Source organism: Planococcus citri, chromosome 1, assembly GCF_950023065.1.
Source record: "Planococcus citri chromosome 1, ihPlaCitr1.1, whole genome shotgun sequence".
NCBI lineage: Eukaryota > Metazoa > Arthropoda > Insecta > Hemiptera > Pseudococcidae > Planococcus > Planococcus citri.
Window position 1 is genome coordinate 75,581,131 of NC_088677.1, and position 144,179 is coordinate 75,725,309.

Genomic DNA, 144,179 nt, shown 5'->3' on the forward strand with positions numbered 1-144,179 from the left:
TGCTGCACGTTTTTGCCTTTTTTTTTCTTCAAAATTTAGAAGCTAAAATGTTCACTAAAAAGTTCATTCTTCCTCTCAATGTGAGTTTTTTGAAAAATCCATTTTTCAAGGATTGAAAGAAATGCTTTTTTAAAAAAATGATTAATTGGAATTTCACCCCATTTTTTTTGTAAACTTTTTGACAAGCACTCTGCTTACCTCTTCTCTAAAACCAAACCATTCAAAATTAATAGCTTGGATACAAAAATGTATCAATAAAAAGCTGTCTTTAAGAAAAAAATTACCTACCTATTGAAAAATTGAGGGGAAAAATGTCCAAAAAATTATTTCATACGTAAGGTTATTTTGAACATGCTATTTTCAAAGAAGTGCTAAAAATGTTCTAAAAAACATTTTTAAAAAATTAAAAAAAAAATTTTTAAAAAATTAAAAAAAAATTTTTTTTTAATGTTGGGCAATGCGAATTGCATCTTTCCAAAAATGCTTATCGAATACTTTTTTCAGTAGCTAGGTACCTCCAAAAAATCAGTTTTTTTCTCATTTTAAAATCATTCTTTATTTTATGAAAAACAAAAAAAAAATTGAAAATGAGACAAAATTTGTCAGCTTTTTTCCAACAGGTTTCAATTCAAAATTTGAGAACCCCCTTGCCCTCAACTAAACTACTTTAAATCCAAAACACATCTTGTCGGGTATCAATTCACATCTATTTTTAGCACCGAGCTCGAATCTGTGACTCATTTTTTGAAAACCCAATTCCCAAAATTTTACATTCCTTTAATATCAAACATCCAATTTACACCTAAATTGCATTCCAATGACTGTAACTTATGTATCGCGATGATAATTACCACTCGCCAGTACCAAATGGGAAAAGGAAATAAATCGAGTCGATATGGCAAATAAAAAAGTACGTATGTAATTGGAAAACGATGAATAGCTGCATCTGTATAGCCGAGAGAAATTGACAGTAGGTATTAAAAATGGAAAGTAAACGATTCTAAATTCACATACAAGTACGACATACGACCAATCTAATTCAAATTCAAAGAGAAACAAATACAAATGCAAAATAATTCGAAAAAATATAACGCTCTTTACTCGTCAAATTATTAAAAATTGTAAAAAAAATCACCACACGTCACAAACGAAAAAGAGAATCGAAAATCGCGAGGAAAAAAAATGATAAAAATCCATAGAGTTCAACGATACACTTACCTTAACACGTTGCTCGCGAACGAAAAACATAATGATACGAGTAACCGACAACCGAAGTACCTGTAATGTGATAGTATAAATGATAGTACTCATTATATAGTTGCAGGATGGAGGTGGAGATTATTCCTTTGTCGGTGCAACTCAGTGTGTTTTATCATCGAACTCGTACAAACATATTAAGAAGAAGAAGACGACGTCCGAGATGAAAACGAGAAGGAAAAAAAAAACACCAACGAAGATACTCGTATTATAAACACGACGCCAGCCGCGCTATTTCACGACATACTGTTGAGCACTTGTACACTCGTAATCTCCGTGATGCTTCCTTTGCATTTTTATGGAACGTGCATCTGACAAAATGTCGTGCTTTTTTTCGTAATAATAACAATAATAATAACAACAGGACTTACACCGGCGTCAGCGTAGTCGTCGTCGTCGGCGTTACCTTCGTATACATATAGGTACGATAACTTATTCGTACCAGCTTTAGGCTAGTTTCGTTGATTTGCCATCTCACTCGCACCGCCGATGCCGATGCCATGTCGCTCGGTATAATCGATATTAGCGCCTAAATCTCGTCATTTTCATGCTCGCTTTTCAGCAGGGGTAAATCAAAGGGGTGAGAGGATAGAGCGTTGCGTAGCATTTGCCCAACAAGAGGGAGCCCAAATTAACGTGGTGGGTTGTGTCGCAGTTGCATTCATGTACAGCTACGTAGGTACATACATTAGGTGCAAGGTTCAAGGTTGGGGAATGCATTTCGTCGCTGTTTGGTTCGAATTTCAACCCATCACCTTATTTGAGATACGAAGAAACCATGCTGAATACTTCATCAGGAGTTTAGGTACCTAGTATAGGATGTTGCAGAACTTCCAGCAAAAACATCTCGAGGTTCAAATTTTGGTGGCCAAAGATGAAGTGCTGGTGAGGGGGGGAGGGGGAGTGTTGAAGTACTTGGAGGTGCGTGATGAATTTGAAAGAGATGAGCAGTAGCTCTATGAGAACAAATTCATTTAAAACATGCTACGAATTTTCAAGTTACAGGATGAAAATGTATCATTTCTTCAGCCAAAGAGGGGGGGGGGGTGCTTTTTAGTGGATCTGGATACTAATAGAATATCAATAATATCATACATCTTGATTTCATTTAACATCACAAGTAAAAATTTGAAGTTCTAAACTTGATGTTTAGATTTTTGACAAATTATTAAAAATCCAAGTTTGGCCCTTCCCTTATGAAAGAAATCAAAATTTGACCAAAAATAACATACAAAACTGAAAGTTAATTTGTACCTAATTTTCCACCCCTCCCCCCGAATTGATTATAGATGATTTCAAATCGTTATGAAGCCTCCAGCTGATTTTTGGATTCTCCAATTTTTGAAAAAGGCTTTAAATATGGCGAAAATGAAATCCAGCAGCTTATAAACTCCCCTTTCCCGTCTTGGGGAACCTCTTAACAATTTGAGGAGATATTTTTGGAATTTTTTTGCATTTGTTTCCAAAATGTTCTCCGGTGATTATAAAAAAAAATGATTTGAACCGGCTAAAAGGATTTGGAAAATATGGTCTAAATCGATTGAAAAAGTCACAAAGTTACTAAATTCGAGTTTATAGATGCTGAATTTCACTTTCACCCTATTTACAGCATTATTTTCGAAAGCTGGAGAATCTACATAAAAATTCGCTGAAGGTTTCAGAATCGTTTAAAACCGTCATTAATCGACTGAGGAGGTCGAAAATAGCTAGGAAACTAACCCAATTTTGATTTTTCTCGTGAAAGGGGCCAAATTTAAATTTTGTAAAAATTATCCATTAATCGAAAAATGGATTTCAATGCAGTCCTTGAAGTTTTCTTTGCTGGCGTATTTTTGGGCCCTGTTTCAATTCCTCCTTGCTTAGTTCAAACTTATTTCGTGAGGACCTCTGAAATTTCTAGAGAAATTTGAGGACCCACTGGAGGCTCCAGAATGGTCCAAAACTAGTAGCTGTTGATGTGTGAATTTGAAGAAAAACAAAAGGCAAAGGCAAAAAAAACGCAACGTTCTGGGCAGCATTTTTTTTTGCTTGTTTTGGCAAAAAATCAGGGACTTCGTTGCAATTTTTGCAAAAAAATAAAGACCTTTTTAACAATTTTGAAAAAAATCAGACTTAGATGTTTTTTTTTAAAAAAAAAATGAGTTCAACACATTTAACAAAAAACAGACTTTTGAGAAAATTTTATCAAAAAATGAATTTTTCTAGCTATTTTGGCCTATATAACACTTTCTGATCATTTTTACAACAAATGGAGCCTTTTTAGCCAAATTATTTGAGGCAGGCCAGGCATTTATACCACATTTTTTGACCTAGAACCTGTTCTTTTTGATCAAATAAGCTCAAACTTGGGAAATAGGGGTTTCTCACAAGGTATATTTGACCCCTACAGTTGGAAGGGTCAAAGTTGAAAGTTACAGAAAGGACATTTATTTTGGAGAAACATAATTTGGCTCCAAATTTATGAAAATGGTCCAAATTCATACCATTGGTGAGCTTTGCCATTGTTAACAACATATCCAAATTTCAGATTCCTAGGTCATCCCCACCTCATTTAAGGTGGAAAAAACCTGATTTTGACCCTATTTTACCGGGTTTTTTCTTAAAATTGACCTAAGAAGCCTCTATGTCCAGCATACAATGGGATGGTGCCACTTGAGTGTCTTTTGCAGGTTCCAACCTTCCAACCCTATTTAATCCCTTTCCAGGATCATAAAAGAGAATTTTTGTTTTTTTTTTCACGTGTTATTCGACATTTAGGAAGCCTACAGCCCCTCCAAATTGACCTAGAGGGTCCAAATTTTCACTGTACATTGGGTGGATGTGCCTGAACTACTTTGTGCCGGTTTCAACCTTCCAACCCTATTTGACCCCTTCCCAGAGTCAAAAAAGTAGATTTTCTGGTTATTTTAACGTGTTATTCGATGTTTAGGAAACCCTACAGCCCCTCCAAATTGACCTAGAGGGTCCAAATTTTCACTGTACATTGGGAGGATGTACTCAAAGTGCCTTTTGTAGGTTTCAACCTTCCAACACTATTTGACCCTTTTCCAGGGTCGAAAAGTGGATTTTTGGTTATTTTCACAAGTTATATTCGACATTTAGGAAAGCCTACAGCCCCTCCAAATTGACCTAGAGGGTCCAAATTTTTACTGTACATTGGGAGGATGTACTCAAAGTGCCTTTTGTAGGTTTCAACCTTCCAACACTATTTGACCCTTTTCCAGGGTCGAAAAGTGGATTTTTGGTTATTTTCACAAGTTATATTCGACATTTAGGAAAGCCTACAGCCCCTCCAAATTGACCTAGAGGGTCCAAATTTTTACTGTACATTGGGAGGATGTGCCCAAAGTGTTTTATGCAGGTTTCAACCTTTCAACCCCATTTGACCCTTTTCCAGGGTCGAAAAGTGGATTTTTGGTTATTTTCACAAGTTATATTCGACATTTAGGAAAGCCTACAGCCCCTCCAAATTGACCTAGAGGGTCCAAATTTTTACTGTACATTGGGAGGATGTGCCCAAAGTGTTTTATGCAGGTTTCAACCTTTCAACCCCATTTGACCCTTTTCCAGGGTCGAAAAGTGGATTTTTGGTTATTTTATTCACATGTTATTCGACATTTAGGAAAGCCTACAGCCCCTCCAAATTGACCTAGAGGGTCCAAATTTTCACTGTACATTGGGAGGATGTACCCAAACTGCCTTTTGCAGTTTCAACCTTCCAACCTCAATTTGACCCCTCTTCAGGGTGAGAAAAGTAAAAAACCTACAAAGTTTCTGGTACAAAAATTTGGCTCTTACATAGCGGCAGACTGCTACGACTTTTTGTTCATGGGGGGGGGGGGGCAGAACTTTTTTTGGCAGTTTTAACACAAAACAGCACTCAATGATAATTTTGGCCAAAATAGTATTTTCTGACCATTTTGACAAAAAAATGGAGCCTTTTGTTCCTTTTTTAGGAGGGGGGACTTTTTTTGGCAGTTAACACAAAACAGTACCTTATGACAATTTTGGCCAAAAAATGGTACTTTCTTACCATTTTCACGAAAAAAAAAAAAAAAAAAAAAAACGAAAACAAATCAGAAAACTATACGCTATGAAAAAAAATGTTGGCAAAAATTGTAATTTTTTGGTAAAAAGTAAAAACAGAACTTCTGACAACTTGGAAAAAAATAGGGCCCTTTTTGTGACAATTTTTGCAAAAAAAAAAAAAATGAAATTTTTTTACAACTGTTGCAAAATTGGGACTGTATGACAACTTCGACGAGAAACTGGACCTTTTCCTGCAAATTTCAAAGAATCTCCGAATTTGGCAATATGGACTTTGAGGTCTAAATTTTGGTAAGTACCTAATAAAATAGGACTTTTATTCGGAAATTTTGAAACGAAAAGGACATTTCGAGGCAACCAAAGCAAAAATAAGTAGAGTACCTACCTTTTTAATGTTTTGGCAAAAAAAGATTTTATTTTTAAACAATTTTGACAAAAAATAGTAAATGTTGTGTTTTAGGGACAGATTTAGGAGAGGATTTCACAAAAGCATAGCTGAAAATGAAAAAATTCAAGTGAAAATTATTTTTAAGTACCTACCTAGGTAAATGTTTCGATCATTTTTTTTTCAAGTAAGTTTTTCAATTTTGAGCACTTATTACGCATTTTTTATTCTAGGAACAATCGCGTTGAATAGTATTTGAAATTTTGAACATAAAATTGAAGAAAATCAAATCCTATTGATTAAAGACTACCAGGGCGTTCGCGATCCTTCTATTTTTTTGTCCAATGTTACCCAAACAAGACAAAACTACCATTTACAATACACCCTGACTTTATCGGCATTTGACACTGGTACCATGTTACATCCTTGTGCTAAAATCACTCAAACGAAATGGAAGAAATTTGACTCTTAGGACGAAGGTTGATATTTTTTTGTACCTACCGTTTAAAGAGATATTATGACGTGAACATTGTCTCCGCTTCGGTGTTGATTACTTCACCATTTATTTGTCTCGTGAGTCTCCAGGTAGACTACCCATCTTGCTCTAGTTTTTACCCAAAACTGGCCTATAGTGTCGTTACCCCGCCGCCAAAGTAGGCCAGCTGATAATCATCGCTGTCCAGCACCCAAGACGGTTTTTTTACGAGTTGAAAAAAATCCTGAAACCGAATGCACGTTTTGTGTGCGATGATTAATTGAACCCATTAACACGTTTACAAATGACTATTTTTTATTCTACGTTGTAAATTATTTGCTTACGTATGTATTTTTTTCGTTTGCGAAATGTCAACCCGACAGCGACCACGACGAAGACAACACGATGGGTTTAATTGTACATAGGTATATACCTGGTACTCGAGATGAAACGACCAATACGATCACTTCTCTTATTCGTCGAGTGAATGGTGTCTTGATGAGTACCCACTCGACACTGGACCTAGTAGACGATCGTCACTCGTCTTATTGAATATTTTTCATTATGGTATCCGTTCAATTAATTAGCGCCCGTACAATGATACCAATGTGCCTGAGAGTTAATACAATTAAGTCGTATCAACTACATGTACGAATGGAGGAATGGAAACCTCAAACCATTCGACGAGGAGGAGCGAGGTGCAACTCGTTGACGGATGTTTAGATGCAGAATAGATAGCCATATAGTGGCCTCGGGTCAACTGCAGACTATATTGCGTGTAATGCTCGTCCGATGAAGATTTCCAATTGTACGTTATGTGTGCGATTTCACGCTGAAAGGTGTTCGAATAGGTATATGAGTAAGAGCGAAGAGCGTATGGCTTTGGCTTTTGATTCGAATGATGCCGTGTAGTTTGTTGGCTGGTTCGCTGAAATTTGAATTAATCATACATGATGTGTACCTACCATTGATTCGATGGATAGTTTGCTATGCTAATGAGATATTGTTATAGTTGGTTATTTTGTGGTATTCATTCTGAAATCAGGAAATTTCTTAAATGAAATGAGCTAAAAAGGGAACCATTCGAACTAGACCCGTCGAGTTGTCTGCTTCCAATTAAAATGGGATCACGATTTTTGGAAAGAGCATGGTCTAAAACCCCCATAACCAAGGTCGGATTTAACATATTCATGCCCCTAGGTAGTCGGAAATTTGCCACCCCCCCCAGCAAGACTTTATGGCAAAATTGTTGCAATTTCTGGGGAGAAAAAAAAACCAATTTTTGGCCAAAAGTGAAACTTTAACAGTTGTGTAGATAGTAAGTAAAAGGAGGAGCCTTTTTCAATTTTTTACGGAAAAAAAATCACAATTCACAGCCATTTTAATGAAACTCAAAAAATTTTGTCAATTTTTGAAGTGCAAAAATTTTTGATAATGAGTAAGTACAAATGAAAGAAGAAAAAAAAACATCAACGGTATTTTTCGGGAATTATTGGCAATTTTGTAAAATACACAACGAGAATTTAGTCAAAAAACAAGACTTTGAAAACTTCAGCAAAAATCTCAGTACTCAACTACTTATACTGTGGGAAAACCTTCAAATTTCTGTCAAACAAGCGAGACTTTTGGAAAAAAAGGGCTATCTTCTGCCATTTTTCTAAAAAGCGTAAATTTTTGACAATTTTTCGAAGATATCAAATTTTATTTGAAGCTTTTTGCAAACTAAAAATTTTAACCATATTTCTGAAAAGCAAAAATTTTTGTTAATTTTTGGACAAGCGAGAATTTTTGACGATTTTTGGTACTAGGCCATACTCGACACTTTTCAAAATGCGGGATTTTTTGGGCACAATTGGCAAAATAGTGATACATTTCACAAATTCTGTCAAATAAGAGAAGCAATTAAGTAATTTTCCGAAAACGAAGGTAAGACGACTTTCTAGTAGCAAAAAAGCAAAAAAAAAAATTATGAAAAAACAAGGTTTTGAAAATTTTAACTAAAAGAGAAGACTTTTTGCGATAGGTGATTTTTGGTGAATCATTCGCGAACAAATCGATTCATTTACCTAATTTTTGGTGGATCATTCACGAACGAATTACATAATTTTTGGTGAATCATTCGCGAACGAATTGAATAATTTTTGGTGAATCATTCGCGAACGAATCGATTCATTTGCTTAATTTTTGGTGAATCATTTGCGAATGAATTACATAATTTTTGGTGAATCATTCGCGAACGAATTGAATAATTTTTGGTGAATCATTCGCGAACGAATCGATTCATTTACCTAATTTTTGGTGGATCATTCACGAACGAATTACATAATTTTTGGTGAATCATTCGCGAACGAATCGATTCATTTGCTTAATTTTTGGTGAATCATTTGCGAATGAATTGAATAATTTTGGTGAATCATTCGCGAACGAATTGAATAATTTTTGGTGAATCATTCGCGAACGAATTGATTTGTTCAAGTGAATCGTTCGTAAATGAATCGATTCACTTACTGAATTTTTGGCGGATCATTTATGAACAAAGTAAATAATTTTTGGTGAATCATTCACGAATGAATTGATTCGTGCAAGTGAATCGTTCGCGAACCAATCGATTCATTTACCTAATTTTTGGTGGATCATTCACGAACAAATTACATAATTTTTGGTGAATCATCCGCGAACGAATCGATTCATTTGCTCAATTTTTGGTGAATCATTTGAGAACGAATTGATTTGGTCAAGTGAATCGTTCGCGAACGAGTCGATTCATTTACCTACCTAATTTTTGGTGAATCATTTGCAAACGAATTGAATAATTTTTGGTGAATCATTCGCGAACGAATTGATTTGTTCAAATGAATCGTTCGTAAATGAATCGATTCATTCACTGAAATTTTGGTGGATCATTATTTACGAACGAATTAAATCATTTTTGGTGAATCATTCGCGAACGAATTAATACATTCATGTGAATCGTTCGTGAACGAATTAATTCGTTCAAATGATTGATTTGCGAACGAATTGATTTGTTCAAGTGAATCGTTCGCGAACGAATCGATTCATTTACATTATTTTTGGCGAATCATTTGCGAACGAATTGAATAGTTTTTTGGTGAATCATTCGCGAACAAATTGATTTGTTCAAGTGAATCGTTCGTAAATGAATTGATTCATTTACTGAATTTTTGGTGGATCATTATTTACGAACGAATTAAATAATTTTTGGTGAATCATTCGCGAACGAATTAATACATTCATGTGAATCGTTCGTGAACGAATTAATTCGTTCAAATGAATGATTTGCGAACGAATTGATTTGTTCAAGTGAATCGTTCGCGAACGAATCGATTCATTTACATATTTTTGGCGAATCATTTGCGAACGAATTGAATTGTTTAAGTGAATCGTTCGCGAACGATTCGATTCATATATCGAATTGTTTGGCGAATCATTCACGAACGAATTGAATAATTTTTGATGAATCATTTGCAAACGAATTGAATAATTTTTTGATGAATCATTCGCGAACGAATTGATTTGTTCAAGAGAATCGTTCGCGAACGAATCGATTCATTTACCTAATTTTTGGTGAATCATTTGCGAACGAACCGATTCATTTACATAATTTTTGGTGAATCATTTGCGAACGGATTGATTTGTTCAAGAGAATCGTTCGCGAACGAATCGATTCATTTATCTAATTGTTGGTGAATCATTTGCGAACGAATCGATTCATTTATCAAATTTTTTGCGAATCATTTACAAACAAAATAAATAATTTTTGGTGAATCGTTCGCGTACGAATCGATTCATTTACTTAATTTTTGGTGAATCATTCACGAGCGAATTGAATAATATGTAATTGATTTTTTAAAATGATATTTTTTGTTATGATTTATGTTAGAAAAGCGAGAATTTTTGCAATTTTTTGTGTCAATAAAAAAATTGAGACTTTCGTGTAATTCTTGGCAACAAAGCAATTTTCTTTTTTTTGGTAATTTTTTACAAAAAAAAAACAGGCAATTTTTAGCAAGAAACGAGATTTTTAGCAAATTTTACAAAATGCGAGATTTTTTACTATTTTTGAGCGAGACCGAGACTTTGACAACTTCAGTAGAGCAGACCGTTGGGAAAAAATAAAACATCGAGTACTTGCGCAAATTGCTCGCTAGTCAATTTCCAATTCTTGAGGTCAGGTGGTCAAGTAAAAATATGTGCCTGAACTGGGCGAATATTTGCACGTCGCTATCTTTCCATAAATACGGCCCTGTCCATAACTAATATTTTAGCTGCGCAAATTGATTTTTCTTTGTGACGAATTTTTGAAAATTTAAAATACGAGTAGACTATTTTTGGCGAATTTGTATAGGTCCTACTTTATTTAGAAAAACTTTTTTTTCCACCAAAATTGTCTTCAAAATACTTTTTTTTGTCAAATATGTTGGACTCATTTCTCAAAGAATTCATCAGTCTGATTTTTTTGTCAAAATGGTCAGAGTTTTTATTATTTGTATTATTTTTTTTGCCTAAATTGCTACAAGTGCATACAAAGTCCCTGCTTTTCTACTAAAAACATGCAAAAATAAGTATGGAGTATTTTTTTGCTAGGTAATTTCACAAAATTACCCAAAGTCGCCAACTGCAATCACCTTCGAGCCATCTTACTGTAAACTTATTTTACGTTTAGCCGTAGGTACCTCCTACTTGATATATACTAGTGTAAGAAGATTATGAGCGATGAGATTCTTCGGGACAAGGTATCATCATTGAATAAAAATGAAACCTTCAAAGGTCATCAGGCCACGGGCAACGAAAGGATTCACGAGCTGCCTCGAATGTACGGCAGCTCTGATGTAGCCATCGCAGATACACAAAAAGCCATCGTACCAGCTGATCCATCATCATCGTCAGCAAATTCCAGCAACGAATCACGTCGACAAAACTTGACTAAAAATATGAAATTTCTGGATGACGATAACAACAACAATAATAACATGGCTGCAGATGATGACCCGTCAACATACATGAGTCGTTTGAACAAACCAAAGACATACGATTATCCGACACTTCCACTCAAGTATGATTTTCAAAATCTGGGCACAGCTTTGCCTTTGGTTCTGATGCCGACAGCTACGGTTGCTGCTCCAGCTCCAGTTAATCCGATTCCTCCTCCACCATCGAATTATTATACGATCAACGATCCTAACAACTGGCGACCAAATTATAACGTAGGTGAGACGTATCCGACTCAGGTGCCCAATTCTGACTACTTTGTCTCTAATCCAGACTACTCGGTGGCTGATGATTACTACTACCCGATCATATGCGGTATGAGAAACGATCAACAACCAGCTATGAATCGTTGGGCAATGAATCCTTACATGGATACTTCGAATCTAGGATATGCTCCTCCTGCTCCGGCTCCGACTCCTTCGCCTCAACCTTGGGTTGTGCCCTACAATAATGGCAACTATTACACCAGCCTGCAGCCTCAAAACTTCTACGCGAATGTGGCACCCGGAGTTCCACCAGGTATACCGCCTCAATTCATCTGCAAACGAGACTGCACCCCAACTACTCGTTTTCCAACAACACGCTGCACCAGGAGGCCTGGATCACCTCAACCAGTCATCGCTTGGGAGAATAACAACACCTGCTGTTGCGAGTTATGCGGTATTGCCTGCAGGGGTGCATTCAATCAAGGCAAAGGACCCAGATATGGTCCCTGCAAGCCACCTCCTTTGCCTATGCCTAACAACCGTAATGCCCTATACTGCCATGGTCGTCGACGTAAACGCGAGTACTATCTGAGTGCACCCAAGGCTAGGCAACGTCTGCAACGTGAATCTGACCGATGCCGGATCACCACTACTACCACACCTAAGCCCAGAGCCTGGCCTACCAACTATCCGATCAAGTACAAACTGCAGAAATCCATCGATGCTACAAATCCGTATATTCAGACTCACGATACTGGTATTCCTGGCGCTAATCAGGTTAGCAATGTACCGATGAGTCCGGCAGCCCATCAGCAGCTCGATAAAATACTCATATTCGAGAACCAGCATCCAAACCTGCGTCAACATGTATCAACGAGTGATAAAATTCAGGTCGTAAATGAAAATAAACCCGTTAAGCTGAGGACTAGAAAAGTGCCTGAAACGGCCTCGTCAAAGCTGAGAAAGAAGCATAATGAAACACGTATGCAGGAGTTACAGGAAACGCTGGAAATTGCACTGGAAAGAATGAATCAAGAAATGAATCAGTGAAAATCAACTCGTCATTTTACCTGATCCTTTTTGTGCAGCCTCGATTGTCTCTCTTTATTCGCATTCTTTTACCTGTTTATTTTTTTTTTCATTTTTTTTTTTTTTACTCTGAAAAAAGCATCTTATTATACTAGTATATAATGGTTCGGTTACTCGCAAAACAAATGGTATCGGATTGTTTTCCTTCATCTGCCTTTGGAAAATTACATTTTTATACCTAATTGAATTGAGAAATAATTGCACAATAAAATCCGAATAAATTCAATTCAACATTTTAAAAAGGAACAGTCTTGCTTTCCTGACTTTTGTCCTGCTTTTTGCTCTAGTGTTCTGCTGTCCTATTTTTATCTCGTTTTTCTGTTAAAATCGCCGAGAAAGTTCTGCTTTTTTGCCAAAAATGTCCAAGAAGCAGGACTTTTGTTGTCATTGCTTGAAAAATTCCATTATTTTTAAACAGAAAAACATTTCTGAATAAGTGAAATTTCCAAAAAGTTCTTATTTTTTCTCAAGTTTTTATGGCATTAAGAAGAGTTTAAAGTTGTTAAAATCATCATTTTTTTCACGATTTTCGTTTCGTATTACGTAGCAGCGTTCGCGTAACACTAACTAATAGAAAATTTTGAATCTACGAAGTTATTTAAGAGAAGTACTTACTTACTTTTGTACCATTCTCAGTGTGAGTTATAGTGGAAAAATCCATCTTTTCCATAGTTCGTTTCCAAGTCGCTGAAATTGTTAAGGAAGGGCCTGTTATAGGCACCCTGAGCAATCTAAATGCATATGTTTAAATTGGGTTGCAGATACGAAGAACTAAAGGATCAAAGTTACAAACCACCAATTTTGGACTTACAAGGGAAGTATTGCAAACGACACGAAAAATTTTGAACGGGACAAAGGGGAATCATACGAGGATACCAAAAAATCCCACCAACTGAAATCTGAGATGCTGACGAAATTCACTTTTGGGTCATTCCATGTCAACTCAACCAACGTTTTTGTGTCATGTCCTTCGATTTCGCTCAAATTTTTTTTACAATATCTACCCACCCAGTAAGTAAGAAAGCCGCAATCAGTTTGGTCCCAGCCCCCTCAGGGGGCGGGTGGGGGCTTCCATTATTTTCACATTGCCTCGAGGTACTCAACTTCAGCAGCCCATTCCTCCAAAACTATGATACTTTGATCAAAACTGATTTCACAGTTCGAAAGGGCATTGAATTTTAAACTTTTTAAGTATTTTGAAATTTTCAAAAGTTGAAAGTTGAACTTTCAATTTAAAAGTTCAAATTTCAAAATGGCGTTGTAAGTGGGAGCTATCATTTAAAATTTTGATAAAATTTCCATATATGTACATTTTGATACTTGTTCGAAATATTTAGGTCTCGAGATGGCACTCGTTAACGGAGGGGGAGCACCCCCACCCCCAATTTTGGGTGAAACTTTCAAAAGGAAATATGGGGCATGTGATGTATCGAATTGTATGTTTTCGGCGACGCTGAACACGAATATGACGTCAGATTTTTGATTGGACCCCATCCACGGCCCCTGGTACCTCCCCAAAGGAGGTAAAAATTCAAAAAAGTGTTTTGTTCGTACGACACATGAAATAGTATGTTTTTACTTTTTTGTAACGCTGAATACGAATATGGCCTTAGTTTTTCCAACTGACCTCACCCATGGCCCCCAGCACCTCCCCAAAGGGGTAAAAGTGAAAAAAATGGTTTGATTCGTGTGACACATGGAATAGTATGTTTTTGGTGACGCTGGACACGAATATGGCGTCAGATTTTTGATTGGACCCCATCCACGGCCCCAACAATTTTTTTGGACTTTTACCTAATGTGGGAGGTCTTGGGGGCCATGGGTGAAGTCAATTTAAAAAACGATGGATATATTCGTGTTCAGCGATATCGAAAACATACTATTTCATGTGTCACACGAATCAAACCATTTTTTTGACTTTACCCCCCCCCCTTGGGGAGGTGCTGGGGGCCGTGGATGGGGTCCAATCAAAATCTGACGTCATATTCGTATTCAGCGTTACAAAAAACATACTATTTCATGTGTCGCATGAGCAAAACACTTTTTTGAATTTGTACCCCCTTTGGGGAGGTACCGGGGGCCGTGGATGGGGTCCAATCAAAAATCTGACGTCATATTCGTGTTCAGCGTCGCCGAAAACATACAATTCGATATATCACATGACCCAGATTTTCTTTTGAAAGTTTCACCCCCACCCGCCCCCTGAGGGGGCTGGGACCGAACTGATTGCGGCTTTCTTACTTACTGGGTGGGTAGATATTGTAAAACAAATTTGAGCGAAATCGAGAGACATGACTTTCAAAATCGCCTTTTTTTGGTTGAGTTGACATGGAATGACCCTTTTCGAATTTTGGCGAATTTTCAAAACGAAATTTGTTCAAATTGACAGAAAATTGTTACATTCAGTTTGTATCATATCTACGACCTCTCGAGTCGATAAGTGATGATTCGAACTGTTTTGGAGCCTATAATTATGGATTTCCGGAATCTCCATGGTATCGAAAAAATGTTGTAAATTGGGTGAAAATGGAATCCAGCACCTATAAACCTTGAATTTATCATATTCGTAAACTTTTATTGAATTTGGTCACATATATATTTTTTTAAATTATGGCAATTCAAATCCAAAATATTCGAATTGATTTTTTTTTCTAAAAAGTGCAGCAGAAAATTTTGGATTTAACAAGCATTAAAAATTTGAAAAAAAAAAAATACTCATCTGTTTACCTGAATTTATTGTAAGGGTCACACAGATGGTAAATCCGAGTTTATATGTAGATGCTGAATTTCATTTTTACCAGCTATTTACAGCAATACTGGAGAATGCAAAAATTCGCTGGAGGCTCCAGAACGGTTCGAAACCGTCATCAATCCACTTGACTGGTCCAGAAATAGAGTATAACCAAATTTCAGCTTATTTCGTTCTCGTGTTTGAATTTTTTTTTTCGAAAAAATCACTGCAGAAAATTTTAAACTGGAAGTGGCACAAAAAATTGTTGATAATGTGTACAGAAATCGATCGAAAGGGTGAAAACTGGAGAATTCGAAATTCCGCTGAAGACTCCAGAACGATTGGAAACCACCATCAACCGACTTGACAGGTCGAAAATTGGGTACAAACCAAATTTCAGCTTTTTTCGTCCATGTGTTCGCAAATTCCGATTTTTAATTTTTTTTTTTTTTTAATAATATCACTGGAGAAAATTTGGAATTTGAACCGGCACAGAAAAATAATTTGATAATATGTGCCCAAATGCCCAAATCAATCGAAAGTGTGGCAAAGATGGTAAATAATCCGAGTTTATAAGTGTTAAATTTCAATTCCTATTTTACAGAGTTTTTTTTTTTTTTTGAAAACTGGAAAATTCAAAAATTTGTCGGAGGCTCTAAAACACTGCGAAACTGGCACCAATCGACTCTGTCTCTGGAGGTGGAAAATCGGGTATGAATCAAATTTCACTTTTACACACACCCAAGAAGATTCAGCATAAAACAGCTCGTGACTTTGTCAGTGTGTCCCTTCAGTTTTTAGGGTCGGCAACTCAACTTACACATACGTACTGTAGTTTGCATTACGGTGTGTAATAATAGGAAACATATTTTCTTCATTTGATAAGTTTTAAAACTCTGCCCCGTCACTTCCTCCTTGACAAATGAGTTGCAAATTTCTTGGGAATTTCAAATACTTATTCCAAGATCTTGAGCTCAGAATAACTATTGGGATTTTGGAAAAAGTTGTAGGGTGACAAGCTATCGAAATAACGTTAAAAGTTTGCTAGGAATACAAAAATTTCAACAATAATAGGTACCTACCTATTTTAAAAGCTTTTTTGAAGACTTTTGAGCTTTATAAAAAGGGAAAATGTTAATTCAGCTGTTGTCATTTTGCAAAAATTTGAATTTCATTCTCTTTTGATTTGTTTTCTCGTCCTCTTGGTTCCCTGTGATTTTTTCGAGTCGGTACCAACAGTTCTAATTATTCTAAGAGAAATTCAATCAATAAATTTCGCGACTTCTCGTGAGAGAAGTTAAACGAATCAACCTCAATATTTGGGTACGAAATAAATTTGAGTGGTCACTCATTTTAGAAACTGAAGATTTTTTCCACAGATTGCATTGATTTCCAAAACCAAATTTACACATGCAAACGTAAACAAAAGCCAAATTGATATCTATTCTGCTGAAAAATTTCATCAGCTGACAATTTTTTTGATTTCTTATTTCAATATTTTCATATGATGCGCAGAGGAAATGTTTAATGCTCCAAAACGCCAAATTTTATCTCTTTTTTCAACAATTTTGACAGCTCACAAGGACAAATTTTTACACCTCACCAAAATTGGAATAAAAAGGGTTAAAATAACGCTGGGATTTTCGATTTTGATCGAATATCATTTTGGAATTCCAGAAAAACCGATTTGAATTTTCGGTCTTATCGTTTACTTACTTCGAACTTTTTTTGGAATTTGTTTTTTTTTATACCTATACCTTTTGGAATTTTTCAATTTTTACTCACTTACATTGAAATGAAAAACATCCATGTCAATTTCTCCTTCAAGTGCAAAAATGAAATTTCAACTAATTTTCAAAATCGTTGCTCTTTACCTACCTACCTGTACCTGCGTACTTGTAAAAAAAAATTATTTCGTTCAAACCAGAAATTTTTTAAAATTCAGAACCAAACAAAAATATTTTCAATAATCAAGAATTTTCAAAAAAATCTAATTAGACAGTTGATAATTTTTTTAAAATTGAAATTCCAAAATAAAATTTGATCAAAATTGAAAACTCAGACTTTTTTACCCTCTTTTATTCCAATTTTGTGGTCAGGTATGAAAAAAAAATTCTAGAAGCTATCGAAGTTGCTGAAAAATTTAATTGAAATTTGATGTTTTGGAGAATTAAATTTCTCTCTTGTAGGTCTCATGAGAAAAATTGAAAAAAACAGAAAAATTTCATCTAAAAATATTTCACAGCAAATTTCTATTAACTTTGCTTTTTTCATTTATTTTATTTAAAGAGCCATTTAAAGCAACTGAAGAGTGATATTCCAAAACTCGCTTTGTCCATTTTCACAACTTTTCAGGAGAGAGGAAAAACAGTTTCCCTTTAAACGGGTAAATTGGCTTTTTAGGCGAGTTTAGCACTTTATTTGGGTGGATTTACGATGTAGGAGTGTAGGTATACATTTCATCCACTAAAATACTGCTGAAAAAAATTTCAATAAAAATGGACAAAGCACGTCAGGAACATTATTTTTTTTTAATTTTTAGTGAATTGGCTATTTAGGTGAGTTTAACACCTCATTTTGGTAGGTTGATGATGTAGGAATATGAGTTAATACTTCATCTATTAGGTACCACTGAAAACCCAACTTTGATAAAAATGGACAAAGCGAGTTTTGGAATATCACTCTTCAACTTAGTTTTGTTTCTGACCGAATCTGTAAATTTGACTTTGGAAACCAATATTATACTCGAATATAATCATAAAGGTAATCTTATGGAGAAAATTGAAGAAATCTTCAATTTTAAGGTAGGTAGTTTTTAAAATGAGTGATCAACCAAATTAATTTTTTTCCTAACATGAGAATCTGACTACTCAGTCCGACTTCTCTCATGAAAACTCTTGAAATTTATCATTCAAATTTCTCTCAGGTGGTGAAGGGTTAAAACCTGAAACAGTGATAAAACAATTGCTAATTGGGTAACATTGAAATAACAAAACTAACAAGTAGGTATATTTAAATAATTTAAATTTTACAGCTTACATATCACTATGATTTACAAAATAAATACACGATTTATCATACCCTATGTTAAAATTCAAGCTGAATTGTTTTTAGAGAAATGAACCTTGAGTAGGTGTACCAGGTACTCATGAATGTGTTGACTGAGGAATGGATTGTGATATATGAATTTGAATTGAAATGAAATTGACAGCCAATGCGTATGTTAGATAGCAAAATGAATAAGCATTACCTATGTACATACAAATTACAGTTATGAACTATAGCCTAGGTACTATATTTGGGTTGTTGAATGTACAGAACTACAGGACTGCTTGCCTGGCATAAATATTGGTAGGCTATATTTTTTACTTTACATCTTCACTGGTTGACATAAAAGATGAAGATGACAATTCTCCTATTTTATAGACACTGTTGCTAGGTTAGTAAATTAAAAATGTACCTAGCCCTATCAAATTGGTAGGTACTTATTTACAGTCGAAATCGTTTGTAATAAATAATTACCTTTCTAGATACATGTAAACTAAAACTAATGAAAGTGACAAAGAAAAATACGGAGGATAAAAAATGGCAGGAGATACGCAGCATTGGCTCCAAAGAATAAGTATAGTTACAAAACCAATGAAAAAAGAACTCATGTTAATCACCACCATAAGCCATGCCATGCCACACCACATCGATGTGTGTTACAGTTCAGTGCAAGAATGATAGCGAACTCAAAATGAAAGCGACAGTTGATTCAAACACATTTCAATATAGGTATACTTAATCAAACCCCAGCAACGTTTCAATTGATTTGTTCAATCATACTGGAATGTTTTTCTCAAAGTTTCCCAAAGGTAATAATTCCTATTAGGAGCAACGGGATTAGGCTGCATATTATTGGTAAAATTTCTAGTATTGTAATTGGATTTAGACATGACAGGACTAGTACTTCGTGAGCTTTGTCGAAATTCACTGCTTTGAAATTGGTTACGGTAAAGCTCCCGGTGGCATTTCATTCTAGATTTAGCCTGGCGTATTTTACAAGATAATAACAGCGCAAAGAAGCCCAAAACAGCCAATGCCAGTATAGCTCCGCTGATTATGATGGCTGATTTCACAGCCAATGGTAATTTTTTACGTTCGACTTGATGATGTTGCTGCTGATGATGATTGTGATGCTGTCTACTAGCACCATTAAGGAGCAAATTCTCATCAAACGGTTTACGAAGCAGACCACCAGTATGATTGTTATGATTTCTCAGCTGCAATGATATTTGCTCATCAGCGCTATCAATATTGTGGTAGGAAAACAGCGATGGTGGTGAATTTGTTGTACTAGTGTATGAAATTATGATTTCTTTGCTGGAGCCAGCGAATGGCTTCACAAAGGCTTGATTGATAACAGGTGATGGATATGGTTTGCGAATTGAGGATGTAGGTGTTTGCTCATTTTTGGCTGATTCAAATTTAGATTTGGAAGCAGCAATGTTGTCCTGGTAATGTTTGGCTTCTCTGCTAACATAAGGTGATGTACCACTGACTATGGTACTAGTGCTGGTAGAATCTGATTTTTCAGTTGTAACTGATGCAGGTGAAGATGATGATGGTACTGTGGTGCTGGGCTTGGTGGAGGAGGATTTGGTGGAATTTTCATGAGAGTAAGTCACAGATGTTGTTTCTGATGAAAACTTGACTGTTTGTGGATATGTTAGCCCATTTGGTAATCGTGTTGTACTGATTTTTCTGGATGCTGATGACTCGGTATTTTCGGTGTTTTCTGTTTTTTCAGAATCATCTGCCTCAGCTTTATGAACATAGGCAGCGCCGGTTTTGAGTAAGTTATCAGCTACTGTTTGATTGCAAGGCACGTAGATGATGGCTAGACGATCATCATTGGATGACAAGAATGCAGACACGTTTGAATTAGCTACACCAAGACCTGCCTTGGGCAGAACATGCTGTTTTAGTGTCTTATGTGAAATTATGGGGAATGGGAAATTCACAGTCCCACTTGGTAAGTCATCTTCAGCCTCATCAGAATCATTGTCAGCGTTTACAGTTTTATTAATGTCGTGTGACTCTTTGTTTTCATTAACTTTGACTAGCTTGAACTTGGACGTGGTTGTTGTGGATTCTGTGTTTGGATGGTAGTGGTCATCGTGTGATTCTGGAGCATGATTGCTCTTAACAACTGTCAAAACATTGGAAGATGAAGTCGAAATTACTGAATAAGTCTGCGATTTTTCTGTGACAATTGTTTCATCATCATCTTCATCGCTATCATGATTTGCAGTATCAGGTTTGGGTGTTGTTGAAGGCAATGCAGTGGATCTGAGTTTGGCATTTCGAAGTATGGCTGAAGTCAGCGGAAGTCTGCGAGGTTTGAATAATTCTTTTCTATTCTGAACTAATTTTGAGTGTTGGTCTGGTTTCAGACTAACCACAACGTTCTCCTCAATGTGACCATGATGTTGGTTTTGTGACACAGAATTTTGTATGTCATTGGAAGGGTTGTCTGGAGCATCTTTGATTTCATTTTCATGTTGTGTCTTCTGTGCGGTGGCTGGACGCTTTCGCCTTTTCAATGAATTGTCTACGTCTTCTTGAATGGCAACAGCTGCAGCTTTTTTCAGTGTTTGCAAATCGTCATCTTTTGAAGGAGGCAAAGAAGTCGTTGGTGGCAATGATGATGATGAAGATGGCTGTACTTTATTGCGATTCACGGTTGTTGTTGGTTTTGGCAAATCTGGTTTCTTTGATGTGGTGGTGATGATTGTGGGGTGTGTGGTAGTAGTAGTTGTGACAGCTATGGTGATTGGTTTGTGGTTGTTGATGACTGAATTTTGGGGATGTGGACTTTGAACAGGCTTGTCTGCATTGTGTTGTGGGTTTATCCACGATTCATCGCCATTATCTAAAGATGGGTAGTCTTCAATTGGTCTTTTGAACGGTCTTCGTCGTCGTTTTGTTACTCTTCTAGGAGGGTAACTGTTGTTGGGTCCATCGCCATAGACTGCCGCTTCTGGTTCTGGTGGTACCAAAGCATCTGGATTTTCTTCAACGGCACCATCGCGATACTTGAAAGGTTTCCTTCGTATTTCATCTTGAGGTAGAGTATAGTATGCGTCGAGGCTGTCAGGTGGCTTTTCGGGTGCAATTGGGGCTGCAGACGAGGCCGAGACTGGTGGCGCTTCTGTGATGGGCTTTGGTCGCTTTCGACGTCGACGACGACGACGTCTTCGAACACGTTGAACATTTTCGACGCCATAACCATCAACGGCGCTGCCGCCTTCACCTAAGCCAGCGCCTGCTGAGTCGGGCATATCTGGTAGTACGTGTGTTTCGATCAGCTCGGAAGGTGATGATGCGGCATCTTCTTCTTCCATGTCGTCTTGATCGTTTTCTAAACTCTCATGGTATAAAGGAACCTGTAAACGAAACGTAAGTGTGATTATTTTGCCTAATTCATGTTGGAAAATAATGTATTTGTACCCAGGTTCAACTTCGGGGAATATGGAGGGTGAATAATTTTTTTGTGCTTCTTAACATTTGAAAAGAAATCGAGAAAAATCGCCAAAAATTTAGAAAATGTTTTCCAAGCTCATAGAAATTTATGATACTTAATGGTTGAAGAATAGGCAACACAGTATTTCGAAATTCTCCCCCAGTTTCAAGAATGGTATAGCTCGAAGTTTTGACAAATTATAAGAGGAAAAAAATACTTGCATATTTTCTAATCATGAATTGACTCAGAAATGAACGAATAATTTTCAACTGGTCAATAAGAACCCCAAAGCTGGTTTTGGATTTTGACAAGAACGACCAACGGCCTAGGTCAAGGGAGAATTTCAAATAAATATTTCCTGGATGATTTTCAAGTCGAAATGAAGGTTTTCAACTGAAATTCGTCAAATTCCTACAACATTTTTTTTTTTCAATCAAAAATACTAATTTTTAAAAAAAAAACAACTCATCTTTCTGAATACATTTTTGAAAACTTTAGTCTCCTATTAATAAAACAATTGTGATGGGTCCGTTTTCACTTAGCATTTGCTTTTTTGCACAAGTATTAGGTAAACTCCGTAAAAAAAGTATTTTTGTTTGCAATTTTGTCGGAAAAGCAAGTATTTTGGCAGTTTTTTGTACCTAATTTAAAAACGAGATTCTTGGACAACTTTTGAAAATGTTTGGTAAAAGAGCAAACGTTTATAATCTTGCTAAAAAATGAAAATTTCTGTCTATTTTTGTCAATTATAGACAGAAAAATGGTACCTACAATTTTTTTTTGGAAAACGCGATTTTTTGGGCAGGCTGTTGTTGAGTTTGCAACTATTTTTTGGAAAACGTGATTTTCTGGGCAGGTTGTTGTTGAGTTTGCAACTTTTTTTTGGAAAACGCGATTTGTTGGACTGGTTGTTGTTGAGTTTCCAACTTTTGCCTGTGAAATGTTTTGTTTTTTATGTGTTTTTGTCTTTTTCAAAAATGTCTGCCGTATTCAGATATTCTGGTCGAGAATCCTTTTTTGCCTTTTGGCGTTACTTTGACTCTACATCTCTGTCTTTAGGAGACGGATTGTCTAAAAATTTGCAATCCTAAAAGCCTGGATCAAAGGCAATGGTTGGACTCGAAAATTTTGTAAAATCTTGAAATGATCTACCGGAATCATTTTATGACTAAATTCTAAGATACTTAAGACAAGCAACCTACTTGCCCAAAAGTCATCTCAATTTTTTCAAAAAATTTCAAATCCTTTTAAAAAAATTGTAAAAAAATTCCTACCAAATTTCTACCTATTGTTGGCAAAATTGGTCTCGTAACGTTAACGGTAACGACATTTATCGATAACTTTTAAGTTTTTTATTTTAAAAATAAATTTCGGTTTCGCGAGTATAAAATTCTGTTAGAGCGTAATGAGATATTGTTGGTTACGAGTTATGTGAATTTTATCCTCTTTCGTAAAATCGCGTAAACTGTTGGCTATCGTTTATTTAAGTAAGTTATAAGTTAAATTCGTTATGTACGTTTCTGCGACGCGTTAATATTGATTTAATCTTCGTGTTGTAAAGTTGTCGAGCGTTTTGCTCAAGTCTATTTTGTTTTGGTTCATTGATCGTTAGGTCAATGACCGAGTAAAATAAATATTTTATTTTATGGTAATGTTTTTGTTCGTCGAATTTAAAGAAGAAATTCAATATTCGAGTAGTCTGGAGAGATCGTTCATTAGTTTGTTCGATTCTCCGTACACCTATAAATGCCAAAAATTCACAAACATTTTCATTTTGTAGCAAAATTATAACTCTCGCTCTTTTATCAAAAATTTTCAAAAGTTACCGAAAAATATTGTTTTTTATTTTTTAAAAAAACTTCAAAAAGACTTGCTTTAATTTTCTTGCCAAATTCCTAAAAATTGCTGCTATTTGGTCAAGTTGCCAAGCTCTTGATTTTTGGCGAAAATTTTTGCTTTTAAGCAAACTTTCTGTAGTCTCGCCTTTTCTCAAAAAGCAGCCAAAAGTTTCGTTTTTTTGATAGAAATTGTCAAAAAATATCATTTTATTCGTCAGTAATCCCCAAAAAGTTCAGTCTAGCGTTCTCTAACAAAAAGTATCGCTTTAGCAAAAATAATTGACAAAAATTCTCCATTTTTAGCCAAATTGTTAAAAATTGTCGTCCTTTGCAAAAAAAATCTCAAAAGTCACACTTTTTTCCAAAAATTAGGTAGGTATCAAAAATTCTATGTCTTTTGCTAAAATTGTAAAAGTCTAAATTTTAAACATTTTTCTTTTTTTCAGAAATTGCAAAAATTCTCACTTAGGTAGTTGCCAAATGCTCGTATTGCTCAAAAGTTTCGCTTTTTCGCAAGACGATTTCGAAATAGTTCAACTTTTAAAATTACAAACCAAAACATTAATTCAATTTGTATATCCTTCCTGTTTTTTTTTTTTTTTTTTTTTTTTTTTGCATATTGAAGTAAACGTTTTGATCTTGTTTTTTGGGCGGGGGGGATGATTGTGTACGAGCCCTGTCCTCTCTTCCAGGACAGTACTGTAGAGAGCCAATATGGACCCAAGGTCAATGAGGTTTTTTGAGAGAGGGAGGAGGGAAGGTGTTCGACTGAAAATTTGTCGTCAATTGATGTTATAATTATTATTCATAGGTATGACTTATAGAAATTTTCATTTTCTGTTTTGGGGTTTTGGAGGTTCAAATGTGAATTTTTTTAAATTTTAAAACAAGAAACAAATTGGCTTGAGCGAAGCAAAGATGAAAGGTTTTGAAAATTTGATTTTGAGAGGCCTAAACATGATCTTTTTTTAGGCAATTAATTTTGAAAGAAAGAGGACAGGCCCGAGCGAAACTAGGGGGAATAGATGTTTTTTCATGCAAGGAGTTCATTTTTTGGCGTTTAAACTTTTAGAATTTAAATATTTTTTTTTGTTTGGGATGTTAATTTTGAAAAATAAAATAATACAGGCCCAAATGAAGGCAAAAAAGCTCTTGAAAAATAGTGTTTTGAGAGGCATAAAAATTATAGGTACTTTTAATGCGAAAAGTTTTTTTTTTCACTTGAAAACTTTACAAGCTGAATGATACTTTTTTTTAGAAATTTTAATCTAGAAAAATTAAAAAAAAAAACAAGTCCGAGCTATGGTGATAGGGCAAAAGCTTTCGAAAATTTGTGTTTTGAGAAGTAAAAAAACAGGGGTTTTTTCATCACAAGGCTTTTCTTTTGCCGGGCCGGCCGGTCCCTCCAGAAAGTGCGGGCCCACTGCAAATTGCTCCCTTTTGAACCCCTCCTCTCGGGAGCCCTGTTCCAGGTTTTTAAAAAAAGTAAATTCTTAGTTTATTTTTTCGTATTGTTTTCCATCTTCAAAACTGCCCCTGCCTTTTAGTTTAACTTACTGTTCTTACGAATGATGAGAAAAAACTCGCTCTCTGGCTATAGATGGGTAGGTATATTACTAATAAATAATAATTTATAGGTTTGCTCACTCACCATTGGCTGTTTGATGACCATTGGCTTGGTATTCGTGGCTTGCAGATTGATCTGCTCGGCTATCGATGTGGCTGTCGCATACTGAACAAGTACCAGTGCAACCAGCAGGAGCGAGTTACGCATTTTCATTGTACCTGAAACCAAAAAAAAAAAAAAGAAAAAAATATTTAAAATGTCGCAGAAACAGAGATGATTTTTGGAGGATCTTGGTCAAATGTTACTGGAACTAGGCAGTTAGGTGTTGCTTTAGGTATCTAATTCAAATTCAAATGAGTTCTCTTAAAGTAGAATAATGTGGTCATCTGCCATTTGACCAAAATTGGCCAATTGGCCATGCTCTGCATCTCAACGTTCAGCTATAGTTACGCTATCTGCTCAAGTTCATTCGCATAATGTTTGCAATGTTGTACCTAGACCTACCTATAGTAATTAGAATAACTATGGTCGTTAGGTATCTGACGTTTATTATTTTTTACTTGAAAGGTGGCACATTTATATGTATATGTATACCTCATAGGCAAGGCAAGGCAAGGCACCAAGTTCAGCAACTCCCATAATTTGATAAAATTTCGATCGTACATAAATATTGCTGTTCAAAGGAGCTGACCTGACGGGCTGACGCCAAGAAAAAATGAACTAAAGATACATATTTGATTTGGTGATGAGATGAAGAAGGCAATTGTGCGTATGTTAATATTTGACATAGCACGCAGAGCAGTTATTATGTTGCCGTCGCATCTCGTTCTCGTCACTTTCACTCGTTTGTACGCACCGATAATTCTCACCAACCGGTACCTTTACCTAGGAAACCCACCTTTCCACTATTTCTACGAGTACATAAGATGCAGAACAGATACATTTATACATACATTTCCATATACCCAACACCTTTAACTAGATAAATAATATAATAGTTGATGGAGAAAAGATAGCGTGCGGCGTGGCGTCTAATTAACGTGCTCTGCGTGGCTTATGCGAGTATGGCTGAGTTATGAACATCTATATCTATGGTGTGTTTTTAGTCGTTATTCGCTTGATTGAGGTAGGCGTAGAGGTGTGACCAGCCACGTGCCATCGTAGGTATATTTTGCGTGAAGCGTGATGCTGCCAAGACCAAGATGCGATGGGATCCTCTGTGATGCCTATCGTGTTCTGTAGGCGTGTGAATTTCTTTAATTATAAGAAGAAAGATGTGCCACGCGACCAATATTGGTTGCTAACGAGGGCTCTCACGAGTTGGAAATAACATTTTTTTGAAAATCTAAAATTGCCAATTTTTGCAACAAATTCTTCTAAAATTGACCCCTTGAGTGACATATCGTTTTAAATGTTCTTGAGAACGATCAGTATGAATATCGACTCATTTTTTTGATTGGACCCCTCCAGCGCCCCCTGTCCTCTCAAATTCTCTGAAAATTGAGAAAATTGAGTGACATTATGCTTTATTAGGTTTTCAGGCGTGCTGAATACGAATATCAACTCATTTTTTTGATTCGATCCCTGCAGTGCCACCCCCTCCCTTTTTGCCTCCTCAAATGCCATTAACATTTTTGTCGTAGAATGCTTTGTTTTTGTGGAAATAGGTAGGTAAAAACTTGAGATATAAATTTAGATAGGTAGCCTGATATTAGTGATATTTCTCGAGTTAAAAAACTTTCACGAAATTTTCTCAGCTTTGGTCGAAAAATTTTTGGGATTTCTAAAAAACACGAAAATAGTGCCCCTTTGCCCTTTTTGTGACCTATAACACGAGATGATTATTTTCGGTCTCAAGTTTGAAATTATTCGAAAGTTACACTTTTGATAGAAAGAAATATACATTACTCGTACGTGAAATTCTAAAATAAAATTCAAATTCAGCCGATTTAAATGCACACACGTCTGTAAATTATGGTCTTGATAGGTCATGATAAACATAATTAATTGTTTCTCGTCGCTGGTTATGTTCAATTAGTATATTCGCATTAATGAGTGTGAAGTACGTGTGATAATACTCGTTCGTAGTGATAAGAAACAGCTGCTAAGTAAGTATACTGTAGTCAAGGTAGTAGGTATTCGCGACCAGTGTAAATCAAGGTCAATGCCGTGACGTTCAGTGGGTAGGCAAACCACTTGAAAGTTGAAATAACGAGCAGTTTTCATATCTGCCGAAATAGCTCAGTTGGGAGAGCGTTAGACTGAAGATCTAAAGGTCCCTGGTTCGATCCCGGGTTTCGGCATAAAATTTTTATTTTTTTTAATTCGATTTTTTGCTTTATATTGACGTCCAATAATAATGCGTGTCGAATTTACTCCTCTAATAATTGTTTTTCATTGTAGTTTTTAAGTATTAGTTTTTATTTCATCAGTTATCCTAACTTATAGCTCTCTATATACTTTTTCCGTATAACTAGTACAGCTTAGGTATAGGTACTTGAAAAATAGTTCCGCATCCGCTATTATTACGAGTATTTAGTTTGAAAATACAGTACCTATCTAATAATAGGCCTATTCGTTCGTTTCATTATAAGTATCAAGCTGTGATTTATGTATTATGTACATTAATTATTTATTCGTTTATTTATACTTACGTAAGTGTTGAAATAAGTCTAACAGTATGTTTTTATTTATGTTATTTTTTTAGCATGTTTTTGGGATGTTTTATGTAGGTATTCAGACAAATGTTGTTGGAATTTCGTCTGTTTTTAGTGAATTGTAACGGTAAGTAATTTTGGAGACATTTTTGAAGGTACAGAATTTTCAGATTAGAACCATCAAAAAATTCAAATTCTGCTGTGGGAGCTAAACTCAAAACTGGCAGCTAAAATTTCAATGGTGTGGTACTTGGCAGGGTTGTCAGTGTAGAATAAAAAATGCAAAATAGATACTAATTAATATGTCAAGTGAAAATGAATTTTTATTCTGTGTAGAATAAATAGGTAGGTAGAATAAATTTTAAAAAATGTAAAAATGTTCAGATTTGCTGAATAACACTAGGCAACGCCAAATTTGTGTTCGAGTTGAAAATGGGCTTCATCGATACTTTAGACCCTAAAACAAAAAACAGAGTGGAGTTTTTCAATTTGAGTTGTTTTTGTGGTCAATAGAGAGATGATCAAAGTTTCAAAAATGGCCGTTTGTGCCCTACTTCAAGAGTTTACAGCTTCATATCATCAGTATTGTTTTGCGAAAAAAACCAAGGTCATTTTCGGATTCTACGTACTTTTTTAAGTAAACTACTTTCCCAGATTTTTGATTTTTGAAGTTTCAAGCGCATAAGGAAGATTTTCATTTGCATAATATTTTCAAAACCTCAGAGCGCGCGACGCTGGCGTTACTCCACGACGTAACCGTGGCGCGGAACTGTGTCCACCCGAAGTTCAAATTGTATTTTTCGTATTTAGAAAAATTAGTCTTATGCGCTTGAAACTTCGAAAATCAAAAATCGGGGAAAGTAGTTTGCTTAAAAAGTGCGCAGAATCCGAAAATGAACTTGGTTTTGTTCGCAAAACAATACGGATGTCGCTACGAACTCTTGAAGTAGGGCAAGAACGGCCATTTCCGCAACTTTATTGACAGTCTCTCCTGATCACAAAAACAACTATTCAAAAAACTCACACTGTTTTTTGTTTTAGGGTCTAAACCATCGATTAAGCCCATTTTGAACACAAACACCGAAACAAAGTTTAAAATAGTTGCCTAGTGTTAGTGTAATTGAGCTTACCAAGCTTTTGGATGGTTAAATAATTATGTTTTTACCATTAATCCATTATAATGATAAAATCCTTCAAAAATGCTCAAAAAAGTTGGATTCTCCATTTACCCCAAACAAACTAGACGCTCATTATCATGTTCTAGTTGAAAATTAAAATATTTGAAATGAATTCAATTTCACTCCATTTTGATATGTCACCTGACACTTTCTCAATAGGTACCTCAAAATCATGACTCAATTTCGAGCTCAAAATTTTCCAGAAATGTTCAAAATATTCAAATCCCTCAAATAATTTCTACCCATTTCGGTAGGTTGAATCGCATGACTTTTTTTCAATTATTATCTAAAAATAATGACTGCATTTTGAGCTCAAAATTCTCCAGAAATGTTCAAAACGTATTTTTATTAAATTAAAAATGAGGCCACTTATAGAATCAAAAGTCTACCTACTTCTCCATTTTCGGACATTTTGAGAAAAACGCAAAAACCGCCCTGGCATTCATCGTAACATAAAATACCGAGTTAATACTCGAATATTTTTGTACCAACATGACAATAGTGACCCACATGTTTGTTTTACCCTACGCGTTGCCGTAAGAGTTCCTGAGTCCGTTCAAGTTTGGAGAAGTAAAGTTTTGACTCCAACCTTACACTTTGCACATCTTTGTAGGGTACTTACTTCATCAAAAAAATTTCTAGTAATATGGTGCTAAAAGTTGAAGAAAGCTTGGAAATTTTGAGAAATTAAAATAATACTGCATTTTTAGACCATTCATTTGGAAATTGAAATAGGTAATTTTCCTTTTTTTTTTTCAAAGTAAAAAAAATTAATAAAAATGAAAGGTGTTTTTTGGGGGAAGGGTCCTCACTTGATGAATTTATTCAATTTCAAGTCTAATTTCAAGTCATAACACTAGTCCTTCATTCGATTTCCGCCAGGTTCGTTTCAAAACTTGACTTCTCCATTAGAAAAGTACACTTTTGATTCTATAACCCCTAACTTTACATGCTGTTTTACCATACTTCCTGGCACAAAATTCAAATTTTGTCATTTTCATCGGATGCGGCACATGTTGTAGTATACCAAACCATGCTTAACTCATTTTCGAAAAAAAGTGGAGAAGTAGACTTTTGATTCTAGTGGCCTCAAATATGTATTCAAATTCATCACATAATTTCCACCCATTTCGATTAGTTGGATTGCATGACTTTTTTTTTAATCATCTCAAAATCATGACTCTATTTTGAGCTCGAAATTCTACAGAAATGCTAAAAAAATACATTTGTTGAAAAATTGAAATTTCTCGTGAAATTTTAATGCATTTTGATAGGTTGCAAGGTCACTTTGTTCATTTCTCATGCATTCAAGTTTCAATTTCAAGCACCAAAAATAAAATTCGATGAACTTTGGCCTTTAGGTCAATTTTGTCAGAAACATTGACTTGGTTTTGAGCAAATTTACATTACTCGTATTAGTATTGTAAGCTGTAGATTGTAAGAATTATCACGTTTCTTATCAGCCGTGTACTTATTTAATTATGTAGCATTGTAGCATGGCATCTTTTTCAAGAATTCCGAAACTCGTGATTTAATTTCGGGCTCAGAATTTTTCAAAAAGACTCAACATTTTTTTTGTTTGTAATACTCGTAGGTAAGTTATTACGTATTTGAATTTATTGTAAAATGTTTACTTATTTTCAAAGTTTGCATGACACTCTTTCAGAAATACCAAAAACCACAACTCAATTTTGGGGATCATCGGCACAAAATCTTTCAAAAATTCTCAAAAAAAAAAATGTGATAGAAGTTGTTGATTTTTTTCATCAAATTTCGAGCATTTTGATAGGTCACATTACAGGACTTTCAATAACATCGAAAATCATGGCCATGGCATATATGTATTTCATTCTTCATAAATGCTCTGCAAAAACATTTCCATCGAAATATTTGAATTTTTCACAAAATTTTAACCTATTTTGAAAGGTCACAAGGCCATTTTTGAATAATTCTGCAGCATTTCATTTTTACTCAAAATTGCGAACTTTTAAAAATCCAAATTTGGCTGAAAAATGCAGGTACATAATTAAAATTTTACCATAGTGACCGAGACAGCTGAAATTTGCTTTGTACCCAATTTTCAATCTTACAAGTCGATTATAGATGATTTCAAACCGTTCTGGAGCCTCCAGCGAATTTTTGGATTCTTCAGTTTTGAAAAAAATGCTATAAATAAGGTGAATATAGTACTTACGTAAAATCAAGCACTTTATAAACTCGGATTTCCCATCTTTCTGAACTTCATAATCGATTTAAGGACATATTTTCAGAATCTTTTTGTACTGGTTCAAATCCAAAATTTTCTCCAGTGATTATTGAAAAAAAATATATTTGAAACGAAACAAAAGGATTTTAAAAATAGGGTCCATATCGATTGAAAGGGTGTCACAAAAGTGGTAAGTCCAAGTTTACCATGTAAATGCTGAATTTCTTTCTCACGCAATTTACAGCATTTTTTTTTTAAACTGGAGAATTTAAAAATCTGTTGAAGGTTTTAGAACTTTTTAAACCCGTCATAAATAGACTGAGGAGGTCAATTATATACGTAAGAAACCAATTAATTGTCACCTTTTTATGTCAATTCGATTTGTTCACGAGGAAGGAACTAAATTTGAATCTTTGAAAATTCCTCAAAAATCAAAAAGGAATTTTAGCACTTGAAATTTTTACTGGCTGTTGTATTTTTGGGGTCCGTCCTCTTTCAATTCCTTTTTGTTTGATTGAAGTTGATAAAATTCACATGGTTCACTTCGCTCAAAAAAATTTACATTTCTCGAAAAAAGTTTGAAATCTTATTTAAAATAGCTTTTTTGATTTTTTAATTTTTCAAAAATTCTCCAAGAATCCAGAAATTTCATTTTAGGATTCAAAGTTTCGGATGTAGGCCGTAGGGGGTTTTACTTTTTAAGAAAATCTAAAAAAAATTTAAAACATATTTTAAGAAAACAAAATTTAAAAATATTAAACCAAAAAGAAAAACTGCAGAATTTATTGATATTACCACAGAACTGCCACTGACGACCTTCACTATAGCATCCTCCAGTTGGAAGGAAACCAAGCTGGATCGAAAACCGACAAAGCATGCTCTGACCCCCCCCCCCTTCAAATTTGAATACTCCAATTCATTTTTGAATTTTTGATGAATTTCTTAAAGTTGAAAAAATTGAAAAAAATTCCATTTTATGGCGATTTTTTATGAACTATTGCGAATAAATGGTTCATTTCAAGTTAGCTTCCTCCCTCTCCCCCTCTCCCTTCAACCACATTGATAAAATGTCAATTTTGGGACGTTCGTATGACTTCAGTCAGACTTTGGCTGGTATTTATTGTGCATCTTTTCGATCATTCAAGTCATGTGTAACGAAATTCTAGGAGATGAGCTAGTTATTAAAAAGTAAATTTTTGAGCCAACATGTAAATTACAGGAAAAAATGCCACCATTTTCAAAATCCATTTGTACCGGCTCAAATCCAAAAATTTTTCTAGTGATGATTTTTGAAAAAATATCCGCAAAGAGCTCCATCAGAACAGTTTGAAACCATCACCAATCAACTCGTGAGGTCAAAAATAGGGTAGGAACCAAATTTCAGCTTTCTAGGTCGGTTTGGTAAAATTTTGATTTTTTTTACATTTTTGGAGCCAAATTTGAATTTTGAAAAATTTTTCAAAAATTGGAAAATGAATTTCAGTACTTGAAATTTTGGCGGTGGCGTACGAGTATGTTTTGCTTCTTCTTCGATTCTCATTTGTCCTTTCCAAAAAATATTGCACCAATTGAAATAGGGAGGTAGGTAGGCACCTACTTCACTTTTAAGCATTATTCTCAAAAATCTAATGGAGTGTTTTTTGCTATAGTTGATCTATAGGCACACTATCTATTTCTATGAACCTCTACTCGTACCTTGCCTGCATTGGTAAAATATAAGTACCTAAATCACAGTTGTACATATATGTATGAATAAGTTCCTAGATGTGCCCTATACGACGACACGACTGTAATAATGTTGTTCTATAAGTCGAAACTACTTTTACTATTTTTTTATTATTATTATTCACATTTAGTCGGTTGATTGACGATGACTGTATGGTATGGTACAGTAACGGTACCTCTAATACCTATACAGCTGTTGCACTGTGTGTTATTCGCGTGCTTTTTTTCCGTCTACCATATTATCTTTCTAGATAAAATATAAGTATTTGGAGGTACCCTATCCGCTTAAGCATCCGCGAGGCGCTCATTGATGATACTATCTTGTGTAAATTCGAGTCGAGCTCCAGACCGTTACCATTAACCTCTTTAATAAGTCGATTTATTTGATTTGATTTACTCGTATACTGCAGTCATAGTCGTAGTCGTATTTAGCTAACTCTATTATAGTTAATGATGCTGCGACTATAAGATCGAGATACGAGTAGTTAGCTGTAGAAAGCTTGTTGTGTACTCGTATCTCGTAATGCTCGCACCAATGAGTTGAGCATTATGTCCGTCGCGGTCGTTTGCAACTTGTCGATGAGATTTTATTGCAAGAAAAAGCAGCCTGGCAACTACACAGCGGACCCGACCCATCATCTCGTGTTTTATTGACTTTATAGCAGGTGATGGTCTGGATTGCCCCTGCTCGTCATACCATTCTCTCAAGTCTCACAACTGTCATCTTATGGGCACCTTTAGCGGATATTTTAATTTAGTGTTTTTTTCGCGAAAATAATATACGGTTTCTGCTATAAAATAGAGCTGAAATTAGACCAATTGCCACTGCTATGCCGGATTACTAACTTAATCGCCTAGTTTTAATGTGCATTCTTCGAATACAGTCGTGATCGCACTTTATGTACCTATGCGATCGATCTATTTATTGATCCAGGTCTAGATGCTTTTATTAGCTGGTCTCGGTAACCGTCGCTTCTAAAATTGGTACCTAGTTACATGTGTTTTTTTAACGACCCTTGTTAATGTTTTTGTTTTTTTTTGAGTTTTTATTTTTCTAGGTACTCAACTACTTATTGATAATATTTGCGGCGAGTGAAAGTCTTGGCTCGAGGCTACTAGAAAAATGCGCAAACAGATATCGTTCGAGCAATTTTTTGTATGTAAATCTAGATATTTATGTATTATTTATGTATTATGAAGTGGGTATAGGTAAACATGCCTGTTACCATTTATTTTTCTCGTCGTGAGAGTGTTTTCCGGCCGAAAAACCCTGTCGTCGGGTCATAATCGTAATCGACGATCGTCTTTGCCGGATCCGACGTGTGCGGTATGCCTAACTTGTGTCTACTCCACTCAAACGATGCGATAGATATGTGAAACGTAGGATTGACCGGTTGCTCGAACTTTCGCTTTTTACGATGAGTCAGCGCCGGGTACATACGAATCAACTCTGATGAGATGAGATAACTCGCCATGCTATAACAATGGGAATAATTGCACCCCCTCCCCCAACGATTCTCTGGGACAACCTTTTTCTTAAAGGAGACATCCTGAGAAATATTTTAAAGCCTACTTGTCCCAAAAAAATTCCTAATTACAAAATGGTGGCCATTTTGATTGACAGGTCAGGTGAATAAATCTCAGATTTTGCTTTCCAACACAGGGCTCACACGAAATTTTTCAAAGTGGACCAAGCTAGATCAATAGAGAAGGCAAAAATTGGTCACCAGCCAAAATTACAAGTGCTTAAGTGCATTTTTAGATTTTTGGAATTTATAAAAATACTCAAGTCAAAAATTGGGAAAAAAACAAAATTTTATACCAAATCACCTAGAAATCTGAAATTTGATATACACCCTATTTTTTGATCCTACAAATCGATTGGAAACGGTTTTAAACCGTTTTGAGCAGTTTTGGAATGGCCAGCAACAATTTGAAAATTTTTTGGAGCCTCTAGTAGATTCTTGAAACTAGAAATTTTTACAAAATTTCATTAAATGCAGTTTAAGAAGCTCTTATTTTCTCTGTATTCCGCTAGAGGCTCCAGAACTGCTCAAAACAGGTTTAAACAGTTTCAATTTTTTTCTCTTGTATTCGAGGAACTTCATCCCCTCGTCGTCAATTGTCTGGTCCAGTTTGTCTGTGTCGAAGTCACCGTATAATCAACACTTGAAAAGATTCCTATCATTTTGTACCTCACCGCATTCGCATATATGTAGATCGTCATCAGAAAAGTGCCATCTGTATAGGTTGGATTTTGAGTGTGTTGTTCCACTTCTCAATCTATTCAGCATTTTCCAGATGTTGTATTTCACCCAGTTGGGTGAAAATCTGCCCTTCTGCCAATTAAAACACCTTAAAGAGCAGTTTAATTGGCGTTTTATACTTGAACGCCGATTCACTGGCGTAATTTGAAGCGACTTTTCCAGTTGTTACATTATCTGCATCCCAGAAAAAAATTTCTGCTGAAAAACACTACAAGAATATTTTGTAGCGTATTTTTGTCGCGTAAGGCCACTATGCTTTTAAATTAAGTGGTGTATTTCTGCACGTTGAAAGAAACCAGCAACAAAATATGCTATGAGAATGTTGTGTAGCATATTTATTCGTGTACTCGCTGAAAAACGCGAGTAAATGTGGTATCTTAGTACGCATGTGTTTTAGCTTAGTATATAAATATTTATTCACTTGATATCATATCTGCCCTGATGGTTAGGGTATGAGAGTCCTCGCTCTCTGATCCGGACACCTGAGTTTGATGCCTGGCTGAGCCAAAAAAAATTTCATGAACTAACAGCAACAGCAGATTTTTATGTGTAGGGGCAGAAAAACCACATTCACGCTGATTAATGGGCAGATATGTATAGGCGTAAAGTGCCGGAATTCCTGCCCACTTTTTTATGTCGCTTAAGGACAGATTTTCACTCAACTGGGCAGTTGGCTGCTCTGTGGCAATGATTTGCTCATATTATTGCTTCTTGGTGCTGTATTCCAGATTTGACAGTGCTCAACTTTGGCAGGAACGCTTAATTCATTTACTGTACTCAGGAAACTGTGTCTGGATTTTAGTCTGCTCTCTGGTAATTTGTTGTAGCCATACATGGAGTGTAGGTAGTTGTGTGTTGCTTTAGTTTTTTCTGCTCTGGCAGCCATCTCCCTTCCTTTCCTTTGGTGGTGCAATCCCTGAGAGATAGTGATGGGATATTGATATTGTCAAAATATCGAAAGTCTCATATTGATATATAGTAGATATCAGAAATGTCTAACATTCATAAAAAGACCATAAAACAGCTGACTTTTCATGAAAAGAGAAACTAAATCAACTCTAAGCTGTTTCTATTCCTTATTCTTTGCTTTTTCAGTATCTAGCTACCTATTTGGCGCTTTTAAACAGGGCTGTTCACCAATATAAGTACTGAAATGCCAATACCGGCAATGCCAGCAAATTTTGAAAAAATTTACAAATACCATTTTACCAATACCGATTTTTAGACAGATGAAGTACTGATTTACAAAATACCAATAGCAAAATAATTTTTGATGATATATTTGAAGGGCTAATTGTGAAAGTCGCCTTAGTCAGCAGTGATTTTTGTACAAATCAATGAAAACATTGTTGTCCTGCTTCAGTGATAATGTAAAAACTTCATGGTCAAGTGTATTAAAAAAACATCTTCAACTATCCCAGAATGCACTACAATAGGTACTCATTTTTCCCTTTAAAATTGATGAAATATGGAAAAAAAAGTTTAAAGTTGTGTGAACAAAAAAATTACTAAGGCGACTTTCACAACTAGCCCTTCATTTATATTTTGGTATTGGTATTTTGTGGTATTTTGAATTTTTTGATTGATTATAAAATTATAAATAAAAAATAACTAATAAATTACTCATATTGAAAAACTTGTAAGTGATAATGATGAACCTTAAACTCCCAAATCAAGGTGTTTAAATAAAAAAAGTGTAATTTAGAAAAAAAATTAGAAAAATTTCTTCAATTTTGGCCTAAAAACACACTTTTTATTCGGTATTATATTGGTACAATACCAATACCAGATACCAAAAAAAAATTTCATAAAATACCAAAATACCAATACTAAAATAACATCTGTATTGAAAATACCGAAATACCAATACCATCTTGGGTACTGAATGCTAAATACCAATAATGGGTACCAATACCGTTTATGTTTATTGGTGAACAGCCCTGCTTTTAAAAGTAATGATGACATTGATGATGCAATGTCAACATTTCGCCGCATCCTACTGATATGGCCCATGGCTACCATTAACAGCTGTAATAATCAATATTTTACCCTAGTATAGACTGGAAATGCTCAAAAAGAACAAAAAAACACCTCTCACAATTCATTTACTGAATTTTTGCGTAACTTTCAACAATTTTCTGATCCATATTAACAAAAATTATGTGTACAACATGCTGAAATGCATGGTTTTTTGCATATCACACGCATGCGTGAATTTGGACTTGTTCAAAAAATTGCATGCTTAAAAGTAAACTAAAAGTACGTATGTACAAAAAGTGCGGAAATTTAGCAGAAAAATTGCTCATAAATCACAGGCAATACTATCTACCAATTAATTGTGAATTTTAAGACATTCCAATGGATAATTTTTTCAAAAAATTGAAAAACTTCCACAGCGTGCTGGATTGATTCCTGGTTACTGCGTTGTGCGGCCGCTTAACTCACTCAGCCACCTCGCAGCCTATCGGCTATCAGATTAGATGTTATTTTTGCATAAATGTTATCAATTTTTGGACTTGGAAAAATGTTTACTCAGTGGTTGCATTTTAGAAAATACTTGGTTGCTTGATTGCTTCTATTTAGCATGCAAAAATGCACATTTTTAACGCAATAATGCACGCTTTTGCACCTGTCCAAAATCACGCATTGTTACGCATGCTATGCTTTTAAGCATAATTTTGTCAATAGGGATACATCATTATTGGATTTTTCATATCGATAAATATCGACACACTCACATACCTTCGTCGTCGTTGTGGTTCCATATCCTTTACGGGACATTGGAAATCACATCAAGTGGTACCCTAACGGGGTGAGGCGAATGCCTATATGCCACTGCGATTATTCTAGGGAATTGACATTTTTTGAGCTAACACAGTAGTTTCTACGCTATCTACAAAGTAGCTCATACATCGCTAGACGGGTTTTTACAACCCTGAGTTCAGTAATCACTGCTACCTATAGGTGCTCAACCAGTTACAGCTTCTTGATACCGGCAACAGATTGCGTACATACGTGTAATAGATGTTAAATGCACTACAATGTATGCATAACACGTTAACGCCTATATTGATAATATCCCACCACTGCTGGGAGACAATGCAGAGCTGTGAGTGGAACTAGAGTCAGTCTGAGGCACCCTTTCACCAATGGACAGGCTTCATTGATGGATACATCTACTTCTTTTAGCATGCGCTAATCATCCTCATACTGGGCATGCATATTCTGCGACTGAATAACTTGGTGCTAGCGTTAATGTATAATTATGCAGAACCTGTGGTTTAGCACCCCATCTGCTGCCTACCAGCTTTCAGATCAGGTTTGTTCTTGCCACCACTTTCATTAATCAATTTGGCGGTTAGAAAATAGGATATCTCTCTTTCAGATTTCTATGTCAATTTGGTAAAATTTTTATTTTTTTCTCATTTTTGGCCTTAATTTGATTTTCAAAAATTCACCAAAATTGAAAAATAGGTACGCTTGAGCGCTTGAAATTTTACTGGTGATGAATTTTTGCATGCTTATTCAATTTGACTTTATCCAGTTCAAATAATTTAGTGCGAGTCCTTCGTTGGAAAGAAAAATCTGTGATTTCGGCTGACCAGTCAATCAAAATGGTCGCCATTTTGTTAGTAGGACCAATTTCTTTTGGCAACTTGGCTTTAAAATGTTCCTCAGGATGTCCCCTTTAAGAAAAAGGTTGTACCAGTGAATCAGTGGGGGAGGGGTGCAATTATTCCCATTGTTATAGCATTCCGAACTCAGCAGGACTCATTTCTTGACAATTTTAATGCAAAAAAAAAAAAAACACAAGAGCAAAAGTAAAGCAGAAAAGTCGATTGATGTCTGGTTCAATTTGTCGAAAGTTCAATGGGCATATGGAATATTTACCTATGCACCTACAAATATTATAAATATATATTTTCAATTTTTGTATGTAATTTCTTGAACTGAAAAGTTAAAAATCCGTATGGCTTGGATGACTTTCAAAAACAAAATTTACATCATATTTTGCTTCGATTCAATAACCTTAGAAGGCCTGAATGAGCGGAAGGTTTGTGCACGTCATTTTACACCTCGGAGTGACTTCATGGGCGCTACGAGTTTAACCAGTTGATGTTATTTGGTGGTACGTCACTCGTCGCATAAGAATTCGCTATTCCGACCATTTTCATTAGATAGGTATATTCTTTTTCTTTCATTCTTTCTCTCGGTATTTCAAACAATTTCACATTAAGTACTTTCAAGCGTTGTAAGGATAATTTTTGGCATACCTAAGGTACTAGTACATGCAAGTAAATCTAAAGGTAGGTAGAGGTATACAATGTTCCGAATACACTGTAGGTGTATTCTTAATTCGTATCGCCATTACTGCGACTTACGGTACATGGAATGGAGCACCGTGATAATCTCTACTCGTACTTGAGAATTATTTAGAACAAAGGTAACACATCGTCTCGCCAACTAAATTATCAATCAACGAACAAAAGAGCGAACGAGGCGGCGCAATAAGAAATTCGTCGATTGTTTCCGCGTGTTACGTTGCACGCAGCATTACATATTGTTCGATGCGAAGAAATTTCATTAATTCCTCCTCTTCTATATATACCTATACCTAATACCTTTTTTTTTAAATCTATTATTCTCTGATTTTTTTGCATTTTCTTGCTAATTGGCCGATATGCGACAATGCAGGCAGAAATAGATAGGTAGGTAGATATACTTCAGTCTTGTCGTATACATAATTATTATACCTAGGGTATTTATGCCGAGTGACATTTTGTATGCGCACGTGTGCCTAATTAAAAATGACTGTCCAAAATAGACACGTTGCATTTTTTTGGAGACTGATCGTCATTGGTTAATTTCCCGGGCAATCCGATCCAACCAGGATTGAAAATCCGAGGGCTTGAACATAAGTTATTGTTCGCAGCAGGTGACAAAGACAAACTTGTACAAAATGTACCTTATATACTTACATATTAAGATGGGCGGGTGTCTCGTGCGACGATTAGTAAGTAAAAGTGAAAAGACCAGTCTCCACACGTACAATATTGTAGAAAGGCTCAAATATCGACTTTACACCTAAAATTGAAGCACATTATAGTCACACACACGACGGATTTCAGTAGCCCCAGACACGCGAATGCCAACAACTTCACGTAGGCTACAAATAGGTATACATATCTAACAGTGTTATACCCAGAGCAATAAGAAGAAGATACCAACAGTACACACAATGCTGGTAATTGGTGAAATGTTGGAAAACGAAAATGAAAACGAAAAGTACACAGACATACCTACACGCGAATGCAAACAAAAGAATGAATGCGTTTACCCATAAGTAAAACCGCTATACTGCTACCGCAACCGCAATCGCGAAAACTTGTCGATTGTAATACGTGTAGAGTGTAGAGTATTCCGCCACACATGAATAATAACTACCTAGTAGGTAGGTAATAGGTGCATGTACATGTAAATAGAATAGAATAGATATAAATATCTACAATATTATGTAGGTATAGGTCTACTCGTAAGTAGCGAAATGTTCCGTTAGTTTGGCTGACGCCACCACCCGCACCGCGAGCTCCTGCTGCATAGGTTGTGTTCAATTACTTCAGAATACGTTCGTAGGTACTCGGTAATAAACAAAGATTACAGCAACGGCGCGGCGGCGCTGCCCAGCATGGGAAAATGAAAATGAGATTGGCATGGGAATCGTATATCAAAACGTAGTGTCGGGCCGTCCGACCATTCCGTCCGCTCTGTGCTCTCATTGTGAATGAGTGGCCTATCAGGTGGTAATGTTTGTCTCTTTTATAAGTTTGTTTGCAATAAGCATGTATTAAAAGTAAAAGGGTGGATCGCGTAAAAACTAGACAGCTAAGCAAAGCTTAGCTGCAAAGTGTGCGTAGCTAGCTGCCTTTTCTACAGCTATAACCGTTATTACATCTAGGTAGTGCATAAGTGAATCAACCATGTCACAGTGATGAGAATTTTTGAAACTCTCACTGCTTCAAAATAATAATTGTTTTTCAGTGTTTTCATATTTTCCAAATTACAATAGGTATTTCAGAATAATTTATAAGCTTGTATTGCTTCTAAATTAAGAAATTTCTAGTTGTTTTTCATAGTTTGCATTGTTTTAAAATTTACAAAATTTCAAATCGATTTTCCGAATTCCCCATCGCTACAATTTCATAAAGTTTTCAATAAATTTTCAGAATTTTGCATTGCTGCTGAATTAGGAAATTTGCAATCAATCTTTAGAATTCACATTGCCTCTAAATAGTCAAATTTTGAATAATTTTTCAGAATTCTTATTGTCTTTAAATTAAAAAATTTCAAATTCAATTTTCAAGTTCATATTGTCCACAAATTGTAAAACGTTTACTCAATTTTTGGAATTCACATTGCCTCCAATTTTTCAGAATTCTCATCTTCTTCATAAATATTACAATACTTATTTCATATAATTTTCAAGTTCACATTATCTGCAACTTACAGAACTTTTAATCAATTTTTGGAATTCTCAGCGTCTCTAAATACAAATTTTCATATTATTTTTTTTAGAATTTCCATTGTCTTCAAATTTATAAATTTTCAAACCAATTTTCAGAACTTGCTTTTTATTCTAAATTAAGAATTAAATCTTATAAAATACCTATGTTAAGAATTTGCATTGCCTATTACACGAAAAAAATATGGGTAATTTTTACAAAAAAATTTAACTTAATACTCACAATTAAGTACCAGATCCCATTCAATAATTTTTACTGTAATCGTATAGTAAAACTTATCATTTTAATAAATTTTGCTATAGGTACCAATAGTAAAAATCATTTTGTTTTAATAATTTTTACTAAATCATGATAATAAAAATTACATGTTTCAATTGTACAAAAATTAGTTTAATTTCTCATTTTGAAGTAATTTTTAAATTATAAGTAAAAAGTTAAAAATTATTCATGTCAAGTAATTTGTACTTTATACTTATGGTTATAGGTAGACAAAAAATTAATGAAATGAATTTTTAGTTAGCAAATGATATCATAATTCATAACTCAGTTTCAGCATTATTTTTGCCCCATTACCATGTACTACATAGTAACTCCAAAGCATTTACCTATCCAATATTCCTACGAAAAATCCGTCACCTACCTACTTACCTCACGGGGATTCTAACCTGGGTCCCTAAATTTCCTATTCCTACCTACATGCCCTAACCACTCAGCCCCAACTTTGCTACAAGGGTTAGGGCATTAAAATAATATATTTGTTTGGTAAACGCCCCACCAAACCACGCCCACTTGGAATTTACAGCTAACAGACTGGGGGTGTAACAGGGTACAATGAAACACAGCTGGTGATGGAATAGACTGGGGGTATAGCAGGGTACAATGAGCGGCAGGTGTTCTACAAGTCCCCTTTTCCCTTTTTTAGGATTTAATGCATTAAAATAATGAACTAAAATTGCAATTACTCAGCAATTACCCATCCGAATTGAATGAAAATTAATCTATTCCCTCCGCCTTAATGATTCTCAAATGGTGTCCAATAGGTACAAAAAACGGTTGGATAGCTTAAGAGAACATTCAGTTCCAATAAAATTTCATTTCTGAAAGCGAAACCAATAGTGTGCTACGCACACTAAAAATTGGGCAGGTTTTAACCAAATTCAGTCCAGGCCTTCATTCTGAGTTGAAAGTTATCGGAACCTCTTGAGGTGTCACCCTCCGATTTGAACGGGACCGCGATTTTTGGAAACAGCATGGTCTAATAGTCTACAGTCCAAGAGCGAAAAAGTGTCATTTGAGTGGGCCGTTTTTGGGCACAAAAAAAAGAGTAGGCTTTTCGTTAGTATATTATTAGCATTCAAGAAAATGGACATTTCGGATTTTTTGGCCGGCACAATAGGGAGCTGGAGCCTCAAAACCCCATTTTTCGAAGTTGGCCGGGGACAAAAATTTTTTTTTAAATTTAGTAGAGGACACTCTCCCGAGTATAGATATATATATTTTTTGAGTGGGTTCCGGCACAATTGCGTTCCAGAGCTGCACAAAGGCAATTTTTCGCCAATTTTGGCAATTTTTCACATAAAAACGACTCTGTGGAAGCAATACGGCCTTCGGGACAAAAAATACGCACCTACATGATTGCATCCACTTATCCCACGCTGATAGAGACCAACTTTGCGAAAAACGGACGGCACAATGACCCGCAGTAAATTTTCAAAGTTACGCATCCGGGCCATTTCATAAAAAAAAAACAAAAAAAATGGATGTATGACATTTTGACAACGTGACCGTGCGACCTATCAAAGTGGGTTAAAATTTCGCGAGAAAACCGAAAATCTCAATGAAAATTTTTTTGAGTATCTCATGAAAATTTTGAGCTAAAAAATTGTATGAATCATTTCTCAAGTAGGTACTTTCAGTCTGTTGTAACATGTGACCTATACAAAATGGTTTAAATTTTGCGAGAAAACCGAATATTTGAATGAAATTTTTTTTTTGAGTGTCTCATGAAAATTTTGAGCAAAAGAAATTGTATGAATCATTTCTTAAGTACTTTCAAACTGTTGAAACGATTTAAGTATATGAAAGGGTTAAAATTTCGTGTGAAATACAAAGATTTGTATAGTTTTTTTTTCATTTATAGAAAGCACAGTTCAACAATGTTGAGCCCCATGAGTCGCATTATGACGATGGCAATGCCATCGGCGATCGTACCGAAGATGATGATGGCATTGAAGAAGAAGGAAAACATGATTAATTTCTATAAATGATTTTTTTTTGTAAATTTTTCATTTATTTTTGTACTGATCATGATTATATAAATAGTGAGAATGATTGTGTCTGTTTTGTGTTGGGTTTACCAAACTGAAGCGATCTTGAGGGTATTTCATTGAAAATACTGAACAATGTATAATATTTTTGAGGCTCAAGATTGTTGAGATAAGCCTTTTATAAAAATCTACCCAAATCTTTACTTATACTTTACCCAAAATTTCAACCCTTTCTCATAGGTCGCATGTTACAACAGACTGAAAATACTTGAGAAATGATTCATACAATTTTTTTACTACAAAATGTTCATGAACGGCTCAAGAAATTGTTTTACTGAGATTTTTGTTTTTCTCGCAAAATTTTAACCCATTTTCATAGGTCGCATGTTACAACAGACTGATAGTACGTACTTGAGAAATGATTCATACAATTTTTTGGCTCAAAATTTTCCTGAGACACTCAAAAAAAATTTCATTCAAATATTCGGTTTTCTCGCAAAATTTTAACCCACTTTGATAGGTCAAATGTTACAGCAGACTGATAGTACGAGTATGTACTTGAAAAATGATCCATGCTAAAAAGCCAACTCTTTTTTTTGTCCCTCAAAAAATCGAACTGTTTTCGGTTTCTAGAGCACTTTTTGGTGTTTGGACTGTAGACTAGTAGGTACCTAGTACCTACCTAAAGTCTTATCTGCCAGAAAAATTTCAAGTCTTGGATACAAGTACGAGTATGTTTTTTATTGTTTTGAACCTGAAAAATGATATCGCATTGACGAGAATATTCTAGACAATTTTTTCAAGTTTTTCAAAAGTCTTACAAAACGTTAGAATGTAGGTAAGTAAGTAATTTTTGAAAATTTGAATTAAAAATACGAGTATAGTTTTATCGTAAAGGTTGGAACTCAAGTTCACAGCTTGCGTTTTGGCTCTATATTTACACTGTAAGTAATCACAAAACACTTGCTCATTAACTCGCGAATTGTTCGAGTAATTACGTACTACGTAGATACCATGTTTTTAAACTTGTAGAAAATTTTTTTAATCTCCGAAATTTTTTGTAGTTTTGTAATTCTCGAAATTGTCAATTGCCCAAGTTCACCGTCTCTCTGTTTACGTTGAACATTCGAGTTTATGAGTTGAATTATTGTAACGTGAATTTTTGTATTACAACTATTTGTCAAATTGGCACTCGTCATTCGCGAAATTAAATCTTTTCTACCGATTTGCATCATTTCCTTGAAAATGAAATCTGAATTATTTCTCATCCTCATCCTCTACTGGTTCAACAATCACTCAACAGTTCATACCAAAATATGCACGAATTCGGTCTATGAGCCAGGAGATCATGACAAGTTATTTAAAAAATACGAGAGTGAATGGGGTATATTTGGTTATCGTAAGTATACCTACTTCGGTAGCATAAGCTATAGATAAACTTATCCTTACCTAGTAATGAATCAACTACAAATATAACTATAGTCATTCGCGTTGAAAATTTCAGTGCATCGCATGATTTATTCCGGATCGACTTGCGAATTCAATGAACTCAGCACAGAAGCGAAAAAAAAGCTTTGCGCATGCGTGTTCATCAAGAGGAACCCCGATTACGCTCAGATTACGGATTTTTTTACTCTGATTAACGTCCAGTCCTATTACATCAATTTACGTATTGAAACGAACATTTTTTGGGACCCGTATAAGGGTATTCCTAAGACTATTCCATGTCTTCTGTGTTCTTACCATGCCGATGGAAAAATAAGGTGTCTGGCAAAGAGTTACAGAAAAAAATCATATTCCCAACCGCAATGGGATATCTACGTATTGGATGACGATTTTAATGGTCGGATGACGTTTAAAGGCATTATTAAAAATATGGATTTAGAAGTAGACGTTAAACCAGAGGACAGAAAAATGGAAGATGTAAATTACGATACTAAAAAAGTGGAGACTACAGGAAGTTCATAGGTCGCCTAATGCGCCTGGCCTGTCCATTATATTGCAGATTTATGTTAGATATAACTACCTAATATTTCACTCTTTGTAATACTTACTCGAATAACATGATTGAATTTCGAATGTGTATACTGATCAATTGGGCTTTTTTTGGTAATTACTGGACGTTTTTTCATAGCAAATTTCTGTTAATTTTTTAGTAAATTGTCAAGTGACCAGTTGGATAATAACTCATTAAACAGGTCGAGTATAACACACAACTCCATTTTCAGCTGTCCAACTTCATATTCACGCCTTCTAGAGCATATTCAAAATTCTGGAGAAATTGAAAAATCGCGCTGGAGGCTCCAGAATGGCTGGAAATGGTGAAATTTGGATTTGGGGAATGAATATCAGTTTTAGGATTTGTTTTGATCATTTTTTACTGACCAAGTATGTAAGTAATTTTCTTTCTTCTTCTTGGTGCCATATCACCCCTCTGGGGGTATCGTGATTATGATGCACCAGTCACTGTTTCCGTGACCTGCGATATACCAGCTCCCTCCTACTGTCTCTGTGTAGGGCACTGCTGCAAAGCTGCGCCCAATGGTCTTACGAATGGAGTCTGTCCATCTTGTGGGGGAGCATCCACGCCCTCTTGTTCCCTCTACCTTGCCTTGAATGAGCAGGGACCACCATCGCATCAGCCATTGCGACATGCCCAAAGTATTCGAGAATTCTATTGAGAACCACTGCCGACAGCCTTTTCTGGACACCAATTTCCCCCAGGATGGAAACATTGGTCCTTTTCTCCGTCCATGGGATCTGAAGCATTTTTCTCCAACACCACATCTTAAGCATGTCAATTTTTCTTCTGTCTCCCTCGCGCACTGTCCAGGTTTCTGACGCATAGAGAAACACTGAGAAAACCACATTATTTTTAGGGTCTTGCTCACCGCTGCATCAGACCATATCTTCTTTAGCCGAGGTATGGTGCTTCTTATGATTTGCGCTCTGCGTCTTATCTCGGCTTCACTGCTTTCTTTGTTATCCACAATGGATTCCAGGTTTACAAATTGGTTCACCACTTTGATTCCCTCATGTTCTCAGGTCCATTCGCAATAGGATGGTTCAAATGGTTCAAAGAACAATAGAAAAAATGTTATGTTTTAATTTTTTGAGCTTACCCCCTAGAAGTGTTCCATTTGGTCAGAAAACAGTTGACAGAAAATTTTGGGTAAAAAAAAAACAATATTTAGAGGTCGCGCATGAGAGTTAAATGTTGAGAAGGTATGCGCGGGTCGAACAAAAACTTCCCACGGTTGCGCGCTGGGGAACGCAGCGTTGCGTCCCCTCGTTGGATTGAAGCAGACTACAACATGTTATCCCCTCTACGATGCATGATAAGTAAGTCTAGTCCTTGGTGAGCTTTTTATGAATGTTATGATGAGTCAACGACAATTTTTCAATTCCAAAGATCACTGAAGGTGAAAATACATACAAAAGATTAGAAAAGTAAAGAAAAAAGTACAAGTATGAATTTGAGGTTGTATTATTCTATTCTACTTTGAAACCAAAGGGAAACAATTTATGGGATAAATTTACGTTAAAATATGAATATTTTATAAGATTCAGCACTTCTAGTTGAATAGTTGATGTTTTATCAACTATTATCAATTTAAGAGCTATTACTTGGTGAAAATGAAATTTTTTGATTTATAAATTCCATAATTCGGGTTCAAATGAATTCTACAGCCAAAAAATCATAATCAATACTTTGGAATAGTTGTTTTAAAAACCCCCAAAAAATTGGTATCACATAATAAGTTGTAGTGGGGGATGCCACTCTCAGTACAGTTGCCTAGAATCAACCCCGTCTAGCTTCGTTGCGTTTCCCCCGACACCGTCGTGGGAAGTATTGTGCTTTCGCACGCTCGTAGCTCGCAACATTCAACGCTTGTGCGCAACTCGTATTATTATTTTTCAACAAAATTTTTATGGTGTCATTTTTTCATAAAAAGGAACAAAATTAGGGGGTAAGACCTCAAGATTTCAAAAAAAAATGTTACATGAACCACCCTAATTCGCAATCATAATCTTCGTCTAGGCTTTATTTATCAGCAGGCCATATTTTGCAGTTTTGCACCAACCTCTTCCAAGCATTTCAGAAAACCAGTTATATTTTCAACACTTGAGGCAATGAGGGTTGTGTCATCAGCGTAATGGAAGTTTGACATTTGTACACCTCCAATTGACAACACTCCTCCAGGCCATTCGCCTGAGCCATCATCACTTGTGCTTTCTGATACAAGTAGCTGCAGAGTCTCATAAACTATAGGTACCTATATTCTCCATATAGATTAAACAGGAGTGGAGACAGAATACTGCCCTGTCATACTCCTCTCTCTAAAAACAGTAAATTTTGAAGTTTCAAATTGTCAAACGTTCGCCAAATATTGAAAAATGAAGTATGGAAGCTGAAAATTTGGTTTTGGGGGTTTTAGACCATACTCTCTCCAAAAATTGTGGTCCCATTCAAATCTCGGAGCGTGACACCTCAAGTGGCTCCCTTGTATGCATTGTGTGGGAGGGGTGGGGGTCAACCAAAAATTTGACGACTAATTGAAAATTCATATTTTGATAAGTGAAAGATCAAAGTTTTTTAATGGAAGGATATCAATTTTTTTGGCTTGAAAATTTCAAAATTTGAATGATTTTTTTAATAATTTCAAGTTTTGAAAAAGAAAAGCCGAAAAAGCTCGAACGAAGTGAGGGCAAAAGGTCTGAAAATTTTGTATTTCGAGAAGTAAAAAAAACTTTTTTTTTCTATGTGAAGAGTTTATTTTTGGATTTAAACGTTTTTTTGAGTTTAAATAATAGATTTTTAGAAAGTTTGGTTTTGAAAAAGAAAAACAAACAGACCGGAGCCAAAAATGTGCTGCTTATTCAAGTTCCAAAAAAGTCGGCAAATAAATATTTTTTTAAGACTAAAAATTTCCAAAATTTAGCAAAGGGTCCATAAATTTGTCGACTTTTCGAGAGATTTGACAACTGAGTGAGGTGGGGTTCACCTCCCCACTACCCCTATAGTTTTATCTCTGTCGGCCACGGAAGGTTCAAAACGCAGCTGGAAGCTTCAAAACGACTTGAAACCACCTGCAGTCAACTTCATAGCATATTAAAATTAGTTTACAGAATGAATTTCAGCTTTCAAACTCCATTTGATGAGATTTTATGGAAATTTCAAGTTTCAACAATCTGCTGAAGGCTGTAAAAATTTTCTTCAAAAAATCGCTGGAGGATCAAAAAAGACTTGAACCGACCTGCAGTGGACTTGACAGCGTTTTGAAATTGGAGTAGGTACAGAGTAAACTTTGGATCTCCAACTCTGTTTGGAAAAATGTTATGGAAATCTCGAGCATTGAGAAATCTGCTGGATGCTCCAGTATTTTCCGAAAAGTCTCTAGAGGCTCTGAAACGATTTGAAATCTACCTGCAGTCGACTTCACAACCGTAGTATAGCTAAATAGTGAATATATTTTGTGTTTTCAATTTTCAAGATGAACAGAGCTCAAAAAAATAGATAACATTTGAATCACAAAAACACTTCTCAAAAATTGCCTGGTTACCTACCTACTTCATCTCTCATCTCGTCAAATTAAGAATTATAAGCTTATTTCAAGCAGATAGGAGAAAAAAACTTATAATCTACTCGCAGTAACCCAAAATATGACGGTTGCCTAGCTCGACTTTTTGGGTAGTTTTTGAATTGACATGACCGGAGCTTTTACTGGCAAAAAATGTCTGCAAAGCTATACTCATTACTTATTTTTACCTACTTACATACTCGTACAATCGCTTTTCGGAGCACAAGAACGACCATCGACCAACATTCACTTTCGTTTTTTCACACGCGAAGCGTGATTCAATTAACACGACGATGCGACCAATGTCCGCGTCCACCGTTAAATTAAAATCCGCGCCACCCCCGCATCGCTAATTCCAGGAACCAATTGGTGCATTTTTCACGCTCAACACCTACACAGTGCTCGTAAATCGGTAATCGGCCGTAATCGCCGCCGAACCGCTTTTCCGTCCACATTTGTTCCACAATTCACAATTCGCGGGACACGCGTACGTGTACATTCAACACTACAATACCATAAAGACATTCTATGTATACCTATGTAATATGTATGTAGCAGGTACTCTCAGTTAAGACAAAATCAAAATCTTATAACGTGATGCAAAAAATCCCCCACAATTCGTCATCATCAGCTAAACTTTGCATAAAAAAGTTCCAACAAAAATTACATACCTATTACCTGATAATTGCAGAAAATTGACCGAATGGTTCGAAAATTCATTCAAAGCTGGCAAAAAATGAGACAGAGTGTTGAATTTAGAGTACAAAGTGAATTTCGATTTTCCAACTTCATTTGGTAAAATTTCGTGGAAATTTCAAGTTTCAAAAATCTGAGAAATCTGCTGAACGTTCCAAAACTTCTTGAAATGGTTTAAGGAAATTGCACCAAATTTTGCTCTTCGTAATTTTATTTATAATTTATAATTTATTTGAGTACTTTAATGTCATTTTTAATATTTTTCAGTCACTTGGTATGCAAATTTTGGAAAGTTTTTCCAATTTTTCTTAAAATTTCTTTGCAATTTCTTCCATGCTTTTCCTAACTTTACTGGAATTGCATCACTTGGGCTTGGTAACAGTGAAAAAGTTTTACTACAGTTATGACGATGATAAATTACACAAATCAAACAACTGATCACGATCGCCATCATTTAAATTGATCGAAAGCTGCGCAAATATACTATTACTAAAATGTACGCGATATCTAATTTACGTGTTATTATTTCATTAGAATCAGTCGTTTTAAGTGGTTTAGTCCTTCAGTCGATACTTAATACCGCAGCCCCACTAAAAATAAGAAAGTAGATGTATTTTTTTTTTTTTTTTAAGAAGCCGATATTATACCTACTTAATAGCGATTTAATAATATTGGTCGTCGTTTTTTTTGTACACTTTCGCGTTATCGTTTTTTTTTCATATTCTCGTTTTTCGCTTAGCGCTTCGCTAATCGAATACTTGCATTTTAATCGTATTTAACGAGGCGATGATTTAGCCAGTGCTATTGATAAATGAGAACGATTGATGGATCGATAGTTCAAATTATTGTAATGATAAGTTTAAGTCGGTCCAGTTTCTGAGAGAGGGTACCCCAGCTAAACCGAAAAATTCAGGTACACTCTCAGTCAGGCTGAACCCACTAGGTATACAATAATATTGTAAGTAAGTACTCAAAGACTATTCTGTTTGCTGCCTTTACCCGCTAGTGCATATTTGTCCAACTATGTGAAATGGACGAGTTACCGACTCGTTGTGGTTTCTTGTTTTTGCATGTGCCATCAAACGGCGGCGTACCTTACCTTACTAAGAAGCTGTTTTAAAGACTATGGAGACACTTTTTATTTACTGTGTAACGCTACAATAGTATAGCTAATGCCTTCAACATTTCAGCAGAAAACTAGTCGTATGCCTATGCGAGTGAGTCAAAATAAGAGTTTGGTAAAATTGACCAAAACTTCCAAATTTTTTCCAAAATTACCAAAAACGTGGTTTCTTTGTGATTTCTTTGCAATAGTTGCTAAAAGTTCCTGTTTTTTTTTTTTTTTTTTGAAATTTTCAGAAAGTCACATTTTAAGCGAAGCTGTCAGGAACGAAGCTTCATTTTTTGCCAATAAAATTGTTGAGAAGCCTTCATTTTTTTCAAAGTTGTAAAGAGACACATTGTTTGCATCAATTTTCAAAAAAATTAATGTTTTTGCCAAAATTGTTGAAAAAATCTTCTTTTTGTGTGGAAATTTTCAAAAAGTCCATTTTTTGACAACTTTTTCATAATGTCATATTTTTTGACAAAATTGCAACAAAACTGCTGATTTTTTGATAAAGCGTCCAAAAGATACATTTTTAATATTTTTCGCTTTAGTTCTTCAAAAAGTTTCGTTCTGTTTCAAAATTGCCAAAACAAACATTTTTGCGAAAAAAATTCTATACCTATTCCCCTAAAATTTCCAAAAAAAAACATTTTTCGCCAGATGTCTGAGAAAAATCCAGTTTCTTGTCAAAGTTGTAAGAAAGTGCGCCTTTTTTGGCACCAGGTAAGTAAGTAGGCATATTCTATAGTTGTCAAGATGTTTCATTTTCTATTAAAATTGGTGAAAGAATATTTCCAAAATATTGTCAAAAAGTTTTGTTTTTTCCGTAAAAATTGCCAAAATTCAAATAGTTAGCAGCTTTTCTATCAAAATTGGCAGAATTTTTTGGAAACATTGCCCAAGACTTTTAATTTTGTCAAAATGGCCAAGAAGTCTTGTTTTTTTTTTGTTGCCAAAATTAACAAAATGTCAGAATTTTCTGCAAAGATTTCAGAGAATGCCTGCTGTTTCTCAAAATTTCAAAAAAAGCCCCCCCCCAAATATCAATAAAGTATTGATATTTTTTGCCTTAGCGGTCTGAAAAGTCCCCCCCCCCCCCATTGCCAAATTAAAATCCTGTTTTTTGCCACAATAAATTGTCAAAAAGTCCAGTTTTTTTCTCAAAACAATCAGAAAATATGATACTAAGTATTTTCATCAAAATTGTTACCAATTTTGGAATTTTGACCAAATATTCAAAAAAGTTGTGGTTTGGCCTAAAATTGTTCTAGAGTTAGTTACCTACATTTTCAGACAAAATTGTCAAAAAGTTCTAATTTTTGCTGAAATTCCTCAAAAGAGTTCTGTGTTTAACAAAAATCATCAGTAACATGTTTTTTTGGCTAAATTGTTAAAAAGTCTCATTTCTTGCAAAAATTCTGAAAAAGTATGCACTTTCCAAAAAATTACTGTAACATTCCTTCTTTTTTGTCTAGTTATCCAAATTACCAAGGATGTTCAATTCTCTCTCCCCCCCCCCTCCACCAAAAAAATGACAAAAAAATTTGTTTTCTTTTGTCAAAATCGTCAAAATGTAGGTAATGTACCTATCAATTTTTACAAATTGTCAAGAAGTCTAATTTTTTAACAATTGTCAAAAAACTCTATTCCTTGCAATAAAGTCAACTCTTAGAGACAAAATTTTCCAATTTTCGCCAAAATTCTCACCAAAAAAGTGGTTTTTTGTGCCGAAATTGTCAGAAAATACCTTTTTTTAGATTGTAGAAAAGACACAAGTATTTTTTGGCGTAGGTAGGTAATTATCAAAAAATTTTCATTTTTGCCAAAATCGTGAAAAAATCCTGTTTTTAACAAAAATTGTTGAATGGTAGTTTTTATTGTCAATTTTGTCAAATTCATTTTTGCTGTAATGGTCTGAAAGTGCCCTATTTTTTCATAATAATCGAGGAGTTCTAATTTTTATCGAAATTCTTCTCAAATTCTCAATAGATTTTTTCTTTAGTTGTGTAAAAAGAATTTTTTTTCTCTCTCAAAAATTCGACCCAAGCAAAAGTTCTAAGTTCTGCCCAAATTATCAGAATTTCCGGCTTTTGCTGAAATTATCAAAAATTCCTGTTTTCTATCTAGATTGCCATAAAAAGTTTTGCCATAATTGCCAAAAAAATAGTACCACTTTTTGCCAAAGTTGTTGATGAAGTTCTGTTTTTTTTTTTTTTTTTAATTTCTTCAATCGTCAAGCTTTGTAATTCTCCATTTGTTCACTTGTTTCAAAATTTTGATTCTTTTTCAATTTTTTCTTTTCCTCCTTGAAAATAGAAGCATTTTTAATCCATAAAATTGTGGGTTGAATCGATTTCAACCCCTCGCTCTTCCTCGATCTAATTGAAACATTTGAAGAAATGTTCTAGGTAATACGTACTATTTCTTACACATCTTGCTTTTACGTGTGCAGGCAATTACACTAGTATAACTAATAAGGTTTAGAGTATGAATGATGACGACTTACCTAGTAAATTGGATCGTTTGCGTGTAAGTATTGGTACGGTGAGTGTGATCTGCTGACACTGATCGCTAAAAGGCAGCTACACGATACTCGATTCGTTGCACTTTGGGCAATGGCATTTGCGACCACAAATTCGTTCATTACTATTGCAATTTTGCATGTGACACCGGCAACGACAGCTTCAAATAGTGACTCACACTCAGATTTTGACACCACCGGTGACTCTGCTATCCATGGTAGGTCAGTTAGCTTGAAAACTTGAGCGGGCCTTTGGCGCCGGCCGCCTCGTAAAATATCTCACCGATGTACCGATACCAGATCTGGAGATGCTGATGTGCACTTTGCTTCCCTAATTCGTCTCTTTTTTTTTGGTCGCGAATTCGCATACACCGGCAAAGGTCGTTATAGCAGGTAGGGCTACCTAATTGATATTAAATTTTGCACTGCACCGCACTGCACTTCACTGCACTGCACTACTTACTGTCACTATGCGTATACTATACAGACGATATCAGATACATAGACGTCGTTTCCGTCGTATTTTTCTCGCACACGCCGCCGATTTGCCCCTTACACTCGCGCCGCGTCGCTTTCATTTCACTTTATCTCATTTCATTTCGTACGCACTTGTTCTATCGCGCGTATACTCTCTTTTTCTACTCTATATCGGCGACCTTTCTCTTTTTTTTGTCGGACCGCGAGTTCCCCTACCACGCCCGATCGTCAACTTTTTTCACCTACATACATAGCTGTGTGTACTTCTGTTCTATGTATCTACCTATCTACCTCACCTTATGACTACACCTAGAAGAAGACGGTGACGTAGAAATGGTATTCCTGGGCAGATACCTTACATATGTTTCATTCGAGCTAGTCACATTCCTACCCCCTCCCCAATTTTTTATCGGCTTTTGCAGTTTTTTTTTGAGTAAGTAGTCCTCTCGAAATCAGTCTGGATATTAAAAAAAATGGTGAAGAAATGTTTTTTAGTAAATTTTTTAAAATTGCACTCACTGATTTCAGCGAAACCAAGCTAGATCGAAAGAGCATGTCCTGAAATCCTCTTAATCAAAATTTCAAGTACATTTTTCAAATTTGCGAAGAATTTTTGAAAATTTAAAAAAATCAGAAAATGCTGTTCCAAAAAGGTAATAATTTTTAAATTTTGGCATTAAATATAAATTTTTTGGAGCGAACTGAACCATTAAGAATATTTCTTTCCATTCAACTCTCACACTTCAACAACTACTTGTTTCGGACCATTCTGGAGCCTCCAGCCATTTTTCAATTTTCTTTAGAAACTGTGAATTACTCTTGAAAAGTCTGAAATGAGCTTTAGCACGTATAACTTTGGTCTCAAAGTTCATTTTTGGGCACTCTAGAGCAATTTGAAATTCCTGAAGAAACTTAAAAATTTTCTGGAGGCTTCAAAAAGTTGCCATTAAAAACGATTGTTTTCAAATTGGGCAAATGTTTGAATACACCAGACAATATCTTGTCGAAAAAATGCTCGTTATGTATGTATTTTCTTTGGAATTTTGATTCCTTTCTCATTTTCTGGAGTTCGCACCTAAACTGCCACACTCCACCAATTTTATGATAACCACCAAACATGGTTAAGAAGGTATTAGGACAATAAGCACTTGCCAAAGTTATAGGTCCCAAACACCATTTTTACTCTTTCCTGAGAGATTTGAGATTCCTGGAAAAAATTAAAAATCGCTGGAGGTTCCAAAATGGCCAAAAACAAGTAAATTATTGTCGATGTGGGGATGTTATAGATTGAAGGAATTATTCATATTTGTTCAATTTTGCTGAAAAAATGACATTTCACGAAAAAGTTGAAAAATCAACCTTGAAAAAACTTTTTTGAGTTTTTTAAATTTTCAAAAATTCGCCAAAAAATCCAAAAATGGAACTTTACGATCAAAATTTTGGTCACGAAGGTTTTAATACATGTTCTTTTGTTCCAGCTGGAGTTCGTTCAAATGAGAGGGCGAGCGGTCCAAAATAAGAAATTTTGTAAAAAAAAAAATGACTTCATGATAATTGAGGCAACAAAGGACCTTTCTGAAAATTTTGCTTTTTGGTAAGCATAAAACATGAATTTTTGGCAATTGTGACAGTGCAGTGCATTGAAATTTTTAGACAATTTTAGGGAGTTTTTTTTTCTTGCATTTTTGTTCAGGAATACATTTGATCTGTCTATTGCATGCAATTTTGCAAAAATAAAAACAAAATTTCTATTTATTTGGCTTGTCAATTTAGAAAAAAACAGGATTTTTTGGAAGTAAAAAAAATTAATTTTTGACAAGAAAGCTGGAATCTATTTGGGATTTTTTCAGTTTTTTCAGATAGAAAAAAACAGGTTTTTTTTGGTAATTTTGACAATGAAACGAACTTATTTGATGATTTTGGTAAAAAAAAATCGACTTCCACTTGCCAAGTCAAAAATCAGTTTTTTTATGTGTTAGCAAAAAACCAAGAACTTTTCAACAATTTTGGTTAAAAAACGCGATTTTTTTTTAATTCAAAAATAAATAGTTCTCGAAAATTTTGAAAAAAATTCGAGCTTTTTAATAATTTTGTAACACAAGTAACTTTCTGGCAATATTGGTAAGAAGCAAGACTTTTTGGTACCTAATTTCGAGGGGGGGAGCGGATTTTTCAACGAGTTTGGCAAAAATGTAAATTAAGCACAATTTTACAATAGAGTAGGATTTTTTGACAATGTTCGCGAAAATTAGAATCTTTTAACATTTTTTTTGTATTTTTGTAAGGTGTATAAATGGGGTCTTTTTTTGACGATTTGGGTTCAAAAAAAGAAAAACAGGATTTTTTGGTCAATTTTGGCGAAGAACAAGATTTTTTCGAACTCTAGAATTTAGAGGTTTTTGTACCTACATTTTGGTTAAAATGTTGACTTCTTGATTATGTTATTCCAAAAGGAACTTCCTGCCAATGTTGATGAAAAAAAACAAGTTATTTTCAACAATTTTTTGGTAGGTTATTAGTATTTTTTTAGTGCAATTTGAGCAAGAAAACAGGATTGTTTTTGTACTTTTGGCAGAAAGTGTGCTCTTAAAAAAAAAAAAAAATTGTTAGTAAAGTACATAACTTTATGTGAAAAACTAAAAATTTGCAAAAGTTTGACTTACCTTCTGACAATATTTTAACAAGAATTGATAGGTACGTTTTGGTAATTTTGGCTAAAATGAGGACTTTTGAATAGTTCAGCCACAAAGGGACTTTCCGACAATTTTGGCGGAAAATGGGTAAGTACCAACTTTTTCAGACATTTTGGAAAAAATAACTTGTAATTTTTTGGCCATTTTGGCAGAACACTGAACATTGAACTTTTATCCCTGATTTTGTCAGAAAATAAGTTTTCTTTTGGAAATTTTGGCAAAATTATAGGTTTGTTTTGTAGATGTAGATGTACAGGGTTCCCAGAAATATCGAGTACCCCTAAAAAAGTTTTCTACTAAAATACTTTGGTTGGTCACAGTGAATGATAGATAATAATGATAGCACATGATTGGTTGTTGGACTGGAGAGATAACATTCCATTCCACCAATCATATGCATCTATTTCACGTTGCCAACCTATATTTTTAATGAAAAACTTTCTTAGGGGTACTCGATATATCTGGGCACCCTGTATGTAGTTTACCTATGCAGAAATAAATACCTACTATTTGACGTTTTGGCAAAAAAAAAAAAAAAATGGAAATTTCTTTGCCATTTTTTAGTGAAATTCTGTACTCTTCGACAATTTTGGAATAATATGGGACTTTCTGAAAATTTTCTCACTGAACATGGACCTTTTCATCTCCATATATTTGACAATTGGACCTCCAACCCGCATTAATACTGTACATATAAATCATCGAATACGAAACGAAAACGAAATTTCAACGCATGCCGCCGTCGCCGACGTCGCACACCTTCCAAATCACCTAATCATCTACTCGTATAATGATAAGAAGTTCGCAAACACTTTCTTTCTACGCACACGAATACGTAGGCGTGAATAGTACATGTGCTTAAAAGCCGCCGCCCGCACCACGCCGAGTCGCGATCGCTTTGAGCGTTTTTTTCCTCTTTTTTTCGCATTTCATCTACCTATCTGTAATCTACGAGTAATTGTGTATTTGCCACACGCCGCCATGCCATGGCGTTGCGTGATGCATTAGTTGCAGCCGCATAGTACACCGTAGTTAATCGAATTCATCAGCCACAGCCAGTCACTCAGCCAGCCAGCCTTATAGCTGGAGTGACTGGAGTGTGTGCAACGCTTAACGCGTTCATGCGATTGCAATTAATCAGTTGAGAGATTGCAATTTTACGTGCCATGGCACGCGACTATATACGCTAAATTGCAGAGCATCACACTAATGTGTGAGAGGTGGTCAAAGAGGTACGTATTTTGCTTGGTAAAATTGCAGCTGCGAATGACCTATGAACTGAACAGATTTTATATGCCTATTGTGTTTTTCGTAAAAATGTAATTTCCAAAAATGACTTTAGAAGCTCCAGAATGGCTTGAAACCTCCTGCAGTCGACTTGGCATGTTAAAATTAGAGTTTAGAGTGAATTTTAGCTTTTCAATTTCATTAGGTAAAATTTTGTATGAAATGTCAAGTTTCAAAAATCTATTGGAGGCTCCAGAACTGCTCAAAATGGTTCGAAAGTGTTTCCAACCTATTTAAGAGATCAAAAATAGGATATGTACCAAATTTCAGTTCTCTAGATCAATTTGGTGAAATTTTGATTTTTTCTCATTTTTGGCCCAAAAATTTCTAAAAATTGACCAAAAATCGAAAAATCCACTCGAGCTCCTTCACCCAGCACAAAATTTTCTGTACTAGTTTGAATACTTCCCTTTGCCAGAAAATGAACCAAAATCGAAAAATGAAATTCAATACTCGATTTTCGAGAAACATTTGCTGGTAGATTGGTCAAAATTTTGATTTGCTCACTGGTCGCAAAAATTTCGATATGGTTTGCAATTTCATCTTGTTTCGAATGAATAACCCTGCGAGATCCGTCTGCCTCTGTTTTTCAAGTTCAAGAATGTTACGAATGACAAACGTTGAAGCGACGAAGCGTGGTCTCGGCACTCTCAGTTTAGCTGGTGTTTGTTTCACATTTACTTACTCGTATATAAGCTGGACACAACGCGATGCCAAGTGCAAATGAGCGGTTTTTTTTCGTTAATTGTACTCGTATTTCTCGTATTTTTTCACATCGAATTAGATTAACGAGCTGCCTGTAATGCTGACGTTTGGCCTGCTTTCTACTTACATATTATTTACTCATATTCGTATCAGCCAACGCGGTAGCAGTCGAAAAATAAGGTATATAAGGTGTATGGTGTGTGAATTGAGCCCATACTATGACTGGGAATGGTCCGTTTCATCATCATTAGGTACTTAGACTTACTCATAACGAACTTTTAGATGAAACCAATCTATATAGTGGATCGATGCTCCCTCCTCCTCTCCGCACATCCGGACATCATGAATTTTCAGCGTTAAAAGTACCTAGATGTGGAGGAGGGGTGAAGCTTTTTTTTAAATAATTGTTGGAGAAAATGTTGGATTTGAACCATCACCAAAATATTTTGAAAATACATGCTCAAATCATTCGAGAGAGCTACATAGTGGCAAATCCAAGCTCATCAGTGCTGGATTTCATTTTCACTTTATTTACAGTATTTTTTTTCTGAAAGTGAAGAATTCAAAGATCGGCTCTAAGCTCTAGTACATTTTGAATTCATCATCAATCTACATTGGAAGGTCAAAAAATGAGGTTCAAACCAAATTTCAGCTATATATCTATGTCAATTTAATCATATTTTGATTTTTTTTCGTGTGAAATGAGCCAAATTTGAAATTAAAAAATTCACCAGAAATCGAAGAATGAATTTCAGCTTATGAAATTTTTGATAGATACTGGTTTATTTTGAGGTACCCTTTCGATTCCCTTTTGTTCAGCTCAACATTTTTTGTGCGAGTTGAGATGGGTGGGTAGTTTTCTTTTGTGAGGATGATTCTATTAGTACGAATCATTCAACTTGGAAGAAAATGTCTCAAATTCAAATATGCAGGCACTTGAGTAAATAGATAAACACTTTGAAGCAAAATATGATGCAGAAAGGAGAGAAAAATGTACTCAGGTAGAGGTACTTACCTGCTAAGTACTGAATGTACATCACAACATCACTTAAAATTAACCCATGATGCCTGATCCGTTGCATTTGCCTGCTGATCATGAGATAGGTACTGTAATATATCACTCACGTTGATGATTTTGCATACCTTGATGCCGTAAATAATTCTTGCAAGGCGTCGAACAATTCCATTGTATTCAAAATCCAAAACCACTTCCAAGGTTTGGGGAAATTCGTGTTTTATAAATATTTTATTCTCAGATATTTCGCATTAATCCAGCAGAAGTAGGGAAAACTATCATTTCCGAAACTGGATAAATATTTTGGAAACACAGTAAATGTTAATATTATAGTCAAATTTAACAAAAAAAAAAAAAAATGAAAAAATTTCACAAGTTTTCGGTTGTTTTTTTCAATTATTTGAAATTGACAATGATGACCAAAAAATTGGCACCATCAAAAATATTTCCCCAGACTCAGAAACGATATCTATCGGTATTTTGGCATAATTAATGCGAAATATTTGCGAAAGAAAAAAATTTCAGAATGCGAATTTACTCCGAAATAAACGGTTTGCAGAGTAACTGATTCTTAGATCCGTAGATTTTAAAGGACGACTGGAGGGGAGGGGGAGGGAAGGAGGACAAGATTGCTTTGATAGGTACTAAATCTCCACGAAAAAAAATTCGAAATTCTGTGAAACTTTGAAAAGAAGTATCAATTATTAGAAATTGAACCAAAAAAATTAATAATTTTTCAACTTTTTTTTTTTTTTTTTTTTTGAAATCATGAAATTGGCATCACTACGTTTCAAAATATATCTACCGTTTCAGAAATTATATTTTTTCATGTTTTGACTTGATTAATGTGAAATATTGAAGGAGAAAAATTTTCAAAATACGAATTTATACTTACCCAAAAATTAGCGATTTTCAAGTTTCCATCCGCTCAGTAGAACCATAAAAGTATCCTCGGATTTTGAAGGTTATGGCTCAGGTCGAGCAGATGAATCTCAAATGCTACTCATCACTATTAGAACAGGTCCCATGTTTCCCAATGCAGGTATGGTAAAGGTTATATAAAGCGAAAAAACACAATTTTTTTGAAAATGTTTCTTCTTTGAGGACCCATATCTTCCCTCCAGGGGCACTTCCGGTGTTAAAATTTTTCTGACTAACCATCAACTCAAAATAAAAGACCTCCATACCGAATTTAGTCAAAATCCCCTTAATTTTTTTCGCGATCCATCTTAAAATGAAACATATTTAATTCAATCACGAGCAACCGTTCAACAAAATAATTTCATGCTCCTGTGAAAGTAGCCAAACTGCAATGTGATTCTGAGAGTCGATTGAATTGCCATGCACGAGCTTCGAAGGTAAATTTTTTTATCATATTATGTACTACTATCTAATCAGTAATCATCTTCAATACCTAATACAGAAGCACTTTATTTTGATTCCTTCATGCATTGGACTGCTTCGAACTGTTCTTTTTCTTAGAAAACAACACGCCAACTTTTTAAAAAAATTATTATTATTATTTAGAATATCTACCTACCTCTTTTCAGTACCTATGTAGAGGTACTTATTACTTACATTTTTGAAATTCAGCATTCGTTTTGAAGGTACACCATTAAAAAAATGTCTAACTAGTAAGGATTACGGATTTTTCCAGTAAAACATTGGAATCTTATTCTCCTGTGAACTCCCAACATTTTGAAGAGGTTCGGATATTCACCTTTTTCTCATGCTATGTGGTGAATCTTGAATCCTCAGTTCTCAGTGGTGGACTGGTGGAGAAAAGTTTTAAATTTGTGAATTTGAAGGTTCATATTTTGAGAATAATATGTTTTGAACCTTTGAGTAAATTCGTTAGTAGGGTTTAAAGAAGGATAATTTGAACTTCTTTTTTTTAAATTTCGTTTGCAAGAATTAGGTTGGGACAGATATTGCTACAGGGTGTCGGTGTAGATACAAATGAACCAATTATAGCAGCAAAAAAATTGTAACTTGATTTTTCAATATGCATACGCATACCTTGAAAATGACGTTGAAAAATTATTAGAACTCGATTGTGCGTTTCAATAACTCTTCTGCTAATTTTTTTTACAATTTCAAATTACGATTTTTTTGCTGCTACATATAATCGATTCATTTTATACACCTTGTAAGTATTTCAATTTTTTTGTCAAGTAGATATTTTTTGGTATTTCTCATTCTTTATTCCAAATCCAAAAAATCGTTTTTTTGTCGTTCTTGGGTAATAAGGGGAAGGACTTCTAGTCCAATTGTTTTTTCAAAGATACCGAACAACGTTCAATTGCTCTATTATTCCTACATTATTCCATAAATCTGCAGACAGATCATTTCATCATAGTTTTTTTTAGCCGGAAACACCCTTTAATTATTATTGAATTGTGTGGTTTGGCAAATGGCAACGCTGTATCTTCATATCTTGTTAATAAATACAGGGTGCCCAGAAATATCGAGTACCCCTAAAAGTAGGTTGGCAACGTGAAATAGATGCATATGATTGGTGGAATGTTATCTCTCCAGTCCAACAACCAATCATGTGCTATCATTATTATCATTCACTGTGACCAACCTAAGACCAACCAAAGTATTTTACCTGGTAGAAAACTTTTTTAGGGGTACTCGATATTTCTGGGGACCCTTTATGTTTGTGATAAGCGGACCAGACTTTATCAAAAGAATGATTCTCAGAATACTAACTTCATCGAGTCAAAAATGTCTTTAGGTAGTTTATCCGTTTATCTTTATCGATATCGAGTTCTTTGTTAAGGGTTACGAATGCTTCGGTGCGTCGCTTGTTGTGTTGATGTGAGGAGTCATCAACATGTGTATTTGATAAAATACAGTACATAAATCTACTACTCCATCTTTGCAGAAATTTGGTGCATTACCTACGCGAATTGATTTTGAATCCTACGAATGCTTCTGTATTGATCGGAGTTATCGGTGAAGATGAAGAAAAAGGTTCGCGTGCGTTTAGTGTTTTCGTTTCGTTTCATCTGGATACTAATTTTGTTTACTTGTTAATTAATTTCTTAATTCGGATTTTAAGATTGATAAGTAGATCGTTTTCTGAAACTTTTATCGCGTTATTCGACTCGGTTTCTGTTGTATTTCATTCGCAGTGATCTCCGGTGCGTGTTCGATTCAATTTGATATAGAATGACGAAAAAAGTGCTGAATTTTTTCGCGAACAGAAAGAAAATGCTGTCAAAGTCAAAATAGTTCGGATCGGATTTTTTCTAGATCTACTGAAGTGGAATCATTCGTCATCACGTCCGTAAGTAATATGAATCGATTTGACAATTCTTTTGATTATAGGTATGCATGGGTCACTTTTTAGCACGTACTTATATTTTCATTTCTACATTATCCATTGGAATAATTTTGAGAGGGTAAAGGAGGGAGAAAAAGAAGTGATGGCACGTTTCGCCTCTAAAAATGATTCTCCAAACAATTTGAGACAATCATTGCACCAATTTCATCTTAGCAACAGGTTCAATGGTTCATTAAAAGCCAACATAAATATTAACTATTAAGTTGAGGCTTTAAGCAATCGACTGCAAATGAATTCATTCACGAACTATGAATCATTTTTAGTAAAAATCGTTTACGAACGAATTGATTCACTTTTTTTGAAACGTATTTTGTATAGCAATTGATCCTTTTACTACAATCGAAACGAAGCATTTACGAAGATTGGTGATTAAATAAATTAATCGATTTCTTGGTGAATCATTCGCAAACGGATCAATTAAGTTTTTGTGAAACTATCCTATATAGGAATTCATCTGTTTTCATTGTTTTTAAGCGAAATGAATCGAATCGAATCATTCACAAATCACAACCGACTGGTGATTGAATAAATTGATTGATTTTGAGGCGAATCATTCGCGAACGAATTAAATCATTTTTGGTGAATCGTGAATCATTCGGGATCGGGAATGAATTGATTTGTACGAGTGAATCGTTCGCGAACAAATTGAATCATTTACTCAATTTTTGGTGAATCACTCACGAACGAATTAATTTGTTCAAGTGAATCGTTCGCGAACGAATCGGTTTATTTACCTAATTTTTTTGCGAATCATTCACGGACGAATTGATTTGATTTGTTCACGTGAATCGTTCACGAACGAACCGAGTTCATTTACCTAATTTTTGGTGAATTATTCACGAACGAATTAATTAATTTTTAATTTTTAGCGAATCATTCGCGAACGAATTATATCATTTCTGGTAAATCATTCGAGAACGAATTGATTCGTTCAATCAATTTTTGGTGAATCATTCACGAACAAATTAACTAATTTTTGTTGAATCATTCGTGAACGAATTGATTTGTTTAAGTGTATCAGTGTATGGTTCGCCAACGAATTGATTCATTCACTCAATTTTGGGTGATTCATTCGCGAACGAATTGATTTGTTTAAGTGTATCGTTCGCCAACGAATTGATTCATTAACTCAATTTTTGGTGAATCATTCGCGAACGAATTATATTATTTCTGGTAAATCATTCGAGAACGAATTGATGCGTTCAAGTGCTCGTTCGCCAATGAATTGATTCATTCACTCAATTTTTGGTGAATCATTCACGAACAAATTACATCATTTTTGGTAAATCATTCGCGAACGAATTAATCAATTTTTAGCGAATCATTCGCGAACGAATTATATCACTTCTGGTAAATCATTCGAGAACGAATTGATTCGTTCACTCAATTTGTGGTGAATCATTCACGAACAAATTAACTAATTTTTGTTGAATCATTCGTGAACGAATTGATTTGTTTAAGTGTATCGGTCGCCAACGAATTGATTCATTCACTCAATTTTTGGTGAATCATTCACGAACAAATTGAATAATTTTTGTTGAATCATTCGCGAACGAATTGATTTGTTCAAGTGTATCGTTCGCCAACGAATTGATTCATTTACTCAATTTTTGATGAATCATTCACGAACGAATTATATCATTTCTGGTGAATCATTCGCCAACAAATTAATCAATTTTTGTTGAATCATTCGTGAACGAATTGATTTGTTTAAGTATATCGTTCGCCAACGAATTGATTCATTCACTCAATTTTTGGTGAATCATTATGAACAAATTGATAATTTTTGTTGAATCATTCGCCAACGAATTGATTCATTCACTCAATTTTTGATGAATCATTCACGAACGAATTATATCAGTTTTGGTGAATCATTCGCGAACGAATTATATCATTTCTGGTAAATCTTTCGAGAACGAAGTGATGCGTTCAAGTGTTCGTTCGCCAACGAATTGATTCATTCACTTAATTTTTGGCGAATCATTCACGAACAAATTAACTAATTTTTGTTGAATCATTCGCGAACGAATCGGTTCATTTACCTAATTTTTGGCGAATCATTCATGAACGAATTGAATATTTTTGGTGAATCATTCACGAACGAATAGATTCATTTACCTAATTTTTGGCGAATCATTCACAAACGAATTAAATGTTTCTGAACGAATTGAATAGTGTTTGGTGAATTATTCGCGAACGAATCTATTCATAAATTGAAGAATTGATCATTCATTTCGTTAGCGAATGATTCGCTAAAAATGGTAAATTTTTTTCTGAGTTACTTTCAACTCAAAATGAAGATTTCGACTTCCACTGGATTTTGGTCATAATCATAATCCTACGACCGTCAATGTACTTATATTGGACTGTGAAAGACTTTGAATGGGAAGGTGGAAAGGGCACATTCACTCAAATTTCTCTGCATAAATTTGGCTGTAATCTTGTGACAAGAAAGATTTTACCCAAACTTCAAAAAATAACCTACAATTGAGTAACAAATTGGTCGTATTCATTCCTCACATACCAATCTATTTATTTATACCACCGTATTCATATGCAATTTTCAAAGAGCCCAACTATAACACAGGTTGTGTGCGTATGTATAACGTGTATTGTATTAGCGTGAGAATCGAAGAAGCTCTTTCGTCATAATGAAGCCTGATACACTTGAGTGATATTTGTCTAAGCGACGATACGCGCATGTTCGTGATCGCGATCGGTTTCATTCATTTTTCTAGACACTTTCCTTTTGAAGCGACCAGTTCCACGTTCTCTATATAAGTAAAATTCAAGGTGAACTATCGTTCATCTTCTACATGTATATTATACCTACCTACATCATTTTACAACTCTTGCCATTCGCGTAGCCGAATTCATTGAAATAATTTTCAAACGTGTTACACTTCTTGACTTTTGTAGTATCAAAAGCTATGTACCAGTGCGATGTAGGGTACCTTGTAACATGGCATTAGATGTGAATTAAGTTTACAATCATTTAATGCCTAGATAATTTAATCGTAATTCTCCGACTTCTTCTGGCAATTGTTGTGTGCTCGCGATCAAGCTGTCGTAAAAAAAAATGATGATGAGGCAACGACCAGTAGCTCTTCGTGTCGTTTTTTACACCTTATTGTGGGCGTGTAGGTGTTCGTCTTCGTACATAATAATAAGTCGTAGAGTTCTTGGGCTATATGCCGACATATTAATATAATTATCACAATATGAAGGATTGAAGGTGGTATATTTATTGAACGACGATTATCCAAAACCACTATCGCTGGAGCCCTTGGTTCTCATCTTCCATCACAGCTACTGCATTTATAGGTACAAGTTCAACATCAACTTACTGTTTATACGTAGGTATAGGTACGTGTAGGTAATTAGATAGTAGAATAAATCGTCTCTTGACAATTCACAGATCATCGTGGTCTATGCAGATACGAGTAAATTGACCCTAAAACCTATTTAAGGAGGGAAAAATTCAAACATAACACGAAATCAAATTCAAGACGAGTTTCAACTCATCAAAATCTATAAAACTATATATTGATAGATTGATTACCGCACGATTGTTAATATAGTAATCTGTTTTCTCGTAGCAGGCTATTATTATCGTCTGAGTCCATATCTCCGGGCGGCCGAAACTGCATCATAATTAATAGATATGTGGATATTGTACCCATCATCTGTGCCATGTAAATTATACACATATATGTCGTGATTAATACATCCAATTTTATGTATGTACTACTGAAACTGGAATTTGCTAATTTTTACATGAAATTCAACTTCACAAGGTGTGGGTATATCTCGTATTCTGCAATTTCAGTTTCAGATGCATATGGTGTGTGATGAAACAAGAGACGAAATATGCAGACTACCTTAACTTATAGATTGTAGAGGGCTTGAATCAATGAGAGAAATTTTCCATTTCCTATTTACCTACCTAGGTATGCTGATGATGTGTTGGATGTAATAGGATACCTCACTAGTTAGGTAAATAGGTAGATGGAGATACTAGAATGATTCGTGATTTTAAGCTGAATACGTTGAGACAGCGTTAATAAATTTTTAATAGTTTTCTTGATTAGTTAAATTAATTCCTCGATGGTTTTAGAGGTAAAAAAATCCTTGTATTACTTTCAGTTTCAAATGCTCGTCTCGTCATCATCACATCACATCACACAGTATTGCACGAGTGTTGTGCTCTGTAGGTCTAGGTACAGTACATAGGTAGTAATTATGAAGATGGATAAAACATCCGTGTAGGTATACTTACAGCTACCAACGTTTCATAGTTCAGTGTTAGGAATCCGCTTACGATAAACGTTAATTTCTTATCCACCATTTCCATTAAAAACAAACGTAACTGTAATAAAATAGAAACACATTACTCGGATAATTATGGTACACCTGTGTGGGTATCTTATGGGTATTTAGTGATGTGTAATTTTGAACTATTAAATAATATTGATGTTGTGTACTGTGTAGATGTAACTTTGTGGATTGAAAATGAGGTTTGGTTCGATGAATGGGTTAGAGAATGGGTTTTATGGATGATTTTTAAGTTGAAGATGCGAAGAAGGAAATTTTTTGTTCGCAGAAGGGTTGAAAAAAAATCTCAAAATTATTTTTAGAAATCATCCGGAGGGTCTGTTCGGTAAAATCCACATAGGAATTTAAAAGTAGGTAATCGAAATTTTAAGGCCAAAAATCATTTTTAAGGACGTGGAGAGGCGTGAAAAGTACGGACGTGATCTGAAAACGCGTGAGCCTGCGATAATTTTACTTCTTACTGTATTTTGAAGCCGTAACTATTTCTTTGAGTTGAAATTAGTAAATGCCTCTCAAAAAACTATCAAAAATGAGATTTTCCAAATTTTTACGAAATTTTTCATAAATACAGCGAGGCTTTACTTGCAAAATGTGTTCAATTAATAATTCCTTTACAGAAGATTTTTGCAATCTTCTTTTCTTGAAAAAAAAAAAATATATACTTATCTAAGAAATTTGAGAATTGTACATAATTATACCTACTTACTTATTCATTTGGTTTGAAAAAAAAAGTGGCAAGGAGTCACCAATATCATTACATTTGGTAATTTGCTCGAAATCACCTGTAATTTACCTCTAATTTTCAGTAATTTCCCAAAAATTACCAAAAAAATTTCAAAAATTACTAGAAATTTTCCAAAAATTATCAGAAATTTTTCAACAATTACCAGAAATTTTCCAAGAAGAATAAACAGTTATTTTTTAAAAATTAAATTGACAGAAATTTGCCAAAAGTTACCAGAAATATGCCATGAAAATGTCCTGTAAATTGTAATACCTACACACCAAAAATCACAGTTTCAACAAAAACTTAACATAGGACCTTTTGAAAATTTTCGAAAAAGTGGCACGTTTTTGCAATTTCTGTCACAAGAAACGTTTAGTATGTAATTACATAGTAATACCAAAATTTGCCATCATCAAAAATTACCATCTGTTGACCAGAAATAACCAGTGATTTACCAAAAATTACCAAGAAATCGTCTGTGATTTATCAGAAATTACATTGTCAGTTCAACTTTTAATGATAATTTACCAAAAAATACCAGTAGTTTACCAGAAACTACCAGTAATTTACCGGAAAGAAACCACCAGTAACTTACCAGAAATTACCAGTAAATTACCAGAAAAGTTACCAGTAATTTACCAAAAATTACCAGTAATCTACTAGAAAATTACCAGTAATTTACCAAAAATTTACCAAAAATTACCAGTAATTTACCAAAAATTTACCAAAATTTACCAGTAATTTACCAAAAATTTACCAAAAATTACCAGTAATTTACCAAAAATTACCAGTAATTTACCAAAAATTACCAGTAATTTGCCAAAAATTACCAGTAATTTGCCAAAAATTACCAGTAATTTGCCAAAAATTACCATCAATTTACCAAAAATTACTATTGAATTGCTAAAAATTAACTGTAACTTATTAAAAATTAACTATTGACTTATCAAAAATTCACCATCACTTAACCAAAAAAAAGTTCCAGTAATTCACCAAAAAAGTACGAGAGTAATTTACTAAAAAATTACCAGAGTACTTAATTTACGACCAAATTATCACAGTAATTTACAACCAAATTACAACAGTAACTTAAGACCAAATTACCACAGTAATTTACAAAAAAATTACCAGCATAATTATTTTATCAAAAAATTGGCCAGCGTAATTCACCAATAAATTACCAGAGTAATTTACCAAAAATTATCTGTAATTTTCCAGTAATTTACCAAAATTTCCAGGTTAACCAAAAGTCAACTGAACAGCAATTTTTCAAAAACCACCTGTTGGCTATAACAAAAACTTGTGTGGAAAACGAGTCTGTAGTTTACCAAAGATTTTCAGTTATTTGCCAAAATTTCAGGAAATAAATCTAAAAAAGTTTTGCTAAATTATATGAAAACCCTCAAGTATCCTTGGGATTTGCGATCAAAACTTTTTTTGAGACTTGAAATTGGAACTGTGAGCATTCTCAGCTTGAAGGTTGATAGACTTTTTGAATTCTCTAGTTCAGAAAAATGAATAGTACCACGGAAATTTAACGTCTGACGTAAGGTACAGTTGAACCAAAATCTTGAAAACCATAATTCACATTAGTTGTTTGCAAAGCTCCATAAAGAACATGCCAAGTTCAAGTTCACACAGCTTGCGTTTACGATACGTTCGTTATTTTAACTACAAAGTGAATTGCGGTGCGTAGCTGCCGCCAAACAGTTGATTATTAACTCACCTATTATTGGAGTAATTATGTATGTACCATTTTTTTTTCTCGTGAAGAAAATTTCACTAGTCATCCTAATATACAAATATATACTTATATTTTTTTGTAATTTTCGAAGTCGTTAATTGTTTTGTTTAATATTCGCAGCTAACCTTCTGTTATCTGTTTACGTCAAATAGGTACCTATAATACTTCAACCTATGAGTTTAATTTGTAGGGCGAGCTTCTGTATTAGGTACATAATTAATTTGACAATTGTCAGTCTTTTACATAACGTAGTTTTCTATACTGGGTTCATTTTGAAAAAAAAAAAAATGAAATCTGAATTGATTCTAGCTATTATTTTTTACTGGCTCAACTGTCGCTCGATAGTACATACAAAACAATGTATGGATGCGATTTACCAGCCAAGCAATGAACGCGACATAAGGAAAAAATACAGGAGTGAATGGGGTCTTATTGGTTCTAGTAAGTGAACTAAGCTTAATTTGTAGATATTTATTTTTTGAAAAGAATACAAAAATTCTGACAGGGTGTTCATTGTTGACTTTATGGAAAACCTAAAAAGCCGGATAAATTCCATGAACTCAAGTTTCGACCATTTACCTAATTATAATTTGAATAAATTTCACTCTATATTCTCCTTGGCTATTCTGAACGTAGTTACATCTCATGTTTGATTATCTCGAGAAAATTTGAGAGAAAAATCGTCCGAAAAAGAGTGAATAACACGCTAGAAAACCTTGGTAATTAATACATCAATTCAAATATTACCTTGGAAATTTCAGTTCATCGCACGATTCACAAAGGATCGAGCATCAATTTCCGCGATCTCAGCATGGAAGAAACAAAGAAGCTTTGCGCGAGCGCCTTCATCAAAAGAAACCCCGAATATGGCCAGAATAAGGATTTTTCAAATCTAATCGATACTCGAATGGGTACCTTCGTATTGGTTATTGGCAATTATCCACGAGTTATTCCACACCTGAAATGTTTCTACGGTGATGACAGAATTGCCCTGGCGAAAAGTTACAGAAAAAAGTCAGCATCCCTTCCACAATGGGATATCTACGTATCGAAAATGGATGTAAATGGTGGGACGAGGTTTGAAGGCGTTATTAAAAATGTGGATTTGGGATCGAAAGCTAAACCTAAAAAGAATAGTTGAGATTGAAAATGTTGATCTATAATAAACGGAGAAGTGAATTTAGCATGCTCATTTTGTGGAATCTAAACCCTCGACTTCACCCCCCCCCCCCCCAACAATTTTAAAATGAATTGAGCACCAACACTTTTTTAATATGTCCTTACTGGACACTCCCCTCTTCCCAAATACATGTTTGTTTATGGCCAATTTATTGCACAATGAAGTTTTCCCACTGGAGATGAATTGATCTATGTACTTGAATAAGATTGAAGAACTTTTTTTTCTCTCTCTTCGAGTCAGAATTTTGTTACATGTTCCTCTTAAATTCTGCTGAAATTATCACAATTTTTCATACTTCGAATTGCACCTGTTCAACAATTACCTACCTATCCTTTAAATTGGAAAATTCAATGCTTAGGTTTGAGCTCCTTATACAAACGACAAGATGGATTGTGGTGCGCAGTTATTGCGAAATACTGAACACTTGCCTATTAACCGGCCATATTCGAGTAATTACGCTAGAAAGCTGACATGTCTTTTCACGCGAAGAAAATGTTCTGAGTTTTCTAATTTTTTTGGTAATTTTTGAAATGATTAATTGCTTAAAATTCGCAGTCCGCCTTTCAAGTATTATCTGTTTACTTCGAATACCTACTTATAAGCTTATAAGTTGAACTGTTGCATGAGCTTCGGTAGGTACCTATTGCGTATTTGGCAGTCTCTTCACGTGAAATAAGATTCTAACTTTGTTAAATTATCAAAAAAAAAAAAAAAAATGAAGTTTGAATTGCTTTTCGTGCTTATTTTTTACTGGTGCAATTATCACTCCATAGCCCATGCAACAAAATGCGAGGATGCGACCTACGATATAATCGACACTTACAAGATAAGAAAAGTATTCAGAAGCGAATGGGGTCTAATTGGTGCTGGTAAGTAAACGAAGCCCTAAAATGTAACCTAGATATTTATTTCTTAAGTAGTACTCAGAAAATTATGCCCGCGGTGTAAATGAAAACAGGGTGTGCTTTCTAAAAAAATGGTCTAAAAAACTAGACGAAGAAATGATTGGACACCTTGAAAACTCTTACCTAATATTTACCTACTCGTAATTATGACTAACTTAACATTTCCTTGAAAATTTCAGCCCATCGTACTCTTTATCGTGGATCGAGCAGCACATTCTATGGGTTCGACACAGAAGAACTACAGAAGCTTTGTGCCTGTGTTTTCACTAAGATAAACTCCAAGTACTCCAAAAATGAGGATTTTTCTAATCAAATCACGACCCGATTGGGTAAATTTCTATTCTATATCGGTGATAGTATTTTGGGCATTTTTCCTTTACGTGTGAATCCGGCTCAGATTCCATGCGTTAAATGTGTTTACGGCGAGGACAGAATCGCTCTGGTAAAAAGTCACAGAAAAAAAGCATTAACCCAACCACAGTGGGATATCTACGTGTTGAAAATGGATAAAGACTACGCGATAGACTTTCAAGGCATGATTATTAGAAATGTGGATATGAAATCTGAACTGTACGTAACGAAGAAGAATGAAGCGAATTTGAAATCCGAATCTGGACAGAAGGACGAAGGAGTAGCCGCTTGAGAATTAGAAATCCTCGAATGCAAACTGCATTTTATGGTACTTTTTTAGTTGGAAATTTATCGATAAGTATGTACAAGTAAATTTGTACGTATTTAAGCATCCACTAAAAAAAATTTAATGCACTATTGAAACTCAAAAATATACATTTTATAAGAATATCTATAACTATGTGGCATAAAAATTGACTTGAGTACGTATTTTTCAAGTGAAGCAATCAGGCAAACAAATCTGCAATAAGTACATAATAATAAGACGAGTTTCGATTTTTCAGGCTTTCTCCACTGTAATTGGTGTATTTTATTTAATTTATTTGAAGATGATTCCAAAAAAAATTGTGCAGAAAGCTCCAACTGGTAAATTATGGTAAATAACTGGTAATTACTGGTAAATTATGGTAAATTACTGGTAATTTCTGGTAAATTATAGGTAACTTTTGGTAAGTTGATGAAAATTTTTTAGTAGATACCTAAATCATCTCTTTATTTGTAATTCTGGAAATTTTTTGTTAAATTACTGAACATGGAGTTACGATGAGTGCTCTCAAGGGGGGTGCCTCAGGTCATAGCTGGGCCTATTGCTCAAGTATTCAATGCTGCTGTATAATATAGTGGTAAATTTCCACAATGTCTTGAGAATGCTGAGGTGGTGCCTATACCTAAGACTGGAGACCTCACTCAGGTATCTAATTATAGGCCTATTTCTCTCTTGCCAATTGTAGGAAAAATTTTTGAAACTGTGGTTAAAAAGCAAATTTTGAATTTTCTTACTAAAATGGGGGTTTCTCTGAGCGACAGTTTGGTTTTCTTCCACATAGATCAACAGAGCAGACATTGGCTCAAATAACAGAAGAGGTTGAAAAGAATTCTCGGGTGGTGGCTGCTTATCTTGATATAAGGAAGGCATTCGACAGTGTAGATCATAAAATTTTACTCGGAAAGCTAGCCAACTGTGGTATTCATGGGTTTATGCTGGCCTGGTTCAAGCCCTACTAAGTGGCAGAAAGCAAAGAATTAAAATTGACAATATTTGGAGTAGTTGGAGAGATATAAAAGCAGGAGTGCCGCAGGGAAGTGTATTGGGACCCATTCTTTTTCTTATTTATGTTAATGATCTCTTAAAATTGACTTTGCATGGTACCTTGTACTCTTTCGCTGATGACACTGCACTGGTTTGTGCTAGAAGGACAGGAGGCGAACTGAAGAGAGTCTTGGAGGAGGATTTGAGAAAAATTGTCTGTTGGTTATGGTGTCATAAACTGAAATTGAACGTATCAAAATCAAAATGTGTGTACTATGCTTTTAAAATGGGGTATGAATGGAGACTACCAATTATTGTACACACTTGTGAAAATGAGGAAGTAGACTGCTTGTGCTTACCATTAGAAAGAGTCTCAAATTACAAATACTTGGGAGTTGTAGTCAATGAAACACTCTCATGGATGGATCATTGTGTGTTATTAAGGCCCATAAAATGAAAAGTCTGAATTATCTTCTATATTACTTTGTCAAAATTTTTAGGGAAATATCATTTGAGGAGAATGTATAGGGCTGTTGTGGAGCCAGTGCTACGTATCTGGGGAGGGTGTGCTGATTGTTATCTTCAATCAGGGTTTTACAGCATAGGGCTGTCAAGACCTTGGTGGGTTTAGATAGGAATGCATCAGCCACAGAGGCATTTCAGAAAGCAAAGTTACCTGCCTTGAATGATAAATTAAAAGTAGAAACATGTAGGCTAGTTAGAAAAATGGGTAGGACAGTTGGCAGGAGAGAGATGCGTTCAGGCCTGCGTGGAGCCCGTGAAATGTGGCTCAGGGTACCTAATTGGATTAAGGCGCACTCCCAGGCACAGTTTGGCTACAGGGGGCCACAGATGTGTAATTTGCTACCTGCAACAATTAAGGGGATAGCTAGTGGGAGATTGAGGGACAGGGCCATAAAAAAATACCTCATAAAATAGTTTAGGTTTTTGCTGCGTTGGATTTTTTTTTTTTTTTGATACCATTTACTCTCCACCTCCCCTCAAATATTATTTTGTACTATGTTGTTCTTGTTTGTTTTGTTTTTTCTCTCTCTCTCTTTACTATTACTATGTATGTAGTTGGTTAACTATTCTCCATAATTTCATTTGAAATATTATGTATTGTTTTTGTTTTCTTGTTTTTTTTTTTTTTTTTACTCTGCTTATATAATTGTTTTTTGCATATCTATTGTTAACTGTAGTTTACTGGCCCCCGCTCGCCCAGGCATAGGGGTGTCATTAATTTGTGCATGAGTTCCTATGTAATTTTGAAATGAAATAAATAAATTTGAATTTGAAATGTTTTGGTGAATTACTGGAAATTTTGATACAAATTGCTGGAAAAACTTTTTGGTGAACTGATGGTATATTTGATTGGTGAATTACTGGCAATTTTTTCATGAATTTTTGGGAATTTTTGAAAACTTTTGATTAATTTATGATAATGGGATTTTTTTCGGTAAATTATGTACTGGTAAATTTTTGTCAATTATTTGAAATTTTTTGGTGAATTTAATTTATTTATGTCAAATTTTAGGTCAATTACAAATCAACTTTTTAAAAAGGTAGTCTGCAAGAAATTTTTTGGCCAATCAGTGCTGGCGACTTTGTAATTGTTTTAGTAAATTACTGGTGTTTTGGTAAATTACCGGAGAAAAAATGCAGCATTCCTTCCACAATGGGATATCTACGTATCGAGAATGGATGTAAATGATGGGACGAGGTTTGAGGGCATTATTAAAAATGTGGATTTGGGATCGAAATCTAAATCGAAAAAGAATAGTTGAAATTGAAAATGTTGATCTAATAAACGAAGAAGTGAATTTAGCATGCTCATTTTGTAGAATCTACCCACCCCCCACACACATTTTAAAAAGGAATTGAGCAGCAAAATTTTTCCCCTCTTTCCAAATACATATTTATGGCCAGTTGCACAATGAAGTTTTCCCAAAATTTCTGGAGATGAATTGACCTAGTTAAATAAGATTAAAGAATTTTTATTCTCTCTCTTCGAGTCAGAATTTTGTTACATGTTCCTCTTAAATTTTGCAAAAATTTTCACAATTTTTCATACTTCAAATTGCACCCGTTCAACGATTACCGAACCTTTAAAATGGAAAGTTCACAGCTAAGGTTTAAGCTCCTTATTCAAACAACAAGATGGATTGTGGTGCGCATTTATTACGAGACACTGAACACTTGCTTATTAACCAGGCTATTATTCGAGTAATTACGTAAAAAGTTGACATGTTTTTTCACGTAAAGAAAATTTTCTCAGTTTTCTATTTTTTTTTTTTTTTTTTTGTAATTTTCGAAATGATTAATTGCTTAAAATTTGCATTCCACCTTTTACCTAAGTGTTATCTGTTTACTTCGAATACCTATTTACTTATAAGCTTATACGTTGAACTGTTGCATGAGCTTCAGCACCTATTGCGTATTTGACAGTCTCTTCACGTGAACTACATGAGTTGCTACTTTGTTAAATTATCAACAAAAAAAATTTAAAAAATGAAGTTTGAATTTATTCTCGTGCTCATTTTTTACTGGTGCAATTGTCACTCCATAGCCCATGCAACAAAATGCGAGGATGCGACCTACGATATAATCGACACTTACAAGATAAGAAAAGTATTCAGAAGCGAATGGGGTCTAATTGGTCTTGGTAAGTAAACCAAGCCCTAAAATGTAACCTAGATATTTATTTCTTACGTAGTACTCAAGAAATTATGCCCGCGGTGTAAATGAAAACAGGGTGTCCATTCTTCTTTACCCTCCGGAAAAGCTGAAAAACTGACCAAAAAAAATGGTCTAAAAAACTAGACGAAGATGAAATGATTGGACACCCTGAAAATTCTTTCCAAATATTTAGGTACGTACTCGTAATATAAGTGCACCTAACTGAAAGATTTCCTCGAAAATTTCAGCCCATCGTTTTCTTTATCGCGGATCGAGCAGCGAATTCTATGGTTTCGACACAGAAGAATTACAGAAGCTTTGCGCCTGTGTTTTCACCAAGATAAACTCCAAGTACGCCAAGAATGGGGATTTTTCTAATCAAATTTCCACTCGATTGGGTGAATATCTATTCCATATCGGTGATACTTTTTTGGGCCTTTTTCCTTTACGTGTGGATCCGGCTCAGATTCCATGCGTTGAATGTGTCTACGGCGAGGACAGCATCGCTCTGATAAAAAGTCGCAGAAAAAAAGCATTTACCCAACCACAGTGGGATATCTACGTATTGAAAATGGATAAAGATGTTGGGAAAGACTTTCAAGGCATGATTATTAGAAATGTGGATATGAAATCTGAACTATACATAACGAAGAAGAATGAAGAGGATTTGAAATCCGAATCTGGACAAAGGAGCACCCGTTTGAGAATTTTGAAATCCTCGAATGCGAACAGCAAGCATACTTTTTAGTTGGAAATTTATCGACATGGACAAGTAAATTTGTATGTATTTTTTAAGCATCCACTACAGAAATTTCAAATTTGCATTATTGAAGCTCAAAAATACATATTTATAAGAATATCTACATTATGGTATAAAAATTGACTTGAGTATTTTCATAGTGAAACAACCAGGCAAACAAATCAGCAAATAAGGTATAATAAGACGAGTTTAGATTTTTTAGCTTCTCTACGCTGAAGTTTTTGGATTTTATTCAATTTATTTGAAGATGATTCCCAAAAAAAATGTGCAAGGAAGCTCCAACTGGTAAATTACTGATAATTTCAGGTAAATTATGGTAAATTACTGGTAATTTTTGGTATATTAAGATAAATTACTGGTAATTTTTGGTGAGTTGATGAAAAATTTGTAGTGAATTATCGTTTTATTTGTAACTCTGGAAATTTTCTGTTGAATTACTGAACATGTTTTGGTCAATTTATGGCAATTTCTTGGTAAAATATTGGAAATTTTGACACAAACTACTGATAATTTTTTGGTGAATTGACGGTATTTTATTGGTGGAATTACTGGAAATTTTCTGATACATTTTTGAAATTTTTTGGTCAATTTAGGTCAAGTGTCAGGTCAATTACAAGTACTTTTTTTGGAAAATTACTGGTAATTTTTTTGGTAAATCAATAGCAATTTTTGGCAAATTTGAAATTACTGATAATTTTTTGGTAAATTATTACTGGTAATTTTTCGGTAATTACGGCCTACAGGTATATTACTGGTAATTTTCTAGTAAATTACAGTTAATTTTCTGGTAAATTACTGGTAATTTTCTGGTAAATTACTGGTAATTTTCTGGTAAGTTACTGGTAATTTTCTGGTAAATTACTGATAATTCTTTGATTAATAAAACTTTGCCAAAAATCTTGAAATGATTCTCCGGTACTTTACCTGTTAGAATATGTTATATTTTCACAAAGGAAATATCCCAACTGGCGCAAATTGAGAAATTTGAAAGAGGCCCCTAAAATAAATGTATTCCACCAGCGAAAACTTCAAATACCTTTTTCAATTTTGTGTCAAAAATTTATGTAGAAAAATGGAGGACAATTTTTTTTTTTTGTAAAACCAAAAAATGATATCTCATTGATGAGAATTCTAAACGATTTTTTCCAAGTTTTTCAAATGTCTTACAAAACATGGAATAAATAATTTGAATTGAATTGAATTGAATTGAAAACTTCAGAATGCAGGTAAGTAGTGCAACAGATCATCGACTGATGCCTTTATTTTTCTAGACTAGTAATGGTTTAAATCCAAAATTTTCCCGTGTTATTATTTTTGAAAAAATCATGACTTGCGAACATGTGAAGCAACACATCTGACGTTTGGTTTGTAGGTATCGTATTCTCCACTTGCAAGTCGATTAGTGACGGCTTCGAACCTTTCTGGAGCCTCCAGTGGATTTTCTAATTCTCCAGTTTTTGAAATTCCATTATCTCTGAACTCCGATTTAAGTACTATCTTTGCGACCCTTTTGATCAATTTAGGAACTGTTTTCAGAACTCAATTCAAATTGAAAGTCTCTAATGAATTTCACCACACCAAAATCCTGTGACATTTCTTTCCACGATCCACCTTAAAAATATAGTCACCTGAATGTTGTAAAAGTTGGAACTCAAGTTCACAGCTTGCGTTTTAGCTCGTTATTTAGGTAACTGTAGGTATCCACAAAACACTTGCTTATTAAACTCGTGTATTGTTCGAGTAATTACGTAGGTAGGTAGGTACCATGTTTTTCAACTTGTAGAAAATTTTCTTAATCTCCGAAATTTTTTGTATGTAATTATGTAGTTTTGTAGTTCTCGAAATTTTCGATTGCCCAAGTTCGCTGTCTCTCTGTTCATTTTGAATATTCGAGCTTATGAGTTGAATTATTGCAACGTGAATTTTTGTATTACATGTCTGTTTGTCAAATTGGTCCTCATCTTTCAGTGAGATAAATGTTTTCTACCAAGTTTTAAGTATAATTTTCTTGAAAATGAAATATGGGTTACTTCTCATCCTCATCCTCTACTGGTTCAACAATCACTCAACAGTTCATACCAAAATATGCGTGAATTCGATCTACGAGCCAGGAGATGATCTCAAGTTATATAAAAAATACGAGAGTGAATGGGGTATTATTGGTTATCGTAAGTACCTACTTCGGTAGCGTAAGCTAGATAAACTTATCCTTAGTACTGACTCACCTTAAAATATCGCCTTGAAAATTTCAGTGCATCGCAAGATTTATTCCGGATCGACTTGCGAATTCAATGAACTCAGCACAGAAGCGAAACAAAAGCTTTGCGCATGCGTGTTCATCAAAAGGAACCCCGATCACGCACATATTAAGGATTTTTTCACTCTAATTGACGCGAGGGCTTATACCTTCGATTTACTTATTGATACGAACATTTTTTGGAATCCGTTTAAAGGAATTCCCGAGACTATTTCATGTCTTCGATGTTCTTACGATGAGAAAATAATTTATCTGGCAAAAAGTTACAGAAAAAAATTGTATTCCCAACCGCAATGGGACATCTACGTATTGAATGTAGATGTTCAAGGTAGGAAGACGTTTGAAGGCATTATTAAAAATATGGATTTAGAAGTGGACATTAAACCAGAGGACAGAAAAAAGGAAGTGGTAAATTACGTTACCAAAAAATTGGACATGACAGGAAGATCTTAGCTCGCCGGATGTGCCTGGTCTGCCCATTATATTGCAGATTTATGTTAGGTATACCTACCTAATATTTCACTCTTTGTACCTAATACTTGACATGATTGAATTTAATATGTGTATGTATACTGATCATTGGGCTTTTTTTGATAAATTACTGGACGTTTTTTTTTTATTTATGTAGCTAATTTCAGGTAATTTCTTGGTTAATTGACAAGTGATCACCGCGACTGTGAGCAACTAAAACAAAAAAATTTTGATTTGGTTGCTCATTTCAGTCAATCACCAATCGAGCAACTTTTGTGAAGTGCTAGTCTCGGTTGCTCGCTATGTATGCACTACATATTGATTTTCCAGTAAATTACTCATTATTTTTTGGTAGGTAAGTTGCTGATAATTTTGTGGTAAATTACTAAACATTTCTTAGTAATTTACTGAAAAATTCTTTGGATAACTTGCTGGACATTTCAAGTGGTAATTCTTGGTGAAGTACCTAATGAGAATTCTTGGCAAATTATTGGTAATTTCTTGCAAGTGAGTATGATTATTGGTAATTTCTAGTAAGTTATGTACTTACTGGAACTTATGGTAAATTGCTTTGGCAAATTCTTGAGAATTTTCAAGAAAATTACTTAGAATTTGTATTAAATTGCTGTTAATTTTCATCACTTGCTGTATGCAGATGACTTGGTGGCAACTGCACAGGGGGATACACACATAGAAGTACAATAAAATATGTTGCAAGAACCCGGTCGACCCTATAATATAATGGACAAATATTTCAATGTAAAAAAAAAGGTCAAAGTTGAAGCCGACTGTTTGGATGCAGAATCCAGGAAACCTTCTGCTCATGCGCCAAACAAGATGCTTACGGCGCTGGTGGAGAGAGAGACAATTCACTGGTGGATTCTGCATCCAAAAAGTCGGCTTCATATACACCGATTTGAAATATTAGTCCATTATATACGGTCGACAAAGAAACCCTGAATAAAGCGCCTACTATGTGGATAACACCCACAGACCAAATCCATCCAAATCCCAGGTGTGTAGCTTCCAGCTTAAGAATGTTGAGGCGAAATGCACACTGAAGCTGAGATAGGGAGGTACGCCACTGGAGAATTGTGATAGTCCCCAGTACCTCGATATTACACTCAACTGCAACCTCACATATAAGAGGCATTGCAATAACACAAAAATGAAGGTAGAAGCTAGAATCAACTTACTGCAGAAACTTGTATCAACTAGATGGGGAGTAAAGCAAAAGACATTGAGAACAATAGCCAAGGCACTGTGCTACCCTACAGCAGAGTATGGATGTGCTGCTTGGGGCATACAGCGATGGCAGTGTTAGTGTTCTTTTTACAAAGAACGCAAACTTGAACATGTTTCTCTACAAATGAATGCAAACACTTTCTTTTTGGAAGAATGCAAATTTAAAAATGTTGAGAAAACTGTACAATTTTTAAAATTTACAGAACAAAATTGTATGCAATAAACAGAAATCAAGAGATGGACCATAGTGTAGCCCAGATATAAGTACCAAATATCCAAAAACTATCAATTTGGTTTTAAAAAAAAAACTAAAAAGTATCACTTGATTACAATTTTAATTTCATTTTTAAAATATTTTTGAGTTTGCATTCTTGATCAGATTTTGTTTGCAGTTGCGTTGACTGTTGTGTTTGCAATTGCTGAAGTGAATGTGTTCAACATTTTTGAGAATGCTGCCATCACAATGGGCACGGCGGATCCCTACACATCAAAAAAATTGATGTCACCCTCAACACCACCATGAGAGTAGTGTCTGGATGTAGAGAGGAGAAAAAAGAACAAGGCCCCTGTCATGTCATGTTCAACCAAAAAGTGGCAACTCAAAGACTCAAGTCTAGGAAGACTTTTATGATGGAGGCAATGTAATGGTCACAAACCCAGTAGAGGGGAGAGAGACAAGATGGTCAGATCTGGAGGAGACCACATGTAGCAAGAACTTGGTAAATGGACACAAATTACCATAAGTGGAGTGGCTCACACTAAGTACCCCATTGGGGGAAAATCTGACCATACGCTGAAAAAGACACCAAAACCAGCTGGTTTATTGATGTACAACATATAACATATGCTGAATATACGCATAAAAAGCGCTGTTCAGAAGGTGGATTAGTGCACCAAAAAAAATCTGCTAAAAAATACGCTACGTGAATATTTTGTAGTGTATTTTTCTCACTCGTGTAAGGCCACAGCACTTTCAAATTATGTGGCATGTTTCTTTGTGCTGGAAGAAACCAACTACAAAATATGTCACTAACCTGTTTTTTGGTATATTCTTTTGCGTTTTTCTAAATAACACACGTAAATGCAGTATTTTATGCAAATGTTTTAGCATAGTATAGAAATATTTGCATTCATTCCATCACATGTCCTGGGGGTTAGGTAAGTAGAAAAGTTGCTCTCCAACTTCCAACTCAGAGACCCGAGTTCGATCCCTGGCAGAGCCAACAAATGTTTCATGAATATTGAACATTGGCAGAATTTATTGAGTAAAAAAAATGTGCACTGATTAATGAACAGAAAAGTAACGACAAAAAGTGTTGCAATTCCTGCCATGTTTTTTGTCGCGTATCATCAGCAGATTTTCACCCAATGGGATAGTGCTACATAAGCGGCAACTGGCAACTTGGCAACCGCTCATTCCACTTCCAGCCAATTTATAATAACCCAGCAACTTCATCATTTTTGGGCCACTATTTTGAAGTTGCTAGTTGCTGGTTGCCAGCTGCTGCCTATGTAGCACTTTATCCTCCTAGCAGCCTGGGGTGAAACTAAATTTTACCACAAGCATCTAATTTGCTGATTCAAACCTGCTATAAACCAACCAATCAAAGTATTTTTGATGATAGTTAGTTTCATTCCAGGCCGTTCAGATCACGCTATTGTTGCGACAAAAACGCTCAATGTATTTTAAATGGAATTGCCAGTATTGTTAGTTGATAGTATTTGATGATGTGAAGTACCCAGACTGTGGGCAAACACAGAATGATGATTACCTCCTAGTATGTGGCACTAGCACCACATACACTAGATAGGAGCTTTGGGGAGAAATGAACAACCGTACTGAGGACCTGGTGCACAGATGGAAGGGAAGAATATAAAGAAATTCAATTGTCCCAGACGCGATAAGAAGAAGAAGCATTGCCTCATGTTGGCCTCGACTGAATTTGGTGAAAATCCTGTGACATTTCTTTTCACGGTGCACTTTAGGTATCATGTCGCAAAGGTTAAAACTTAAGTTGTTCACAGCTTGCGTCTTAGCTCGTTATCCAAACTGTAAATAGTTACCACGAAGCACTTGCTTATTAACTCGTGCATTGTTCGAGTAATTACGTGCTATGTTTTTCAACTTCTAGAAAATTTCCTAACTCTCTAATTTCTTGAAATTTTTGACATTTATTTTTCAATTGCCCAAGTTGGCAGTTAGTAATCTGTTATCTGTTCATTTCGAATACTCGAGTTGAATTATCGTAACGTGAATTTTTGTATTTACTGTATGTATGTATTTGTCGAATTGGCAATCGTCTTTCTTCTTGAAAATGAAATGTGGATTACTTCTCATCCTCACCCTTTACTGGTTCAACATTCACTCAGCAGTTCATACCGAAATATGCACGAATTCGATCTATGAGCCAGGAGACAATGTCAAGTTACGTAAAAAATACGAGAGCGAATGGGGTATTATTGGTTCTGGTAAGTATAGGTACATACTTAGTTGTAAGCCTTAGCACTAGAAAAACATGCTACCTAATGAATCAACTAACGAAATATCACCTTGAAAATTTCAGTGCATCGCACATTTTATCGCGGATCAACTCAATTCAATGAACTCAGCACAGAAGCGAAAAAAAAGCTTTGCGCATGTGTGCTCGTCAAAATGTACCGCGAATACGTCGGGATTATCTTGCCAGAGGTGACATGGGAGATTTATATGGGAGTAGTACCATCTTGTAGCTCTCGTCGAGGCTAAGCCCCTCTATCTATTCATGGGAAGAAACTACGGGCGCCTAAAGTGTATCCACCAAATGAGCAATTGAGCAGGAATGAAAATTTATCAAAATGAAAAATTCAACTTGGGGAACTTGTATAGAGCATTTTTTTATCCGAAAATTGCAATTTTGGGATTGGCCTACTTTCATTTTTGAAGGATCTATGCAACTTTGAAGTTTTGAAACAGATCAATTTGTGTAAAATTTGATGAAACTTTTTACTTTAAAATTTTTCAGAAATTGATCTGTTTCCTGTTTCAAAACTTCAATGTTACATAGATCCTCCAAAACTGGAGGTAGGCCAATCCCAAAAATTGCAATTATCAGCTGAAAAAAAATGCACTACAATTTCTCCTCAAAGTCGAATTTTTCATTTTGACAAATTTTCATTTTTTGCTCAATTGCTCATTTGGTACACTTTAGGCTCCCGTAGTTTCTTCTCATGAATAGATAGAGGGACTTACAATTAGCCTCGACGAGAGCTACAAGATGGTACTACTCCCGTATAAATCCCTCATGTCACCTCTCTACCTGGCAGGTTAAGGATGTTTTCACTCTAGTTGACGCAGAGCCTGTTACCTTAAATTTACTTCTTAAAACTGGAATTTTTTCATCCAAAGGAACTCGTACGACTCTTCCATGTGTTAGATGTTCTTACCGCAGAAACGTAATATTGCTGGCGAAAAGTTACAGAAAAAAAGCATTTTCCCAACCGCAATGGGATATATACGTATTGGAATTGGATATGGATGTTGAAGGAAACACGGCGGCGGCGTTTGTAGGCATTATTAAAAATGTGGATATAGAAGAAGACGTCAAGCCAGAGGACAGAAAAGTGGAAGATGTAGTAAATTACGATACTAAAGAAGTGTTGACGACAGGAAGTTCCTAGGTCGGCTAATGCGTCTGGCCTGTCCATTTTATTGGAGATTTATGTACCTATACCTGCATTTAATTTCACCCTTTGTAATACATGATTGAATAAATTTCGAATGTGTATACAAATCATTGGAGTTTATTTCAAAGTTTTTTTCATCTGTTTTGGATGAAATCTGCATCAATCGATTTAACAACATTTCGATTTTCTATCACAATTTATTCGTAACTTTTTCGCAAGGTTTGCAAAAAGAAACCAAAATCTGGAAAATTGAGTTCAGATTTTGAAATATTGCTTGGTGGCTTGCTTTTGCATGGTTTTTCGATGTTTTTCAATCTGGATTGCTTTTATTTGACTCGTATCATCTCCACTTTCAAGTCCAATGGCAAATTACACTGCAAGTGAATGAACGATTTATACATCGCAAACCTGATTTTCGTCAGTTTTTGGCTGTTTCAAAGATTGTTAGGTAGTGCTGTGTTATTGGGACTTTGGGCTATGATTATAGAACACTTTTTATAAAACACAATGTCGCAGCAGTTGCGATGAAATGATGAAATGTTGTTATTTCGTTGCGCTTATTTTTGGTACACACGAATTACTTGTGTTTGTAGCTTATTAGCTTAGAAGCTAGCTTGGCAAATGCATCTACACATTCATATTAAATATTTCGGAATCCCTCCTCAGCAATTACCTGGTCTTATGTTTACTTTAACTCCCAAACTTGTATGTACCTATACTCTTCTATTATGAACTGACATCATTAGGCAAGTTTGTACAAATATATAGGTAATGTTTAGTTGATGAGATTTACCTAAAAAATAAAAAGAGAATTGAATTCTTCAATCAAAGTGAAGTAGTTGCCATAGTAACGTTTGTCATTAACGTGTGTCGTCTCACAATCAGTTCCATAGAGACCATGCGTAAGTCCAGAAGTGGCTCGCATAAGAGGACTGATTAAGTGAATACTAGATAGGTACTTAGTTACCTACCTGCCTTTACTTGATAAGTTTTAATTTGATATTATGTAAAATTATTTTTTTATACTCAAGTATTGAGATCCTTATCTAGCAGTAGCCACCCATAAGACTGTTGTACGACAGACAAATGTTGAATTTGAGTATAGTACGAGTATTTTACTCGTAGATTACCTCCTGGAATTATGAAATTATTACGAATTATCACCAATACGAATAACCACGAAAACACAACAAATAAGTTATTCAATTAGTTGGAATGAAAAATTACATTCTTTAAATCGGTTTGATGATTATTAAGTAGCTCGTCAGCTTATTATAAATTAATTTATAACATCTAAAATTGTTTTTTTGTTTGTCTTTTTGCAGTTACTTGCGCCAGTTTTCTTCATTTTTCTTGCTTGGGAAGGTAGTAGCGAAATACTAGTCAGGTGAGTAATTTTGATACTTTAAGGTGTATTATTTTTGTGTAAGTACCAAAAGCAAAAATTATTTTATTTTGCAATCAGTGAATAGCTGATGATTTAGTGTAAATTGACGAAATGAGATGTCTTCTGTCAGCATGATTCAAGCGCTACTTTAAATGCCCGGACCATTCAAAATTTTTAGTAGAATTTCCATAATTTTACCATTTTTTTCTGAATTATTGTTAAAAATTTTTCCAATATTTTGCCTCATTTTTTGGCCAAATTTTTGTAAAAAAAAAAAAGTTGGCTATTATCACTAACGAACACGGTCTCACACCTTTGCACCAAGATAAAATTACGTTTGCGAATTTGTACTGAGCAAAAAAATGTCAAATACTTTTTTGGTACTCATTTTCTGTTCACTCAAGTGTCCATTGATGTCCAAAATTTCATTATCAATCCGAAAATGTTTTCAAGTCACTCATTTTTACTCAAAATGCACTTCACATTAGAACACACAATTTTATACACTTGAAAATGATTTTGACCCCAGCCTCAAACCAATTTTTCTGAACTCGTCAAGTAGCCCCTCGTTTCCCAAATTTTTATATTTTTACCGAATATTTTTTCAAAAGATTTCCAGCATCTGTTCAAAATTTTTTGCATCAGTCATTTTACTTTTCGAACTAAGAATTTTTCAAAACTTGTTCTCGCTTCGTTCGGCGAGCATGAATTCTACAGTGCAATTTTTCAAAAATTTTCAAGTATGAAAAATCAACTTCAGAAATTCAAGAAATACTAATAAGTATACACTTGACCAAATCAATGTCTACAGGGTTGGTACCGGTGCTAAAAAGTGCAAATTGACGAAAAAAAGGGTGCAAAATTTCATTCAAAAATACCAAATGTCACAAAATTTTGACTATGAAACTTCATATACCAAAAATTATTTTTTTGTACCTCACAAATTGTAAATTTTCTGTAGCTTTTCGAAAATGTTCTTTTCTCTTTTTGAATTTGATTTTCAAAAGCCAAAGGCTGAAAAAACCACGAAAAATATAACACAAAAAAATTGTGAATTGTTGATTTTGGACTTCAGTGCCAACTTTTGCAAATAAAACAGTTCAAATTATTTTTTGTCAAGCATAAAAGCATCATTTTTAAACATATAAAATTATTCAACATGTTTTTTTTCAACTCCCCCTACCAAAATTTGTTCGAACCACATCTGAATAATTGGCAAGAAAAATACTGGAGGGGAGTCTGGGGTGAACAATTGGGAAAATCTATCGAAAAAATAGGAAAAATTTCAGTCTCCTCTCTCTCCCCCCCCCCTCCAATACATCACTTCGTCAGGTTTCTGATTTTTGAGTCACCACTCATTTTGGACATAGAAGAAATTGACAAAACATTGTTTTTTTTTCAAGAATGACCCTTCTTGAGAAACTCTGACTCAGCCCGCTGAAGTTCTGAGCGACTGAGAAGCTCAAAATTAATCTGGGTAATTTCCCACTCTGAGTAAATTTCCTCGCCAATTCTTGCTGAAATCCTGAATTAAGTTTTATTTGAATAAAAAAATTTACACATTTTGCAATAAAAATCCCTTAAAAATTGGCTGTTTGAAACTTGATCTCGATATCTGACCACAAAAATTGATATTTCATTGCATAAGTACTTGATGACTCTAGGAACTTGGATTTCCTTTTTGTCGTTTGTGTTTTTGCGAATAAAAATGTGTAAATCGAATGCGCAAACCTGTGGGTATTTGTTGAAAAAATCGTACCAATTTTGCAATTTTTAAACGATAATCTCTTACATACGTATATCACGAGATAAGTATCATACCTAATAATTGGAACTCCTACGGTCACGTTATTAATAACCTGTACATTGTAGGTATCTACACTGTACTGAGGAAATCACTCCATCTACTCGTATCCACAGCTGTCATCGACCAATCACCAAAAACTTCATAACAAGCGCTTTAGCCATAAACAAATTACAAATCAGCGTACCTACCGATTAAAACGAACAACAATGTTCACAACCTCTGCAGTTCAACCACATCAATCTCTTTTTAGCAAACTTGACAGTGACTCGGGATTAATCGTCATTTATTTTAAAAAAAATTGATTATTTTCGTGCAAAATCTAGTAAAATGAAAAATAAATAAAGATACACCGTGTAATTACGATCCCGATATACATGTAAATAGGTCACGTACAATAATTAACAGAACAGTTTATTCGATAATTCAGGTCGGATAGATTCACGTTTTTCAAAACCCTTCTCTCTTCTCGCTCTTCTGCTGGTTCATTTAGAGAATCCGAGTATAAGACATTTTAATTTAGGCAATTATAACTGTACCTATGTACCCTTGCAAGTATAAATGATTTGGAAAATGTTAATTGTTATCATATCCTTGATGTGGCGTTGAAAAGTTTGCTTATACACCTTACAGATTCGATGGGAATGATAACTTTGTTGTGTGTAGCTTTACAAATGTATAAATTTGGGTTCAGAGAATCGAACAGAACTGATTATGTAGCAAATTCGACGCCAACGAGATAAATATTATGTAATTTGGCTGACGAGTGTGTATCGTGCGAATAATATTATGCTGGATTGTGGTACTGCAAGAGAGGGGGTGAGGAGAGGCAGTGGGTACTTGAAGAGCATATATGCATGTGTAAGAATTCGTGTATTTGATTTTTAAATATGTATGTATACGAGTAGTTTGTAGAGGATTCTGGTGCTAGATAGATAGATATGTCAGATATGCATCTATAGTGGGCACAAAAAGTATTTACACATTGCATCAAAAATCTCGACTATTTTTTCAAACCGACGTTATGGACTTCGTACTCGGACTTACAAAGAACCTTTCGAGGTTTAAAGAAACCCGAAATTTTTGGAAAGAGCTTGGTCTGAAACCTCCATAACCGAAATTTTAGCTACCTTAATTGACTTTTCAATTTTTGGCGAATTTTTTGAAAATTTCCAAAATGGACCATTTTTGGAAATGTGTGATTTTTTGATAAAATGTATTTTTTTTAATCGAGTAAAATCAACCCTGAAACTAATTATTATCGACTCCCTTGAACAGAATTCCATCATTTTCGATCACCCTGTAGCCTCTAGCACAATTTTTGTTTTCTCCAGAATTTTAAAATTTCTCCACAAAGCGTGGAATTCAATTTTGAAGCTAAGCATAAAGTTGTGGCTAATTCTCGACCTGCTTAAAAAAGCAAAAAAAAAAAATTCGCTTTTTTGACCAAAATTGCGAAAAAGTTTAATTTTTTGCCAATAATTCCCAAGAAAATTTCAAAGTTTTCATTCTTGCCAATAATTGTCAAAAAATCTCGCTTAGTCAAAAACTTTGACAAAAATTGTCGTTTTTTCAGAAAAATGGATAATTCTTGTCTTTTTGCAGAAAATTCTGAAAAGACAATGTTCAGAATAATTCTCACCTTTTCGACCAAAATTGTGAAAAGTACTTGTAAATTTTGCCAATAATTGCCTTGAAGTCTTGCTTCTTGCTAAAATTGACAAAATGTTGCTTTTTGCCAAAAATTGACAAAAAAACTCTCGCTTTATATCGGAGTTGCCAAAGAATTTCCCTATTTTCCAAAGATTCCAAAAATTCTCACTTATTTTATAGAAAAAATTGTTCAAAAGTCAAGTTTTTTACCAGAAATTACTAATAAAGTCTTTCTTATTGCTATATAAAATTATTGAAGTCTTGATTTTCGATAAAAAGTCTCACTTTTTCAAAAACGACCGAAATTTTCGCTTCTTAGCAATATGGCCAAAAATGGTAATCTTATCTGCAGAAAATTCCAAAAAGTCTCTCTTTTTCAAAAACTGTTCAAAATTATCATTTTTTTTTTTTGACAGCAACTGAGAAAACTATTATCTTTTGACCCCTAGTTACCTAACTAAAGGTTCTGCTTTTTTCCAAAAATAGACAAAATTCATGTTTTTTCAAAAATTAAAAAAATCCCCCTTTTTAGAAAAATTGCTTATGATTAGGCCTATTGTCACTTTTAGCAGAAAATTTCAAAATACCGTAACCCAGTTGACCAAATGCTAGCAAATTTTGTGCTAGCGTAAATGGTGCCGGAATTTGAGACACTTTTTTAAAAAAATGCTAGCAAATCAGTTGCGATTAGGTCACATTAGAGTAGCAGAATTGCGCACAAATAGCTAGCACGTAGCTGGCACAAAGCTAGCAAAAAGCTAGCATTTTGTTGGCACTTTGCTCTGCATTCTGCTACGTACATGCGACTAAATCGCGACTGATTTGCTAGCAATTTTTGCAAAAAGTGTCTCATATTCCGGCACCATTTACGCTAGCGCAAATTATGCTAGCAAGAAGCTAGCATTTTGCTAGCGTAGAAAAACTTTGATCAGTAAAATAATTACTATTAGTTAATTTTTAAAAATTCTGGGTGTTTACCTTTAACAGGTGGTAGTTTTCCAGGAAATTCCAAAAATTAGGCGACTGTCCCAGCTCAGAGCTAGCATAACGCTAGCATCTTGGGACAGTATAAGAAGAGTGATGTCACTCTTCTTACTTTTCAACAAGATACCACCTTGAGCTTATATTCAACTTGATGACACACTTTATCTAAGAGTAGCAAACTATACCATGAGAGAGATCGACGCTAGCAATTCGCTAGCATTATGCTAGCGCTTAGGTTGAAAAATCTCTTTATTAAATAAAAAATGACGTTTTTTTTGAAATAGAAAAATTGTCAAAATTTAAAATTTGAAAATGAAGTATCAAACAAACCATCAAAATTAAAAATTTCAAAAACATTTGAACAACATTTTAGTCCACGGCAATGGGAGTAATTGCACCCCCGCCGATCCTCCGGGACAACTTTTTCCTTAAAGCGGACATCCTAAGGAACATTTTAAAGCAAACTTGCTGAAAAAAATTGGCCTTACTTACAAAATGGCGGCCATTTTGATTGAAAGGTCAGCCGAAATCGCAGATTTTGCGTTTCAACATACTCGTAGGACGTGCACGAAAATTTTCAAACCTCACAAACGTAGATCGAAAGATCATGCAAAAATTCATCACCTGTCAAAATTTCAAGTGGTAAAGTACCTTTTTCGATTTTTGGTGAATTTTCAAAAATCAAATTTTGGCCAAAATGTGAGAAAAAATCAAAATTTTACCAAATTGACCAAGAAACCTGAAATTTGGGATATACCCTATTTTCGACATGCCAAATCGATGGGAAACGGTTTCAACTTGTTTTGAGCAGTTCTGGAGCCTCCATCAGATTTTTGAAACTCAAATTGAAGTTGTAAAGCTCAAATTTATTCTGAAAACTAATTTCAATACGCTACGAAGTACTGCAGGTGAATTTCAAGTCGTTTTAGAGCCTCCAGCGACTCTTTGAAAATTCCTGAAGCCTCCAGCAGATTTTTGAAACTTTAAATTTTCACAAAATTTCATCAAACTGAGATGGAGAGTCGAAATTCATTCTGCAAACTAATTTTAATACGCTACGAAGTCGACTGCTTGTGGATTTCAAGTCGTTTTGGAGCCTCCAGCGACTTTTCGAAGGTTGTATGGCGTGTTTTGGAAAATTGGAATTTCCTTAAAGTAGCTGGAAGCTTCAAAACCATTTGAAACCTGCGAAGTAAATTTCAGCTTGCCAACTCCAATTGATAAATTAATGTTGTGGGAATTTAAAGTTTCAAAAGCCTACTGGAGGCTCTAAAATGACTTGAACCCACCTGAAGTCGTCTTCAGAGGGTGTTAAAATTGGAGTGTAGAGTAAATTACAGCTTTCCATGTCCATTTGATGAAATTTTGTTGTCCCCTTTAAGAAAAAAGTTGCCCCGGAAGATCGGCGGGGGGGGGGGGGGGGTGCAATTACTCCTATTGTCATATGCAGGAATATTTTTAATGATTTTTGTATGCGCGCTGAGGGATGTAAAAGATACCTGCTCGCATTTTGCTACAATAAATAACGCAGAAAAAGGTTTATTGGTGAGAAATGCGTATAAGATCTGGTAGCACGTTCCTATCATTTGACTACAAAAAAAACGCCAAGTCACCAGATGCAGAAACTAGAGATATGCTTACATTTTTCTAGAGCCAGATGGCTAAGTAAATGCTAGCTCAGAGATGCAAGAATATTACCTGAAGTTTCCTATCATCTGTGAGCAGGTACAATGGTACATATTAGTCAGTGATACGCTGGCATTAAGCGAGCAGGTATAGAGTGAGGCAAAAGCTAGCTGAGATATGCGAGAATATTGCTTGAACTTTCTTGGCATAGAATTGCAAGCAAATATCCATCAGTAATACGCTAGCATCAGGCGAGCATGTATGAAGTGAAGTAAAAGCTAGCTGAGATATGCGAGAAAATTGCTTGAACTGTCCTAGCATAGAATTGCGAGCAAGTATCCGCCAGTAATACGCTAGCATAAGGCGAGCAAGTTAAAGTGAAGTAAAAGCTAGCTGAGAGTCGCTGGAAAACAGCTCGAAAATTGCTAGAATTGAATTTGCTAGCGAAAAACTGCAAGAAAATCGCTTACTTTTAGCGAGACAATTATTGCTGGCCACAAAAAGCGAGTAAATTGCTAGCAACTTATCAAAACGCGAATAAAACGCTAGCTTTTTGCTAGCATGTGGTCAACTGGGAAACTGGGGTAACATTGAAGGATTTTTCAGAATTTTTCATGTTTAAAGGTATGAATGGCGGAAGTAAGGGAAATGTGTGTGGTGCTTTTGATAAAGCTATGTCAGCACTACGTTTTGGCGTTTACAGAAGTTGTCTACCTTTTTCCTGTCAGGCGCAAAAGCCAAAAGAAGTGCCCTTCAAAGTTACCCAGCGTTTGGGGTAACTTTGAAGGCCCCTTGAAATGTGCTTCACTCAAGGTCAAAAATTATCGAAAACATGAATATTCACTTCTTGGTCACTTTATACGCGTCAAGCACCTACAAAATTATCCATATTCACAATTGAATTTATGAAAGAGTGCTCCAAAATGATAATTTGAAATTTTTCTAGTTTTCAGGCGTTTTTCATGCATTTTGGCCAATTTGACCGAATTTCATGATTTTTCAATGATTTTAGAACTGTTTTTCAAGTTTTCACATCATTTTTAACAAGTTTTCAAGCATTTTCATGCATTTTTGGTTAATTTTACTGAAATTTCATGATTTTTTTATAGCCTTCAAAGTTACCCCAGTTCGAATATCAGTTTTTTACACCTCAGGGAAGAACTTTGGCACATGAACAAATGCGCTAATTTGTAGTCAGGAGGTGTACCAACACATCTATAATGTCACTTGACTCATTATTTGAAAATTCAAAATTCCAGACACCAAGCTTTTCACATTAATTAAAATTAATTAAAACACCACTTTTTTTCACTTGCTTTTTTATTGGTGTTGGTACCACTAGTTGAAAATGATAAAATAGGAAAAATAACTGCCAAAGTGTACTCTATCCATTCCCGGTGTCAGAATTGCTCCATTCTTCATAGTTCCACCGCCATGGAGCATAACGTGATGAAAAACCACACCCTTCAATGTTACCCCGCGATTTCAATGTTACCCCAGTTTACGGTATCCTAATTTTTATTAATTCGAAATCGAAACGTCCCAAATTCTTGCCTTTTCGACGTGAATTGAGAAAGAAACATATTTTTTTGCCAATAACTATACCTAATTGCCATAAAATCTTGATTCTTGCTGAAACTGACAGTTTTGGCAAAAATAGACACTTTTTGACAATTTTACCAAAAATGTACACTTCTTTGCAATTTTGCCAAAAATTGACATTTTTTGACAGTTTTGCCAAAAATTGACACTTTTCAACAGTAAGTAGGTATATTGCAAAAATTGACGCTTTTTGACAATTTTACCAAAAATGCACACTTCTTGACACTTTTGCCAAAAGTTGATACTTTTTGATAGATTTGCCAAAATTTCACACTTTTTGACAGTTTTGCCAAAAAAGTACACTTTTTGAATATTTTGCCAAAAATGTACACTTTTGACAGTTTTGCCAAGAAAATAGACACTTTTTGACAATTTTACCAAAAATTTTCACTTTTCCAACTTTTTGCAAAAAATTTACAAAAACTCGTATTTCTATCGAAGTTGTTGAAAAATGTCACCTTTTTTCTACCAGAAAAGTCTCCCTTTGTTTGAAACGATTTTCCAAAATTCCAGCTTTTTTTGCCGAAAATTACTAGCAAGTCTATTCATTTTTGAAAATTGTAGTTAAAAATCTTGTGTTTTGTCAAAAATTCTCTTTTTTTCAAAAATGACAGAAATTATGGAAAAAATCCCAAGAAGTCTCATACGAATTTTTCCAAAAAAAATTCAAAGAATTAAGTAAGAAGTAACCTCTTGTCTTGTCTTTTTTTTTTTGACAAAAATTGCTAAAACGTATCACTTTTTTGCCAACAGTTCCCAAAAGGTGCTGACTTCTGCTAAAATTCCCAATTTTTGCGAAAAGTTGGCTCTTTTGCCGCTGAAAAATTTACGAAAAATTTCGCTTTTTTTTACCAACAATGGGCTAAATTAGTTCACCTTTTTACAGTTTGAAACCATAAAACTTCAATTTGAAAGGCTCTGTTTTTTCAGTCATTTTTCTTTATGTACATTAAAACTTTTTTTTTCATGTTTTGTCAGTTTTTTGATTACTTTTTCGAGTTTTTTTGGTTACAAAGTTACTCTTTTTCGAAAAAATTGAGTACAAGTATTGAAATTGGGCAAAGGATCTGTGAATTGAGAATTGAATTTCAAAATTGAAAGAGCTTCAAAAAAGGTTTTTTTCAAACTAGTTTTTAGCTCCTTCAGTTTCGATGGTTGGCAATTTGAATTTTCATGGCTTCAACATGTTTAATTTTTCAGGAAATTATAAATTTTCAAAATGGAATATGGGAATAAGGCCCCGGCGAACCGAGGGCAACAGCTCCCCAAAATTCACAATTCTTCATTTTTTCAGCACAAAATTTTTTAAAAATAACCTATTTTCAAAAAATTAGAAATTGTTTATCTATGAATTTTTGACGAAATATAATAATTAATAGGACTTTTAAAAATATTTTAGTGAAATTTGGACTTTCTGGCAGTTTATAGCTTATTGGAATGAAGAGATTTCATTTGGGGAAATTTCAAGTGAAACAAGATTATTTTTAACGCAAGAAGTCAGTTTTTCTACTCTTTTTATAATCCAATATTCAAGAAGTAAGAGTCAGGGAGGGGGGAGGTATTATCTCTAAATTTGAGCTCGTAAAGTGAATTTGAAAAAATTGCAATTTTGTTGATGACATGTGCCAATATTTCTATGCCTACTGTAGGTATAAAAAATGATGAAAAATAATGAAACAAACTAACCTTTTCTTTAATCGATGTATCGAGTAACGTTTCAATCATCAACCTTTGCAAACAATCAGCCATTTGTCGAGCCTATACACGAGCAGAAAATTGACACCTGTATAATCGATTCGTAGGATAGGCGTAGGTACTCGATGCCTACCTAATTATCAATATTTTTCCATAGGTAACATATCTATTATTCGTACCTGTTTAGTGGTAGCAACCGCGGCACTAATTACGACCACTGTCTGTACAATGCGATAAAGTGGATCGATCATGCAAAAAACTATCGAACCGAATGTCACCGGTCTGGAGACAAACTCGTTGAATACGGTCAGAAGCATGTAAATGACGGTGAACATATCGCTAATGGATGTCAGAAAAATCTGTATCTGGTACGAATTTCGTATCGAATCGCAATACTGGACTACTTGAAGATACACGTTGTTTACGTCGTCCACATCTTGTACGTTAAATCTTTTTTTATTTGTTTCAACCTGGAAACGGGCGATCGAGTAGGTAATATGATAAAATCGTGCGTAAAAATACCTATGTACGTTGTATGTGGGTATTCGTAACACGTGTGAAATAATCGCACCTACCAAACATTCGACGTGATGGTTGAGCATTTGGAATTTACGTTTGCCCAGGTGCACTTTATTAATAAAAGTCAGCATTACGAAGCCATTCGTGGCTACGAAATACGTCCGAACTAGGACGTTTTTTAATATCAACGCCATCGATAGATCACCAGCCAAGTGTAGATTTCGCAGATATTTACTATAAGCGTAGATACCTATTGAGATAGCACCGAAGATGAACTGTATAGGAGCCGATGCCATAGATTCGACGTCTTCTCGTATACCTATTGATTTCATCGCTCCGTCGGTTTTCTGCAGTTTACTCAGGGTTACCTGGATCGAGCTGTAGTGCCAGACGTAAAAGGCGTAGGATAAGAAACTAACCAGGGCTGTTAATCCGCACTGGATGCTGTTGAATAATTCTTTGTTCATTTCTTCTTGAAGCGAACAAATTATCTCGTAGAATAAGTCGATTAAGATGATCGCGTGAAATACGAGTAAACTTAAACGAATGAAACGACGTAGAATACGTTTTACTTCGATTTTAAACATTTTTTTGAGGTGTTCTGGGTGCTCGATTTATTCGTATAGGGATCGATGTGACCGAAGTTGTGTAGAATGGGTTACTGAAGAGCTGGAAGGTATGTTTGGGTCAAATTGAAACGGGTAATTTCGCTGAAAGCTTTCTCAAGTGGGTACTCGAGTGCTTCATGATCCTCTTAATATTCAAGGATACGTACGTAGGCCTACGTGTGTGAATACGTAGACGTACAAGTAGAGCTACGTACACATATAATGTAGTCAAGTGCAATATTATCCTTGTAGTAGGTATAAGTAATTGAGTAATCGATCTCTTCTCGTCATAAAAGAGACCAAACCAAGAGCACCTGTGTTGAATATTCAAAAAATATGTATTAGACTGATTTTATACCAATTGAATGACGAATGCATCCAGGGCTGATACCTCAAATGTAACGTAGGTAGTTGAGAAGATGATTTCAACAGTGGACCGGATCTAAGAAAAAAATCCCAAATGGCTAAAAACCCCTAAGTGAAGGGTCCTTTTCGGAAACTTGGATTTTTATTCTCTCCCGGGTTATTTCATATCAAAAATTGGATTCTGACTTTCTGAGACAATCCCATTAGGTATCTCTTAACTGCCATTGTCCCAAAGGTCCCAAATGACCACTTCCCCGAATTTATTTTTTCTAGGAAACTCAATTTCACTTTAAAGTAGGAATTTCTTGCAGAGGAGGTAATAAAAACATAGTCTTGAGGCAGTTCTTTTTTTGACATGAAACATAGACAAGTTTTTACCACAATTTTGATAAAGCAAAATGATTTCTAACGATATTGGCCATAAATGACTTTTAGGAAAATTATGACTGGAAAGAAACTGGCCTTTTTGAGATTTTCTTGGCAAAAAACTCAACTTTGAAGTAAATTAGGCATCGAAAGTTTTTTTTTTTGTAATTTTTACAAAAAATTAATCTTTTTACGTTTTTTGATAAATATAAATTTTTTGCGACAAAAAAGGTAAACGTTCTGGAAATAGCAATTCCGATAAAAAAATTGTTTTTTCTCAACTTTTGACAAAAATTTACCCTTTTTACGGTTTGTACAAAAAATTAAGATTTTTCGCATTTGGCAAAATGGTAGGTAAGATTTTTGGTAAGAAAAGATAAAAAAGGCGTGTTCTTTTTGCAAATCTGAAAAAACAGCTGATTTTTTGCGACAAAAATACAAAATCACCTTCTAGAATAAGTTTGACTGTATAACAAGGTTTCTTCTTGCAATGGTGCAATGGGGGGTGGGGGGGGGGGGTTAAACTCTTATGTGACTTGAATTAAAAAAACTTTTTTGTACAATTTTTACAAAAAAATGGGTCTTTTTTGCGGAGTTTACAAACAAGTAGGATTTGTTACAATTCTGATAAAAATGGTGAGATTTTGTGGTAATTTCGATAAAAAACTAATTTTCTTGCGATTTTGAGAAAAAAACTGATTTTTTGCAACAAAATTGCAAGATTTTCTGGGATAATGTGAACTCCAAACAAGTGTTTTCTTCCATTGTGACGAGGAAGGGGAACTAAACTCTTGGCAGTTTAATTGAAAAAAACTTTGTGGGGGGAGAAAATTTCAAAAACAATCATAAAACAAAAAAATTAAATTTTTTGATTTATGGTTTTTGAATTTCTTGCAAAAGTCTCAAAATCCTCAACCTCCTGGTCGAGATGAACTTTTGAAGATCATTTTCTTTATAAATATAGGATCTGCCGGACCTCTAAAAGGAGCTATTCGACCTATACCTACTTTGCGGCACTGGATATCCTATCAAGCACTCTCCTGACTTTGGGTACTATTATAATGGTGTGGTTAGAGTGATTGGAATTGATATCTCGCTCAATTCGTGACTAGCTCAATGGGATTCTCAGGGTCGTCTGTATCGAGGGCCTTAGGGGGTTTCCACCCAAGGTTTATATTAGATTAATTTATATTTATGTGGGACAGGATGCAACAAATTGCAGATGCCTTCAATGGGGATAAAATGCTCGTAATATTATTCGAAGATCATTGGACGTTCGAATTGGAATATTTGTTTCAATCGAGTGTCAAAATACTCGATCTGGAGCAATAAAATTGGGGATTGGATGAATATTTGGGAATATTCATCTCGTAGCATTTTTCTCTGAGGGACTTAGATACGATTGCGTATCTAAGTGGGGGCATCTGTAAGGATTTCTACTCACCTCGGGTGTCGATGGAATTATTACTCTTCGGTGACGTAATAAATATTTGCTCGTCAATATTACCATAAGTCAATGAAGATAAAAGTCAATAAATAAAAGAACTCGTGACATGGAATTACATAGGGAATATATTTAATCAAAAAGTAGAAAATTGTAGATTTAGATTTTTGTTGTTGTCTTGTGGACTTTTTGTGGGTTTGGGAGTTTTTCTTATCCAATAACTTATCCAATAAATGGCGGAATGGGCATCGCTGGGGTTTGACTTATCCAATAACTTATCCAATTAACTTATCCAATAAATGGCGGAATGTGACATCGCTGGGTACTTATCCAATAAATGGCAGGGTGCGCAATGCCGGGTACTTATCCAATAACTTATCCAATAAGCTTATCCAATAGGGTGTGATTTGGGGAAAAAAAGGAAAATAAAGGGCCAAAACGACTATCTTCAATGCCATATTTCGATGGTAATTCAAGACGGACAGAATAATTACCATTATATCCAAGGGAATAGGAATTACCACGTATGGCCATGGCAATAACAGAGTCTCAGGCTCATATCCATTTCTTGTCAAAGTATTTATTGGCATGATAGGGACGATGCACCATCTCTAGCATCTCATATTCACATGACTTGATTTGGATCCAGTTTCTCTTCATTGGATTATAGGGCCAAGGGAGGGAAACGGAGGGAGCAAGGACTTGGCATACTTCCTGGGACCGCGAGGAGGTTAATCCAGCGAGAAGTAGCACTTGGGGATTAGCATGGTTCCTCACTTCTACCTGGGACCGCGACGGCTGAACCTAGCGAGTAGAAGTTAACAGGAAAACCAGCTGTTGACGTACCTTTCATATCCGAAGATAATAAAAAGTAGCGCGCTTTTGCTACTTTACATGGGATTATATAGTCACTATTGGGTAGGTGAGAGGGTAGGATAAGTGGCGCACGCGTCGTAGACTTCCGGTGGCGCCAAGATCCGCGTCTGGCGCTTGATTCGCGTCGTAATCGAGCGTGTTCGGCGATATTCGTAAAATAATCGCTTCTGATTGGTCGCCAATGCGGAAGTGGTGGAAAACTAGGCGCTACCACCGGAAATACGAGTGTATATTCGCGTAACATCGGCGATATTCGATTATTAATGGGTTTTTAATGGTCAAATCATCGGAAATACAAAGGTATTCGTATATAAGATCGATAATTGATGTAATCCCATTGGTCAATTGGAATTATAGAAGGAAAATAGTCGCGGCCTGGTCAATTACATAATGAATGGTCACTAAACTCCGTCATCCTAGGGGACAGAAAAATAGGTTCCCATTTAAGCGACTGAGAAAAATTCCATCGCCTAAGCGACAGATTATTTTTCTCCCAGTAAAGCAACTGGAATAAATTTCTCCCAGTATAGGTGGGAGTTTTTTTCGGGTATAATTTTCTGCCAGCATAAGCGACAGAAAATAAATAATTTTCTCCCAGTACAACTTTTTTGAGAAATTTTTACAAAAAATGGGATCTTTTTACAGAATTTACAAAAAAGTAGAATTTGTCACAATTTTGAAGAACAAAATTGCAAGACTTTGTAGAAATTTTGGCCACAAAACGGGTTTATTTTACTGCAATTTTGGCACAAAATATGATTATCTGGTTATTTTGATTAAAAAAAAGCAAAGCGTTCTGGAAATTTTGACTTTTTTTTACTAAAAAAAAGAGGTTTCAACAATTTTGACAAAAAACGTCTTTCTTGGAATTTTGATGAAAAAAAACACTGTTTTTTTTGGCTATTTTTACTAAGTTGGTTCCATTTTACAGATTGTGCAAACAAGTAAGATTTTTTGCAATTTTGGCTGAAAGGTAAAACTTTGATTAAAAAAAACTAGTTTTTAGTTTTTTCCCAATTTAAAAAAAAAAACAGATTACAGATTTTGGCCAAAAAAAAGGTTTTTTTTTGCAATTTTGTGAGAGATTAAAACTTGTTGGAAATTTTGATGGGCATTTCTCGCAATTTTGACACATGAAAGTAAAAGTTTCTGGTATGTAAATAACTTTTATTAAGTAAAAAATGTTTTTTTTTGTAATTTTTGAAAAAAAAATATTTTTTGCCACAAAAAAGCGAGAATTTTTGGAAATTTTGATCCCAAAAATGGCAATATTGGCGAAAACAAGGTCTTATGGCAATTTTAAGAATAGAAAAATCTTTTTGGGTGGCTTTAGCAACATATTGGTAATTTTTGTGTTTACCACTACAGAAAAGTATAATTTTTTGAAATTTTGATAAAAAAACATGATTCTTTGTTGCAATTTTGGCAAAAAGAAAAACAGATTTTTTGTAACAAAAAAGTGAGACTTTCTAGAAATTTGAGCAAAAAGATTTTCCACTGCAATTTTGGCAAAAAAACGACTCTAATTTATAGATAAGAAAAGACCCAGTCATTTTATAATCTTGACTACTTGCACTTGGCAACATTTCATCACTTTTTGGCACCTGCCTTATTTTCAATGATTTTATACGTTTTTTGACCGATTTTACACAATTTTAGCTTATTTTTAACACTTTTTCGTGCATTTTGAGAAAGTTGAGGTATCAAAATTTCATATTTTTGGATAATTTCCTGTGGTGCGAATTGTTTTTTTTTGGGGGGGGGAAGTATTTTTATGGCGTTTTAAAAAGTTTTCGGCACTTTTTTGTGCTTCATAGTCAAATACTGAAATTTCATTTTATTTTGATCATTTGATGATTTTCAGGAATATTTTAATGCTTTTTTCAGTGTTTCTACATCACTTTGAAAGGGTTTCATTTTCAACACTTTTTCATAGACTTCAGGCAATTTTCATTGAAATTTTAGACGTTTTTGGTCATTTTCAGTAATTTTAATATTGTTTTTTTGAGCGTTTTTTAATTATATAGGCCTTTAACAAAGCACCGGTCGAGTTTTTACGGTCTAAAATTGATTTTGATACTTTTTGTCACATCTTTGAATTTTTAAAATTGTGCAGCTGAGGCTCCAGAAAGGCCTGAAACCACCTGTTATCGACTCAGCATGTTGAAATTAGGGTAAAAAGTAAATTTCAGCTTTCTAATAATTATCATTGGGTAAAATTTTGAGGAAATTTCAGTTTTTAAAAATTTACTGGAAACTCCATCAGAACTAGGTACATATTAGAATACTTACATGCCAAATTTTAGCTTTCTGGATCAATTTTGTAAAATTTTGATATTTTTTTTCTTAAAATATTCTTTGAAACGTCAGTTTGATAATCTTGGGTTCATCTTGAGCCAATATCCAAAATTTGATCAATTGAGAATTCTATCCAAATGCATAGGTAAGTACTTCAAGAGTTGAACTATAATCGTAGCACCATTCTGATTCTGTTGAGCAAAATCAAAATTCATGTTGGTCAAGATCGTTATATGTATTATAAAATTACGAAACTGAGACGACGAATAAAATAAAAAGAAGAAAAAACGATACGAGCACATCAAATAAACCTGCGGCTATATCAGATATCATGATATTCTTTTAAATACCTACCATATGTATTCTGTACACGATGTAGGTAACTCCAGAGTAATGTTCAAATAAAAGGTAATAATTGATCTCATATTTGCGTATGCTGATAGTGCGATTTACAACTATACGAGTCCTAAAGTCCTTGCCGAATGAAGGTGTTATGTGTACTCTACTTATACTCGTATACAATACAAATGCAATATTCTAACACTTGTAGGTACATTGTATAGACAGACTCTCTGCATAAACTTCATCACGATAAATGAAATTCATACTTTCCTACGTCGAATCGTGTCTCATCTTAATGACACATATACTCGTATACCTACTACCTAATGTACCTATACTTGCAAATTAGTTATACTTTTAATTACCGCGCACCTTTGCACCGCCCCAGTAACTTCTGGTCACGTGTTTTCGTGTGTGGGTTTTGAAAAAAATTAAACGAAAAAAAAAATTTGCTGGAAAAATGTTCTCGAATTTAATTCGTATTAATTACCGTTCTCGCGGTTATTCTTACGAAAGGATGACAGAAAGACGTTTGGAATGATTAAATTATATCTATCGTAAAGATGCTATGTGTGAGTTTTTAATATACGACTATGTGTGCCTTATTACTTACTTACGTGAAAAGCAATTCGATTTTAATAATGTTTATGCACGTTTTTTTGTGCAAATGCAACAACGTGCTGATTGCGTTCGGAGTCGGACGGACCGAGTTACGCGATGTGTAATAAAATGCTAGAAAAATGAAGATTAATTTATACCATCCAATTAGATTACTCGCACGATCTGCGATGAGTAAGGCCCCGCCGTTTCCAGCCTGAGTAACTAGTTCGCGCGCCTTGGCCTCGGGTTAATGTGCTATGGAAATAGCTATAAGCATTTGGCATCTGGCTATAAGTTGTGTAGGTAAGGTAAACAATGAATGAATCAAAAGCTCGAGGAAATTAAGAAAATGTCGACCTTTTTTTAATCAGAAACTTAAATTTTGGGGGAATTGATGGATTGAAACGAACCAACTTGAGAGACAATTTTCTGTAAATTTTTGAAGAATTTCCAGATTTTCAGTAGGATTTTCCTGTTTCTGCTTGGGAGATTTGCAGATTGGGAAGATTTGGCGCAAGATCAACTTGGAAGAATTTTCTGCCAATTTTTGGAAAATTTCCAAATTTCCAGCAGAATGTTCAAGCTTTTGCTTGTGTTTCCCTGATTTGCAAGATTTGCCCCCAAGATCAACTTGGGGCAATTTTCCATCAATTTTTGGAAAATTACCAGATTTCTGAGATTTGCAGCAGAATTCTCAAGTTTCTGCTCATGAATTTCTCTAACTGACAGATTTGCCCCAAAATCAAGTTTGCAACGATTTTATGCCATTTTTCGGAAAATTTCCAGATTTCCAGCAGAATTTTCCAGTTTTTGCGAGTGTCGAGATCCCCAGATTGGTAACATTTGCACCAAGACAAGAAGGAATAAGACCTACGCAGCAAAACACCTCAGAGAGACCAATTTTGAAAATTGTAAAGAGTCCATTACCCCAAACTGTCATCAACACCCTCCCCCCAATGGCCATTTTTCTCGGACGTTTTTTCCTGGCTATATCTTTACTGAATTCTTGAATCTGATTTCCGAATTGATATTCCCCGAACGACCATTCCCTCAAATAAATTTTTCCCCAAAATTTTAATTACAAATGTGAGAATTTCTTGCAATTTTAGTAGCGAAACAAAACTGTTGAACAATAATTTTGACATACGTAAAATGAGTCTTGACTGAAATTTCGATGAAGTTGGATTTTTTGACATTTTAAACCTGCGGATTTCTTTTTTTTTTTCAATTTCTTCAATAATTTTGACAAAAAATGAGTCCTTTTTTCCTTTTCATTCAAACTTGAATTTATTTTCAACTTTTACAAAAAGGGCTGATATTTAGGACCAAAAATCCCCTACTCTCTAAATTTGAAACAGTCAATTTCACTGCTTAGCAGTCACGACATTTTGCCTTTTTAAAGCAGTAGTTTTTTTTTACTGCAAAACAGTGAAAAATTACTGAATTGGTCAGTCAAAATGATTTTTTACTGACCAACTCAGTAATTTTTCACTGTTTTGCAGTAAAAAAAAACTACTGCTTTAAAAAGGCAAAATGTCGTGACTGCTAAGCAGTGAAATTGACTGTTTCAAATTTAGAGAGTACATGGAAGTTTTGACCTAAAAAAAAAAGGTTTTCTGCAATTTTGGCAACATAAAAAAGTTCTAAGTTTTTGACAATTTTGATAAAAAAAAAACAGACATTTTCGCAATTTTGACGATGGTCGTTTCTTTTACAATTTTGTAAAGTAAATTTTTTGGCAATTTTGACAATAAAAAAAACAGTTAGGTAAGTAGCTAAGTACCTAATCTACTTTTTGCAATTTTGACAAGAAAGCACTTTTTTTGCGACAAAAACGCAAGATTTTCTGGAAGTTTTGGTCACAAAAAAGTTTTTATCTGCTGATTTTGTTTTTTTTTTTTTAAAATATGCTTTTTAATATTTTGACCCAAAAAGCTTTTTTTTGCAATTTTAGCCAAAACAAAACAAAGTTTTCTTACAAAAGAAGCATTTTTTTACAAATTCAACACGAAAAGTATCTTACAGTTTTTTGAAAACAAGTAAGATTTTTGGGTAATTATGATTTAGAAAAATAATTATCTATCTACATTTTGCAATTTTGGCAAAAAAAAGGTGATTTTTTTTGTGACAAGAAAGCAGGATTTTCTGAAATTTTGCTTTTAAAAGAACAGTCATTTTTTTGAACTTTTGACAAAAAAAATCATCTTACAATGTCCAAAAAAAATAGCATTTTTCACAATAGGGATTTTGGCAAAAAAGTATGTATTTTTGGTAGGTATCTACTTTTGGTAAAAAATTGGTTATTTGGTGATTTTAACACAAAAAGCAGAGTTCTTGGTGACAAAAAAGCAAGACTTTCTGAACGTTCTAATCAGAATAAGTTATTTCTTGCAATTTTGGCAAAAAAAAAACACATAAAATAAAAATAATTAAAAACCCGAATTTTTGAAAATTTTGGCATTTTTATGGGTAAGTAAAATTTTGTGGCAATTTATATAGAAAACCAATTTTTTTGTAATTTTAACACAAAAAGCCTGAAGACTTTTTAACAATTTTAATTGAAAGCTGTTTTTTTGACAATTTTTGGCACTTTTTACAGTCTTTACAAAAACGTAGGATTTGTGGTAATTTTGGCAAAGGAGAAAGGTTTTTTTTAATAGTTGTAATATTAAAAAAAAACTGATTTCTGTTTACAATTTTGACAAAAATGAATTTTTTGCAACGAAAAAGCAAGATTTTCTGAAAATTTTGACCAAAAATAAAAGCTTATCTGTAGTTTTTTATAAAAACCCCCAAGATTTTTTTTGGCAATTTTGATAAAGGAAGAACTAGCCACGTTAATAATTCTAACAACAATCAGACTATTCTTGGCAATTTTGAAAAAGAAATGTACCCTACTCTGGATTTTTTTTCAGTTTTCCAAAAAAGGAAACTTTTTGAGAAGTTAGACCACAAAACGAATCTTCTCTGCAATTTTGACAAAACATTCAACTTTTGTGCAGGGGAACGCATGGGAATCCAAAAATGCATTGTAGCAAATTTTACTGGATTTCATAATTGTGTATTTTTTTGGGTTATTTCCAGCAACTTCATTGCATTTTCAAGTGTTTTTACATCATTTTAACAGGTTTTGGACACTGTTTCATGAGTTTATAGAGAGTTGTCGACTTGTTGCATCATTATACTTGATAAGTATTCAATATTTTTTCATTTTTTTTTTTTTTTTTTTTTTTTTTTTGGAAATTCTCAGCAACATTCTATCACTTTTGGTCACTGATGATTCATAAAATGTTTCTAAAAAAAGTATCAAAATTGATCGACCAGATGTGAGGTAATTGCCCTACTTTTCAGGTTTTTTTTTTTGTTTTTTTCGTGTCACTTCCAGAAATTGCAAAAACGGCAAGTCTCACCACAATTTGAACAATTCCACGAATGCATAATAATTATCTGCCTTTTTAAAAGTTAGGTAGGTACCAGGTACCTATTCCGTTATCAATCTGTACTAATTTTTTTCTGTATTTTTCCTCCATTGCATAAGAGAAAAATCACGAATCACCACATTAACTTCAAACTGACACATGTTCGCAAAAATTCTCAACAAATCGATTGAATAAACTTGTACATATAAATCGATGAAGGCTACAGAATAGGTGAACGATTTATTCACACTTCCTCATCCAAAACGAACAAAACATTCACGTCGTAGAAAAAGCTCTGAATAGCCAAAATTGTCGAACTTTCCAATTGTACATATACATATGTAGAAATTGTAGATATACTTGCTGTCAACATTTAAGTTGTTAAAAATGATACGAGACGATTGTAGTCGAATTATTTAGCTATCTGAAACGATCATTTCCGGTCATTTATGTCACTTTTACGTACCTTCATTCACTCGAAACACGACACAAACACCGATGCTAATCTATCCAAGTTACGAAAAGCAATATCGCAGATGATAGATCTAGTAGCCGGTCGAATGGACCGAAAAGTCGAACATGTACTAAGAGCTAGTAGGTAGGTAGGTATAAGATGAATAGATGTCAGGTGCAATCATAATTCGCATCGAATATAGTCCGACTGCCGGCTTCGTGATGTACCGTATTTGTGCAACATAATATCTAGTGTAATTCACGCTTCTAACCGGGGGGCATGATGAGGGTACTAGTTTCAAGGTTGTCCCCCTGAACTGTCAAGCTCCCACCATGATCGCCGATTGCTTACCAAATTAGAGTACTACCCTGATTTTTTTTTTCTTTTAATAACGAAATATTGTGAAGATGTACTTATATATATAACAGGTACACGAGTTATAGGTACATATAATTCAAACTAAATGTACCAATCGTGTCACTTTTACTAAGACCAATATCCTCGTACATGATATTACGAGTTCGGTGTTCAGTGCGTTGTGAATAATTTTGTTCGATATGTTTTTAAAGGTTGGTGATTTTCAATTTTACATGTAGATTTTTCGTATTATTATTGTGATGTGTTTTTTTTTGTGGTGTTTTATGGATGGATTTTTTCCCATATGTGTGGTTTGTTTTGGGTTTTATTGTAATATTAATTTGATAGGGAGTTGTATTAACGGCGAATTGTGTATGCAACTTAATTAACGTGTGGTTTTATTTTGAACGAGTGCTGGTTTGAAAATTATATTTTGTCGAGGAATGATTTTTTCCAACCTAAACTCATGAAAATTTTATCCTTTTCTTTAAAGTTAGTTTGAATATATTTGCATTGAAAAAATGATTTCCACATTCTCATTTTTACTCATTTATCAAACATGCAATGATGATAAATTATTCGAAGGAATTTAAAATTAATTTTACACGTTTTTGTTCCAGCTTCTTTTAATTTTCAAAACGTACTTATTTATGACTGTGAAAGAAAAATCTTGAAAAATTGTGCTCGGTGTTTCCATTTCTATGAACTTTTAGTTTTAATGTTCTTTTAAAACACAATTACTGATTCATTTTGATATTTTCAAAATTGTTTATTAGTCATTTTGACTATTCTATTACCAGCTGTTTTCAGCTGTAATGATTTTCAATTTGTATTATATACTTGGGGTAAATAACTTTCACAACTTCTCTCTATTTTCTAAATTTCTTCCAATTTTTCTAGAAAAAAAAAAATGTTGGTAGTTTTTCTCGTCTCTTTTGCGTGTGCGGTTTTTTACGTTTTAAAAATTATCAGATTTTTGAATTTGTAGGGTTTTGTAAAAATTTTCCCATTCTTTGTTCAATTTTTTTCAATGTCTATGATGTTTTTGAAAACTTTTTTTCCTTCTGTATATATCTTTTCGTTATTTTGTCACATTTAAATAAGTTTTTTAACACGTTGTGCAAAAAAAAACAAGAGAGATTGTGGAGCATAAAAGTTTTCCTCTTGTACCTTATCTGATTTTGATTTTTTCAAGTAGGCTTCATTTTTAAGGTAGTTCGAGCTTCGAGCAAAAGTTCAAGAGAATAATTTAAATCAATTTTTTGTGAGTAAAAAGTTGAGCTTTTTTTTAGTTTTTTTTTCACGTGATTTAAGTATTTTTTGAAAGATAAAATTATTCGGTTGTCTTGTCAGTTACTTTATTTTTGACTTCTCAAATTGATGATGGTGTTTTTGAACCTCTTTTGAACACACCAACAAATGCTTGGATTTTCCAGCGTTTAATGTGCTGAATTTTATTTTAGTTGTTTTCATGACAGTTTTCTAAAAATTGGAAAATCCAGAAATCTGTTAGGTTAAAGGCTTTAAAAAAGGCGAAAAAAATCATCTTCAATCGACTTTGGTGTATCAAAAATGGGACATTAAACCAAATTTCAACTTTTTACCTCAATTCTATCAAATTTTCATTTTTTCATAGAAAATGTATTGTTTGAATTTTTCAAAATATTATCAAAAATCAATGTGTGAAGTTCTTTAGAAAAAATTATTTTTTTTCTTTACCAATCTGGAGCTAAGCAAAAATCTAGACCGCTTTTTCCCGCTGTTTTACAAAAAAATTCTTAATTTTTACTTTTTTCCCTCAAAATTCTGTGACCCTTAAATTTTATTGCTCTCTGCGGTTGCTCAATTCGTGTCATTCTTGACTGAAAATAGCATTAAAAAATGTTAAATTAAAAGTATTTCAAATGAGAGTGAAGTTGGTCCCTGAGTTGTCGAAATTGGGGCTCTTGGATTCTTTTGTGAACATTTCGAACTTTTTCACCAACTAAATTACCTATCACATTTTGCCTCATTTTTCAGTAGTCTCGTTCTCTTATTGAAATGAAAAAATCAATTTTCAACTTCAAAAATAGATTCGTGGGTCAAAAATCGATCACGACCGATTATCAAATCTTGAAAACAGATTCATGTGCGATTTTAAACCGCATACAATCAATCATGTTCGCACTGAAAACATTTATTTTCGCCTCAAAAACAGTTCCGGATGAAAAATCGATCATGATTAATTATCGATTAATCGAATGTCAGAAATCGATTCATTTGCGATTTTCGGTCCTGCATAATGAGTTACGTTTGAAATGAAAAAAATTAATTCCAGCTATGGAAATAAACTTTCGGGTCAAAAATCGATCGTGATCGAGAATCGAATAATCGAATCCCAAAAATCGATTATTTGTGAGTTTCGATTCAGTTATGACCAATCATGTTTTGAAATTTAAAAAAATGAATTTCAGCTTTGAGACCAAATTCAGTGACAAAAATCGAATGTAGGTAATCATAATCAAAAATCGATTAATCGAATCCCAAAAATCGATTTATTGGCGATTCTCGATCCATATGATCGAAAATGTTTAAAATGAAAGCATTAATTTTAGCCTCTGAAATAAATCTACACTTCTGGGTAAAAAAATCGGTCATGATCGATGATCGAATAATCGAATTCCAAAAATCGATTATTTGTGATTTTTGATCCAATTACATATGACCAACCATGTTTGAAATGTAAAAAAAAGTAAATTTCAACTTTCACATTGCACTGCTGGTCAAAAATCGAATGTACTCAATAATCGAATAATCGAATCCCCAAAATCGATTTATTAACTATTCTCGATCTGATATGATCGAACATGTTCAAAATGAAAGCGTCAATTTTAGCCTCTATAATAAATCTACACTTCTGGGTAAAAAATCTATCATGATCGATAATCAAATAATCGAATTCCAAAAATCGATTATTTGCGATTTTCGATCCAATTATGACCAATTATGTTTGAAATGAAAAAAAAAAAAATCAGTTTAACTTTTACATCGCACTGCTGGTCAAAAATCGAATGTGATCAATAATCGATTAATCGAATCTCAGCAATCGATTTATTTGTGATTTTCCATCTCAAATGAACAAACATATTGTTCGAAATGGAAGAATCAAGTTTTGCTGCCAAAATCAACTTTTGAACCCAAAATTGATCATAATCAAAAATCGATTAATCGAACTTTGAAAATCGAATGATTTATCGAATGTGTTCAAAACTGTTGGTTGTTTTGTTTCGATTCATCTTGTACAAAAATTACCTTTTTTTCATAGGGCAATGTTTTGAAAATCGATTTTTCATTTTCGATTTTTGTTAATGAGTGTTCGATTTTTTTCAAGGCAGTTTTGGCTTTTGTGAGAAAAAAATGTACCAAAAAAATCAGTATCTCCAATTGATTAATATTTGATTTACAATTTGGTCACTGCAACTGTCTTTTCATTCTTGAAAACATCACATAAAACCCAAAACAACTCACCTCTTTTTACGTACCTTCCCCGAACATCCACCCTCTAAACCAATTTTCTGCCTCAGATTACCTCATTGGCCGTCCTCTTCGCGGTGCTGGTCACAGCCGAACCGCCGATCTCAGGTTACGGAAGTCAACGTGGTAGCAACGGTGGATCAGGAGGCTACGGTGGAGGTAACTCATACTCAGGTTCCGGTTCCGGTTCCAGTAACGGAGGTGGCGGATATGGCGGCAGTAGTTCACCATTCGGTAGCCGAGGAGGTTCCGGTGGTTATGGCTCGTCGGGCCAGGGTGCCGGAGGTTATGGTGGCTCAGGTCAAACCGGAGCTTTAGCTAGTCCTTACGATTCGTCAAGCTCGTCTGGATCTCAACCTTCGTACGGAGGTCGATCATCTCTCAGCAGCTTGGCCAGCAAATACAACGGATTATCCGGACGTAACGGTTACAGCGCCGGTAATGGTAGAGGATCTGCTACTAGATACACTGCTCAGTCCGGTTCTTCCAACGGTTACGGTGGTTCTGGTTCTGGATCTGGATCTGGAGGTTACGGTGGCTCGGGATCTGGTAGCAATGGATATTCAGCTGGTGGATTCGGATCTCAATCCAGTGGTTTGGGTGCTGGTAGCAACGGAGGCTACGGAAGTGGAAGTGGAAGCGATGGTGGATACGGTGGTCAAGGCAGCAATGGAGGTTATGGAAATGGTGGATCAAACGGTGGTTATGGTAACGGAGGTGGCAATGGATACGGAGGTAGCGGTTCCGGAAATGGAAATGGATATGGTAACGGAGGAGAAGATCCTTTATCTGTGAGTATAGACCTTGATTTGAATTTATAGAGATAAGATTGTGTGAGGTTCTAATTTCCAAGTCGTTGTTTTCATATCAGGAACCAGCCAATTACGAATTCTCTTACGAAGTTGATGTACCCGAATACAACTTGGAATTCGGACACAGAGAAAGTCGTCAAGGAGATGAAGCCAACGGATTATACCACGTTTTACTGCCCGATGGAAGAACTCAAATTGTAGAATACGAAGCCGACCAAGACGGTTATAAACCAAAGATCTCGTACCAAGAAAGTAACACTAATGGAAACGGAGGTGCCAATGGTCAAGGAGGTTTTGGAAACGGTGCCGGAGCCGGTTACGGAGGTGCTAGTGGAGCTGGATCTGCTGGAGGTTATGGTAATGGAGGAGCTGCTGGTTATAGCGGTGGTTTCGGAGGACCTGGAGGAGCTGGTGGTTACGGTGGTCAAAATGGCGGTGCTGGATATTCCGGAGGTAAAAATAACGATTCCACTTTAAATCTACCTAGTTGAACATTTCACAATGAAATTTGTTATGTATCAATCGATGTGTTCCCCAATTACAGGTCCATCAGCTGGTGGATTCGGCAGTGGATCCAACGGAGGTTACAGTGGCAGCAACGGAGGCGCTGGAGGCTTCGGTGGCAGTTCTGGTTACAGTGGTAGTCAAAATGGTAACGGATATTCCAGACAAGGAGGTTCCTCCTTCGGTGGAAACGGTAACGGTAACGGTTACGGAGCTTCAGCCCATAGTGGCGAAAGCTCTTACGGCGGTTCTAGTGGATCAGGCGGCTCGGCTGGTTACAGTGGTAGCTTAGGAGGTGCTGCAGGTTATGCTAGTTTCCGTAACTCTCAACAATCCGGATCTTCGTCCAGTTATGGTCAAAATGGAGCTGCCGGATACGCAGCTTTCCGTAATAGTCAATTAGGAGATTCGGCCGGTTACTCGAGAAACGGTGGAAGCGAATCGGAGTCTGGTGGATCTTATTGAAAGATCAACTGAAGTGTGTGTTTTGCTCAATTCTCCACTAGCTACAGTGTGTTTACCATATCGACTGCGATCTTATTATTTATTACGTTATTTATTTATTTTTTTTTGTACCAGTACAAAGTAACAAAGCATTTGTTATCGATAATAAAAATATTTTGAAAAAATTCATTTTGAACGGTTTGATAATGGGAAATTCTTGCCTGGGAAGAATCGATGCGATGATTTAGTTTACATCTGTGTGATTTGTATTGCATATTATGTGAGGAATGAAGGAATTGAGTTGAACGTGTTCGTGTTTGTGATTGATGAACTGGTTGTTTCCGAATGGTGAAAGGCAGTCGTGTGTTTGAATTATTCGGTCGAGTTTGTTGTTTTTTCTCAGTAATTTTCAACAACATATTTGATGCCTTCGTAATTCTGAGTATGCAACTTCTTTTCCACTTGTTTAGAGCTGGTATCGCTGGTGTTGGGATAGGTCAGTATCAGTTAGCAAAGTGATTGCTTCCGGCGGTATAGCGTTATTTTAAGTACACTAGGTATTCATCATCAATTCATCATTTTTTATTTAAGAAAGTATTATTATTACGAATTTACCACTTGAATCGGCCGAGAAAAGAGTTTATCAATGTATTTATACTCGTGTTCATTACCTATGAAAATCACCAACACACATTGTTAAAAATGAGAAACTGAAAAAACAGATTTAGGAGCGAGCTTGGGCATTGATTCAGATTTTAATTTTTGCTTTCATTTTGTGTGTTGATCCCAAATTGAGTTTGGGAGAGGAGAAGGAGGAGGTAGAATTCCAAAGTAGAGAAAATTATGATTTGGGTGTCTAAATGTAGATTTTTTGAGTCACTCGTTGTGCTACTGATAATTTTTTTTTTCACTTTCGCTTGACTTAAATTCAGGCCCAAATGTTACGAAAAGGCGACTAAATTTTAGATTTTGAAAAATTATTTTTTTGAGTATCCCAAGTTGGAGTTTTTGTATGCGTTTCCTTCAAATTTTGGATTTTCCCTTTTTTTTCGACCCTTAAATATGTATTGTGTCCAGCAAAGCGGAAGTTAATTTCAAAATTTTAGGAAATTGTCCACTTGAATATTAACAGACTTTTGGAGTAGCTGATTTAAAATTTTGAGTGCTTATATATTCTTCAATTTTAGTCCAAAATGGGCCCAAAATTCAAGTTTTTTTTAGGAGGCGGGATGTGTTTGTAATTGCAGTCAAATTTCAGAATTTCAGGAAATTAAAATATGGGTACTTGGACCTACATCGGAATGCAGATATTTGGAGTCGTTGAAGTGATTCTTGATATTATTGTCATGTCGATTTTTTTCCTGAATCCCGATCCCAAATTAAGTGGGCCTACGTCCAAAAGAGGAGGGGGTCAAGTTTCAGGATTTGTAACTACATATGAACTTCTGAATACTTTAAATTTAATTTCAGAAGAAATCAACAATTAGGTGCTTCAATAAACTTGAAAATTTCTTTTGTTGGATCATTTTTAACTACTTTTCACATTTTTTCAACTTTGAATAAAATTTCAAACTTTTCCTCCTTTTGACAATTTTTTTCATGTTTAAAATCATTTTTGTGTAAGTAATTTTTTCTCGTATTTTTTCACATTTTTATTATATTTTTATTTAGGTTCAAGTGATTTTAAATGTTTTTTGAACCCGTTGAAGAAGTTTTTTTTTTTTTTTTTTTTTTTTAAAAAAACATCAATTCTTTAATTATTTGCAGACGAAAAAAAAAGGAAAAAACTTTGAAATTCTGAGAAAAAACAAAATATCTAGATAACAAAGAATTTTAAATTTTCCAAATTTGATTGAAAAAAGCACGACTTTTCAGTTCTGCTGAAAAACGAGAACTTTCCATAGAAAATTGTTTCGATTTTCGAATGTTTCAATAGAAATGCAAAAAATGGGGAGGGGTCCGGTAAAAATAGGTCCATTTTCGCTCAAAGAGAATAAGATGAAATATTCCAAAGTTTAATTGATGAATTAAAAAAAAAAATACAAGTTTTTACTGCTTTATTGCCAAACAAATAATGCATTTTACTCACAATTTTGGCAAAAATTATGTTTCAATGAGAGAAAGACAGGAGAGTCAAAACTTATCCAAGTCTGCGCAATTTTTCTAATTTTAAAGAAGACGTGAAAAATTAAAGAGAAAACTTCAAAATTTGGAAAGAAAAGAAAAGAAACAAAAAATTCAATGTTTTGAAAAAAAATGAATACGCCAAAATAATGTTTACAGTTTCAACTTGGGAAATGGGGACAATGGGGTTCTTTTAAGACCAAGAATTGACCTCCGAAGTTTCAAAGGGTCATAGTTGAAAATGACAGAAAAGTCATTTTTTTGGAGGGGCATAATATGACCCCAAATGAACGAAAAGGGTTCAAAATCATACCATAGGTTAGTACCTCTACCTTCATTGTGATCAACATTTCCAAATTTCAGCTTTCTAGGTCATTCTCATTCCATTTAAGGTGGGAAAAACCACATTTGACCCCTATTTTTGACCCCCTCACCACTAAAATTGATCTAGGGGGTCCTAATTTTCAGCATACAATGGGAGGGTGTTCCATGCGTACTTATTGCAGGTTTCAACCTTCCAACCCTATTTGACTTTTCTCTGGGGTCAAAAACGTGGATTTTTGGTCTATTTTACGTGTTTTTTGACATTTTTAGGAACGCCTACAGCCCCTCCAATTTGACATACAGAGTTCAAATTTTCACAGAATAATGGGAGGATGTACCCAAATTGCCTTTTGCCGGTTTCAACCTTCCAACCACATTTGACCCGTTTCAGGATCAAGACAGGTTTGTTACCATATTTTTCGAAGAAGGAAGAAGAGAGTTGGGTGAAGCCCGAGAGGGTGCAGGGGGACTCCCCCCCGAATATATAAGAAGGAAACGGTGGAAGGAGAGAGTTGGGCGAAGCCCAAGGATCAGGCAAAGCACAGGAGCGTAGCGAGAGTGCAAGTAGTTGAAGCGAAGCGCAGAACATGAAAAAAAAAACATTTATAGGAGGTAATTGGTTGAAGCCCAAGGGGGTGTAGGGGGACTGTGTCTCTTTAGGATGGGCAGTGGTTTTGAAATATGTTTTTTTTTTTTATCATATCTGACGCAGCTTTAATCAATGGACAATCTTGAACGAAGAGACGTTTCCATCATTTAGGTAAATTGGGTCTGAAACTGTAGTTATAGGTATCATAAAAGAATATAGTTTTTCGAAGACTTGCCATTGATTCTGATTTTGAAACTCGTTTCATCTCTTGAACAAACTTTTTTTTTTTTTGAAGATTCGCTCATTCTGATTTTGAAGTCAGTTTTTCATTAAAATTAGAATTGAGCTCCCCTCCTTAGAACCTCAAAAAGTAGCTCGGAGCCTATATTTTTGAAAAATGAAATATAGGTAGGTAGTTAGGTACCTAAGAGAATGTAGGTGTTCGGAGATGTTGTTGATAATGATTCCGAAATAAGTCTGACTCCAAAATCAGAAATTAATGATGAAAGGTGAGTTCCATTAGGGAAAATATACAGCCCATGATTTCGAAAAATATGTGCAATGAATTATGATTTTTAGATCAATCAAATTCTACAATCAGAATTAGTGTTCTTGAAAACTCGAATTTTGGAAATCAGCCTCCTCGAAAACGTATAATTCGCCTGAAAGTGATAAACTACTTTTCTCATTACTCGAAATGCTTTTTTCAAGATTTTAGGCCCTCGAGTACTTTTTGAGGCTTGAGGTTTGGAGGCCCAATTTTTTATGTAGGGTTGAAATTGATCTCAGAAGCACAAGAAGCATCCTCGGAGTCTCGAAACTCAATCATCATATTTTTGAAATTTTGGACCCCGATGAGCCAGCTAGATAGAGGACTATTCTGGCACTTTCTTAGAAGGGGGTGTAGGGGGGATTTAATGCCAAAAGATGCCTCCTACAGGCACCTCGCATTACCTACATACTTACTTATACTTGTTGGAACTTGAGAGACTTGGAAAATAACAAATAAAATACGACTTGTGGAAACTATTTTTATGAAAAATATTGCGAGTACATTATTTACATTTAGAACTTTCAACTACATAGGTACTTGAATAATTTTATTTGGACCATTTAATAATCTTAAACTGCTTTGGCGATGCCTATTTCGCTTGTTTTTTTTTCACCATTTTTACAATGTTTCGATTAATTTTTTTATTGGTAATTACTTCTACATGCTCTTGATTAAAAGAAGTTATCGAGGTTTAGTGGCCTTTCTATCAAGAGCTTAAAATTAAATAATTTTAGAACCTCTGACGTGGTAGTATTGCAACAATAAACGTACTCGAAAACCTCGTCAGAAATGCCTTCGTCATCATCTTGTTTTTTTTCATACCATTTCTTTACATCACAGGCCATTTGAGTTTCGCATGCTTTAATTTTTGGAGCAGCGTCTGGCGTGTTATGCAAAACTATCAACGCTGCTGCCTTATTTGCTTTCTCGTAAAGTAACTTATACCATATAGTACTGGAAAATTGACTATTAACTTGGATTGTTGTTTCATACTTGTCTTTTGAATCAATCGCCTTGGTGTAAATAGTTAATTTCTGACCACTTGTGTCCATTTGTTGGGCGATTTTTTTAATCGCTTGATTAACAGTGATCATCAATTTTTTTAGGTTGTCCCATAGAGGAGCTACATTGATGAAATGATTTACAGCATTTCTCCATACTCTCAGTGCCACGTGTTCTCTCGGTACTATGAAATTTTCGATCATTTTGAAAGATTCCTAGTAGCGCCATGTTAAAAGATCAGAGTTTAATATAATTTTATTTTTATTCAAGAAAAGAATTACTTTTTTAAACTCCTACCTCATTTTGTGCGTGAAATTTCTGCTTCAAATTGATGAAAGTATTCGCTTCAAATAGTATAGGATCAGTACTGATTTCTGTATCTCCTCCTGATTCGCGCTGTAATTTTTCTTCGTCATCGGTAAACATTTTAGGGGTCATGATATCGTGTTTCGTCCAAATGGTTTTTCCATTCGTTGTATCGACGCAGAGATCATAAATTTTATGGAATTGAGGGAATACATTGCGACCTGATGCATTGAGATCCAAAGCTTTTTGAAATCTTGCGACCAAATCTGGTTGATCTGGGTTTTTTTGAAAATCTCTCATCAGCTTCCAAGTCCCGCAAGCCTACGCATAGTAAATAATTACGTACATAATAAAGTTACCTAATCATTATTACAACAACTTCAGAAAATAATGGTACATTTTTTCTATTTGATAAACAACAATAAAATTATTTTTGCGATTTTACTCAAAACATTTGCTGAATAAGTTTCACCGTCATAGGTACTTCTTGGAATGTTTTAGGGTTGATGTGGCTAGCTGAAGAATCAAATGCATACCTATAGATACGTATTCTCTAAATCTGAAATTTGTTGTCAAATTTCACTGTAAAAAAAGGCAAAATGTCGTGACTGGGATAAACAGTGAAAAAAGTACCTACTGATAAAAACAGGTACCTATTTAAATTTTTTTTAGGTAGGTCTAGGTACCTACTGCTGACCACAGTAGGTTTTGACTGATCGATACAGTATAATATGTACTTCATTTTTGACTGATTAATTCAATAAATAATTCACATTTGACTGATAAGCAGTAAATTATTTACTGAAAATTCAGTCAAAAACTAACTGCTTTTTAGGAAGGCAAAATGTCGTCAGATCCTACTGTTGAGCAGTGAAATTAGATTGTTTCTTTAGAGTGACAAGCAGTATTCATTCGCTGAAATAGTAGGACGATTTAAAGTTGAAGAATTGTCCTTGAAATAGGTAGCTTTTTTGAATTTTTAAAATTTTTTTAAATTTGCTATAAGCCCAAGAATGAACTTCAACTTTTGAAATTTCGGTTGCAGGGATTCTCTGTTTTGAACCATAGCTTGGATTCGTTCAAATCGAAGAGGAGAAGGTTTTCTTGTTAGAACAAAAGGTAAATCAGGTTTATACGATGGATCACGATTCCACTCTTACAAAATGCGTTTTGGACTCTCAGGAGCCCATTTTCATTGGTCTTTTTGAATCAAACCACATCGGTGTTGGTAGCTGCGTGAATATAATTAGATAAGTGGGTAATTCTCAGAAAAAGGGTCGATTTTGATGTGCATAATTTTGAAAAACGAAAATCATTTTTTTGGAAAATTTCAAGTGGGAATCATTTGTATATGTGTCCCAGATCCCTTTTCTAGTGTTGGCCTCAATTCAATCCCCCCCACTGTGGACCCCGGCCCCCCCTAAAACGGCGATAATTAGAATTCGACCCTCATCGATGTGTAATATGTCGATTGACATGTTTTCAAGGTCGTAGAATTCGAATCTGGAGTTATTTTTTTTGTAGAGGTGGAGGGTGAGGCGTGGGGAGGGGGAAAATGTCAAATTTTGCTTATATTATCGTGTAATATGTCGATTTATGTTTTTCAGGCCGCAGAGTTCGAATCTGGACTTATTTTTTTGGTAGGGGTAGAGGTGAAGTGTGGGGAGGGAGAAAATGTAAAATTTTGCTTGTATTATCGTGTAATATGCCGACTAGCGCGATAAAAGTACAGCTGTCTGAAATTTGGCCAAGTCGAAGGACAAATGGGCGCTGGACAAGTCGAAGGACAATCTCAACGTTTTTTCGTTTCTAGCCTTACCTACTGGACATTATTCGATTTTTAACACGTAATAAATGTGTACTTATCATGTAGAATAACTTCCCGTGCTCAATTATTGGTTTTGGCGGGTTCATTGGCGTAAATGAAAACACCAAGCCGAAGGACACAGATTTTGCGAAATATCAAAACTTCACAGATAAGTACGATCAGAACGAGCTGTAATGTAGTTTTTAAAAAGAACGGTGCTGGGTAACATTTCTATGAGAACAGTGAACCAGTGCAGCCACTCACCAGAAAAAAATGTTGGATTGGGAAGCTACCAAAAATAATTGAAAATTGCTCGAAAATTTGCGCAAAAAGTGTGTGACAGTTTTCAAATGTGAATTGTGAGCTTTCTATAGACTTATTGCAATTGCAATTTGCACAATAAGAGACCTTCATGTTCTATGATAATGAGAATGTTTCAATTTTTCCAAAAAAAATGAAGTTCATGACACTTTATAACATTCATTTTCAAAAACATGATGTGTGACAGCCAAGTCGAAGGACATTTGGGGTATAAAATCAAATGTACACCAATGAAAGGAGGGTCTAAAAACCTCAATACCATGTGTGAAATGTGTGCGGGGTCATTCTTGAATGGACCAAAAAAAAAAAAAAATTCATGCTAAAACCGTTGAGAAATTTGCCATGTACACGAATTTTACTTTTTTCTGAGAGTTACCCAAGTACATACATATTACATATGACACAGTCACATACGTAAAATCCGATTCCGAATCTTTTGTGCTCTGGCGAAGTTTCGCATATTACTTCATCGCTTAAAAATTTCCGGATGTGTAATTGAAGCCACGGTTTTGGTTGCTCTGTGCAATATTTCGGCTGATCACTCGGCATTTCTTTCCAAAATAGGCAATACTTCGCTTGAGGGAAAGTTGCAGAAAGCGTATTCAAATTACTTTTATCTTGATCCGTTTCAGCAGGGCAGAATGTTCTCATATTTGCATCACTTATTGATGGAATATTATCCAGTGGCAAGTGATACGAGGTTATGTGGGAGTAGTGTAATAAAAACGGATGGAACTGGTTTTGAGCATCTGTTGTGGGCAGTGAAAAATTCAGAATTAAGTTGTAGCTGAATATAATGGTACTGGTAGATGGACAGAAGTAATTATACTTAAGTATTGGGGAGGTATATTATATGTACAGTTATTTCAGTTTTTCCAATTACGCAAGTAATCGTGTAAAATGCTTACCTACAGATACACTTTTGAATAGAATTACAAAAATGCAGATGTGTGGAAGAAAAAAGTTCATTTTTTTTTTTTTTGCTCAACACGTACCTTCACAAAAGTTTCGTAGGTAACTTATAAAATGCGGTTCTTCGTTGCGATTGATGCTTTATATTTTATCGGCTAGGTATGTTTCGTGAGTCGTAGGTAAACATTGAAAAACATTGCGCATGCATCGATTATGCCAGATGTTGCATGGTAAACTTACTTAGTACATATTTTCCTCAATTCTGACTTACGTTTTTTAAAATTTATGAGCTCGATGTAGATTCGTTTTTGCGAAAAAATATGAATTTTTATCTTACGGGTAGGAACGAATTTTGAGAAAATTGTTCTTAAATTGATGGAGGGTGTCCCGATTACATTTTATGCGACTTTTTGGGGCTCTCAGGCTGAATAGAATTTTTATTGTAGATACCACGTATTTTTACAGCTTCATCAAAATTGAAACCAAAAATTAATCTGAATTTTTAGGAAGGCTTGAACCCTTCCGCTCAAAAACGTCAATCGCTAAAAAAAGTGTTTATGTGATGTGATTGAATCTCCTTCCATTCCTTCCCCCCTTTCTCTCTCTCTCTCGCGCTCTCTTCTTCGCTCTCTTCCTCCAAGTGTGTACTTTTAGGAGTTATTCTTATACTTCGTATTTTCCTCAGCATTTTCAAGGTAGCTACTGACTCACAAAAGGAAGAGGAAAGTGAAATACAAATTAAACTATAGATATCGAAAAAAGGAATGCCCATAGATAGATTTTTAGAGCGGGAAAATAACGTAAAATAGTGAAGCTGAAAAGGAAAAAATTGGTACATCAATTTTTTCTTCGGGAATGTGTTCAGATGGACCCTCTGAACTACCAAAAAAAACCGACCCTCCTACCCCTGGAGCTAATTTTTTTAGGGGGCTAAAACCGGTTGCGATTTACGTATTTTGCGTTTTACTCCGTAAATATTAGGTTTACGAGAAGAACTACCATGACAAAAAATGTTCCCTTTCAAATTCTCGACAATTACCCATCCCTCAAGGGGGATGCCTAAAAAAAAGGTGGAAAGGGTAGGTGTTTCAAAAAATGTCAGTCCAATAAATTAATCAAAGGTACCATTTAATATCATTCGTTTTCGCTCAAATTTTTTTTACAAAGTCACTCACCCAACTACTAATCAAACCATCACTGATTGGTCTTCAACCCTCCCTGTGGGTTGGTGGGGGGTGCCTAATTTTTCAAGTAACACACAACTGAATCATGTATTCGAAAAACGAATCTGGACGTACGATGTATCGAAGAGTATGTTTTCGAGGTCGCTGAGTACGAATATGAACTTATTTTTGGGGCCCAACCCCTCAAAGCCCCACTGTGCCCCAAAAAGAGGGTTAAAATTTTGAAAAATCGCGAAGAGTCGATTGATATATCGAATGATATGTTTTCAAAGTCGCTGAATACGAATATGAGCTTGTTTTTTTTTGGGGGGGGGCAGTCAGGAACTTTGCGGGGTAGAGCCCGAAAAATAAGTTCATATTCGTATTCAGCGACTTTGAAAACATATCATTCGATATATCACTCGACTTTTCACGATTTTTCAAAATTTTAACCCTCTTTTTGTGGCACAGGGGGGCTTTGAGGGGTTGGACCCCAGAAATAAGTTCATATTCGTACTCAGCGACCTCGAAAACATACTATTCGATATATCACTCGAATTTTCAAAATTTTTCGAAATTTTGACCCCCTCTTTGGGACACAGAGGAGCTTTGAGGGGTTGGGCCCAAAAAATAAGTTCATATTCGTATTCAGCGACCTCGAAAACGTACTCTTCGATATATCGTACGTCCAGATTCGTTTTTCGAATACATGCGATTCAGTTGTGTGTTACTTGAAAAATTAGGCACCCCCCCCCCCACCAACCCACGGGGAGGGTTGAAGACCAATCAGTGGTGGTTTGATTAGTAGTTGGGTGAGTAGACTTTGTAAAAAAAAATTGAGCGAAAACGAATGATATTAAGTGGTACCTTTGATTAATTTATTGGACTGACATTTTTTGAAACACGTACCCTTTCCACCCCTTTTTTTAGGCATCCCCCTTGAGGGATGGGTATCTAGAGTAGTATCAAATTGTCGAGAATTTGAAAGGGAACATTTTTTGTCATGGTAGTTCTTCTCGTAAACCTAATATTTACGGAGTAAATTGCAAAAAACGTAAATCGCAACCGGTTTTAGCCCCCTAAAAAAATTAGCTCCAGGGGCAGGAGAGTCGGTTTTTTTTGGTAGTTCAGAGGGTCCATCTGAACACATTCCCGAAGGAAAATTGATGTGCCAATTTTTTCCTTTTCAAAACCGCTATTTTTCCGGTCTAATTAGGATGGATCGCAAAAAAAAAAAATGGGAGGATTTTAGCCACATTTAGTGAACCTCCTTTATATTGAGTTGAAAGTCATTCAGAATAAATTTTCGCTCCGGAGGTGGTCCTGGTGGAGAGGTAATGGGTCTTATAACAGGGGACATTTTCGAAAAATAATGTGTTTTTTTTTTACTCTGACTCCTTCCCAGTCTGTTTAGTGAAAGATGACTCGGCCTCAAAAGATGGTACTTATTTGAGCTGCTGCTACGACCTATACCATTGCCTGCAAAATCCAATACCACATATACTTAGATATTCGTCTGAGAGATTGAAAATTTGCAAATTGCCTATTTTTGGGTAGTTATAATCGATTATAATCGTAATCGTTACACCTCTGGGTGTTACTCCCATTCATCATTCTTCATACTCGTATAATCGGTAAATCAAGTTAGCTAGCTGGGACTTGATAGTTTGACGAAAACGTGATTTCGTAGAAATAAAATAGGATGACAATTCTTTTATACTGACACATGAACCATAAAAATCAAGTTCAAGGGGATAGAGTGAAGATTTTCATTTTTTATGATCCTACGTATAATATCTACGTTGGAAACGAACATTCGACCAGAAATTCGATTTTTTTTACTGCAATAAGGTGAAGTAGGTATACTCAATACTGGTATAGGTAATAGGTAAGGTATGTAATATATCAAATCTGCGAGTGCCATGACTCATGAATATGCATCACCTACGTACGTATACTGTGCACACACAATACAGTGTAGATATGTCTATGTATACACAATTACACATATGGGAAACGTCTTGCGTTTAAAAACCTGCACTGAATTGATTTGAGTGCTACGAGGAGCGTTCAAAAACAACTGACGATGAAACGATATTATTTATTTTTTTTAGAAGCGGCGAAACGATGGCAGAATCGTGTACGGTGGATTTTTTTGTATCAATAACCACTGTCAGTTGATTCTTGATAGTGTTTGTGTCTCCTTAGGATAGATAGTGGTTTTGAAATCATTCAGAACCTCCTTTCAGGAAGTTCAATTTTGGTTCAAAAGGTGATTAATTCAAAAGATTAAAGATTTCAAAATCGGAATCAGTCCCATGAGTAATGAAATTCGATTATTAGAGTTGAACATGATCAGAATCATTATCAGCACCCTCGAAAACCTACACTACAATATGTACATTACAATTTTCAAAATTTCAGGCCCCAAGGCTCGATTTAGATTTTAAGGTCAAACTAGTTTCAGAATCAGAATGAGCATCATCTAAAACTTATATTTCGATGCTCTCATTGTATTTTTACAAAAATGTCTGGGTACAAAGCCTCTGTTCAGCAAGCTTTATTTTGGTTCAAGAGATAAAATGGGTTTCAAAATCAGAATCAGTGGTAAGGCTTCGAAAAAACTGTAACTTTTCGATATCCCAGAATTCGAGTAAAACAGCTAAAAGTTACCTATCGAGTTATTTTTTTTAGGTTTTAGAAACTGGCAACAATGACCGAAAAATTGGCACCACGCGTTCCAAAATATTTCGCCAGTTTCAGAAAATGATATTTTTCCGTGTGTGAGCTTGATTAATGTGAAATATTTCAGACGAAAAAATTTTCATAGCACGAATTTAGGTACCCCAAAAATAAGCGACTTACAAATTTTCAACCTCTCGGTAGAACCTCTATAGGTGGTCTTAGATTTTATACTATCTTTCGGAGGCTGAGTCATTTTCCCGAAAACAGACTGGGAAGAATTGGGAGCAGAAATAACCACATTATGTTTCAAAAATGTCCTCTGTTTGAGGACCAATACCTCTCCTCCGAGACCACCTCCGTAACGAAATTTTTTTCTGAATGACTTTCAAATCAATATAAAGGAGGTCCACTGAATTTGGTTCAAATCCATCAAACTTTTTTTTCGATCCATCCTAATCTATCGTGAGCATCACTGTTTTTGATACGTAGTTTGATTTGTTCTTCACTTTTGTCCTCCTTTTGTGAGTCAGTACCTTGAAAATGCTGAGGAAAATATGAAGTATAAGAATACCTCCCAAAAGTACATACACACTTGTAGGATTTCTCTCACAAATTTCAATTTGACAATGTGTGGGGAGAGGAAGGATTCAAGTCCTCCTAGAAATTAGGATTCATTTTTGGTCTCGATTTTGATGAAATTAATTCAAAAAGTGGTACCTATACAATAAAAATTCTATTCAGCCGGAGAGCCCCAAAAAGTCGCATAAAATGTAATCGGGACACCCTCCATCAATTTAAGAATAATTTTCTCAAAATCCGTTCCTACTCGTAAGATAAAAATTCATATTTTTTCGCAAAAACGAATCTACACCGAGTTCGCATTTTGAAAAACACGTCGCCAGAATTTGAGAAAAATATGTAATACGTAAGTTTACCCTCTAACATCTGGCATTATCAATACACGCGCAATGTTTTTCTAATGTTTACCTACGACACGCGAAACATACTTAGCAGATGAATAATACAAGCACCATTCGCAACGAAGAACCGCATTTCATAAGAAACTTTCGTGAAGGTAGTGTCGAGCAAAAGCAAAAAATGAACTTTTTTCTTCCACACATCTGCATTTTTGTAATTTTATATAAAAGTGTATCCGTAGGTAAGTAAGAATTTTCCACGATCACTTAATTGTAAAAACTGAACTCACCGATACCTACTTAATTATTAATTACTTCAGTCTATCCTACCAGTATGTTCAGCTGCAACTTAATTCTGAATTTTTCACTGCCCACAACAGATGCTCAAAACCAGTTCCACCCGTTTTTATTACACTACTCCCACACCACCTCGTATCACTTTCCACTGGATAAAATTCCATCAATAAGTGATGCAAATATGAGACCATTCTGCCCTGCTGAAACAGATCAAGATAAAAGTAATTTGAATACACTTTCTGCAACTTTCCCTCTAGCGAAGTATTGTCTATTTTGGAAAAGAATTCCAAGAAATCAGCAGCCAGAACATTGCACAGCGCAACCTAAACCCGGGCTTGAATTACAGTACAGCGGTATAAACTTTGAAAGATCTACATGCGGACCGTCGCCAGCGCACAAACAATACGGAATAGGATTTTACGTATGTGCATACATATAACCAGTACATACATATGTAATGTAGATGTACCATTCATTCTAGATATTCGTAGCAGGGTTGTTATACCATACCATGGTATGTACCGCGGTAACCTGGTACCTATACTAAAAAAAATTGTGATACTGGGATTGGTACACGGTACTGGTAAAACTTAATTGTGGTATCGGGATTGGTACCTATATGGTATTGGTACCTATTATTGAATTGTGGTATTGGGGATTGGTACATGGTATCTGTATAGATAAGTAGTGGTGTATTGGTATTGGTATTTGGTATTTGGTATTCGGTACCTATAATTTCGGTATTGGTATTGATATTTGGTATTTTGGTACCCTCATTATACAACTTGGTACGCGGTATTGGTACACTGGGAAACATCCAATTTTTCCCAGTACATGGTACATATTGGTATACCGGGAAGCAGGGTTGTTATACCGGTATTACCCGATACCAAAATACCGGGGATTTGTCCCGGTATTGGGGCGGTATTCCCAATACCGGGAGTTACCGATGGGAACTGGTATGTCTTCCTGGTATACCAATACCATATACCGGGAACAATTGGATTTTTCCCAGTTTACCAATACCGCATACCAAGTTCTGTAATGAGAGTACCAAATACCGAGTACCAATACCAATGGCAAAATCATAGATACCAAATACCGAATACCAATACCAACGTGGGGAACATGAATACCAAGTACCCAATACCACATACCAATACCAGAAACTCATTATGGTATCCCCATTACCAAATACCGGTATCAGATATTAACTGCTGCATACCAATACCGCGTAATTTACCGGTATTTTACCGGTATCCGTAATGTAATGTTCAAAAAAAATTTTTTTTTGATATTTTGGAATTTTTGAAGGGTGTATGGTGCTGGCGGGGCTTGTATTTCACTTGAGAGAGGATAAAAGACAATATAAGATTTTAAAGTAGATTTTGTACTAATTGTTTCATAAAAATGCAGGTAAAATTATTGCTAAAGATGCTATAGTGAGAATTTTCAACAAAAAAATTGGTTTGCAAACAAAAGGTGCTTCTATTTGTACATTTTTTTTGAATTTTCGTCATCTAGAGGATCCCTCCCCACCCCAATTCACTGATTTTTGAAGAAAAAAAAATATTTGCCTCACTATTACCGGACCGGATACCCAAAAACTGGGGATTTGCCGCGGTATTGGGATGGTATTCCCAATACCAGGAGATACCAGTAAAAAATGGTTCATCTTCCCGGTATACCAATACCATGTACCGGGAAAAATTGGATGTTTCCCAGTGTACCAATACCGGATACCAAGATCTATGATGAGGGTACCAAATACCAAATACCAATACCAACACCAAAATCATAGATTAGTCAGGTCTCAATTTCACAAAAAAAAGCTCCCGCTCGCTATTCATGTTGAAAGCAATTTTATGATTGATTCTTGTTCTACACACTAGAGCGAATAAATTTAGCTTGTATGCCTATTTTTCCCCCTCCCCCTTTTCCGAGGGTCCACCCCCCAACATTTGAAATTCGTGTATCTCCTAATCTATGGGTCGTACAAAAAAAATTATTGAACAAAAATTGTTCCTTGACATCAGATCTACAATTTGAGCTCATCAAAATTTGTTTTGGAGCAACCCTTCCCCCTCAAATTTCGTAAATACCCCTCCAGAAAACATCAATTTTACGTTTTTCACATTTTTAATGAAAAGTTTCAAAGTTGAAGAAAAGTCTGTAATATCTAACATAAATTGTTCAGAATTTAATTTATTTTCCAACGAATTATATTACGAGCATTTTTCCATCCCCCCCGCTGCTATGGTGGACCCACCTCCCCCCTTGGTTACAAATACCAGACAACTAGGGAAACAATCCAACGCAAGTTGTTTCGGGTTGAAATTTGCATGGTAGGTGGGTATCATCGAAAGACTTACGCGTGGAAAATTTCAGACCCCCCGGACCCCTCTCTTTTTGAGAAACCTCCCCTTTTCTGAAATTACAATAACAATAATTTTCTCAACTCCATGTGAACCGATTTTTTCAATGTTTTAGTATGTTGTAGACATTCATAAGTGGTATCCCCATAAAAATTTTCAACCCCCAACCCCCTCCCCTCATAATTACTCCTCAAAATGGCGTTTTTTTGCTTTTTATTAATGAAAATTGGTATACACAATTTTTTAAACACAATTTTCGGATGTATTTTTGACCTCTAGATATCATTTTATTCAGGAGGTTCGATTCATATGAACACGACGCCAATATTATACAAGTAGCCGTATTTCAAGAATAGTGAAAATTGAGGGGGGCTGAGGCCCTGGAGGGGCTGTATGAGTGTAAAACAAAATCTGACGCAATATTTGTGCTCAGGGGATTCGAATCATATGAAAACAATACTAATATCACCAAAATAATTGTTTTCAAAAATGGTAAAATTTGTGGTGGGGGGTCTGGGGGGTCTGGAGGGGGTTAGATGAATGTAGCAGAAAATCTGACGTCATATTCGTACTCAGCGGTATCGAATCATGCGAAAACGACACTCTACTCATTAATGGTTATTTTCACCCAAAACTCTCATTTTCAGAAAAGGGGAGGTTTCTCAAAAAGGGAGGGGTCTGGGGGTCTGAAACTTTCCACGCGTAAGTCTTTCGATGGTACCCACCTACCATACAAATTTCAACCTGAAACAACTTGCGTTGGATTGTTTCCCTTGTTGTCTGGTATTTGTAACCAAGGGGGGTGGTGGGTCCACCATAGCAGCGGGGGGGATGGGAAAATGCTCGTAATATAATTCGTTGGAAAATAAATTCAATTCTGAACAATTTATGTTAGATATTACAGACTTTTCTTCAACTTTGAAACTTTTCATTAAAAATGTGAAAAACGTAAAATTGATGTTTTCTGGAGGGGTATTTACGAAATTTGAGGGGGAAGGGTTGCTCCAAAACAAATTTTGATGAACTCAAATTGTAGATCTGATGTCAAGGAACAATTTTTGTTCAATAATTTTTTTTGTACGACCCATAGATTAGGAGATACACGAATTTCAAATGTTGGGGGGTGGACCCTCGGAAAAGGGGGAGGGGGAAAAATAGGCATACAAGCTAAATTTATTCGCTCTAGTGTGTAGAACAAGAATCAATCATAAAATTGCTTTCAACATGAATAGCGAGCGGATATGCAATTGAGACCTGACTAGATACCGAATACCAAATACCAGTACCAATACCACTATTGATCTATACCGATACCATATACCAATCCCCAATACCACAATTCAACAATACCAATACCATATACCGATCCCAATACCACAATTAAATTTTACCGATACCATGTACCAATCCCAGTACCACAATTTTTTTTTGGTATACCAGTTTACCGCGGTACATACCATGGTACGGTATAACAACCCTGCCGGGAAGATGAACCATTTTTTTACTGGTATACCCTGGTATTGGGAAACCATCCCAATACCGCGGCAAATCCCCAGTTTTTAAGTATCCGGACCGGTAATAGTGTGGCAAATAATTTTTTATTCTTAAAAAATTAGTGACTTGGGGTGGGGAGGTATCCTCTAGGTCACAAAAATTCAATAAAAAGTACAAATAGGGGCACCTTTTGTTTGCAAACCAATTTTTTTTTTGAAAATTGTCACTCTAGCAGTCTCTAACAATATCTTTACCTGCATTTTTATGAATTAATTAGTACAAAATCTACCTAAAAATCTTGTATTGTCTTTTATCCTCTCCCCTGTGAAATACAAGCTCCGCCAACACCATAAACCCTTCACAAATTCCAAAATATCAAAAAAAAATTTTTTTGAACATTGCATTACAGATACTGGTACAATACCGAGAAAATTATGCGGTATTAGTATGCAGCAGTTAATATCTGATACCGGTATTTGGTAATGGTTATCCCATATTGAGTTTCTGGTATTGATATGTGGTATTGGGTACTTGGTATTCATGTTCCCTGCATTGGTATTGGTATTTGGTATTCGGTATCTATGATTTTGGCATTGATATTGGTACTTGGTACAGGGTGTTTACCGTAAGGGTATCACATTTTATTTCTTAATTGCGTGGCAACTCAGACACCTACAACGCTCAAACCTGAACCATTCGAAAGTCAAAACGTCACACTTCTTGGTGATGAGAATTTTTACATGAAATGATCAAGCCTTAAAGATGTCGAAGTGGAATGAAATTCATAGCATACAGAGTGACGCAATAGTCAGTATTCCGATTTTCACGTTTAGTTTTTTGTAAATAAATCAAAAACTAAGCATCCTAGAAAAAAACTAATGACATTATGTCGATTGGAAATTCAATTCTCTACAATTTTCTTCGACTTCATTTTTCCGTAGAGTGCTTTTTTCCGCCTCCAGGCCGATTTTTATGAAACGCAGTTTGCAAATTTTTCAAAACTTCATTTTTCCGTAGAGTGCTTTTTTCCGCCTCCAGACCGATTTTTATGAAACGCAGTTTGTAAATTTTTGAAATTTTTGAAAAATTTGCAAACTGCGTTTCATAAAAATCGGCCTGGAGGCGGAAAAAAGCACTCTACGGAAAAATGAAGTCGAGGAAAATTGTAGAGAATTAAATTTCCAATCGATATAATGTCATTAGTTTTTTTCTAGGATGCTTAGTTTTTGATTTATTCACGAAAAACTTTGGAATACTGACATTTGCGCCACTCTGTATTGTAAAAAGTTTGGTATTAGCACACATGAAGATGTTCCTACGCAAGTTACAGTGAGAAAGTGGATCGGAAATTTTCGAAGTGGTCATAGCCAAACTCCTTCAAAGAAATGAAACAGGAAGAATAATGTAAGAACAGCAGAAAACATCGAACAGGTGAAAAAAGTCGACGTGTTTTCGAAAACTTTAGAGAACGGTTGGAATCTTGTAGCGATAATAATGGCTCTCAGATGTTTGATATTATTTTTTTTAAGCATAAGAATAAAAATGTGTAGTTTTTAGAATATTTTGCCGAAAACCGCGATTAAATAAACGATAATTTGTAGGAGTAGTTATTAATTGAAATGTGATACCCTTAGGGTAAACACCCTGTATTTGGTACCCTCATTAGAGAACTTGGTATGTGGTATTGGTAAACTGGGAAGAATCCAATTTTTCCCGGTATATGGTATTGGTATACTGGGAAGACATACCAGTTCCCATCAGTAACTGCTGGTATTAGAAATACAGCCCCAATACCAGGACATTTTGGTATCCGGTAATACCGGTATAACAACCCTGTAATCGTAGCTAGAGCTACCAAGTACCAACAGTGTACCAACACCGCTATTCTTGGAGTGAGAGGAATTTGTAAACAGCTTTGTGAGTCTATAATTCCTGCAACTGAGACTACCTGCAAAAATTCAAAAATATGTACGTTGTTTGATTAGTTTTTATCAAATTTTTAGGTTACAGTTAAGGTTATTCATTTTTTCAGGTTACGATTATTGATGATCATTTTTTTCGGTTAATGGTTAAGATTAAGGTTACAGTTTTTGGTGGTACTTTTTCCAGTTGAGCTTAAAATTTTGGTTATTGGTTAAAATTACAGTTACAAAATTTCCAAAACTTCTCTCTAAGTTTGAAATTTTGAAGTTTGAAAATTGAAAAACTGGTAACATTTGAATTCAAAAGGGTACCCCCGGATAAGATAGGCAAAATGCCCTTAACCTCGGATTTCGATGAAACTCACAGGGTATGTTTAGTACCCCCAAAAAATAATTTTGAGCCCATAACCCGCTCCCCACCCCACCCCCCTTAAGCAGGGGGGCCAAAAAACGCGTTTTTCAGGGTAAAAATTCTACATCAGCGAGTAATTGAGATAAATTTATTCTGTAAACGAATATAGTTAGAGGATACATGGGGGTACCTCCCTGAATTTTTTCAGAATTTTTCATCGCATGGGGGGGAGAAGGAGGGACAAAAGAAAACTTTAAATCGACATTACTCCGAAACGAAAAAACATACCAAAACGATTTTTTCTTCAAATATGTATTTTTAGGTCTACTTTCTATAGAAATCATCACCCAGCCATTTGGAGTGGTGGGTCAAGCTCAAAAGTTCAAAAAACTCTCAAAAAACCACGTTTTTTACGTTTTTCTCCAAAAATATGGACAAATGGCCGAAATCGAAGGGAACCAAGTTGTTCAGCGTGAAATTTTACCTCAGAATTGTGTAATTGAAAATTCATTTATACCGCGTGATCGTAAAACTACACGCGCAGAAGTATTTGTGCTTATATCAAGATAGCTAAAAGGGTATTACTGGGTGAAATAGATGAAATGTCCCTGTCCTCAGATTTCTGAAACTTTGATGAAACATCGTTGGTACCTTTAAAAAAATGTTGCAGCCAAAAAAAATTCCCCCACCCCACCTCCCTTGCTCACATTAGCGAAAAAACGTTTTTTGGGGGGAGGGATCATGCTGCAACGAGTTTTGAAAAAAAAAATGTTTTGAATTCAGTCAAAATATATGGAGGAGACAGTATAATGAAAGTACGTACATATTCGAGATTCTGCGTTGATCTATGCCTTTTAGAGTCCTACTGAGCGATTAAAAATTTGCAAATCGTTTTTTTTGGGGGGGGGGTATTAGTATTTGGTGTTTTGAAAATATTTTCTTCGCAAATTTTTCGCTTGAAAGATATATTTTTGAAACTGAGGAAATATTTTGGAACGCAGTGACGCCAAAAATTCGAGAAAATTGCAAAAAATTCCTAACTTGTGGGTAATTTTTCGAAATTGGCAATAACATAAAAATAATAGTAGGTATAGAATGGACGCAGAATCTCAAATAATTTCATTTGGAACTGGGTCGTCATTTTTCTCAAAACAAATTGGGTACAGGGGCTACACAATACGGTTTTTTCTAAAATACCCCCAACTTTGAGGGCCTATGTTTTCCATTTAGGGGCACTTCTACAGCTAGAATTTTTCTGTACAACTTTCAACTCAAAATTACGGTTTTTGCTGTAATTGATAAAAATTCAGTTTTTTCCCCATTGTTATTTCGCGATCCACCCAATCTACTAGGTAGGTATACTTATTGTGTTTTCAATGTACTTGGTAGGTAACTCACATGAAAATTTAATGGTCGACACCAAAAAGGAACCTTTCTGATAGTTTTGAGTTAGATACAATGTACTTGAAAAATACTTGTAATTCAAGAAAATCTTGATTAAGAAGTTACATGGCGTTAATTGCGCTATAATGAAGCATTTTTCACAAAAAATCTAATTTTTGGACAACCCCTCTTCACAATGTGACCGTTAGGAGGATCCAACTGCAAATCAAGCTTCATATTCGTGTTCAGCGAGTTCGATTCATATGATAACGATACCCATAATTATTTTCAATCTACTTTCGCACCAAAATTTGTGAGAGGGGGTGCCTATGGCCCCAAAATTAGAGTTTCAAGATGTTAGTTGGTTTTCTATCGTTTTTGGAGGCCAGAATGCAAAAATACAGATCGCTTTTTTCTGATGGTGCCGTGACCCAAAAAACACAATTTTGAGTGTATTTTGAGTTTTTGAAGATGACCCACCTGGAGGGAAAATTTGAAAAAAAAATACCAATTATAGTACTCATGCTGATATATTTTTGAAAAAAAAAATTCATGTGCTTGAATTAGATTTGAAGATACGGCAGTTTCAAATTTTCTTTTGTCAATATCTTCCCCCTGGGGAGCCAACAATTTTTGAAAAAATTTAGGTTGCTAGAATCATATCTTCTTCAAGTGCATATTTTGAGTGAATACAGATTTTTTTTCAAAACTCGTTGCAGCATGATCCCTCCCCCCAAAAAACGTTTTTTCGCTAATGTGAGCAAGGGAGGTGGGGTGGGGGATTTTTTTTTGGCTGCAACATTTTTTTTAAAGGTACCCAACGATGTTTCATCAAAGTTTCAGAAATCTGAGGACAGGGGCATTTCATCTATTTTACCCAGTAATACCCTTTTAGCTATCTTGATATAAGCACAAATACTTCTGCGCGTGTAGTTTTACGATCACGCGGTATAAATGAATTTTCAATTACACAATTCTGAGGTAAAATTTCACGCTGAACAACTTGGTTCCCTTCGATTTCGGCCATTTGTCCATATTTTTGGAGAAAAACGTAAAAAACGTGGTTTTTTGAGAGTTTTTTGAACTTTTGAGCTTGACCCACCACTCCAAATGGCTGGGTGATGATTTCTATAGAAAGTAGACCTAAAAATACATATTTGACGAAAAAATCGTTTTGGTATGTTTTTTCGTTTCGGAGTAATGTCGATTTAAAGTTTTCTTTTGTCCCTCCTTCTCCCCCCCATGCGATGAAAAATTCTGAAAAAATTCAGGGAGGTACCCCCATGTATCCTCTAACTATATTCGTTTACAGAATAAATTTATCTCAATTACTCGCTGATGTAGAATTTTTACCCTGAAAAACGCGTTTTTTGGCCCCCCTGCTTAAGGGGGGTGGGGTGGGGAGCGGGTTATGGGCTCAAAATTATTTTTTGGGGGTACTAAACATACCCTGTGAGTTTCATCGAAATCCGAGGTTAAGGGCATTTTGCCTATCTTATCCGGGGGTACCCTTTAATAATTTTACTAAGAAACAATTATTTATCATCTCTTATCATTAAAATATCATTTAAGATCGAGCTTTAATAGTTTAATGGCTAATAATAATAAGTATGATGCAACTATAGTTTCAAATTTTTTAAACTTTCTATTCACGCTTTTTTATTTTATCTTTTGATTATTTTTTTGATTAAAATTTCAAATCACTGCAAATCACATTGAAAAAAACCACAGATAAAAAGAAATGAAAAAACAGCACTTTTCAATTTTTTAAAATTTTGTAACCAGGTTTGTTTCCAAAAATTTTTTGATCAAGGTTATGGTTATGGTTCTGGTTCATTTTGATTTCAGAAAATGGTTTTGGTTACAGTTATGGTTAGTGATATTTCAAAAAAAAAAAAAGGTTTTTTGGTTACAGTTAATTTTTTTCCAGTCATTACCGGTTATTTTGCAGTTACGGTTAATGGTTAAAAACCAGTTAACAAGCCTGCCAGAAACGCAGAAGTTGCGCCAGCTCTTTTGTCAAAAAATGGGGTACCGCAATTTTGAGCAAACATTTTTCAACTTTAAATCAGTCGTTAAAATTGTATGAACACTTCCTACCTATCGATGCATTATGTTGGCGAGTTGTTCAACCAATCGTCTTGAACTATAGCCCATACTGCATTGACATTAACCCTTTGGAGGTTCTCTAGGTTTTCGGGTTAGAAAATTGAAGTGCCTTAATGAGTGTGATAGGGTACCTCGCCCAATTGGCCAAACCACAAAAAAGTCGAGCTTTTGATGAAAAGTTTTATAGGAAAATGAAAGTTTCCAAAAAACACAAATGTGACATTTCCTAAAAAAAAATTGAATGTATGCAGAATTTTTTTTGAAAAAATGAACCAAAAACATGTGTCAAAAACATTGAACAAAAGCACTCTTTCAAAAAATGAAATAAAAATTGAATTGGAAAAAAATAAAAAAACAAGGTTGAAAAAAAGTCATCTGGCAGTTCACAAATTCAGCGAGAATCAAATCTTGTTGGCAAAAATGCCTTTGTTTAAAGCATGAAGAGAAGAAAAATCTATGTCGCTAAGAGAGGATTTTTTATCAAGTCATAAAATCTTTTAGGAAATTGAGCCGAAATATGGGACAAAATTTAGCGAAATTGCGAGCTTTCTCGCAGGAGGTAACTAATTATAAAAACATTTTCGCCTTTATTCACGAGATGTAGCATAGAATTTTCTTTCATTTTGGGAAAAAATGAGTATTTTATCACTTATTGGAGTATAGGAATATGAAGATGAAGATGAAGAGAAATGGTGAAAATACTAAATAAAAATCCAAATTCATCTACGAGTTCAGTCTTTCATTTCGTTTACGCTGTGGATTTGTGTTTTTGTTCACTATTTCTGTTCATCTTCATCTTCATATTCCTATACTCCAATAAGTGATAAAATACTCATTTTTTCCCAAAATGAAAGAAAATTCTATGCTACATCTCGTGAATAAAGGCGAAAATGTTTTTATAATTAGTTACCTCCTGCGAGAAAGCTCGCAATTTCGCTAAATTTTGTCCCATATTTCGGCTCAATTTCCTAAAAGATTTTATGACTTGATAAAAAATCCTCTCTTAGCGACATAGATTTTTCTTCTCTTCATGCTTTAAACAAAGGCATTTTTGCCAACAAGATTTGATTCTCGCTGAATTTGTGAACTGCCAGATGACTTTTTTTCAACCTTGTTTTTTTATTTTTTTCCAATTCAATTTTTATTTCATTTTTTGAAAGAGTGCTTTTGTTCAATGTTTTTGACACATGTTTTTGGTTCATTTTTTCAAAAAAAATTCTGCATACATTCAATTTTTTTTTAGGAAATGTCACATTTGTGTTTTTTGGAAACTTTCATTTTCCTATAAAACTTTTCATCAAAAGCTCGACTTTTTTGTGGTTTGGCCAATTGGGCGAGGTACCCTATCACACTCATTAAGGCACTTCAATTTTCTAACCCGAAAACCTAGAGAACCTCCAAAGGGTTAATCTCCATTCGCGCAGTTGGAGGTCCACCGCCATGTGGAATAAGCTCGGCTGATTTCCAACCATCTGAAAAGCTCCTATGCTAACAAAAAATTGTTCTTTCACTAATACATTCCTTCTTGTAAGCCGCTTTTATCATTTGGATAGTTTTGGGAGCAGTTTTTCCCAAACAAACATAAAAAATCTGACGCATTCCGCGTCAGGCATGGTAAAAATTTGGAGGTGAAAAACATACTTACATACACGCTTTACATAAACAAGTATGATTCGGCTCCTAGACCAGTACAAACAGATTAAGGTTGCTTTGGATGCAGAATTGAATGCACTATCCGATACAACAATCAGGTTTTACCCTAGGTAGTGTTAACACCAAAATGGTATTTTATCCTACTAGTAAAATAAAGTGATTTTTGACGATTTTTGAGGTTTATTTCCCGAGCAAAGCGAGGGAAGTAATTAAAAATCGCCGAAAATCACTTTATTTGACTAGTTGAATAACATATTTTATCCAAACGTGTGAAGAAAACGCGCATTTGATCACTCGAGCGACTAGCGAGAGTGAATAAAGTAGTGTTTTATTCTACTAGTAGGATAAAAATTCTTACTGACAGTAGTACAGGGGTGAGCTGAAGTCAGGATGCGCTACCTATCAAAAATTACACATGAGTTAGAAACCAGTATTCTGTGTGGTGTGGTGGTTTGCTGGGCAACTTTGGTGTTGGGTGGAAGTTTCTGTATACAATTGTAGAACCAATGTGAAGGGTTTGATCCGGTTTTAGTGCGTTTACATTGTGACCATGGCAGAAAATGACAGATTCAAGTTCAAGAGTTTTTTTGTCATTTTTTTCATCTTTTGCAAATTTGCACCCTGACTTTTGCTCACCCCCGTATTTGAATGCCCAAAAAAAAATTTTTGTCAATTTGATTGTCACCTGAAGCCCTATTATATAGGCGAGATCAGAAACCAGCTACTTACTGATACCAAACTTCTAATCAGTTTTTTGCAGTTTTTCCCGAAATGGTGAACTTCTGGGTTTGACTCTAACATACTCATTTGTATAATAATGTTTAACTATCAGATGCTCGTATTTACTATGCATAGTTTTGCGGGAAATCGAAGCTGTTGGAAGATTTTCGGGAAAAACCAAATAAACCAGATTTGGTCGCAAGATTTCAACAAGTTTTAGATTTAAATGCATCAGGCCTCAATGTATTCCCTCAATTCCATAAACTTTATGATCTTTGCATCGATACATCGAATGGAAAAACCATTTGGACAAAACACGATATCATGACCCCTGGGATGTTTACCGATAATGAAGAAAAATTACAACGTGAATCAGGAGGAGATACAGAAATCATTACTGATCCAATACTGTTCGAAGCGAATACTTTTACCAATTTGAAGCAGAAATTCCACGCACAAAATGAGGTAGGAATCAGAAAAAGTACCTACTTAATTCTTTTCTAGAATAAAAATAAAATTATAAGGTAAAGTGGGTGAAGATGCCACATCACAAAAATGTCTATGGCAACACTGGGTCGCGAAAATGATGTAATCACATGGGCTGCTACCAGCCATCTTCCGCTTCCGTTTTGCCGATGAAGTCAAAGTAATAGAGGTACTAAACAATGTTGAAAGAATAGTGCAAGAACGGAACAAAATTTTAAAGAACAGAGCATTTTCTAAAGAACAAGAACAAAAATGAAATTCAAATTTTTTCATGAACAAGAACAAAACGGCGAAACAAATTTTTAATAGAACGAGAGCAAGAACGCAAAAAATTTAACTGTTCTTTGTTCTTTACCGATTCTTTGTTCTTCATTCTTGTTCTTTCATTTTTTTTCTTGCGCCATTGTCATTGCTTTGAATTTCTATGGAAATTTATGCAGAAAATTTGTTATAATTTGTGAGAAAATCAAGAAAATGTGTTTAATTTTTTACAAAATATTGATATAAGTGTCTTGTGGTTTTTGGACTCAATATGACGTATGTTACGCTATGAGTTTGGTGTTGACTGTGCGGCATCTACACCTATTCCACACGTTTTTCAACTCATACCAACTCATAACCACGAACATATTCGTGATTATGAGTAGGTATGAGTTGAAAAAATTACAGAGGTTAAAAAGTGGAAGATGGCCGACATATGGAAGAAATTGGAAAAGACAAAAAGAGAAAATTTCAATCTGCTAAACGCATTACAGAAATTGCGGCATCTCCCCCCCCCCCCCCCCGGGCGATGGCTAAAATTTATCATCTCGTTATTTTAAAAATTTCTCAGTAGCTAGCTAACAAAACAAAAAACTAGTCATGCCAAGTTGTACATGGATAATTAGAGAACAATTGGTAAACATTTCACCTTCCTTGAATCATTTGTGACAAAATGACAGCGTTTTTCCAAGGGGTGTGGCATCTTCACCCACTTTACCTTCACAAACAATTGAAGCATACATTTCCAAACTGCACTAAGTTCAAAAAAATATTGATAAGAAATTCATGGTACTTAGTACAGTTTGGTAATGTAGAAATGGCCCAAATTGGCTGATTTTTTGATATGTTATATAGACAAGACCTTTGAGCACAACATATCAAAAAAACAGCCATTTTAGGCCACAACTTTATGCTAGATGGCCGTGCAACCTTAGAAATCTTGAAAATGATCTTTTAAATGGTGCTAGGAATCATTCAAAATGACCGAAAGTTTTATGGTACCGAGAGAACACATGGCACTGAGAGTATGGAGAAATGCTGTAAATCATTTCATCAACGTGGCTCCTCTATGGGACAACCTTAAAAAATTGATGATCACTGTTAATCAAGCGATTAAAAAAATAGCCCTTCAATTGCACACAAATGGTCAGAAATTAACTATTTACACCAAGGCAATTGATTTTAAAGACAAAGATCAAGCAACAATCCAAGTTAATAGTCAATTTTCCAGTACTGTATGGTATAAGTTACTTTACGATGAAATAAGTAAGACTGCAGCGTTGATAGTTTTGCATAACACGCCAGACATGCCTCCAAAAATTAAAGTATGTGAAATAGAAATGACCTGTGATGTAAAGAAATGGTATGAAAAAAAACAAGATGATGAAGAAGGCATTTCTGATGAGGTTTTTGAGTACGTTTATTGCTGCTATCCTACTGCTTCAGAGACTCTAAAATTATTTGATTTTGGGCGCTTGATAAGTGGGCCACTAAACATTGATGACTTCTTTTAAATATCTGTAGACAATGTAATTGCAATAAAAGAAATTATTCAAAACTTTGTAAAAATGATGTAAAAAAAAACAAGCAAAATATACGTTGCCAAAGCAGCTTATGATTATGAAATGGTCCAAATAAAATTATTCAAGTACCTACTTTTAAATATAAGTTGAATGTAAACAATAAACATGCTCAATATTTTTTCATAAAAACAGTTTCCATAATTCGATTTCTTATTTTTATTTTCCAAGTTTCTCAAATCTCAAGTCTCAATAAGTAAGTATAGTATACATATGTAGTTAACACGAGGTGCCTGTAGGTAGTGTTGGAAGAGACCATTACATTTCCCTAGAATTATATGGACATTAATTTAGCAACGGCTCTAAGTCTCCATCAGGCTGATCCTCATCTGCCAAGGCAGCCGGACAGGGTGCTAAGAATACGCGGAGTCAAAACAAGGTGGAACAACATCAACATGGTCGCATTGGCGAGTTCACTATCACCAGGAGCGCTATACTGTCGCATGTTGATTATGGGATGTGAAGTTATCACACACCATTGTTGATTATGGTGGTGTACAGATTTAAGATGCTTTTTCAATTAATTATTAAATTATATTATTGTTTTGACGAAAGTGGATGATTGTAATGTGAAAGGAATATGATGCCATTTATCACAAAGTGTACATTATTCTCAAAAATCATCTTCATGAGAAATGATACTGTACTAGGGTGTCCAAAACTTAGTTCATGTTATCAAAATTCGCGTATATCTCAAGAACGGAGCCTTTAGCAAAAAAAACTGATGACATTGATCTGAAAGTAAATTTAATCCTCTACAATTTTGTTCATAACATTTTCCATCTTTGGATGTACTGTTCCCTCAGAAATTCAACTTTTATGCCAAAACATACAAATGCTAAAAAATGAAAAACTGTTTACGTGCGTGTATCTCAAGAACCAAGCATCCTAGGGAAAGTTAAGTTAATTACACTCTACTAAAAGAAAATTTCAGCCTCTACAATTTTGTTCATAACTATTTTTATCGTAGGATGTACTGTTTGTCCAGAAACTCAACATTGATGTCAAAATGCATCAACATTGTTCTTTTTTTGTGAAATTCATGTTTCTTGACATAAAAGTTGACTTTCCTGATGAATGGTGTATCCCAGGGAAAAAATGGTAAGGAACAAAATTGTAGAAGATAAAATTCCCTTTCAGATTAAGGTTATCAGTTAGTCCTAGGAGGCTCCGTTCTCGAGATGTATGCCAACTTTTACAATAAACCCATTGTTATCCTAATGTTTATTGTAAAATCATCCCATAACCAACAGCCTGCAACCAAGATCTGTAGAGCGCGTACTTTGGTAGCGGACTCGCCAATTTGGAAATCTTGCTAATGTAATCATGGAAGCCAGGAGCATAGATATGAACCCTAAACTGGATCGGAAGCTAGTGAAGCCAAAAATTCTTCACCTCCGGAGATAAGCCACGCCCTCCGTAGATATATCTGCATTCACCTCCCGGGAAATACACAATTTCCGATTGGCTGATTTTTTGCTTCACTTTTTCCTGTACCTACATTATAAATGTAAGCAGCCGATCCAGTTTAGGGTTCATATCTATGGCCAGGAGATTACAAATTGACATATGTAATATAGGTATTGGGAATAAGCAAGACCCGATGGCCAGGAAATGGTAGAAACTGGGCAGATAAAACTATGAAATGATCTATGCTGGGAAAGACACACAAGAAAAAGGTGTGGGTATATTAATACATACCAGAATCAGCGATAAAATCAGTGCCATTATTCCAAAATCAGAGAGGATACTACTTGTGAGATTGGAGGTCAAGCCAAAACCAATTGTGATAATTCAAGTTTGGTGCCAACAGCTGAAAGCAGTATAGCAAGGGAGGTGGTTGAAAATTTGTGTGGGGATTCACTGTTAGGCGGGGTTGTTTTGATTTTGCGAGGTGACTTTGATAGCGCTTATTTTTCTGCTTGTTTTTGATCTGTGGAGCGAGTAAAACGTCGAATTACATTTTTTTTTTTTTTTAGTAAAGTGGTTACACTGATGGTGAATTGATACGATAACAGTGTTGAGTTGGTAAATAATTATTTTTGTCCCTGCTTTTAATCAAGTTTTTTAAAAGTGGTAATTTTTCAAGATTTGTCATCACTCAACAAAAGTTGATGTTATAGTATTTTCAGATATGTAAAAGAACATTGGCTGATAGTCCTATCATAAAGCTACACTCCTTGGGAAATATCTCCAAAAATTTCGAGTTTCTAGGGTGAGGTGCCTCCGATCCCTGGCCAATTGTTCTCAGTGGGGATGTTATTGATTTTTCATTTTTGAGGCTAAAATTTTAAGTTTTGAGACTAAAGTGAACTGAATTTTATAAAAAATTGAGGAAATACAGGGGCGCCTTTTATCGCTTTTTCAATAATATGATGACTTCCTCTCTGCCAAAATTGATGAAATTTTGTATGGTAGGTCTAAAGGCAATGAGAAATCGTTTTTTGAAAAAAAAAAGTACCCCTATCAAAGTGACCCCATCTCGTGGGTGACTTTGATATGGCCTTCAAGGGCAATTTTGAGGCACAAAAAAAAACAATAAACAAAAAGATCATTTGGTGCGTTTTGACGTACTTCACACACTGAGTGGTGCAATTTTTTCGAAAACATCTTTCTATGCCGTACAGAACAGAAAACATTTTTTTTTTTTTATCAAAGCGACCCCGCCTGACAGTACTGAAAAATTTTCAAAATCAGTTAAAATGGGACTGAGAAAAGTGTTATTGAAATTTCAGAAAAGGGGGGTTCCCCACAAAAGGGAGGGGGTGTGGATCTGAAATTTTTCACGCGGAAGTTTCTCAATGGTACTCACCTTTCATGCTAATATCAACTCGAATGCTTTCGGGGCTTTTTTGAATGGCTGTAGGTCCACCCCCCCTTGAACATACTTACAAGGAAAGTTGATACATCATTAGATCGGAAATTGGACGTAGATTCTTTTATCTCACCACATATTTTTCGCTAAAATGCAATGCGGGGGAGAAAATGGGGGAAAACGTGTTTTGGGGGGCTAAAATCCACCGTGGGGGGAACGCTCCAAGTGGATCGGAAACGGGTCCAGATATGTTGTTTAGGACACCCTCCTGGACATTTTACAGCAAAAAATCTTTGTTAGCAGTTTTGTTTGGGTTCAACCCCTTACCGACTGTACTAAGCCTCGGGTACATTTCCCCCTACCCCCCCATTTTGGGAGGAGCGGTAAAAACCACCTAGAAGGATAGTGGTAGGTTAGTGCTGGATAGTGCACGCATTCCCGACGTTAGTGCACGCCCCCTTCAACCCAATTTTTTACAAAATTTGTGGGGGGGTACAGCATTTCCCTGTACCCCCCCACAAATTTTGTAAAAAATTGGGTTGAAGGGGGCGTGCACTAACGTCGGGAATGCGTGCACTATCCAGCACTAACCTACCACTATCCTTCTAGGTGGTTTTTACCGCTCCTCCCAAAATGGGGGGGTAGGGGGAAATGTACCCCTAAGGCTCATTGTTGGCTCACATTTGATTTTCAAAAATTCATCGAAAATACATTTAAAAAAAACACTTCGGCTCCTGAAATTTCGACTCATAATGTATTTTTGCACGTTCTTTTGATTTATCATTGTCCAGTTCAAAAAATGTTCTGCCAGTTGAGAAACCTCCCTTTTAAGTATAATTTTTCACTCTTTATAATTATTACCCTACAAAGAAAGATCACATCTTTTTATAGAAAGAACTTATTAAGTAAATGGCAAGTAGATTATTTCAATATTTCAATAGGTATTTGGGGTGGGAGAAGAGTTAGTGATAAAAATCCATATTTTTTATTTTTGAAAAAAAATTCAAAGGTGGTTCTTTAAAAAAACGAGACTGAATGGAAAATTAAAAGTTCAAGCAGATCTTCATGAAAGCTTCAACAAAACATCACAACTTTCAACAGTAAAATATTGCTTCATATATTTCAACCGGGGGGAGAGGAGAGGAGGAGAACAGGAATGGCAAAGAAATGTTCACAAGGCAGTCTAAATAAATCCACCCTAACATACTTTAGCTGGTTACAATATTTATCTAGGCATTCAACAATGACGAAAAAACAAAAAACACGATTCAAAATGGTTTTATGGCGATGAAGCAAAGGCCAATCCTCAAAAAATTCTGAAAATGTTGTCAGTTCATAGAAAATATAGATTGAAAAATGT

General features: G+C 34.9%; 4 protein-coding genes and 1 non-coding gene across 6 annotated transcripts in view; 3 read left to right on the plus strand and 2 right to left on the minus strand.

Annotated features, from left to right (window-relative positions):
* The window catches only part of LOC135833020 (mucin-2-like), an 8,365-nt gene extending 6,866 nt beyond the window's left edge, over positions 1-1,499 (minus strand). Inside the window, exon 1 of the mRNA XM_065346619.1 lies at positions 1,219-1,499. Within this exon, the coding sequence (XP_065202691.1) occupies positions 1,219-1,311 (93 nt within the window). The 5' untranslated portion in view covers positions 1,312-1,499. The remainder of the gene's footprint in view (positions 1-1,218) is intronic.
* Positions 1,500-18,187: 16,688 nt separating this feature from the next.
* Positions 18,188-54,423, minus strand: LOC135833026 (mucin-2-like). Of its 2 annotated transcripts, none has more exons than XM_065346632.1 (3): positions 53,827-54,423; positions 25,198-25,331; positions 18,188-21,631 (listed from the first exon to the last, which is right to left on the minus strand). In XM_065346632.1, exons 2-3 carry the CDS (start codon positions 25,324-25,326, stop codon positions 19,019-19,021), a joined length of 2,742 nt encoding a protein of 913 aa, XP_065202704.1. In that variant the 5' UTR covers positions 25,327-25,331; positions 53,827-54,423; the 3' UTR covers positions 18,188-19,018. The 2 variants fall into 2 exon arrangements, with proteins under 2 accessions (XP_065202704.1, XP_065202710.1); XM_065346638.1 differs by lacking the exon at positions 53,827-54,423 and adding an exon at positions 40,126-40,549.
* Positions 27,344-27,416, plus strand: TRNAF-GAA (transfer RNA phenylalanine (anticodon GAA)). The gene has a single exon. It is a non-coding gene; the product is annotated as a tRNA-Phe (tRNA).
* A 53,013-nt stretch (positions 54,424-107,436) lies between the features above and the next one.
* Positions 107,437-112,858, plus strand: LOC135833043 (uncharacterized). Its single transcript, XM_065346650.1, has 4 exons — positions 107,437-107,608; positions 110,960-111,700; positions 111,781-112,174; positions 112,266-112,858. Exons 1-4 carry the CDS (start codon positions 107,597-107,599, stop codon positions 112,688-112,690), a joined length of 1,572 nt encoding a protein of 523 aa, XP_065202722.1. The 5' UTR covers positions 107,437-107,596; the 3' UTR covers positions 112,691-112,858.
* A 12,650-nt stretch (positions 112,859-125,508) lies between these two features.
* LOC135833051 (uncharacterized) lies at positions 125,509-140,138 on the plus strand. The gene is made up of 4 exons (XM_065346662.1): positions 125,509-125,614; positions 125,753-126,090; positions 137,813-138,142; positions 139,393-140,138. Exons 1-4 carry the CDS (start codon positions 125,554-125,556, stop codon positions 139,936-139,938), a joined length of 1,275 nt encoding a protein of 424 aa, XP_065202734.1. The 5' UTR covers positions 125,509-125,553; the 3' UTR covers positions 139,939-140,138.
* The last annotated feature ends 4,041 nt before the right edge of the window (positions 140,139-144,179 follow it).

Bases quoted from the DNA above. Each gene is read 5' to 3' on its own strand.
- LOC135833026 (XM_065346632.1), bottom strand. From the start codon at position 25,326: ATGAAAATGCGTAACTCGCTCCTGCTGGTTGCACTGGTACTTGTTCAG. The intron at 21,632-25,197 runs GTGAGTGAGCAA...TTTCGTTTACAG, and splicing joins TGGTCATCAAACAGCCAATG to GTTCCTTTATACCATGAGAG.
- LOC135833043 (XM_065346650.1), top strand. The intron at 111,701-111,780 runs GTGAGTATAGAC...TTTTCATATCAG, and splicing joins GAGGAGAAGATCCTTTATCT to GAACCAGCCAATTACGAATT. The intron at 112,175-112,265 runs GTAAAAATAACG...CCCCAATTACAG, and splicing joins CGGTGCTGGATATTCCGGAG to GTCCATCAGCTGGTGGATTC.
- LOC135833051 (XM_065346662.1), top strand. From the start codon at position 125,554: ATGAACTTTTTTCTTCCACACATCTGCATTTTTGTAATTTTATATAAA. The intron at 125,615-125,752 runs GTAAGTAAGAAT...TGCCCACAACAG, and splicing joins ATATAAAAGTGTATCCGTAG to ATGCTCAAAACCAGTTCCAC. The intron at 126,091-137,812 runs GTATGTGCATAC...TACTATGCATAG, and splicing joins AATACGGAATAGGATTTTAC to TTTTGCGGGAAATCGAAGCT.